The 144,179-nt window shown below is 47.9% G+C and overlaps 4 protein-coding genes across 7 annotated transcripts; 1 reads left to right on the top strand and 3 right to left on the bottom strand.

The window, feature by feature from the left end:
• Positions 1-1,476: 1,476 nt before the first annotated feature.
• LOC133350290 (uncharacterized PE-PGRS family protein PE_PGRS24-like) lies at positions 1,477-4,281 on the bottom strand. Its single transcript, XM_061564475.1, has 3 exons — positions 3,983-4,281; positions 3,099-3,946; positions 1,477-2,172 (listed from the first exon to the last, which is right to left on the bottom strand). Exons 2-3 carry the CDS (start codon positions 3,694-3,696, stop codon positions 1,946-1,948), a joined length of 825 nt encoding a protein of 274 aa, XP_061420459.1. The 5' UTR covers positions 3,697-3,946; positions 3,983-4,281; the 3' UTR covers positions 1,477-1,945.
• A 1,269-nt stretch (positions 4,282-5,550) lies between these two features.
• BORCS5 (BLOC-1 related complex subunit 5) lies at positions 5,551-31,984 on the top strand. 4 transcript variants are annotated; one of them, XM_061564482.1, is made up of 6 exons: positions 5,551-5,574; positions 7,531-7,645; positions 10,308-10,457; positions 12,295-12,461; positions 28,781-28,864; positions 29,345-31,984. In XM_061564482.1, exons 2-6 carry the CDS (start codon positions 7,573-7,575, stop codon positions 29,522-29,524), a joined length of 654 nt encoding a protein of 217 aa, XP_061420466.1. In that variant the 5' UTR covers positions 5,551-5,574; positions 7,531-7,572; the 3' UTR covers positions 29,525-31,984. The 4 variants fall into 4 exon arrangements, with proteins under 4 accessions (XP_061420466.1, XP_061420465.1, XP_061420463.1 ...); XM_061564481.1 differs by lacking the exon at positions 5,551-5,574 and adding an exon at positions 5,580-5,667; XM_061564479.1 differs by lacking the exon at positions 5,551-5,574 and adding an exon at positions 5,580-5,590.
• Positions 31,985-41,141: 9,157 nt separating this feature from the next.
• LOC133350279 (dual specificity protein phosphatase 8-like) lies at positions 41,142-83,169 on the bottom strand. Its single transcript, XM_061564459.1, is given in 6 exon segments — positions 41,142-44,631; positions 46,993-47,099; positions 47,101-47,117; positions 47,965-48,124; positions 51,601-51,777; positions 82,733-83,169. Coding segments are annotated over 6 exon segments (1,680 nt in total). The 5' UTR covers positions 82,862-83,169; the 3' UTR covers positions 41,142-43,541.
• Positions 83,170-105,491: 22,322 nt separating this feature from the next.
• GPR19 (G protein-coupled receptor 19) lies at positions 105,492-118,989 on the bottom strand. Its single transcript, XM_061564470.1, has 2 exons — positions 118,666-118,989; positions 105,492-107,493 (listed from the first exon to the last, which is right to left on the bottom strand). Exon 2 carries the CDS (start codon positions 107,463-107,465, stop codon positions 106,278-106,280), a length of 1,188 nt encoding a protein of 395 aa, XP_061420454.1. The 5' UTR covers positions 107,466-107,493; positions 118,666-118,989; the 3' UTR covers positions 105,492-106,277.
• Positions 118,990-144,179: the final 25,190 nt, after the last annotated feature.

Genomic DNA, 144,179 nt, shown 5'->3' on the forward strand with positions numbered 1-144,179 from the left:
TGTGCTCTGAAACCAGTAACCCGTAAAGCACGGCTCACCCCGGTGGTGAGTGACATCTGAACCTATTCTGAGCCCCCCCCCCCCCTTCAATTAAAAATGACCAGCATGGTGAAGTATGGTCAACCCTCACGACCAACACGCTAAAAGGGGGACAGCCCTTCATGCAATGGATTTATAGAAGGCTGTAAATTGTTATTTTACACAGTATAATCAGTAAAACCTCAATATACAAGTGATTTGCAGGTGTTATGCAAGAAGCATGATGTGGAATGGATGAAATGGCAAGGGTTTCGTTGACAATTAGGTAAAAACATGTTCTTTCCTTACTGTTACCCAATGCATTCAATTTCGAATAATTGGCATAATTTTGTTCAACGTAAGTATGAAGTGTATGGTGTTTTACGTATGACAGTGCAGGCAACATTCAATATCGCATTGCTGTATATGACATGCAAATGGAAGTACTGTCTGAATGCAGCTGCATATTTAATGTAATTACTTTTAACTGTAAATTTGAGATATTTAAAAAGCATAATCTCTTACACAATGATCAATTTTGAAATGTAAAAATCCACGATTAGCCCTTTTGTTATTCAAAATGGAGTTTTAACTGAAGGCTCTAGATCTTCAACGATCAATCAGGCTTAGAAGTTCATTTAGATTTGTTCGCGCCATGCAACCTATCACGACACTCATTCTTTTTCCACTGACACATCTGAGCCATGCCAGATCGGGGCCCTCAGTATTGGAGGTTTTTTTGCTATTGGCCAGGCTGAGTGAGAACTCGGGTTATTCACGATCGGTAAACCGGTGACCATTTTCATAATTGACAGCAGTTCTGAAATTCAGGACCCCACAACCGTTTACAGCTAAATTATTGAAATGAATACACTGATTGGCATGCACGAATGTCCAAATGGCATGGCGGCCCAAGTACATTTGCCCTGGTTTATCTGTAAAGGTGCAACCCTGCAATTGCTTGCGCCACTGCTGAAGAGTGCCCACGGGAGAACACTGGAAGGTAATTGGTCTCCTCGCCCATGCTGTCCTTGGAAGAGGGAGGCGTATTTACACTTTACCCCACCACACATGACCTGCCAAACGACTGCGGTCTACCCACATACACTGCCGGGTGGAAAGAGGTGGGTGGATTTAAGACATTTCCCCCACGTTTAACTGCCGCCCCGGGAGATGGAATCGAATCAGGCGACCTATGAATTTCAAATCGAGTATGCTCACCATTACGCTACGGCAGCTCCCTTTGTTTCGCAATTCAAAAGGTTAAATGTTTATTGTTCTAGAAATGTTTAAGGGGCAGTGGCATCGCCTAGCATTCGCGTGTTCGACGCTTGTTGCAGAAGTTCATGGTTTGAAGCTAGCAGCTGATCAATACCTGCCGCTTGTATTAACCATAAACATACTCGCCGTCTGCTTCACAGTCGACAATAATGATCCTGTGCACATCTCTCAGCAAGAGTAGGCAATTGTGTGCTGGCGTCACAATCCAAAGTTGAAAGATTACCGTCAAATTACTCAATTGGATTGCATAGAAAATATCCCAACCCAAATGGTAGCCACAGAGTTTGGACTAACTTTTGGTGCCGGTTTCTGGCTCATGAACCATATTGACTGAATGTCCCCCTCCAGTTAGTAATCCTTTATTATGTTCTGAAAAGAGTTGCAAACAAGTACCTGTGTTTTGAGCTTTTTTTTCATTTGGTTATTGGTAATGAAAAGTGAAACTGAAACTGGCCACAAACGACAACCTGAATGTGGCTCTGGACCAAGCAGGGCCATTTTTTTCATTGCGTGTGACGTAGGCGACTTGCCTTTATTTGTGCAGGGAAAAACAACCTGACCCCTCCTAAGCCATTCCTAATTAGCTCGGCACAGCCCCGGGGTGGCTCAGTTGTTCAGTAGAAAAGAGGTATCTGAGTGGCGGGTGTCATGTTTGTTTAGCCGACGCTGCCGGGACATCTGGTTTTGTGGCAAAGATGGCCTGGAATGGCTTGGATCCATGCTGTCGGTCCTCCATGCGCACATCCACAAAGCCGGTGTGAGACAAGGCCTCCAGGTATGGCTCCGGCTCCCATCCACAGGCGTACTTGAGGGCTCCGTATGACGCTGTTCTTTTCAGGGATGCCAAGTTCAGCGTCGTCACCATGAGGCCACCTGAGAGACAACACAGGAGCAGTCGCCACCGTGTCATGTTGTGGATCCTGTACAATTACAGAATGGTAACAGGATTGGTTCGTCAACTATGGCTCTCCGATGTGCTTTTATGTAGACCCGCGTGCTGTTTCGGCATGATGTCGGAGGCTTCGCTCAAGGTACCGAGTGCTTCTCAGGGACCGAATAGGACATTCATATACAGTACTTCTTGTGGGCGCATACCATTCTACGAGCACCTTGCAATGGCTAAAGTAAATGAAAGGGCTAAAATAAAATAAAATTCTCCTACTCGATTAGTGCGGCTCACACACATTGACCAACATAATTTGCAGTCCTTTTCACTGTGGTGGGTCTCAATCAAATGAAATAGTTAAAAGTCGTGGGTTCCCCAATCAACCCGAGTTTAAGGCGAATAGCTGGAAAAAAAAACACATTTAACTTCATGTTGGTAACCTCAACATTTACCCAGCCCTGCATGGATGGATGTATCTTCCACCAGAGCTACCATTCATTCGCCAGCCACAAACACACGCTGCCATCACCGCTATTCATCAGTCAGACGTGCCAGACTAGGTGTAGTGCGCTAACCACTGCGCCACCGCTCCCCACACAAAGATCCCCCGTGTAGCCTTCACAGTCTGTTGGGTCAAGCGCTGTTTGCGAGCACTTATGAAGACCGGCATGGGCACACGAGGGGGTGGCCGGCCAGCACCACACCCTGCCGCCTTTGTCTCCCCAGTTGGCGATATTTACACAGCGCACCAGGTACTCATTTGAGGCTGAGTCGACCCCGGCACCGGTTCAAATACTCGTCAGCGATGTTGCCCGTGAGCGGGAATCGAACTCGGTTCGTCGGGTTCGCAGTGCAAGCGCAGCGCTAACCACTGCGCCACCGCTCCCCGCACCACCACATCACCACCACGCACCGGGCTTGATGACTCGAAACAACTCGGCGCACGCCTCCTCCAGGTTGGGCCAGAAGTAGTAGCAGTTGCAGTGGAACACCCGGTCCACGCTGGCCTCGTCCAGACCCACTGTGCCCTTGCCACCTATGGTGCCACCGACGGTGCCCTGACCACCCACGCCGCCCTGGCCACCCACGCTGCCCTGACCACCCACGCCGCCTTGACCACCCACGCTGCCCTGGCCACCCACGCTGCCCTGACCACCCACGCTGCCCAGCATCAACTTGGCCCGGGCGGCCACCTGCCCCGCGGGGCCCCCCTTGGCCGCGAGTCTCTTGAGCCGGGCCCCGGCCACGTCCAGCATGTACTGGGAGCGCTCCAGGCCCAGCAGGGTGCCCGTGGGGCCCAGCAGGTGGCAGGCGGCCACCAGCCCCAGGCCGGGCCCGAAGCCGACCTCCAGGGCAGAGAGGCCGGGGCCGAGGCCGCTGAGGGTGGCCGCCTCCAGCTCCAGGTGCGCGTTTTTGTACTCGAAGAGGCGGCGGGCGACCCGGCCCCACGCGCTCCTCGTGGGGGCCCCCAGTTGCCTCGCCAGCAACTCCGTGAAGGGCGTGAAGGGCATGACGGCTGTGTGGGGTGGTGAGGTGGGGTGGTGTGGGGTGGTGAGGTTGTGTGGTAGTGTGGGGTGGTTAGGTTGTGTGGGGTGGTGGGGTGGGGTGGTGAGGCTGTGGTGAGGTTTTGGTGAGTGTGAAGTTGTGGTGAGTGGTGAGGTTGTGGTGAGTGGTGAGGTTGTGGTGAGTGTGAGGTTGTGGTGTGAGACAGTGGTGAGGCAGTGAGTGGTGAGGCTGTGGTGAGGTTTTGGTGAGTGTAAGGTTGTGGTGAGTGGTGAGGTTGTGGTGAGTGGTGAGGTTGTGGTGAGTGGTGAGGTTGTGGTGAGTGGTGAGGCAGTGGGGTGAGTGTGATGGCTGTGGTGAGGCTGTGGTGGGTGGTGAGGCAGTGGTGAGTGGTGAGGCAGTGGTGAGTGGTGAGGATGTGATGAGTGTGAGGCAGTGGTGAGGCTATGGTGAGGCTGTGGTGAGTGGTGAGGCTGTGGTGAGTGGTGAGGCAGTGGTGAGGTTGTGGTGAGTGGTGATGGCTGTGTGGTGGTTGCGTTCCCTGCGTGTGGCGGCTTTGCCTTGAACCGTTGTGGTGACTTCGTCGTCTCTGTGCTAGTTCAGTCACCAGGGGGGGGGGGGAGACAAAGGCGGCCCGGGGTGATTCTTGCCACCGCACTCTTCTCCTGCTTGAGCACCGTTCCGGCCTTTTATAACATACAGTGCAGTAACAGTCTAAAGTCTCTGTGATAATAACAACACGCTTTAATGAAATGTACCCTACTAGCAATGGCAAAACTCCACGACTCCAGGAAGTGACCCCGAGGTTTGCCCCACGACGTCAGGGGTCGTGGCAATTACAGCCAACGTCAGTTGAGCGTGCACAATTAGACCCAAGCAGAAGCATAATATATACAAAATAATGTTTTAAAATATGTATTTTTCTTGGTTCTTTCGGTAAAGTCACGTAGAAGGGAAATGATAAAATAATAAAAATATTAAACAATAAAAATTATCACGACGTTTCGACTGCAACACAAGCAATCGTCATCAGGTGTGAAATCAGCACCACAGACAGCGATTTTCTTTGCTGTGGATTTCACACCTGATGATTGCTTGTGTTGCAGTCGAAACGTCGTGATGATTTTTATTGTTTAATATTTTTATTATTTTATCATTTCCCTTCTACGTGACTTTACCGAAAGAACCAATAATATGAATCCCTGCAGAATATAGTATTGTCATCAGTATGACATAAGTATACCAAGTTTGCAGTCGATACCACATTATTACAGACCAATGCACACCTTATTGGTCACCCCGTGCCCCTTATAAATATCAACGTTGTTCCTACAAAATCCCATCACAAGGGAGAAAAACAAATAGACACAAAAAAATGTGCCCGTATTGAAACGGCTGTATGCCGTATAGACCTGAAAACTCAATTTCCCTGTACAAGAATATGGAGTAAACTGTATGTCTTGACAGGTATGCACAGAGTGGAGTTTGTATGATCTCCTGTTCCACACACATACCTGTCAACCCCTTATCAGTGCTGCCTACCTTATTACAGACCAATGCAGACCTTACTGGTCACCCCGTGTCCCTTATAAATCTTCAGCGTTAATCCCACAAAATCCCATCACAAGGGAGAAACACAGCCACATTTGTGTTTGCCCGCATTGAAGCGCCTGTACGTCCGCCGTATAGAACTCACAACTCAATTCCCCTGTGCAAGAATACGGAGTAAACCTACGTGTGGACGCGGCGTCTGGTGCAATGTTGGGCCAAAGTGTCAACAACAACAACAACAGCTGCTGCTGCTGAGACTCGGAACCCACCAATCGCACGCGAGCGCACGGTTTCCGCACGGACCGCGCGACACAGGAAGCGACTTTTGGTTCCGGGTAAACACGTGGGCGTGTGCGTGTGTGCTTCGCTCAGCATCACAACAACAACAACAACGGCGACTCGATGCTTACAAATGTCACCTTTCGATTGTATGCGCATTGCTCGCGTGGGGTTTCGTCAGTCGGTTGTCGTCGCTGCGTCCCTCTGGGCGAAGCGAGCCCCCTCCTGTGAGCCGGAAGGAGCCTTTGTTCGACGGGCCGGCTTGCTTCCACTGTGCAGCAGAGTTGATTCTGAGCTTCCTGATCGCGTCGTCTCCGCCACTAGGCGCTCTCTTTAACAAACAAAAGCCTAAAGCACGCCTCGGTGTTGTTACACGCGTCAAAGGCACCGACCGACACACGTTCGTATGCTATTCAGTCACGTGTTGTCCCGTTCTGGCTTTTGGATTACTTAACCCGAATACCCGAGCTCACACATTTGTTAGATTCCAGTCGTTTGGCTGCACTGGAGTGATTCTTTGTGGGTTGTTGATGTTACAGGGTTGTTATCACTTTGTAATTACGGCCGCGAACTTAATGCTGTACTGTAATTAAAGTTACCACGCTAGCCATAGAACGGTTTAACACTCCCATAGCAAACCCGTGAATTGTCACGATTATATTTAAGAATACATTGCTTGCCTACATTGCCTCGTGTGTACTAATGTACTATCGCCTACACTCTTGAATGTATCGTCTGTACGGATTATGTTATGTACTATCTTAGTAATCAATGCCGTCTGTATTGTCTCGTATGCACCGGTGATCTTGTTTGCACAGTTGATTGTCAGTGCTGTCGTTCGCAGTGCGGTTTTGCATATCGCTTGAGACAACTACCGTCTCGGTCGTCACTTCTGTGTACAGTCCGTAACGTCACCGTCTCGTCTTCACTGCGTTGTCTCGTTGCATTTCCCAGTGGATCGCCAACATCATCCGTTCCATCTCATTCTGACCACTTCACCTATAAAACGATGCAAAAACGCACGTTTATCCCGATTAGACGCATTGTCGGGAGAGTCGATTATTTTTCTCAATTGTGTTACGTCCATAGTTAATACTAACATTAAGAGTAAAGTCCTGCTCTAAGGTGCCCATTGAAAGAGAGCTGTGAAGCTCAATGGGCCTAACCCGAAATAAACCGATGCTAATTTTAGAGTGGGTCTCGATTTAAAGCTTTCGTGACTGCAGGGATTCATCTTCTTGGTTCTTTCGGTAAAGTCACGTATTATTATATTATGATTATTATATTATTATTTTATTTAATGTTTTATTTTTATTATTTCCATTCTACGTGACTTTACCGAAAGAACCAAGAAGATTATAGTGGGTCGTGTACCACGAGTGTTCAACTGGATTTACAATTTGATTTCTTGTAATATTAACTAATGCATTTTCTCTAGAGTTATAAGTTCAGTGAACGGCTAAGCTATGTTTGGAAATTGCTAATATGGATAATATATTGCTCTTCAAAATGCATAATTTTACTTGAAAATATTGTACCTTTGAATCGATGTGCAGTACAATTAACAATTGTTTCAGCAGAGCTATCATTGCCCCAGATTGCTCTCGCACAATCTCAGTGGTGGGCAGCTGGTAAATTTACTTATGTACACTGAGAACCCGAGGAGTGGTGGCATGGTGGTTATAAACCTGGTGACCCGCAGTTCAATTCCTGGTCAAAGCTATAATTAATTTCCTGCGAGTGATATTTGAACCGGTCCTGACATTCACCCTCCTTTACGAACCTGCACTGACCAGCATGGTGATGTATCTTCAAACATCCCACGTGACAAACACGACCTGGAGAGAGATCTTCTGCAGTGACTTGTCAAAAGGAGGAAAATTATTATCTTGTGTGAAACTACTTTAGAGGCCTAATCACGGCTGGAATTTAGAACGGGGTCGGCGTCAATCAGGACTTATTAAAATCCATAAACTCCAAGCTTTTGTGTCGTTTTTGCTTTGTATTCACAGGGACTTGTCGCGGCTGAGATCATCTCGTCTCGTGGCCAGGCAATGGGGGCTGAGCAAAGCACCGCCGAGGGGGGCAAGGAGGGCAACCTTGAGGCAGCGAGACATCCCGCCCAGGGTGAGACCACCGCTCGTGGCCCCCCACGGACTATCCACCCCTCCCTTTGAAGGGTTTCCCGCAGGTGGAGCAGTAGTGTTTGGCCGTGTCGGGTGGTGGAGGGTTACGACACATTTATAAATAACGCGATCTGACCCAAAAACCTATATTATGAATAATATTGGTCGCGAAAGCCTACGTGTTAAATTGAGTAGTGCCGTGGTTTGCACGTGGCACGATAAATCTGGCTACCTGGGTTTTATTCCTGGCCACGGCTAACATCAGTGGCAAGTGATGTAGAACTGTTCCCCAAGCTGCCCCCTTCATCCCTCACTGACCAGCGTGCTCAAGTATGGTCAAATAACCCCCTTGACTGACACGGCATGGGGTGCCTTGAACCAGCAGTAGATTGACAAAGGTCTTTAGAAAGTGTCACCCGGGCACACTGCTTATGCATAGCTGCCACAGTTCCATATATTAGCAGCTTTCAATTAATATGTGCAATGAGTAACACGTTATAAAACAAGTTTAGCAATTTCCTTTGTATTACAAGTGTATGCTCTACTTTGGGGTGATTGTGCTATTGTGATGTCAGCCATTGTCTCTGTCCCATCCCATGGTCTACAAACCCATATACCACAGTCTGCTGTTGTACCAAACCAACAGTTTGTGTTCAATGTTAGACCAATACCAATACAGACCATGCATTCTAGATTTGAAGCTTTCGTGACTGCAAGGATTCATATTCTTGGGTTTTTTCGGTAAAGTCACGTAGGCAAAAAATACAAATTTATAAAAGTAAAATAAAAATCACGACGTTTCGGAGGCAACACAAGCTTCCGTCTTTAGGTGGAACCGTCACAGCACGATAGCTGTATCGTTACCTGTATCGTGCTGTGACGGTTCCACCTGAAGACGGAAGCTTGTGTTGCCTCCGAAACGTCGTGATTTTTATTTTATTTTTATTTTACTTTTATTAATTTTAATTTTTTATCTACGTGACTTTACCGAAAAAACCCAAGGATACAAACCATGAAGGCACAATAACAGTATGGTTTACATACAGTCTTACATACTGACTTACCATTATTCCATCCCTTGTACTAATCACTCGTGAAGGGGAAGTAATTGATTAGTTATTATAGATTCAGGGTTCTGGCTAGCTTTAGTTAGCGCATTGGGCTGCAATCCAGAGATTGCCGGTTCGTTCTTCCAGTACAGGCATTTTGGAATAACTCGCGCTTTGTATTTAGACCTTTTATTGACATACGCGAGGTAATTTTCAGAATGACGTAATCCGCAACGCGACATATGCCACCCTAGCCTGGCACCGCGGCCCAAAGACGTTGCCAGCAGCCAGTGCGATACGATATCTCGTGTGCTTCACTGTACAGCATCTCGCCACGCGTACGCCAGCATCCTTCCCTTTGTCTCGCGTCTCTCGTGATCGTACGGCTGTAAAATGTACTTGTGTTGCGTTCACCGCTTTTGTTTCACCCTTGCACCATGTCAGGAAAGCATCCTTATTTTATAAGAAGTATATTAGCATTTACATAATTTTTATTTTTATTAAAAGTATTATATTGCATGTATATGTATTGATTTAGGCTTGGATAATATAGGCGATTATGCTTGCGAGTGTGAGTGAAATCCCCTAACCCCCCTCCTTTACCATTATATCTTATGGGAAAATTGCTTTTGACATACGTGATTTTGAGTTACGCGCGCTTTTCCAGGAACGCATCTGTCATGTATGTCAAGGAGTGCCTGTACAGTAGGTGGCCTCAAGGTGCACATAGCCTGGCACAAGCGTCATGGTGACGTCACCTCCACTTAGTGGCGATTGGCGATTGTTGTTGTTGTACAGCAGGTAACACAATGGCCATGTTTCTTGAATGGCACCGGTCTCTGCCAGCCGAGCTGGGTGTGAGATACGTCACTGCCCATCGCAGCTTGTGTGTGGCGGGGTACATTTTGGATAATCCCACCTCTTCCAAGATGTCTGTGCGGTATTGGAAGAGGAGGTCAAAATATCCTTTTGAGGGACTCCCCTAGATAAGCGTTTTTCAATCTTGTTTTGGCTTCTTGTGCCCCTTGTTGAATTTTGTTTCAACCGAATGCCCCCTTGCCTGACTCAACATGGTTCTGAGAAATAAGTGTATGAATAATGAACATAAATATTTCACCTATTGTCCATTTTGTGAGGTATCCTCACTAGTAATTGCAAGCGAATAAAAAAAAATGCAATGGACGCTCTGCATGCATGACGTAATTTGTTTGAGCTCGCTGGTTACTCTCAGAAACCACATTGTTTACAATCAGTGGGTTTAGAAAGGTCTTTTGTATTGTTCTAGGTTACCACATATATTTACATTTTATTGTAGTTAATTTTATATTGGCAGATTCATACATGATTATTCACCAATGACACTCATGTATGATATACTTTCACACATCTATAAATCACCTCACGTATCCCCTGGGACATTTCCACGTACCCCGAGAGGTCCGCGTACCCCTGGTTGAGAACCACTGCTCTAGATCTTCATCTAGGGAAGCCCCTTCCAAGAGCAGTGATGTGAGCGAGCGATTGCGTGGCTGCACCTTTAACTTTGTACCTTTACCAGGAGCGCCTCTGAGGATTAAACGTACGTTTCTGCTCTTCTGGCTGTTACGGCGGTAGCGCTGTCGGGTGCTCGTCCAAAGGAGAGGGCCACCATGGAGGACATTGTGGTGGTGGCACCGGGCGTTCAGACCTCCCCCCGTGACCCCTGGAGTGACCCCGAGCTCCTCAAGCTCCAGGAGATTCCACGCTTCTATCCTCTGCTGCGGGGTGAGGCTGCCCGGAATGCACACGTTATTTTGTTTTGACATAAAGTGCTAAAATAGCAGCTTAAATTTAAGGGTGTTCTTGCATTTAAATGTACGCATACTACATCGTTTGAAGAAAACCCCGAAAATATGTGTGTGGCATGTAATTTAGATATTTTTATTCATGTTAATTGATCTCGGAGATTTTTTGTATTTCACAATCTGTTTGAACCATTGCCTTCCCAGTAATTTTGATTTGAAAATCTTCTTACTTTTTAGATGTTTAGAAACTAAGCTTTTATCAATGTCAAGATAAATAAATTCGGTCATTAACAGACAAATGTATTCTTGAAAACAAAAGTATAGCGATTCTATTCTCGCTATGGCTAATAGCCTTATCGCCACATTGCTGAAAAGATGGCAAATCGGATTTTATTCTCCACTTTTTTCGACAAAACATGAAATGGCATGCATTATTTTTCTGCACTAAGCTGAAATATTCACTGTTAAGCATATCTTTACTGACACTCTGTAAAGGTTTAGCCTTGAAGATTTAAAATGTCATGTGTAATCCGAGCTTTTGTTGTGTGAGGTCACATTGCTGCTGATTAGAAAAAAACAAAGAAAAAACTAAATATAATTTTGAAAATGTACTAGATAAAAACGACACTGTAATAATTAATGCAGTTACATTCATAAATAGTTTATATTCTTGGCTCTTATTTTCTAAAATATATGTTGCATTTGTTTCCATGGAAATAGATTGTATTTCATGTTGGGTCTCATGTGAAGCTGCTACCAATTTCCTGCAGATGGCACAGACACCGCTTTAGTCCAATGAGAGCCATGCTGGGGCTGCATTGAAATTCATAAAGAGTGTAAATTGAATTCACTCCTTAATGTTACACATCTTTAAAAAAACAATGTAAGCTCTTGGTGACAAAATTGTGAGGATGCAACTGTTGCATGGCAGGTCTTTGTTTTGCACTGAGTATATGCATGCATTTTAAATCTGTCATTACACCTGTGCAGAATGAATGGAGCGCATTCGGTGGGTCTTACAGAGGCCCTGTGTGTGCCGGGAGTGTGATACGTCAGGAGACTTTGCAGTTCTCACTGCTGCAGATTTGGGCGCCGGGGTTTTGGAGACACACCCAGCCTATTGCCGCTGTACCTCATCCTCTACAGATTCCAGACAGCCTCGTGCAGTTAATTTGAAATCACCGTCACATTGCCACTGCCGTGAGATGCTTTACTTCTGTTTGTGTGCATGCGTACGCATGTGCGGATGTGTGTACTTAAAGTCTCTGAGTAAGTATGGTTGTTTAATATATGATTATTCATGCGAAGCAAGGTGCCGGTGATGGACCTTTATCCGGACTGTTTTTGCGCTTAAATGTACGTCTTCCATACCCTGTGTGTGACCGCGGTAATGGAAGTTCTATATTTGGAATCTGTTTTTGTAAGTGCTAAGGCTTAGGTGGATGCACTGTGTTTTATGTATTTGCAGTGAATGTTGACAGCAACATCTCCTTGTATATATGGGGAAAAGCGAAGTATAATTATTTTAAAATATATCGTGCATTTATAACATTTAATAATAACAGTGTGATAATATTTAACAAAATAACATGCCTTGAACTTACCGTTCCTTTCACCATCGACTTATTATTATTATTCTTTATGGCTTGACGAAACGAATCGGATTCTAAAGTAGCGAGCAGTGTTGCTTTCGGTGGTAGCTTTGAGCCAACTGTGACTGCCAGTGTTTGCTGCCTGTGACGAATGTCCGGTGGCCAGGGGACGTGAGAGTGTGTAGTGGGAAACCAGCGATGTCTGTGCTATCCATAGCGCTGCAGGTCTTGGACCCGGCGAGGCGGTGGCCGGAGGGGCGGCGGGTGTGCGTCTGGAGCGCATGGACTCGCGCCGCGTGCTGCAATTGTGTCTGCGCTACCAGGAGCACCTCCAGCAGTGCGCCGAGGCGGTAGCCTTTGACCAGAACATGCTCACGCAGCGTATAAAGGAGGTGAGCGCAACGTCTTTTGTTCAATCAGGTTGGCAGCTGACCAGGATTGTGTCGTTGCTTTGGCAAGAGGGTGGTGGCTAGCTGTAGTTACGTAGGGGATTTCTTTTTGATGATTTAATTGCGGTTGTACATGAGTCGTGACAGCGTGCAGTGGCCTGCTTTTGCAACAGATAATCCCAGGGTCTTTAATATCTACTTTGCAACTCGCATGGATCTTTGCTAACCGCCTATGGCGTTACCACAGAGTCATGTGAATCGAATGACCAAAGCTGTGCAGTAAAATGTATTAGTAGCTAATCAGTACATCCACCAGCAGCTGTCACTACATACAAAGAATGTCACAACATTTTAATGGAGTTCTTCTTCTATTCTTCTTCAAGTGGCACTCTTTCACATTGCAGCCAGATGAGTTATTTTTTCTCTGTGTCTGTACGTCGGCCATATTGGGCTAGTCTTTCCAGAACTGAATAAAATTCGTTCTAAGTGGGTCGTCCTTTATATTTATGATCAGCACGGATTGAGATGTTACCCTGGCCTACTTTTTAAAGAAGCTGCAGACAATTTCACAATCAGAGAGCTCGTTTGTGCATCTGTCGCCTCCATTACCTGGAGTCGCATTATCGGCAGGACAAAAATAAGACTATTGTACAAATCAATCAATAGCAATGATTCCTCTACTAAACCTTATCTCATTATTATCCAGTTTTGTTTAGAATAGTTGAATATTGTGTGCTCTTGCGTTGTAATCAAATATCAATGCTGCCTTTAATTGCAATGTTATTTACCTTGCGGATAGACTGGTGATGGGAAAAGTCGCCGATTTAAAATGCATGCACAGTCCGCTGCTGCTACCACCGCCGCCACTGTAAGTGGCCTATAAATAGGCTATCAAACATGCAAAAGAAGCTGTCAATAAACAGCATGAAAACAATACATGAATGTTCAAGCACACGTTTGCCGAGGTCGGTTTAGATGCAGAAATAAAAAAAAAACCCTCAATGTTCCATGAATAAGTGAGGAAATCAAGGACCAGAGCACTTCTGCAGGTGCAGCTGGTCGCTGTTGAACATTTATGTCCAGCCTCTCCAGCTTTTCTGCCGCCAAAATGTTGTTCTTTTCAGCAACACGTGTTTGTTTCTGCGTGCCCCCAGGCGCACGAGTGTGAAAAATAGTATTGTGTTTTGCAGTTTGTTTTATTTGCATCCACTGGGAGTCGTTGCATTGTGCTTGGCCATCATTCTCAGAATGAATTAATACCTTGGGCACCCAGAGAACAGACGGCTATTTGACTTGAGCCGATTGAGAGTCTCTGGGCGTAATGGCCGGTGCACAACATTGTAGTCGTGTTGGAACAGCTGGTTTATTGTTTATATTTTTTTCCTTCTTGGTGAGTGGCAACAAAGAAATGCGGGTGTGTGCACGCGAGTGTCGTGTTTGTGTGCGAGCGCATTACACTTCTGTGTACATTTTCTAGTTGTGCTCTCCGATGTGTGCTTCGGATACTCCTGAAAAAGTTCCCAGTACTCGGAGCGAAATATCAAACACAATGCAAATCAAGACGTGGTACTTGATGAAAACACACATCGGTAGAGCTGGGAGTATCGATCTTTTTGGTGGGCTTCGTGAAGCGTACTGTTGCTTGCAGCAGGAGGATCCCATAGATGAAAGAGTGTGAAACAGCCTCGTGTTAAAGGGGATGGCGCTGTAGGTGCTGATGCATTGTGCATTGTCTTTACTGATAATTTAGTAATTAATTAAAACGTACAACAATGACTTGGCTGAGAGGCTCGGTGGTCAGAGCACTAAGCTAACCTTGCTGACAATCGCAGTTCATAGGTGTTCGTGATAAAGCCAGATTTCCATTTAAAGCTTTCGTGACTGCAGGGATTCATCTTCTTGGTTCTTTCGGTAAAGTCACTTAGAATTGAAATAATAAAATAATAAAAATAAAACTTAATAAAACATAATAAAATAAAATTCACACGACGTTTCGGCCACAACGCAAGCAGCCGTCCTCAGGTGAAGAACAGGTCTGTCGGAAAGACGCTGTCTTCACCTGAGGACGGCTGCTTGCGTTGTGGCCGAAACGTCATAATAATTGTATTTTATTGTTTTATTTTTTATAATGTTATTATTTCCCTTCTACGTGACTTTACCGAAAGAACCAAGAAGGGTTCATAATCTTGTTAAATTAAACAAAAGCATGTCGTATGTGACACTGATATTTTAAGCAGTGTTGAATTAAATAATGTTTTGACTGCTGGCTAGGTTGGTAATCATGTTTGTTACCACGGAGCCAGATGGTACAGTGCATCATTTTAAAATTATTTTACCAGCTCGGGCCCACTGAGTTATGTAGCTTCTTTTCAGAAGCGGCCTGGCCACAAATGATAGCTCATTGAAGTGGCTTATCATGTGGACATTTTATCAGCCAAATACAATAACCTGTTGACTTCCTCTGCCTCTCGTAATGTGTTTGTAACTTGTCAGCGCTACTTGTGTTAAGTGGCTGTTAAAGACCGTCTGAAATAATTGTTTGTGTTATGGCCATTTTTTTAATTAAAGACATCTTTGCAAAGACTTATGTTGATACAGTAAAACGTTATTTCGGTATTTGATCATTTGTAATTGGGGATAATTCGGCACAGCTGCGCTTTTGGCATATATGCAGTATTAGTAAGTCGCTATGAGCTGAATTGCCGTACTGAATTGTTCAATTTCGGCATACACGTGGAGCGACGTCACGCACCACGACCAAAACAATGACTCAGTCATGTGGCAGCGTGCGTGGTGAGCGTGGTGAGCGTGGTGAGCGTGGTGAGCGTGGTGAGAGTGGTGAGCGTGGTGAGCGTCGCGAGAGTGGTGAGAGTGGTGAGTGTGGTGAGAGTGGTGAGAGTGGTGAGAGTGGTGAGCGTGGTGAGCGTGGTGAGCGTGGTGAGCGTGGTGAGAGTGGTGAGAGTGGTGAGCGTGGTGAGCGTGGTGAGCGTGGTGAGAGTGGTGAGAGTGGTGAGTGTGGTGAGCATCGCGAGAGTGGTGAGAGTGGTGAGTGTGGTGAGAGTGGTGAGAGTGGTGAGTGTGGTGAGCGTCGCGAGAGTGGTGAGAGTGGTGAGAGTGGTGAGAGTGGTGAGAGTGGTGAGAGTGGTGAGCGTGGTGAGAGTGGTGAGCGTGGTGAGCGTCGCGAGAGTGGTGAGAGTGGTGAGAGTGGTGAGAGTGGTGAGAGTGGTGAGAGTGGTGAGCGTGGTGAGCGTGGTGAGCGTCAGTGCAAACCCGTCGCTTTGGACTTCACCTTGTTTGTGCACTCTGTGCAAGCCAACCCTCTCAGAAATGTCGTCTACACCTACATCAATAAGTCATTGAAAGGGACTGAAGTATTATACATCCCTTAGTCTGCGAGACAAATCCAAAGTTTTGAATAGAATTGATGCAGGGTTGTCAACGCGTGTGGTGTGTGAAGAGTTTGGAAACATTTTTTTTGGAAAAATGTTTTATTGTGGTAGGAGGCACTGGGGAGTACCGTTGTACATAATTCAGAATATTGGATAATTCGGCAAGGACAGAGCCCCATATGTGTCGAATTAACAAGGGTTGACTGGATAGATGTTATTCCCCTTTGGGGCAATACGTATATAGGAAATAAAATGATATGTAACATATCAGTGAATCCATCCAGCATAAATCAATTCTAAACAAATGTATAGTGACTCTTCCTATGCGTTTTAAGCATGTCCTAGTTGTTGTTGGGAAATCAGAGTCCAAGGAATTACTTTTGACTTGCGTCGATGGCTTCCTACTGACAGTGTGCAAATTGACTGCCTCATAAACGTTTTATAATTTCAACAGAATGTTAATTTGGAAACTTTTACACTTGGCCGAGTGCGTAACTGGATGTGTACACACATCAGGAGGTGGAGTTATGTCCATGTTCCGTCCAACAAAGTGCTCCCATTGCGAATTAGAAGTCTTACAACACATCCTGTCGAACAAACGATTATGCACAATTGTATACAAATGTGTAACCATTTCCTGATAAATCTAAGCTAAAAGACTGTCTGTGGAACATATTGGAACTGAGCAAAGGTATAATTCATCCATTAAAATCATATGTGAAACCTATACACTTGTGCAGAATGTCAAATTGATGTGCTTCGCATGTATTTGCCTAATGATAAATATGATTGTAAATGATACATGCAAGACGCTTGCATATCTCCTCCTGCCACGACATTTATTTGTCCATTGACGCCTGTGTGCTATCGTGTATTGATGGCTACAACGCCCGGTTTGTAGGATGTTAAAATTATTACTATTATTTGTATTCACTGATCATTTCCTTACTTGATAATGCATTTGGACCGGCGTGGGCGTTAGGGGGTCTAAGCAGGGCCAAACACTGAAAATTAATTAGCTGCACGAACAATATAATTGGAAACCCAGAGCAATTACATCGCAGGCTGGGATTATATGACATCTGCCACGGTGGCTGCTGTGGTGACCCGCGCGTCACCTCTGCATTTATGGAGCGATGCGCTTGAGCCCATGAGCGTGTGGGGAAAATGAGACGTGTCGTCATTGTTGTCGTCGTCATCATTATCGTCGTAATCGTGACCATCGAACCAGGCAATTCGGTGTCACAACATTGGTTATATTGGAATGTGTAATACTCTCATGCGAGCATACGCTGTGTTCCAGGTAAGTTGTCAAGAAATTGGCGTTGTAGCCAGCCTGTGTTGACCTCAAGGCTATATCCTCATATCCACAGAAAAACCTTGGGTTCATTGATAATCATGTCATCAAAGTTATTTCATGTTTATAACTTGTAAACCTACCGATGGCAGTCACAGACTTGATTATCGGCACACCCTTGATGCCGTAATGAAACATTTTGGCAAGCGAGAAGCTGACCATGAATCATTATTTTTTCAATATAATTTATTCCCTTGCATGGTTTGCGTTATGCAGCGATGCGTGGTCTCGGGTGAGAAAACACATCTTCACATCTGAGAAACATTCTGTCCATCGCCCCTCTCTGTCCATTGCCCCTCTCTGTCCATCCACCCATCTCTGCTCTTAAGAACCAATGTCACCTACCCACCCCTCTTGCCTCTTCTCCGCCGCCTCCTTCGTCACCGACCAGCTCAATTAAGCCGTATAATAAATGCGCGTGTACATATGTGTCCTCCAGAGATAACGAGGCATTGGAAGTGCTCATTTATGCTAAGAGCATCTCTTGCTCAGTCTCTTGGTGATGCCTTCATTTCCTGATTGAGCAAATTGAATTTTCCAGAGCCCTGCAGGGATTGCTAAGGGAACAGGACGCTTGTTACGACTGTGGCAGACCGTGGTGTATTTTTAGCCGCTGGTTCTGTTGTCTATATACGTAATTGAGACAGGATGCAGACCTGCTATTACGCTGTCCGCACCACAGATGGCATTAGGAGCGTGGTGAAGGTTCCTCTTGCAACAAAACAGCTTTCTCGCATTGCGACTTGAATCTAACGCACCACTCACATTAACATCATCCCTGACCTATTCACTGCTGGATGAAGGCCTCCTCAAGCTGCTGACATTCTCCACTGGCTTATGATGCAATAATCCGTCTCACCTGCATACGAGCTGATTTTTTTCACTATTTCTGTGGTAAATGTGTTGTTGGGTAGGTTCCCTTCTTTTTCTGCCACTCGTCTCAGCCAGTGGCCATTCCTTCTCGCGATGTGTCCTGTCCAAACCCTCACTTTTGTCAACGGTTAATACGGTGTCTTTGACTTGCGTATGTTCTTGAATCCACGTGTTCTTTTTCGTGTGTGTCCTTGTATAGTTCCAAGCAGAGACCTCTACTTGCTTCTTTGTACACTTATATAAGCTTTGGTTGCATTTCTTTTGCCAATGTCCTTGTTTCTCATCTGTTCCATGGTAGATACTGTTCAATCGTAAAATTTTTTTAAGCACAGTGGTAATATTGCTTATAATTTGTAAGTTTAGTTTTCCTAAGGCAGTTTCATTATTTCGATTCCAGATCAGGGTCCGTAACTGTCCAAGGTACAAATACTCTGAAGTTTTTTTCAGTTTTGTCCTCTCCGCCAAAAACTTAAATTTGTTAAGCAAATTTGTACTTATTTGAGGTGGGTAACTTCGCCCACCCGCAGTGACCAGCATGGTGAAGTATGGTCACGTAGCTTTCCCAAAATGGTTCCAAATATACATTTTGGAAAATACATTTTGTCTACACCTACAACTGAATTCTTTGCGCATTGACAAAAAAGTAATTTTATCAACACAATGCCTTGGGAGGTGTCCTTGAAGCAGTTTTGAAAATAACTCCTGCAAGTATGGAGCACGCGTGCATTTTTCTGTTTCCCCTCACAAGGCGTTAAGGTGAGGCTAAAGGCGCGATCAATGCAGAATGCTGTGGCCGTGTGTTCGTATGGTAACAAGGAATAGTCATTTGCTGCGCTCAAATGCAAGTCCCCTCCACCCCCCTTTTTTTCCGTGACGTTTTAATGTGTTCCTCCCCACGTATTGATGATCGCTAATGCACATCGACTTGTTTACCCTTGTTTGCGGTTGTGACAAAGACAACACCTCTCGCGCTAACCATTGAGTCTCATACCAAGCTAGCGGCAGTCGATGAGCGGTGCGTCACACAGAGCCACCTTGCTCGTCATGGGAGAGAATTGTTTCATATGCTGCCCGATAGCCCTGGAAACGTGTTTTTTCTTTACAACAAGGGCCATGAGGTCTGGAGATGGGAATGATGAGGTCATTTGAAGGGGTTCAGTGAGTGAGACAAGATTTGATCTTTGGAACAACCATCGAGTAACTCTGCAATTGTCCCTAATCGCTGCATCACGGTTCGCGAAACAGAAGTGGGTCAATCTAAATTTTAATTTAAAGCTTTCGTGACTGCAGGGATTCATATTCTTGGTTCTTTCGGTAAAGTCGCGTAGAAGGGAAATCATAAAATAATATAAATATAAAACAATACTGTTTGAAATTAATATTATTTAATATTAATATTATTTTATTATTTCCCTTCTACGTGACTTTACCGAAAGAACCAAGAATATGGGTCAATCTAGTTAGTGGTTAAACTATTATCATTTCGTCCCTCTTTAATCGGTTAGTGGGTTTGGTGTTGCTACCTGGGGCCATGTTGTGTACAGCAGACGGCAGTGCACCCCATTGTACTGCATTTTCCACCCACTTTTATGCTCCTCCTCTTGACTTGTGGGTGCCCTCATCCAGCAGTGGATTGACGACGGGGCTGTACATGTGCAATCACACAGGTGATTGTGACGTGATGCGGTTTCTCTTTGATGTACTGCTATGTAAAAATGTATCTTTATCAAGCAGGTATTAACACGACAAAGCTGTATGTTAAACAGCGCAGACGCCATCTCGTTTTATATTTACTAGTGGAGTAAGTCGGTGTGATTAATTGCCCTGTTGGTGTTAAAAGTGGCGTTGCTCATTCGTCCATCTTTGCCCCCTTATAGCACGAGCCTGCTGTGATGATGAACACTGGTTAATTCAACACTGCTTAAAATATCAGTGTCACATATGACATTCTTTTGTTTAATTTAACAAGATTATGATAACCTTCTTGGTTCTTTCGGTAAAGTCACGTAGAAGGGAAATAATAAAATAATAAAAAGAAAACATAATAAAATACAATTCTCACGACGTTTCGGCCACAACACAAGCAGCCGTCCTCAGGTGAAGAACAGGTCTGTCGGAAAGATCACCAGTGAATGAAACCCACACCGAGGAGACATCGGTTCGAATTGTGGAAGTAATTGATGCATGGGGGTGCCACGGACGGGCCAATGCCGGACATTCAGCGACACGCACTGTTTTGGGTTACAGATCTATCTTGCAGAGACAGAACAATGATTGGAGCATCGAACGAGTTTATTCGTCTTTCCTGGCTACCCGTCGCTTCCTTCCTCTGCGTGCGTTCACTCTTCTCTGCCGCATGACCGTTCGGTCCCTTGTGCGTCTATCCCCCGCCCACTCAGTACGGCCGTCTGAAAGTCCCCCTATCCCTTCCCGCTCCCCTTGTCCTTGATGTCAGTGGTCATGAATTACTCATTGTTCCCTGCTGCATGCGGAAGTCCCCCGGAAATGCTTCTGGTCGACGTTCTCTTGCTTCCTCTAGCAAACGACCAGGAACTGCTACCAAGGGCTGATTATGCATGATTTATGTAGGCTTTGTTTGTGCAGGAAGTGGTGGTTTTAGTTACACGAATACACAGTTCCGCATCTTCAAATGATGTTCATTCACAATCATATACTGTATATGTATAAATACACACCGGTCTTCTTTGCAAAAATAAGTGATGAAGATCAATGATGGGCCCTCATAAGATTTTGGTTCATATTACGTCATCAGCCGTGATATATATATTGACTACTGGATAAGTGCCTCTTTCCAAGATGGTTGCTATCTCTTGTGGTCTCGCGATGCAACAGTTCATTTAACTCCAGCACACGAGCCGATTTCTTGACCGCATCTCCGTGGTGGACTTCCTTTCCGGTAGTGTTCCCTCCTGTGGCTGACACTCGTAAGGTTCGACCACCGCCCATCATCCCTTTTATGGCGATGTATCCTGTCCAAGCCCACTTGCTCTTCTTAACAGTCAAAGTGATGTCTTTACCTTGAGTGTATTCTCGAATTCATGGGTTCATTGTTATAATCTGTGAGCCACGCTTGACGTGTTTGCCAACGACTGACGATATTTGGTGGCGGGACACGGCTGTAAAACACTCAAAATATATCACGGCGGATGACGTGTGCAAGTGAAGGCGGACTGGAATCAAAATTGTGAAAGAAAATCTATCTTAAAAAATGTAAGCAACATACCAATGTGCCTAAAAGTAAGGGTTATAAGCGGTTTATATTATCTGATAGTTAATGTGAATCAGAAACATGAACATTGAAAAAAAATGCAACAAAAGCTTTAAGTGCACGAAAAAGGTTTGGAAAGGTACACACTTGGAAATTATATGCTGGCAAAGTACAGTACCTGACATTCCTTACTGGACATCTGTGAAAAAGAGCTTTATAGCTCATTCGGTTCCTCCAGTGTAAATAAAAAAATTAGTTTCTGATGTTTTGTCGCCATGAAAAAAGGAGGAAAACCTATTATCATATGTTGGTACTGGCAAACGAGGTCCCATGATGGAGCTGCTCACCCCGAGCTCTCATTACTCTGATAGTGCGTTATCTTTGTGCTGTACGCCTTTTGGCTTCCTCTGGTCTAACACCGTTTTGAGACTAGGCTCAAAAGAAAGCTGTCTCTGGTGTGGACCAATCTGTTTCAAACACAATGCATATATTATCAGTGTTTTTTGTTTGCATTCTGACCACAAGTATTGTGGTTAATGCAGACATAATTCCTTGTAAAAGGTTTCAGTTTGGTGTTTAACATCTTAACACAGCTGTTTTGTTGCCAGAAAAATGGGGAAAACTTATTAGAGATTCTGACTCTTTGTTTTATTTGACAGTCAATAAATAGTTGTAAATGATGATGATCATGTCAACTACTCCATTGCCAAGTACTTTGTTCCTAACCTTTGCACGCACCGTATCACACTCTCCATTGTGCAGTATAGGTGTCGCAAGTGAGCCTTGGCACATTCCACGTGTCTATGACAGCACATGCAAAAAAGGTTGTTTGGGTAATCGGGCATTTCCATAGAAATTGCTTCACAACTTGAACCTCGTCGCTATTTCACAATCGTACTTGTCAACATAAAGTTATTGAAGCGCAGCGGCTCAGTGTTACGTCGTTTTTTGGCTCAGCACAGAGTACATCTGTTTTGAGTGGCCAATAACCTTGGTTGTAACCTTGTTCATTAGTCCTTTCCTTCACACCGTACAAATACGTTTATTGACTAGATATACTTTGACCTGACCTCCCCACCCCCGTCTAAGATTACGTGATGCAAAAAAGCAGATGACCACCCAAATAATGGTCCCTCCTTATGGACTGAAGTGGTAAGTGCGGCCACAACTTTAGTCAAGTCCACTACTGAATAGAGGTAACCCCACGTTGTGCGACATTTCCAGGTTGTTTGACGACACTTTACCCACGCTGGTCATGTGTGTGCTATGACGAAGGGCCATCACTCCAACATGTGCGTGTTATATATTTATTGAAGAATGTGCCGAGTTTCTTGTTAATAGTGCTTTTGCACCACTCTCAACACAGCGTCACCAGACGATTTCGTCAGTGTGGGTTGATGAAGGCAGGGGGCATAGACGTGGAAGTCGTACAACAATAATGCTTTTGCTGCGCTGCCCTGTGCTCACACAAAGTTGTTGCTAAGCGTGGTTTCCTGAAGTGTAAAGCTACAAGTGATGCCGTGCGATTTTTTATTGGCGGGGCTTGCTCGGAGGAGGAATTTTTTTCAAGATTGGAAGCTTTCACAAGGTTCAAAGGGCAATGGTCAAGGCTGTACAATGCTCTCCAAGGTGTTGGACCTCGCCCAGAACATAGATCCTCACGCCCAGAATGAGAACGCTGGCCTCCGTCACCATTCCTAATGCCTCTTATTGTGAATGCACTTCATCTGATCTCCTCTCGTATGGCATCTGAAAAGCAACTGAAAAACGGCGTTGCTGTAAGTTGATGAGTTAGGTGATCTATTCGATGGCACTAGGAGTTGCGTAACGCGTAGCGTTCAGACCCACTATGTAACCGAATACTAGGCAGTGCTCCATTATGAGATGAACAGATCACACTTCACCACTTTCACAACAGGGTGACTTTTTAATTCTTTGTGTATGCAGGAGATAGCCATGCCTGCTGTGCATTGTTCGAATGCGATTAAATGCAGCCCAATGCCCTTTTATGGCAGCTGAAGGCAGCTCGTTCCTGCATCGAGTAGTCGATGGGTTACTTGTTCGGTACCGCCGCAGGCCATCCGGGTTTAGCGCCACCCATCAGAAGTGTCTCCGCGTTGGTCCAGAAGAGGTTCGCGGGACTTGAGCTGGCTTGGCGGCGCATGTCGGACGTGCCGGTGCATTGGTAGTTGTGGTGTTGGCGAGGATCTCATGCGAGGATCTCATACGAGGATTTTATGCGAGGATCTCATTCGACTCTCGGAGTCCGGCGGCATTTCGACAAATGTCTTTTGGAGAGGAATTTGTAGCCATGGCAGCGGTGTGGGTTTATGTGTGCCACTGATTTTATTGATTGCGGAATTGATTCGTTTGTGAACTAGTTTTATACGTGGACTCTTACACCAGACCAGTGAGGACCAGCGTTTGTGTCAATATTCGGAGTGTTCGATCGTCGCTTGCCTGTGGTATCCCTACTAGCTTCTGTACAATGCTTTTACCTGGGACTTCGCCTCATTGCTGGTGTTTTCAAGGTGTTGGTGATAATTTAGCGTCCGATCTGTTGTGTCTCCTAGGTACTTTGGTTTGAATTCGTGTACGAGAGGGGCATGACAGAATATTAAATTGAGAGGTTTAGTGGCCTTGGGATTGTTCAACGGTAGAATGTGGAGACCATGGTCTTGGCTGCATTTAGCTTCAAGCGCCTAATAAACATTTGTAAACTTATCAATGAAAGCAGGAATAGTATTAACCCCATTGTAAACTTAGATTTACAGTATCGACATGGGTTACCACTTCAATTTATTTTCGAATAAGTGCCGTTTATTCAAATAGCAGTTGTTTGGAAAATCGATATGACGGATTTGAGTTCATAATTCCGTCCGTAAAAAACGTAATGTACTCGCGGACAGGATAAGTTCCATTTATTTACGTAAAAATTAGTTTGGAAAATCAATAGCATGGATGGAAATATATACATCCAAAAAAGACATCCTACTTGCAAACAGGATAAAAACTCGCACGGACCTTTATACTGGTCAGATGAATGCATTTTGAAACCTTTGGATACAAAAAAAAACGAGATACACAACAGATGACGTTTACTCTCATACAGGGCCAATGAGGACCAAACTCGAAAATAATGTGCGAATCACCTTCATGCAGAGCTGGTGGTCGTTATTAAACACACAATTCCTCATTGGAACACGGTAAATAACTTAACGTACACATTGATTTGAATAAGCTCAGTTATTTACCATACTTGTGATTGGAAACCAGGTGACAGTGGAGAAAAGAACAATTGTGAGCACGAGTGTGGCTGATAGAATGTATTTGCACTCGCAGAGAACCCGTTACTGTGCCGCGGAAAATAAGACGGCTGTAATTTACATATTTTTCTCAGAATCATAAACGCGGAGCACCGAAAGTAATCTGCTTTGTCACGTAATAAATGACAAGATAATACGTATTTTGAGTTTTTAGTTTTAATATTCTCTGATTTAAAGACTATTAATATGAATAGGAGCACAAATTTAAAAAGTTAGAGCAATTTAAATTGAACCATGCCAGTTTTCTGTATTACTTCCAACTCTTCAGTATCGCTGTATATTATATGTTCAATTAAAAAATAATTTGTTGCACGAAAAATCCCATCTAGCCAGTTACCCGGCTGCTTTTGGTGTCAACGGCCCCGCAGCAGCCACTAACAACAGAGCTTTTGTTGGGGCGGAGAGGAACCCAGCCAGCAGCCAGCCAAGAAACACGAGGTATAGATTGCTTTTTAATTGTAGTCTCATGTGTTTTTATTCGTTTCTTCAGTGCAATTGTTTCACCCATATGTATCACATGCTCTGCAGCAAGGACACAATGTGGTAAGTCACTTATGTTTTTCCACCCCATGTCCTCGCATGTTCTTTATTAGCTTTACGCAAAGAATTGGCTCTTCTTTAACTAAAACAAGCTTTGTAAATTTCCGCATTTAATTGACCGAGGCCTTAACGGTGTTAAAACCCGAATAACGCTGAAAGCATCCAGACGGGTAATCTTTATTGGCGTTTGGTAGCAAATAGATCCCGACGCAGACTTTGAACTTGAGCAATTAAATATATAGCGGTTGCAACCCGTTAATCATTCGAGAACCGTTGGCAGCGTTGGCGTAATGGCCGCGCCGGGTTAAATTAAAGCGAGGCTTTAACTCCGCCGGCACCCGCGACGATCTTCTCCGCTCGTTTACGAGCCGCCTGACGTTTTGCGGCAATCGTAATCGGCTAAGCCGTGTCGAGAGGGGCGGCGGGTGGGGGGGGGCGGCAGCCGAGACCCACCGGCGTGGGTTTTTTTTCGGTACGGTCACCTTGGCAGAACGTGTATATAAGTGCGCTCCCCATGGCAACTGTGTCCGTAATTACAGCTTTGGAGGAAACGTGCGCAAAGGGAGAGACACTAGGGCTTGTTTTAAAGGCAGTCCGGCCTGTACGTAGAAAGCCGCTTGTGTTCGGCGAGCTGCATTGGCTTCCAGTTGCCGAACAAATACATTGTTATCAGGTCGCACCCATTACACGCAGAGTGCTAGCCACAAATGAACCACGATACTTTGCTGTTCTCGTCAAGGTGCATAAACCATTACGCGAACTCCGGTCATCTTCGCAGCGGCTCTTGTCGAGCCATCGAGAGACGGTCGCCGCATCGCGCGCTTTCAGATGCGCTTCTGCGACCGTCTGGAACGCTCTTCCTTGCGATATTAGGAAGCCGCTTGAGCTACGCACTTTTAAATCTCTATTGAAAACGAATTGCTCTCGAACTGCTTTTTTCGTTTTTAGTTTGTTGTTCTTACCCCACACCTCTGATGAGCGCGGTTGGTTACGTACAGTGCGAAAGAAGTTCAGCATACATACATTTTGTGATTGCGAAGGTTCAGGTGATAGATTGCGACAACAAAACATGTTGTTTTGGGAGGTATTGGCATTTTTGACTTCCGATGCTCAACTTATTTTGCTTACGCTTTGTCCGCCATACAGTGGTAATAAACGGATTAAGGTGTTCTGTGTTAAACCTATTATAGACGGGTGCATGGTATAAATGTGTGTTTCCATTGTCAGGTGTGCTTTTTTTGGTTTTGTGTATGAATATATAGATGTATGTACGACATATATGGTATATTATGTATCTACGTGTATTGAACTAAGTGGATGTGAGTTTAAATAAACTGGGGCCAGAGGCTGAAAGCTGCAATAAAATAGAACAATGGCATCTTGTACACTTAAAGCAAACGCCTGCTGGATGAGGGCCACACTCTGTAGGTCACGGGGGTTTATTTGACCACACATCACCACGCTGGTCAGTATGGGTTGGTGAGGGTGTGGAACATGGACGTGGGACCATAGAAGTACAGCACAACAGTGGATTTGGCTGCACTGCCCTCTGCTGCTCACATTGTGGTACCTGGGTAAAGCGACTGAAAGCGTATGGGCCTGTCATTGCAGGGCAAAGCGTGCAGAAAAACACATTTTCCACTCGCCTTGTTATTGTGTGAAATAACTGTCATGTTGACTGACGTTTAATGCTGAACCAGGCAATTTATTACAAGCTTTACATGTATACACATGCACAGAACATGCCTTCATTTGGACAGTTATCAAAAGAAAAGGTTTGCTTCATAGCCTATGAGAATGTTTGCCTGTAGCTTGTCGCTCCGTACCTACCAATCGATGTGCGTTCGTTTGGAGCAAACGTCACTGTTGAAACGTATCCAACTGACATCAGTGTGTTTGTGTCATATTTTTTTACGGGGGGGGGGGGGGGTCTAACGTTCGTAGTCTGGCGATGGGTTGAAAGGGGATGGGGGGTGGTTGTGGGAGCTGCAAGTGTTTTCCATAACCCCTGGACGGTGGCGAGATGTTAACTCCCTCACCTGCTATGCAAGAGGTCAGGGCATTGATCCCGACCCTGATGCCTGTATATTTGGAGTTTGCGTGTCTCTCCCCGTCGTCGCGTGGATTTTTTCTCCGAGTCCTCCGGTTTTTCCCTCCACATTTAGAAACGTGCGTTTAAGACTATTTAGATGATTGTGCTGCCATAAATGTCCACGTGATAAGCCACTTTGTTGAGCTATCATTTGTGGCCAGGTCACTTTTGAAAAAATACTGAAAGCCTCAATGGGCTTTGTCTGGTAGGATGAGGATGGCTTAGTGTTTTATTTGAATGTGTATATGTATATATGGGTGATTTGTGTACCTTGTTTGTACTTTACACTCCTATCGTCTTTTTGCGTGAAAAAGAGCTTTATAGCTCATCGGATTCCTCCGGTAAAGAATAAATATTCTGATTTTGACGTGTCAGGGGGGGTACCTGAGACAACTGTTAGACATGCAGAGGTAGTGTTTGTGTGGCAGCACAGGTGAGGAGGCGGGGTGTGCCGTCGAACACACGGCAGTTGTTCCTCTTTCTCCGAGTGCTGTGTTGGGTGCCCGCTTCCGAAAGCCAATCTTGACATTAGCCCCTACTTTGTTGTAGCTGCAGGGGTTGTGTTGGCGGTTGTGAACAAAAAAAAACGAAACAAAACACACATGGAAAAAGAATAAAACAGTAAAGCAGGCTCAACGCCACTCTATTATGTTCAATCGCAGTGTTCAGGGAATTGTGTGTAAGCCAGTTAAGGGCAGCCTTGGGGTTGCTAAGGACAATTGGTCTGACATCCTGCTCGTAGCTTTTACCACGTTTTGTTCTCTCTCTGATCCCCCGGAGTGAATTTAAATGAACGCACGCCACCACAGATAAAGGCGGAGGTGTAAATGGCACGATGAATCTTGGATGAAGGGGGATTGTGTTCCGCGCGTATGAATCGTTTAAGCCGGCAGTTCACAAATCCTTGGCCGTACCAAGGTCCAAGTTTTATCTCATTGACCGGTCGTCTTCATTCACATGCAAATTACACGATGCACATTTCAAGAATATGGTCATTGATAAACATGAGATCCCAGAGGTGGTGTGCGAGGTCGACCACGCGACGTGCATGCTACGTATCCTCACTAACATTCAAACGAGCTCAATGGTTGTTGGCTGCTTTCGATTTAAAGCTTTCGTGACTGCAGGGATTCATCTTCTTGGTTCTTTCGGTAAAGTCACGTAGAATGGAAATAATAAAATAATAAATATAAAACATAATAAAATAATTCTCACCACGTTTCGGCCACAACGCAAGCAGCCGTCCTCAGGTGGAGAGCAGGTCTGTCGAGTAGACACCTGAGGACGGCTGCTTGCGTTGTGGCCGAAACGTCGTGAGAATTATTAAATGTTTTATTTTTATTATTTTATTATTTCCATTCTACGTGACTTTACCGAAAGAACCAAGAAGATGTTGGCTGCTTGTTTGTGATTCAACCATTGGCGTGCATCGATGAATCGGTTTTGATTGGAAATTTTTCTTTCTTTAATCCAGATATTATCTAACAGTTGCTCGCTGTGCTATCCTCTCTGCCAGGTGGAAGGGGAGGTCAGCACTCTCTACGCCTCCATGCAGGAGAGACAGAAGCGCTTTGCACGTTACGCCGAGCAGGTTAAAAAAGTGAGAGCCCATTTATGCACTCGCTCACATTCATTGACAAGTGCCGGGTGTATATCCTGGCCATTACCTACCTGCCTTTGCAGTGTGTAGGTCATATGAAGAGGGTGATATTATTGAATGGTAATGCAAATCCATTTGTTGAAACGTTAATTTCCTTCCGTTTATGTAGTTATCCTTGTTAAACTCACCTCGTGTTGGTTGTGAATTTCAGTGATGGGATATGTTTTCATCGCTCACACAAATGGTCATAAACAAAGTAGTGATATGGCGATATTTCATTTTGTTTATTCGATTATTGTTCTCGCTGTGCGTGTGTGGGCCCTGCCTTGACCTATCATTGCCCCGAGCTATCAAGCTTTGACGCTGGGTGCTTGAGCCACACAGCGCATTCCACCAGACATGCACTACATTCATGTTCTGTATTGTTGCCGTTATGGTCATCACAGTGCCGCTGTCACCAATGCCCTCTTGTTGCGAAAGGTGGGAGAGATCTCTGCGCTCCTGCGGAAGATCCAGATGGGCGTGGACCAGACGCTGCCACTGATGGAGCGGCTCAACGCGCTACTCCCTGAGTCCGAGCGTTTGGAGCCCTTCTCGTTGCAGCCCACACCCCCCAGGGCCACACCTCCCCCTGATGTTGCCAGCAGCACATTAAACTAGGCCCGCTTACACCCCTCCCTTCTCTCCGTCACAGTATCTCGCTTGTTTTATAAGTACGCAGTACGCATGCCCACCCGGCCGTCTCACCACGCTCTGGCTTGTCCGCTCAGCCGATCCCCGACGGGTCTGTGTCTCCTGCTGTCGCGTGTCTACGAAACGTGCATTTGGAGTGTTTGGCTGCTGTAAATGTACACGTGATGATACGCCACTTTGTTGAGCTATCATTTGTGGCCAGGTCGCTTCAGAAAAATATCTATATGGCTCAGTGGGCCTTACCTGGTAACATAAAAATAGTTTGTAAAAAATAGTTTAGTTTTCCTGTCATGTGCCAAACATCTAACTTTTCTGGCATGTCTTTGCACCTCGGCACATTCATTTAGTGTGCCGGTGTCTTGCATCCCACCGATCTGTACTTTGACACCTCTTCACATAGTCACACTTCACTGAAGGGGGGAGGGGGGGGGAATGGGCGTTCAGAATAGTAATTTATTGGTCATTTGTGTGTACTTAATGGACGTCATTTGGATGTCCGTGGCTGGCACCTGCAGGTGCTTGCGACTTTGACAGCGAAGCTCCCAAGCTGCTTCAGTGTTCTTGGTTCTTTCGGTAAAGTCACGTAGAAGGGAAATAATAAAATAATACAAATTAAACATAATAAAATACAATTCTCACAACGTTTCGGCCACAACGCAAGCAGCCGTCAGAGGACGGCTGCTTGCCGAAACGTCGTGAGAATTGTATTTTATTATGTTAAATTTTTATTATTTTATTATTTCCCTTTTTCGTGACTTTACCGAACGAACCAAGAAGACTGCTTCAGTGTGTTTTTGAATGGCGGCTGGGGAGGTCTGGGCTCGACGACTTTTTGAGTCCAAGGGTTGCGTTGTGCATTGCGGCCCCCGCCGATAATGAACCGCCCGGCTGCTTTATCAGCGGCCCCGTGCGTGCGCCTGCTTTGCTTGCAGACGCCGGAGATCCTCTTACTCCGAAACAGTGGGGCCTTTGTGGTGTGATCACGTATATGGTCCAGATGATCTAAATACGTAATTCAATCAGCCCTCCATACTGTACGTATATGCGTTGGGGTTTGTTGCTGAGCTGCAGTGCATTGCAATTGACGTGAAACGTTAACTTCGACCTTTCAGAATTGGTTTACGAGTAGAAATCGTATTGGAGGAGCCAATGGTTTTATACAATTACTTTAAACAAAAATCTAGCACGCACTGTTCATCCAGAACATTATAAATTAATAATGTTTAAAAAAAACATCAGTTCGCTTTGTCCAGCGTCTTTAGAAATGTATTTTAGATGCTGTATAAATTCCAATTATCATTTGCAGGCAATCAAAACGCAAAGCAGAAGCCAGTAACTCGCTCTGATTCCTAATTATTGCAGGAAAATCTCACTCCAGTCTTTGTGAGCTCACTTTGTTACTTTCGATGCAATTGAAAACCACTCCTCTCCGTGTTTGCTGACATTTCGGATTGTTCCGTGGAATGCGCGGGCATGAGAATACTGAAAGTAAAGACGCACTTGCCCTGGTGGATTGAGAGAATAGTGTAAAGTAGAGATTAATGATTGGGCAATTACACAGTGGCCTACAAGATAGCATATCTTGCTTGGCTAAGTAGGCAGGACAACCAGAGCGTTTAATGACTGGAGCTCCTTGTTTTTCTCCACAAAGGGCTGGCATTGGTCGTACTTTGCATGCTTGACGAGCCTTTGACGTTTACTTGGTAAACACGTGGAATTAGCCCGATGGTTCATTGATGTTGGCCCTTATGAGGGCCGCTTGATATCTTCGTTCACGTTGCTGATCGTATCGGGTTTATTGACGAGTTAATCCGGTAGCTTTTTTGACGACATCCCGTTGCGTTCACGAATTATGCGCAAGGAAGAACAGTGAGCACGAGTCTTTGCCTCCCAGCCCTCTGCCTTATGTTACCAAAGGTGGTGTGAATCTCCTGGGATGATCAGCTGGAAAATAACATGTTTCCATGTGGGCTTTTTCACTGCCGGTGTTTGCAGTGAGCCGAGTGAGACCACACAGTTCAGCCTGTCTGCAGTGGAGCAGGTGCGGGGTCTTGAAATGTCACATTTGTAAAAAAGAAAGGCTGGTTTCTCTCTCTATGAGCTGAGATTCACAGTCCTGTTGAAGACACACTGGACCAGTCCTACATCAGCGAACTGTGTCATTCTATTCCCTGCAGTTACTTTAGCCGTGTTTTGTTAAGTTTCTTTAAAGCTGAAGTCGGCTATACAGAGGACACTTGAATAAGAAAAGTGGATAAGTGTGTGCTTGCAGAATTGTAAAATGTCTTCAACGGAGTAGGAAACACAGGCCGTGTCTGTAAATGGTAGATTGTTGTGTATGTGCGATCTAATAATGTAAAACTTTGAAATAAAATGAGATTCCATTCGATGGAGTTTTGCACAGACAAGCCTGTCCACATGTGAAAAGCTGATTTCCACCTTGTTTTTTTTTAACGCTTCGTGACGACTAAATAAATACCGTCTGATTTATAGGCTCTTATTAAATCACAAAATACGTCAAATGTTACCTTTATAATAGTTGCTGGGGAGCCACGTGGTCCATTGTGTTTTTTTTGTGTGCAGCAGTAATCGAGAGGGAGGCGTTGCCTGTGGGCCAGTCCAAGGGCTGGGTCATTTCTTTGTTGAGCAAGTAACTCGGCGATTTCAATGGCTGGAAGTGCCTGTGCGTAAGTCACCCAGCTTCGTGGCTGCAAACATAACTCGAGGGCTTTCACATTGCCCCCCCTCCCCCCCCATCAGCCGCACCTGGCTCATGCCGTTTGTTTCAGTTCACTTGCTCTACCACATTTTACAATCGAGGTCTTGGCCTGAAGCAATCGCATCAACATCCTTTTCGTTATCAGTTCCTGAAAAAAAAAGGCGAGCTTACGCAATTTTTGGTTGTCGTTGTTGAGGGGGGAGATAGTTTAGCGGTAACGTTATCAGAGCATTCCTCTGTGGATTGGCTGTACCCTTATCTCTGGACTGACTTTTGTAAACAAAGCCCTTCCCTGCTGGAAGTTGCTTGCCAACACCACCTGGACAACAGGTAACAACAACACGCACAATATAAAAGCCACTGTTGGTCAGCTTCTTGTAGGGGTTGATCTATTGAAAATGTTAGGGTGCATTAGTTTATGGAGGTAACGTTTGTAGCAGGTGCTACGTACCTGGCGATCTGAAAAATTGTCACGATTTGTGGTAGCAATTCCTTTTTTAAAAATCTATTCTTTTTTGTCTTATTTTTTATATTTTCCATTTTTTTCTCATTTGGAAAATCTGCTTTACTCCATTAGCCTAAATGTATTTGAAGAGTATAATTTTCACATGATTTGCGTGAATAGTACATTCACACACATGATTCGATGCATGTACAGTACTGTAAGCACAAGAGTTGACTTTAGTGGATTAAATCATTGTTGCACAAGCACAAACATTCTCTGCAAATAAGGGCCATCATCTGTAACGTAACCTATTATATCAATGTTTACTTAGGGCAGTTGTTTTGACAAATGTGTTGAGTTTTTTTTTGTTGAAAATATAAATTCAATAGATCGTTACACATTCCTACTGCCGACTCAGCAGGCACGATTGTCTGAAGTCGAAGAACAGGTGAGCTCATTGAATACGTTACTTACAGTCATCTCAGGCAAAACAGTTATCAATTGTGATAATTCGACGCGACTTTTTCCTACAAGGGGAACAACATGGAGGCGACTGACATGCAGCCCTTGACGAGGTCATTCTGAAAGTCCAACGGACACTGATTCTATTCAAATATTAAATAAGTGATCGTCTGGGAATTAAATAAATAAAATTCTGTTACAATTTGCAGTGAGTGTGCCATTTTGTGTATGTGTGTGGGATTGCAAACATTGTGCTAAGCTTCGTATAATTGGTAATTTTATTTTTAAATATGTATTTTGCAGGGCTTGGTTGAACCTTAATTTCACTGTGTTCATGTTGGTGTAATGTTTAGTGATATGTATCCGTAATTTATGTTATACATATCTGCATCAAAATATGTATAACAATATGGATGAGCCGTGACATCCCACAAAACGACAGTTCTCATGAAGGGTGTGAAATCTCGCGATAAGTGTGGCACAGAAGCCACATTTCACGTGATTTGTCTCTCGTTTCTGTATAAACTCGTGAGTTATGGCGGATCACGGGTAAAATAATATGCAGATATAATCAGAACTCCATTCTGCATCCCTACATATACATATTTAGTTTTACTACATCGGCCTATCGGCGTTCCAAACCAGCATTATCCAGCAGCCTTGAGTTAAACAAGAAACTACTAAACCGGTTATAACCTAGTCCTCATCAGCAGGCTTGCTACACAATCCATAATAGAGGCTTTTGGGTGAGATCGCGTAAATATGAATGTCGTTAAACCCGCCATCACCCTACACAGCAAATTCGCAAGGTTTGTCACGTGAACAAAACATTCCAATTTGTTACCAGTACAGCACACCGGTGTGTTGGAAAGTAAACCCACAACATTTACAATTCAAGTTCGACATCTGACCGGTAATTACAACCAACATCATTAGGCGACCGACAGAATTGTTACACAAATGCTGCTGGGTTGTCCAGATGCTGTTGGCAAAAGCTGTCCCAATAGGAACGATGGGGGTTCGCTGGTGCATCACAAAAAAAGTGTCCGGCTCAAATCCTGACCCAAACTCCCCCCCATCTCCACTCGCCACCCCCCACCCATTGCAGGAAGTCCACAACCCCCACCGTGCTGTTGGAATGTGGGGGCCCGTTCACGCTAAAAAAAATTTGTAGTTAGGTTAGCGTGGCTTCACAGGTGCGTGCAATTGTGTGTGTTTTTTTATTTCTCGGAAATATCCATTTACGAGTGGTGACAAACCTGAGCAGATGTCTTTCCCCCTACAGCTTTCAACGTATAATATTTGGCACTTTAAAAAATTACGTTTTTTTTTTTCTTTCAGAATGAAATCCAATATAATGTTTTTGGGCAAATGTTTAATTCATTAACGGGACATTGTGCGAGGAAGGTTGTTAATTTGTACATTTTCCCACTTAAAAAATGAATGACTGCATTCAAGGATACATTTGGACTATTTTTGTTGCAGGCTTTAGCATCGTAAAGGGGCAGCCGTTGCCTCGTGGTCAGCGCATTTGCGGTTTGTTTGCATTTCGAGCTCCGTAGCCGTCCTGGTGAATAATGCGGGTGTACCAAACGTAAATATTGCACCCTGTGCTTCACATTGGATGTTAAATATCCCATGATGTCCTTTACGTTCACACGTTTCCCCGCGCGCGAGTTTGTTCACCCTCCTCTCCGTGTTGTGTGCGTCATTGCGGGTTTTTTTTTAAAAAAAAAAACATGTTTTTCTCAAAAAATATCCCTTGATGCGATCCTAAGAAGAGTAGGCAATTGTCTTCCACCCGCGTCATTGTTCAAATTGAATAACTAAATAACTCAGTGGAGAAAACACGGAGCAATCGTCACTTCCACTGCAAAAACCGAGCCTAACCCGTTCTAAAAAAAGGACCTTGAGACTATGTGAGGCTTTCCTGGGTTAATACATGTTACAATAACATAATGAAAGTTTTGTCATCCTGAGAACGTCACATTTCCAAACTCGTGGCAGTTTCACCAACTGCTTGGTGGGGTTGGGGGGGGGATGGTGATTCAGTCAATTGTCTGAACAGACACATCCTCTGGAATTCCCACCCTAATGGCGTTTTAGTTGCTTCAGTTAATCCAGCCCTGTGACTTGTTGGTTTTAATCGCGTCGCACATTCTTTAGAGTTTGATTGTAACAGCCGCTCTCTCTGGGTGAGCTCAGCTATGCCATGCTTACTGGCACGGCATGTTCGGCCTGAACATCTGCCCGCCCTTCACATGCATCATCTGCTGTCACACATTTTACGTTGAGTTTAAACAATGGTGCAAGTTGCGTCCCCTCTGCCTGCCCCTGTCCACCCCGCACTATAAATGGGTGCGTATGTATGTTAAACTTCTTTCGCACCGTACGTAGCCAACCATGGGGGAAGGACAACAAACCAAGCACAAGAATTGGAGTTCTAAAGAAATGAGTTTTAATATCGGAAGGAAGAGCTTTCCAGACGGCCGCAAAAGCGCATTTGAAAGCGTACGATGCGGTGACCGTCTTTGTTCGATGTATTCGCCAGAAGTCGCTGCGATTATGACCGGAAGTCACGTGATGGTTTATGCTCCTTGACGATATCAGCAAAGTATTGTGGTTCATTAGTGTGGCAGGCACTTTGTGTGTAAATAGCCTCTTTTAACAGAGAGGCACCACTCCCAACCACAGTTCGCCAATCGGCATGTCCCCCGTGTGATGGGGGCAATGTGAGGACTGTACTGCCACATCTTCCAAGATGTTTGGCCAGTGAGGTAGAGTGGAAGTTACCCTTGGGGTGAAGAGTGTGTGGTAGGTAGGGCATCGTGTTGGGGCGGTAGTGTAGCGGTTAGCGCGCTGCGCTACGAACCCGAAGACCCGAGTTCGATTCCCGCTCACGGACAACACCAGTGACAAATATCTAAACCGGTCCTGGGCCTCCCCGAGATCAACTCAGCCTCAAATGAGTAACTGGTTTAGTACGTACACGTCACCACTGGGGAGACAAAGGCGGCCGGGCGTGGTGTTGGCCACCCACCCCCTCGTGTGCCGTGCCGGCCTTCATAGGTGCTCGTTAATAGCACTTGTCCCAACAGCCTGTTAAGGCTATACGGAGGATCTTTGTTTTTATAGTGTTGATGTGCCCACCTCTTATGGGCCGGCTGGCGTGCAAGAAAGAGTTGACCAAATCCGTGGATCAACTCGGATACCAGGATGGTTTTTGCTGTCATTTCCAGGTCACCCTTGTTGTTAATGGCCATGATTTTGGTGTGTCCCCTGTTTCTCTCGTCCATGGATAAGCACGGATAATATAAACTTTGAACATTTTCTAGTAACTCCTTTTATCCGGGGATAAAGTGTGGATGATGAGATGAATGTAGCGCTGCTGGGTGACCCCTTTACCGTGGCACGTCTCTTGTAACGCTCTTACCCGCCCCTACTGGACATCTGTAAAAAAATTAACCCGTAAAAACAAAGTTTTTCACTATAAATCCTTTATATGCGTGGCATCGGTTTTATTTTATTATTCATTTCTGTTTTTCTTGAGTAAGAGTTTCATTTTTATCACATTGGTATTTTAAATTAAATATACATTTTTTTCCCTAAAAAGTGGAACATTTTGGATTTTTTTTCTCACGAAAATCAATTGTCACGCACAACGAGTCTGTGTGCAAAATGTCAGCTCGATTGGATAACGGGAAGTGGGTTAAAAAACGACCGAAATATTTGCACGGTCGTAAGCGCGCAAGCAAGCAAGCAAGTGAACTTAATATAAAGGATTTAATTTTTTTTTCCTAAGAAGTGGAAAATTTAGGATTTTTTTTTTCACGAAAATCAATTGTCACGCACAACGAGTCTGTGTGCAAAATGTCAGCTCGATTGGATCACGGGAAGTGGGTTAAAAAACGACCGAAAGATTTGCACGGTCGTAAGCGCGCAAGCAAGCAAGTGAACTTAATATAAAGGATTTTAAAAAAGAGCTTTATAGCTCATTGGATTGCTCCAGCATTGTGCTACCACTTGTAAGTTGCCTCCTCTCTTCCGCCGATGAGTGCAGATAACATAATAAGTATAACCCGTAAAAACAAAGTTTTTCACTATAAATCCTTTATATGCGTGGCGGCTAAAGTCCTCTCGTCCTCTGGCTTGAGATGGCTGCCACCTATGGGTCAGATGATTGTGTGCCAGCATTAAGCAATTGATAATTAAATATTTAATTTGTTTTCCCTAAACAGTGTAAAATTTTGGAAAAAAAATTCACGAACATTAATTGTCTCGCACAACGAGTCTGTGTGCAAAATGTCAGCTCGATTGGATCACGGGAAGTGGGTTAAAAAACGACCGAAAGATTTGCACGGTCGTAAGCAAGCAAGCAAACACGCAAGCACGCAAGCAAGCGAACTTAATATAAAGGATTTAAAAAAAGAGTCAATGCGGTGATAGCCGGATTCTTCCGCAAATCAATTTGAGTGCGAAGATTTTCCGCAAGCCACTTTGGGTGCATGGATCATTAGAAGCGTGGATATTCGGGTCCCGGATAATAGGAGTGTCTCCGTACGAATTACGGCTATAATGAGCCAATGTCTGTTTGTGTGTAACGCGAGTGACGTCACTCCACTTCGGCCAGCCCCCCTCATTAATAATCATGAACAGGTGACGTCTTCCGCATGCCCCCCCCTCATTAATAATCATGAGCGTTTGACGTCACTCCACATGGAGCACCCCCTCCCCCCATTAATAATCATGAACATGTGACGTCCTCCATATGGACCCCCCCCTCATTCATAATAATTAGCGGGTGACGTCACTCCACATGGGGGGGCGAGGCGCCTCCTCCCCCCTCCTCGGCGTCAACTCACTCCCCTCACTACAAAGGCAGAACCCTCACGTCATCACGTGATCTCCGTAACGCTGTTGAGACATCGAAGTAAAAAGGACGTCATGATGAACACGGGATTATAACCTTCACATGAAATAGGTCTGTGTCACCGCGGCCTTACAAATTTCACACGAATGGATGCAATGAATATGACGTTGCGCTCTGCTTTTCGCTTGCAAGTTTCAGATTTACTGCAATACGCCCGTCCTTGGACGGGGTATAGGCTAGTGTATATAAGAGCATTATGGACAATAAGCGCATTGGAACCAACATCCGCAGCATATCCTCCAAACAGCTGTGAGGTTAGTCGCTGTGGCCGAGGGCTGACACGTGGGGGCTTGTTGACTTCGAGCAGCCACGCTTTTTTGGCCTTGGCTGGGGTTGGGCGCCTTCTCCGTTGTATTGAGAGGAGGGCTATTTAAAGCCGCCGCCTATGGGCCGCGTCAATGCGGTGTCACGCACATTGAATGCGCTCGACTCCACCAGGTGTATTGTGGCAGCTGTTTGACGTTGGCACAGGTCCTCCCAGTCGTTGGCTTTAGTTAAACATTCGTGCAACAGGATTCCCCTCCCCCCCCTCCATATACACGGGTGCACAGTTGCGGGCGTATTTACTGCCTCTATGATCAAACCACTCGGAATGCTCCGGATCTTGTCAGATCTCGGAAACCAAACAGCTTTTCAAACTGGATGGTGCTTGGATGGACGACCGCCATGCATAACAGGTGTTCCTGGCTTTATGGAAATCGGGCTACGTTGTGGACAGCGGACAGCATTGGGTAGTCCATCGAATTTGACGCTCCCCACCTTCAGCAATCCGCACCCACGAGCGTGGTGAAGTATGGTCACGTAATATTCTTAGGCTTTTTCGGTAAAGTCACGTTGGTAAAAAAGTAAAATTAATAAAAGTTAAATACAAATAAAATAATATCATAAAATCAAATACTTATTTTATTTTACTTTTATTAATTAAAATTTTTTACCAACGTGACTTTACCGAAAAAACCTAAGAATATGAATCCTTGCAGTCACGAAAGCTTCAAATCTAGAATGGTCACATAACTTCCGCGACGCGCATACGTCGCGCAGAAGCTCGACTCCAGCGGTGGATTGACGAGAGAGAGAGATGCACGCGTACCGTACGCGCCCACACGCATCGTCAAGTGTCGGACACGCCCAACGTGGGTCGTGTTTGGGTTCTCACCGCCAACGGACAGGCACTTCGACTGCTCCGTAGCTCCCCGCGGTTTGTGCTACCGTGCGGCTTTCGGCACGATGTTCTTGGTTCTTTCGGTAAAGTCACGTAGAAGGGAAGTAATAAAATAATAAAAATAAACCAATAAAATAATTCTCACGACGTTTCGGCCACAACGCAAGCAGCCGTCCTCAGGTGAATGAAATTTGTCTTTCTGACAGCCCTGTTCTTCACCTGAGGACGGTTGCTGGCGTTGTGGCCGAAACGTCGTGAGAATAATTTTATTATGTTTTATTTTTATTATTTTATTATTTCCCTTCTACGTGACTTTACCGAAAGAACCAAGAAGATGAATCCCTGCAGTCACGAAAGCTTTAAATCGAAAAATTTCGGCACGATGTTCGACGTTTTGCTCTACCACCCATGATCCCTGAAAACACCATCGGAGAGCGAGGCTCGTCACGCCCGTGTTTGCGTATCCTCTTTGGCACTTAATTTCCCGTTCTGATGACGTGCGCATACGTCCTACATTTTTCTTCCGATTCCGTTCCGATTACGTACGGTTTACGTCATCGGCACGGAATCGATTGGAAGGGAATCGGAAGTAAAAGGCCATGCGGGAGGGCATGTGGCACAGTTTGGCGCCAGCTATCATAGAGTGCGGTCGTGTCGCTACAGTTCTCTGCGCTGATCCGTTTGCGCGTTCCGAGATTCAGCGGTGAACGGGATCCACCCTGAAGCTTGCAGACGTTTTTCTGAACTGGAATGGGTTAAAACGCATTGCTCGTTCACATCGTCTACACCACCCCCCCCCCCCCCCCGTTCACTCCATTTGTTTGGTCAACATGAAGCTTTGTTGAATATGTATGCACCAATGCCCAGCCACTCGCCTGTGGCCTCGAACAGTGCAAGCGTGTCCAGGACCTAAAGCTACCAAACATCCTCGTCTGACCGGAACTATCCTGTCCGAAAGCCTTTGTCAAAATTAGGGATTCGGTATTTAGCCCCATTTTTTTTAATGTTCCTGGCCTCATGCCAGACTCATGATACAGGCAAACGGTTGGGGGCCGCCTTGAATAGGTTGGCAGAGTAGTAGGTGGGGGCCTTGGTGCTGGTGATTGAGTGGGCGTGACGATGTCAAAGTGAGCGAAGCTGATAGAGGGGAGTGGCTGCCGGCTGACCATGTGTACGGACTGATTTGAGCCTCACAGTCATCTGACAGCTTCGGGCAGGACTTTGTGAGTCTTGTGTGGAGAGGAATTGGTGTCAATGGCTCATGTGTAGTAGGCCTTACTGATGGACAGCCCAGTGGATTTCAACAAACACCTTCTTGTACCCCAGCGAGAGGTCTCCACTAGATCGTGTCAGATATAAATTAGCATCTGGTGAATTCTGTATTTAGGCCAAAGTCTCCCTTGGAAAAAGGGGTCTCAATGGACTCTTAATAATAATTGATAAACATGTACAGCTATTTATTAATCTACTCCTGGATGAAGCCCTCCCCATTCCACGTTTTTGTGGGGGTTGTTTGAGAACACTTCACCATTCTGGCCAGTGCAGGGTGGTGTAGGGGAGATCCAAAACTAGTTTAGCTATCAATCACAACCGATATAAGCCGTCACTGCCGAATGAAGTCCTCAGCAAGCGGTCTACACCTCTCACGATCTTGCATCGCCAAAGCTCCCGCACACGAGCAGATTTCATTGTTACATATCTGCAGTGGATGCATTCCTTCCACAAGGCCCGTACCCAGTAATAAATAAAGTGATTGGGCACGCAGGGCTAGAATGGGCAGGCGGGTGCGACTCGGACTGGGGCTCACGGTGTCGATCGAGCCCTTTGTGCGTCACTGGAAAGAGGAGAGAGAATCGATCGCGGTGGTTCGGTTTGTAGAGAACTTCGTTTATTCTTAGTTCATTTTCAACGTGTAGCGGATCTCGTAAAAAGGAGAAAAAAAAGACAATTCCACTCTTAAATAAATATCAGTCAAACCACAGTCAAACAAGTCCATTGCCATTCATAGTTACACAGCGCAGATGGCTTAAAAGTAAGTCAAGACGGTCCATTGCCCAGCGGGAGCTTAATTAATATGCATCTGACGCACGCGTTATCGATTTGATTTGCGTCTTGTGTATCTGCATGCAGTTTCACACATTCCCAAAGGCTCCACAAAAACGTAACCAGCGTGGAACAACTGCAGTTGTGTTTTCTAGTTAATGCAACATTGTAAGAGCCAACTACACTCAAGCCTTGTGCACCTTCCTGTAAGATGGGGGACGCGTGGCATGTCTTGTCCACTATCCACACTTGCTACGGGACTTCTCCGTAGCCATTTTTACACCTTTGTACATCGCCTCCACGTGGCATCACTGCCTCAGACACAGGCCTGTGCTCATCGTTATTTAAGACTTTTCATAAAGAGTGCAAAGCCCTGCACGATTGCTCACTCGTGTCTCAGAAAAGCAAGGGCGAGTTACTTTGTGTGTGCGCGGCATTTCTTGTAGGATTTGGTCACTTTTTGTTTTCGATTCGTGAGTTTTTTTTAAATTGACGTTTATGTTTAATGCGTAGAACAAGTACGGTTTAGCTTTTTAACATTTTTAGATTTTTGTTGTTGTTGTTAAAGCAATAACATCTGACTTACGTTTTAATTTTATTTTTTGTCCAGAAGGCATTCCATTTCTGGTACGAGGAGTTTAAATTACAGGGAACGGATACGGCCACTTTGCCTCTGGTAGGAAATACGACATGCTTGAAAAAAGCCCAGCATGAATACATTTCCTTTAAATAGAAGCGAGCGTCATCTCGTCGCTGCTGCTGCGTCGCCGTCCCTCCACTCGCGGCGGCGTTCGCGAGCTGCCCGTGGCCCCGCACCGAGGCACGGGGCACTGCGCTCAAAAAAACCCACCGTGTGATTGCACAATTAACAAGCATTAATAATAGTTGTTATAAATAAACAGCAAATCAGCATTAAGGATTAAATTTTATATACTGTACTGTACTAAGCAAGCTTAGTAGTTTTAAATATCGACAGCAAAAAATATATATATACCGAGCACAAGCCAGCTTCATCTCAGCACTTTCTTGATCCTATGAGTTGCCGATTACAAAGCTGCTGTGTCACATCACTACCATGTAGCTCTACACTCATTGTGCTCTTCCATATCAATATAAATGACATTAGTACGCAACTGAAATATTTTATAACTGGAGTTTTATCAGAACAGCCTTTCAGCCACGAGCTGAATGGACCGTTCGTGTTTGTAGCCGTCGATAGATAGGGAGAATAAAACTACAAGCTGACCAAGTATTCATCCCCCCTTGTCACGCATGACCCTCATGTGTCCATGCGACGACCTCTTTACATTTCGATGCTGTACGTTAAGCAATGCACAATAAATAAGATGGGTGCACCCTCGTCCACTACGCTAGCTATTTCAGGCAATTTATTTTTTATTTAAGTCTTTAATCTTTCCCGCTTTGATTCAGCATCTTTATCACAACAACATGCGAGATTAAAACCTGAGCCTGATGAAATCATCCGTGTGTTGAACCAATAGCTCACAAAGTCGAAACCCTTTAGGGACCCTGAGGTATGTCAACACAAGAACTCCTGGAGAGAGCAGTTATCATCGCTTGCTCTTTCATTTCAAGATATACACAACAATATGTACAATTTTGGGCATTTGCGTGTCATAAATTAAGCAGAACCATCAAATAATTTATGGCGTGGTTTGGAAGGGGAAAGGGGGTATTTTCTTAGTTTGAATTGTGACTCAAGGCGGTCATCCATGTTGTTTGTTGGGTAGAAACGATGAACCAATCACTCGGCGATGCTGGTAAATCCTCGTAATTTTTAACAGGGGGGTTGAGACAAAAACCTTTTATATTTACAAAACAATAATGGATTTTTTTTATCTTCCTACTACCAGAAATTCAACATTTGCCTTTTCAGAAAGAAACAGCTTTCCGGAGGCTGCCATGTACTGCTAGTAAATGTAGTTTTTGGTAAATACACAGGCATTTAATTTATACTTAACGAACCCCCCCCCCCGCCGCCTCCCGCCAACAAAACCAAATAATGCGATTAGCGTCTCATCTTTAAATTTAACATTCAAAATCAATTTTCCTTCCAGGACTCGTGGCGCTTGGGTCGTATCTGACAGAGCGCGTGTCCGGGTTGCCGTCGTATTTATGTCTCTCCTAACGATCGCATCGCCTGCGTTCATTGTCGGCTTCGTCGCGACACTTCCACGATCTCCAAGACGGGTGTCCACGGCGTCATGACACCTCGATGATCTCCATGCTGCCCGAGAAGCTCGATCGCTTGGCGATGGCGGCGATGTTCTCACGGCTGCGACTCTCGGCCGCCAGGCCCTCCTCAAACTCCAGCTGGCAGCTGCGCCGTTTGAACGCCGCCTTCTCCGCAGCGGAGCCCAGCTCCTCGTGCCAGCTCCTGCGCGGCCCCTCCACCGCCGCCAGGCTCTCCCCGCCGCCGCTGTCGCCGGCCCGTGGGCGCGCGCCCACGCGCAGCCGAACGTCCGCGTGAGTCCCGCAAATCCCTCCGCCTCCTCCGCTCCCGGCGCCGCCCCCGCCGCCGCCGCCGCCCCCGCCGCCCTCGCCCCCGTTGAGAGGGGCCGCGTCTGGGAAGTACCACGTGGCGCCGAACGCCGGAACGGGGGTGCTCGCCGGCGGCTGCGGCTGCGCAAAGTCGGAGCGCCGGCTCCAGAACTTCTCTCCCACCATGGTCTGCGTCGAGCCCGACAGGTTGAGCCAGAGCTGCGCTTTGAGTTTCTCCCCGGGCGACCCGAGCGGATCTACCCCGCCGTCCTCGCCGCCGCCGCCGCCACCATCGGCCTTCGGGCCCGTCGTCGCGAGCGTCGTTTTTCCCGCCGTCGCGGAAGAGGCGGCGGCGGCGGCGCTCGGTCGGGCCGGCGCGGCGGCGGGGGCCTCCAGGCGGCACACCTTGGAGGACTCCTCCGTGTGCGTGGGGCTCCGCACGGAGCAAGCGGCGCCACGCGAGCGCGCGGCCGCCCGCGCGCCGTCCGACGGCCGCAGGTTGAGCGAGAGCGAGCGCTTGAGGCGGTTGCAGTCGTGGTGGCCGTGTCGCTCGGGGGAGAGGCGCAGGCGGCTGATGCACTGCTGCAGCGACTGCGTGGCGAGCGACCCCTCGGCCGCCGCGGGAGAGGCAGACGGCCGCGTCCGCTCGGACGCCGGTTCCGTCATCGGTTCCGGGACGGGGGCCTCCGAGTTCGGTTTCTTGGGGGCGGGAGGGATCCCCTTCTGTGCCCTGAGCAGTTTCTCGTACTCCAGCAGCTGCCCCAGGAAGTTGAAGTTTGGAGAAATGGACGGCCTCTTCTCCTTCACGAACCTGCGAAGAGTCACGCAGCGTCGGGAATCAATACAGGGTGCTTCAAATTAATGTTAACACTTATATGGGGCAATCGTTTTTTAATGGAGAAAGAATGGGTAATGCACTGTAACATGATAATAAATGTATATTGATAGCTTCAAAAAGTCAAAGAGTCTCCACTTGTTTGCCATCATTGTCAACGCATTGCCTGGAATCTTCTCGAGGTGGTCTCCAGAGCCCGGATGCACATTTCTTGACTACTTACATTATTTGTCAGTGTTATTGACGAATGCGTTGAGATTTTAACACGATCATAGTCCTGCACTTATCCGGTTTGCTAAACGAAAGTCAAAAATTGTTGGACGGACACAATGGGGCAAATACAACAGCATATTATGTCTGGCAACAAACTAATTATAATGTCATGGGCATAAACCGTGGGAAATGTATAAGATCTTTCAAAATCGCCTGCAAAGTCAGGCTCAAGATAAAGATCAGCAAACGGGCATGCTAATCAAGTACAATGTTTGGAGATCTCTGTTTAAGGTGAAAAACTGGAAAACACATCAGGGTATGTATTCCTAAGGCACTTAAAAAAAGGTGGATCGGGATCGAAATTGTGAAGTATAGAGGCAAACAAGAACACCACCTATGAAGTGTCTTCGAAAGATTGAACTTCATCATGAAATTCATAATGAAGGTTTTTGGGTCAAGAAAATCAACACACCAACGCGAGACATTTTTGAGCCGGTGCACATTACCCGCTCTGACGTGCGTCGTGCATTGGGCTGTTTGGCCAAATTCATACGTGAAGACGGCCGCTCTTTAATTTACTGCGACGGTTGCAGCGGTGGGAAAAAAAAAATGCGCGAGATATTGGACCGAGCCGACGACAAACGTTTTGCGTCGTTCGCGGGCCATTGATCAGATATCGGGGCGTCAGTGCGTAGGGAGAAATGCCGAATTGCTTCAGCCGTGTGGAAAGTGTGAGGGGTGTTTCCACTGCTAGGTAACCCTGGCTACAACCAAAAAAAAAACACACACACCCGGCCGTTTTAATGCGCCACATGTGTGAGGATTTGCTCACGGCTGCTGTGCCGTGCGCGGCTGTGAGCATCGAGTGGCGGGCCGGGTGTGAACAGTGACTGTCGCTTGTAAGGCGCGGGGAATTTTTTTTTTTTTGAAGGAGCAAAGCTGCACGAGTTGTTCCTTGTGGAGGAGGTCCGCACGGGAAAGTGCGAACGATTCCGAAAATAAACCTCGCACCCCAAGTGTGGATTCCCAGACGTAGCAGTTTGTCGGTTACTAATACATTTCTAAGCTAACGTAATCATCACAGTGATCATGACTCTTGGACGGAAAAGCCCTGCTTGGTAGTTTTAGCCGATCTCTTTGAAAATCTATCTTCAGGGAGACAGAACTGACAACCTAAATTGACACTTGTGGCTGCACACGACTGCCATGCTGCACGGTTTGTCTGGCTTGAGCTCCGGGCTTTGTTAGTGAGAGAAAAAGACGACTTAGAAAGTGATGTTCTTACAGTCTAGCGACAACCCTGCAAGCGCATTTCTAAACCAGTTCGCGTCTGACAGTCACATTAACATCTTGGCACGTTGGCACTCGTTTTATGCTCATGTGAGACGTGACATCAAGTAGTAGATTATGACAATTTCTCACTAACGTAGCTTCGTACTCGTGACGGACACCCAGTAACACACGGCCCTTTGCACGTATCTGCAAGATAACGGCTACCTGTTTGTTCTTTCAATGCAACGTGCGTTGCCCCCACCGCCGCAGCTGCTGATGTTGAGACACTATATTTTGTGGGGCCTGTACCGGTCATGGATGGGTGAGTGGGTGGCTAGGTGGATGGATGGGTGGGTGACGAGGTGGCTGGATGGGTGGGTGGGTGTGTGTGGGGGTGGGTGGTTTGGTGGGTGACTAGGTGGCTGGGTGAGTGGTTGGCTGGGTGGATGGGTGGGTGGGTGACGAGGTGGCTGGATGGGTGGGTGGGTGACGAGGTGGCTGGATGGGTGGGTGGGTGTCTGGGTGGTTTGGTGGGTGAATAGGTGGCTGGGTGAGTGGTTGGCTGGGTGGATGGGTGGGTGGGTGACTACGTGGCTGGATGGGTGGGTGGGTGACGAGGTGGCTGGATGGGTGGGTGACGAGGTGGCTGGATGGGTGGGTGACGAGGTAGCTAGATGCGTGGGTGTGTGTGTGTGTGGGTGGTTTGGTGGGTGACTGGGTGGCTGGGTGAGTGGTTGGCTGGGTGGGTGGGTGACTACGTGGGTTGATGGGTGGGTGGGTGTGTGGGTGGGTGGTTTGGTGGGTGACTAGGCAGCTGGGTGGCTGGGTGTGTGGGGCGACCGGCACTCTCACCTGTAGGCCTCGTCAGAGCCCAGGCCCAGGCTCTTCATGACGTAGGCGATGGCGACGGTGGCGGAGCGCGAGATCCCGGCGAGGCAGTGAACCAAGACTCGGGCGTCCTGACACCTTCACTTGCTCTGCCGGGACAAGAGCCAGCGGATCAAACCGAGTCACGGGCACGCTCGGTACTCGCATCATTCTCATTGCACAATCACGAAGGAACTATGTTTCACAGACGAGTAGAGTGCGCAGTCGTTTCATGGGGGCAATGTCGCCGTGTCGGTTTTATACCAATAAGGTAATTGGCGATTGGTGACGCCGGCACACATAGCCTGTTCTTTTTTTCAAATAACGACGTCGCCGGACCCTCAATGTCCATATTCGGGAATTTCCCTGTTGGAAACCGGCCAAATAGATCAAAGCATCGTCCACAACTTAAAGACACAAACGCAGAGCAAAAAAGAACGACTTGCAAATATGCGATCTTGTTTTTTTGCCCTGAAGGCTTCCGTTGGATACGTAACACCTCTGTAGATGACACAAACACGTGCTGGCATGTGCTGCATAGTCTATACGTAGGAACGATTATTTTCTCCCCTCCCCCCCCCCCCCAGCTTGTTTATTTGCTGGAGGTGGAGCAGTCACCACCATGGGTTAACTACCTCGCCTGGTATACAGGAGTTCATGGGTTCGATTCCAATCCTGAGCCTCATGCCTGTATATTTAGAGTTTGCGTGTTTTCCCTGTGGTCGTGCGGATTTTTCTCCGGGTCCTCCGCTGTTTCTCCCCCTCCACATTTAGAATCAGCATGCTTTTTAGAGTATTTGGCCACTATACATTTCTACGTCATAAGCCACTTCGATGAGCTCTCGTTTGTGGCCAGGGTCGCTTCTGAAAAATAGCTGTACAGTTCAGCCGGGCCTTAACTGGTAGAACAAACCCCCCCCCCCCCCCCCCAGCTTTGTAGCTTAGCTTAGGCCTTACCGATGAAGTCGACGGAGCGGTCGAGCCAGGGCAGGATCTTCTCGCAGTAGCTGTCGTTGACGGGAACTCGCAGGAAGCAGCTCTCGGGAACAAAGTCTGGCCGCGGGCACGTGTTGCTGGCGTTGAGCACGTGCGTGATGCCGTTGTGACTCATCAGCCCCTGTGGCAGGCACACCACACCCGCTGTTCATTCATTCATTCGCTCGCTCGGTGGACGGCCGCCTGCTCATTTATTTATGCGTCGCACGGCCGCCAGTAATGCGTGCATATGTAATGCGCACATTGTGCGCCGTATAGTCTGCGCGTGTGTGTGTTTAATGGGAGGTTTAATAAGTAAAACAGTTTCTCTTGCTGTGATATTACACACATACGAGCTGCAGTAACTCGCACTGACCAGCGGGACTGAAGTATGGTCAAATAAAGTCCATGCCCCTGTACGACATTGGGGAGGCCCTCATCCAGCAGTGAAATGACAAATGGCCGTGCGTCAACATGTGCACAGTAGATTTAGTAAATAATTAATATTTAAGTGCTGTACAGGATAATTAATTCCCACTTGTGTGTGTGTGTATACGTGTTCACTGTGGGTCTAACAATTCATTGATTAATATCGTTTATTTGGCTCTGAGCACGTGCATCTAATCATGTATGGATTTAATGGGTTCACGTCACTGCCTTCACCACGACGTAAAAATTATAAATTACGTCATTAAACTGAGACCGTGAATAGTGATAATTCGTTGAATCGTTAAGTTTGGGGGCGGTCAATTTACACCCCTTATTGGTCACCGAATAATAATTTGTGTTGTATAACAACAACAAAAAATACCCTTTATCCACAAAACCCTGACTGAGTTTTCAAGAATCTTTTGCAAGAGGTCCCTGCATTGGGATAATTGCCCAATTCCACGTTTCCACGTTAGAGTGCGTCGCTCGAGGGCAGAAACCAAAGGGAGGGAAACCCCTTTGAATAAACTCCACGCGTACGAGGAGATAACACTCAGCGCCCCGCACAGATAGATTCAAGAATCCAATGTTCAGCTCTTTGTCAATCCACCGCGGGACAAGGGAGGCCTCTCCGCGCCACATCGGTCGAGGAGGTTGTTCGACCGTACTTCACCACCATGGTGTGCACTTGTGAAGGGGTGTTCCAGAATCAGGTTCAGATATTGCAAGTCACCGTGGGGGGGGGGGGGTGATCTAACTCAGGTCGCTAGGTTCGTAGCGTAGTGTGCCAACTGTAGTGACATCGCTGCACATCAAGAGCGCCCACGCCCACAGATGGGTATTGTTGCGAATGACTCAATGCTGCAGTCATGGTGATGTCATGTGCACAGATAGGCTGACTGCCTGCTGCACGCATTGGCGCCCTTGTACGGGATGTGAACACTCAGCCCCTGAGCAATGCAGTTCGTCGAGGTGCATTAGCCGCATCGATTGACAGGCACGTGTATGTTTATACGTATTATGTTCAAGAGCTTTGTTCGCAAGGATTATTTAGTTTGGCTTCCACGAGCTCCACTGGGCCGCATGGTGTTCCAGGTTTTGTTGACCTGCGAGTATGACCCCAACGGAGTTATGCAACCAAATCAAATGGGGGCCCTCCCTCTCAACATTCAAAACAATGTACCAATTTGCATTGCCATTGTACGAGCTCTGTGTGTTTATATGGGCACGCACGTCTATACATATGTACGCGTGCAAGTGGAGGAGGCACGGTAAAGGATGCTCCTGGGCAGTTGGAGGCAGTTGCGCTTCAACATCAAAGAAGGGCAGAGAAGCAAGGCTCAAGCCGGGTGACTAAAACGCAGCGAGTTGTAAGCGTGGGTGGTTCATATTGCCACGTGGCCTGCTGCCAGCGAATCTTCGACTCGTCACGTGGCCTCTAAGTGCAACTAGCCTGGCACAAGTGCTGTGGTGATTTTACTCTTATTTAGTGGTGAATGGTGGCTGTTGTTGTACACACGTATGCTCGTGTGTATGTTTTGTGAACCTCCAGAATAAAACTGGTTTAGCTGCACTGACAGATGTTACATTTACCAGAATTCATGCCCTATCTCATATTTTGCTTAACTACCAAAATAGAGACTTAACTACCAAACGTTCGGGCAATTTCTCTGAATGTTTGATGAACACAATTGTCACCAGTATATGTCTGACGGCTTAAATCAAATGGATAACTTCATTAATATCTATATTCACGTGTTAAAGGCTGTGTACTAAGTTATCTGAGTGAGTTTTTTGTGCTACCCGGCCCATATAGTGTTTGCAGGCAGCAATAGGCCGGTCTGCGTGGGTGGCGCTACGCCTAATCTAACGTGGAATTACGTGAAATTACATCATGCGGCTCACTAGCGTCTGTTTGTCTTGTTGCGGCATTGTTGGCGGGACCCCCGTATTGTGTTGCAAGGGAATTGTGCAGCGCTGAATTGTCACACTGTGTCACCCAGAGAGGGTAATGCTGATCTCATCGGAGAATTTGTTTCTGTTATTTCCTGCTCACATTCATTATGCTAGCCGTTGAATGTCTTCCCATCTGGCTTACCGAGTGGCACTCACGATTGTGGATGCGTGCGTGCGTGCTTGCGCGCGCGTGAGCCTGCGCCTGTAAGCACGCACTCGCAGTACGTGTGCGGCGGTGCCATGTGCCGTGTGCCTGCGCGTTTGTTTCCCGTATTGCTGGCCACCCATTGTGTTTCCAGCTCCCGGCTTTGTTCAGGGATGTACATTGTGGGCGCAGGCGCCTGGCAAATTAGTTTTCTTTGGCCAGAGCGCACTTAGTGCGACGCTTACAGTAGCTGGGTAGTAGGCTCCTAACGATGCCGCATTTCATTGGATGAAATCAAATCCTACGCTTGCGGCACATGTGCATCGAGCAGTAATCAAGTGTGTGTTTGTACGTTGTGCTTCAGTGGATGACGCAAAGCCACCGAGTCAATAGACGCTGCATTCACCGCGAGGTTATCTTTATGTGCCTACTGGGAAGCCTGGCGTTCAGTACGCTCGCTACCGAGCCACTTTGCACAGGGTTGAGAGTTCAATTCCCCACCACTGATCATTGATGACTGTGCATAATTACGAACACTTAAAGTGTCCTTCGGAGTAGATGTGTCATGAACCTGTGGAATGAACCTGCCCCTGGCTTCCCCCTGGTGTGATACTGTGAACTCTGCGGAGACGGTTCGGCTGGGCGTGATCACTCTCTCGCGCGTCTCCTCGCCAGCCTTAACAGGTGCTCGCTAATAACGTCACCCTGCTATGAACTTCTTTCGCACCGTACGTAGCCAACCACACTAATATGGAGGTGTGGGGGAAGGACAACAAACTAAACACGAAAAATTGTTCTAAAGAAATTAGTTGTCAATCGAGATTTAGAAGTGCATAGCTCCAGTGGCTTCCTAATATCAGAAGGAAGAGCATTCCAGATCAGATGGCCGCAGAATCACATCTGAAAGCGCGCGATGCGGTCACCGTCTTTGTTCGATGGCTAGCCAAAAGCCACGGCTGCGAGGATGACCGAAGTTCACGTGATGGACACGGTCGGATCTTGCAGTAACCGTCACGACGCGTGCCAAACCCCTCGCGACACGTGCCAGCGAATGTGGTTGCTGCTGCTCCCGCCGCCGCTGCCCTCACCTTGTCGAGCACGTCGGCCTGCGACCCCAGGTAGAGGTGCGGGAGGATGCACGTGGGGCCTGGGTCGGCTGCAGGCAGGCACGGCTGGGAGATGGAGCCAGGCAGCATGCCTCCCCCGCCCGGCCTGCCCTCACACAGCCCCGGGCAGCACGGGGGCAGGAGAGAGAAGCCTCCTGCGAGAGAGCAGCGCGCACAGCATACGGTTCTGGGAGTGAGTGCGCGTGCTCAATACGCGCGTTAGCGCACAACGCTGTAAATACGGCGACCCGAGTTCGATTCTCATCCACGGCTATCATCATTGGCGAGTGATGACAGAAGTTTCAGAAGGGTCTCCCCTAGGTTGACCCAGCCTTTAATTAGTAGCTGGTGCATAGTGGAAACATGAGCACCGAGGAGACAGGCGGCCGGGTGTTTTGCTGACCACACAACCCGCTCGTCCGCCTTAATTGGTGCTCGACATCAGAGGCAACTTGCCCCAATGGTTTTTAAAGGTTACACGGTGGATCTGTGCCTTTGTTACCTTGTGTGTGTGTGTGCGCGCGTGTTCAACAAAGTATACCTCCGATTAGCATGGTTCGTTACGTATGGTACAAAAGAAGTTAACATACATACAGTGTGGTGGTGCAGGGGTTAACGATGTTGAGCTATGAACCCGGTGACCCTGATCCAATTCCTGGAGCTTTGCGCGACATCAGAAGCAAATTAACCTGTCCGGAGCCTCGCAAAGGCCAACTCCACCTTAAACGAGTCCACATTTTCTGAGAGCCACTTGGCCTAAATATCGAGATATCTCCTTACTCCGCGTGACATTTTAGTTGAAATAAACCCTGTTATTATGTTTTAATTACCTGTTACTCATTTGTAAGTTCACAGACTCCAGGGGGCTTTATACTTTCAAGGTGTACCTATGTGTTGCATCAGCACCAACGCTCACGTGCCTTCCTTGCATCTCCATAGCTAACTGCAGTGTCCAAATGCACACACGCAGTCTCTCGTTGTGTGTGTGTGCGCACACGTGCCGCAACACAGTACCCGCGGTGCGAGTCTCCTTCTACACGTACGGGCCTCTGTCAATCCACGGATGGATGAGGGCCTACCCACGCTATTCGGAGTTGTGGGGGGGGGGGGGTTATTTAACCATCCTTCACCACGCTGGTCAGTGCAGGTTGGCGAATGCCGAGGGGGGGAGGGGGTAACGTGGAAGTACACTACAACGATGCGTTATTTTGCAACACTGCCCACCACGACGTTGCTCAGGAGCCCGACAGAAACCCGATTCATGGACGGTGGCCACCCACCTATGAAGCACTCTCCAGGCACAGACCTGCTTGGCTTCTGGGATCTGATGTGGTCAGCTGTAATCCGGGTGATTTGGTCACATACCTCTGTGTCTAGATGCCAATGTGTCTATGTATATATGGTGAACGTCTTTTGCGCCATACGTAACCAACCGTGCTAATCAGAGGTGCGCACATTTAGAAAGTGAAATGCTGTTGCGTAGGTTGCCAAAAGGCTGTTGTCATTTTTTCCCACCTCTCGCTCAGACCGACTTCAAGGTTGCAATGGCAACAGCAGCAACAGCAGCAGCGGTGCCTGCGGCAGGCTGCACTCGCTCGGTTGCAAACACATCGGTAACTTGACCACATTTAACCCTTGATCTCGCTGCTATATTTAGAGCCGATTGTTCAAGCGGGGTTTGTTTTCCACTGGGCCCTTCTTTCTCGTGACATCATCGGCGCTCTTGTAAACGCACAGCGGGGTGGTGGCGATGGCGTGCGAGCCAAGGTGAGGGGGGTGGGGGTTAGGAGGAAGCTCTTGATGGCCTCCGGACTGCAGTAGGGGCCGCCGTCGACCAAAGCGCTACTCTACGACGACGCGCTCCGATTGACATCGTCAGCCGCGCTCACGGGAGCCAAGAACCGACGGGGCCGAGACCCACGAAGCGGACGGCGGCGTTGCGGATTTACTCGCGAGCGCGCAATGATCTGACGCCGCTGCATCTGGGGGCAGAGGTTGACGGGCGAGAAACGGTGTGAACGCAGGCGCGGAGCGTGTAAGCGACGACGCAAATGAGTTTGGTAAAACAACAACAACAACAACGACAATAAAATACGCACGAGGCAAAGAGGCGGGGGGGGGGGCTGTGAATCGTCATAGGATCGGATCGTCACGTGGTTCAAACACGAGAGTGGTTATGAAGTGAGTCAGGTGTGAGTGCAGCAAGTTTACAACAACACAAGTTAAGCAGCCTTTAGTGGGTGTATTCCAATCAAAATGCGTGAGCATGAATTAAGTAATCATCAGCAGTCATGGTCGATCCACTGCTTGATGAAAGCCTTCCCCAAGCTGCAATCACCTGACACCGTCCTGCAATTTAATAATCTACCGAGCAGCGGCACGGGAACTGATTTCATGGCTCCATCTCCCCTGTTGTCGTGCTTTCGGAAGCGTTCCATTCCTCGGCCGATTAAGTCATTTTTTCCGGTACACATTTGCTTCTATTCTACGGACACTACATATGTATCTTCAATTAAAAGATCAGCAAAGAGGAGTGGGACAAAATCCCTCTTGAGATGTGTGCAAACCTGGTGGCCAACTACAAGAAACGTCTGACCTCTGTGATTGCCAACAAGGGGTTTGCCACCAAGTACTAAGTCATGTTTTGCAGAGGGGTCAAATACGTATTTCCCTCATTAAAATGCAAATCAATTTATAACATTTTTGACATGCGTTTTTCTGGATTTTTGTTGTTGTTATTCTGTCTCTCACTGTTCAAATAAACCTACCATTAAAATTATAGACTGATCATTTCTTTGTCAGTGGGCAAACGTACAAAATCAGCAGGGGATCAAATACTTTTTTCCCTCACTGTATGTATCTTCAATTAAAACGTCACTCACGGCATTATAAATGCATTTATTCGACGAAACATTTTCGTTCTCTTCTCGGGGATACGTTTTATTGTTTCTCGAAAGGGTGATAGAAATGTTTGAGCCGTCCCATCAATTTCCACCAACCGACTTTTAGGTAAATAAACAAGGGTAATTCAAATAGTGTGTGTGCGTCTTTCAGCGGAGGAACTCGGTGACTCTGAACAAAAAAAAAAACAGATTTGCAAAATGCCAACGACTAAGGGAATGATGATCGCAAAGTGGCAAGGGAAGAAGACGTCATTTTCCTGGGGTCATTCTGCACGCTGACTGCAAACAGCTCACCCATCGTCTGACAAACACCAATGCAATTTCCGCGCCCAGCATGAAGTCACCTGTCATTGCAATGAAAGATGAAAACGAGAATAAAACTGGAAAGAAAAAAGAACCATGCACTGTTAGTACAACGCTTTCCCGGTCAACAAAGGCGCTTTTTTTTGGTGTGCGTTGTTGTCAAAAGAATTTCGTTTGCGCAAGAACTTACCCCACGAGGTCTTAAGGCATCTGAGTCACCACGGTTTATTATTTCACCATGACTCATAAAAACCCGATAAGCGCTTGTTTGCCTAAAGGTTGCCAGCCAATCAAAACGGTCGGTTATCACTGGGCTCTTTCATTCCCCCCCCCCCCCCCGCCGGAATCGGTGCAGTCTTCACGGGCACGGATGTTAAGCAGCGCGCATTTGGATGGATTTTGAATACAATTTTGACTTAAAAATGTCGTGACTGCAGGAATTCATATTCTCACGGGGATAGAAAATAATCAAATAAAAATAATAGAAAATAAATAAAAAGCAAAAAACTCACGACGTTTCGAGCGCAGCACCAGCGGTTGTCATAATATTGTTTTTCTCTCCGCCTGATGACGACCGCTTGTGTTGCGATCGAAGGTTCGTGAGTTTCTTGCTTTTTATTTATTTTCTATTATTTATTATTTAATTCTTTTCTATCTCCGTGACCTCACCGAAAGAAGCAAAGAATATCGATTTTGATTGTTAATTTTTAATAACCCCACCACCCCATCCCATCCCATGGCACCACCGCGGTCCGAAATCCGGCGCGCTAATGATGATGATGATGCACGCCGGCGACTATAAATACACGCGCATGGGGGGGAGGGGGTGTGGGTGGATCACGTCAGTTGTTATTTACGGATGCAGCGCTGCGTCGTGTTTTCGCAACGCGTGGCCGGGCAGCGAGTCGCTTCTCTCGATCGCCACGGAGAGATGTTGTTAAACTGGTCAACTGGGTCTCCCCCCCCCACCTCCTCACCCTCCTCACCCCCTTCACTGTCGCACGCACAGGTTGGCACGCGGACACGGGTGCATGGCCCCCCGGTAAGGAGGGGATCGCGAGCAGTAGCGCAGCGACAGACGCCGCAGCCTCGATCCGTTTCCACTTTCTTATCGATAGGCGAGATTGGATATCGTTGTCAGCAAATTTGGATCGTTTCCGCTGAACGAAATGTATCATGAAGTAAACATCGTGCCCATGTTGGGTGGGAGACATGCAATGGGTTTTTGAAATGTGCAATGTTGTTCGAGCTGCAATCTCTCCCAATTATTTTAGTGGCGGAGGGAGCGGTGGCGCAGTGGTTAGCACACTGCGCTATCAAACCGTGCAGCCACCTTGAGTTTGATTCCCGGCCCACAGCTGACATCCATGGCGAGTGAAATTGTAATCCCTTCTGGGGCCCCAACCCCCCCTCTACACCGACCCGCACTGACCAGCGTCCTGAGGCATGGTCAAACGTCCCCCATTGGGATACGCAGCCGTGGATTGGTGAAGATGATCGTAAAAATGCAAAATATTTTTTTAAATCATGTAAAATTATTTTAGTGGGGTATCTACGCATGGATCAGTCCCTGTTTCAAGTGCACGATCTCAGCTGCAGGAGCAAGTTTACACGCGGCGGTGACATTGAGATGCGCGGCGCGGTGTGTCTGTGGTATTTCGCTGGAAGCAGTCGATGACAGACTTTGCCGCGACACTATAATTGCCGCTGACACGCGCGGAATAAAAGCATGGGGTGGAGAAGGTCACTCTTAAGAATCGAATAAAGCGAAGAAGAAGAAAACATGCCAAGCACTTGAGAAATTGGACAAGTGTCCCGATGCCAGTGCAGGGCACTGCAGTCTTGGGGACTCGTTGAGACATAACACATCCCTTGCAGGGGGTGTGGGAAGGGGTACGTATGGTGTCTAACATATAACACTGTGTAGTTTCCTCTTTGAATTAAATCCACACCTTAGAAAGCATTCAGAGTGCAGCGTAGAGAACATTCCAGCAGTTTCAATAACTAGTGAGAGGTTTTGTTGTTAAGTAAAAGTATTTTTCAATCGATGTCCCGCTTCCTCTTTAAGCCAGGGAGGGCATGGTCGTGCTGGAATTGTCATTTTTATTTGTTGCTGTCGTACGATTGACGGTATATGTTTCAGGCACATATCTAAGCACTCGCGCAATAGCTGGCTGTGTCGAGATTTTTGTTGTTGTTAAATGTCCTTCATTGCACGAGAGGAATGAATGGCAGCAAAGTGGATACCCACAGGCACTCTCGCACTCTGGGCAGACAAGAGAAAAAAAGACTAAGTCCGCAGTTTGGGCCTTGTAGAGCGGACGTCACTCTGCTGACGTAAGCTCTCCGCCTCTCGTGTCAGCTCGTCGGCGTGACCTTGGTACCACGGTTTGGCAGCTTACTGCCGAACAGCTCCGCCGCCGCTGCCAGAGTGACGAGGGTTAAACATTAACGAATTCCACACTCCCTCTCCAAGCTCGCTCTGTGCGCAGCTTCTGCTGGTGGACAAACTTGGGTTGTGGAAAATGAACAAAAAAAACCCACCACCCATGCTGATGACGTGTGAGAGAAAAAGTTTAATTTGCAGCGTAGCATCACCGATTCCCCAATTCTCCATGTGCATGGAAACAAGTTTGTTATCTATTACTTGTAATTGACATCAGGGGGTAAAGGTGCAGCCCTGCAATTGCTTGCTTATGTCACTGCTGGCGCAATGGCCTCCCTTGATAAGTGTATTTATACGTGAGGGTGAGATTTGAGAAACTTAACCCATTGTTTCACCTGCCACGCCTGGAGATTGAACCCGTGAACCTCAAGTCCTAGAGTGCTAACCGTGGCACCGCGGCAGTATCCCCAACTAAATACAACGAGTTACTGCTACGTGCAACGTCATTGCAATAATATCTTAAGACTCTGAGAGTATGGAATGTGGCTTTCAAGGGCCTTTTGTTCACGTCCCTGAAATCATTTGCGTCAACATCCACTCCACGACATGACATAGCAGTGTGTGATGTACGAGTGCCCCAACTCCGATTCGCATGGTTGGCTACGTACGGTGCGAAAGAAGTTCAACATATGTACGTACAACTCAGAAGCAGCATTATATTTTCCTTGCTTTGGCATTTCATCGTCGTGGGTGGTATTTCTTGTTGTTGTTACCAAGTAGAGCATTTGCTGCAGTGTATAAGGGCTTTATTGGCCATGTCTAATGGGTTTAAAGAGCCAAACTAAGGCACACTGACCCAACATTTGCAGTGTTCACATGGGGGCCCTCTGAATATGCCACTGGCTGGGGTTCAGTCCCCTTGTGTAACAATCGTCGGGTGAATAATAATGATCTTGACACCGCTGTGGGACTTTCAAGGCTTGAAACGGGGCCTGGCGAGCACACGCACATCTATCACGAATTATACACAAGAGCAAGAGAACAACAGGAATCCCAGCATGCATTGCATGTCAAGATGACTTTACCAATCTCGGGCATGCATAACTTCTGCACAGAGCCTTGCAATGGCCACCAGCCTAAAATAATCATGATCGTGGCATTTTTTAAAGTTCTGTAGCAGTAAAACAAGGCAATTTTAGACCAGTTTCATCAATATTTGGACTCATCAGTACGGTGCAGCCACCATTGCCTCCTGCTGCCGAGGGATTTGTGCTAATGAGCCCTCCATCTTTCTGCGCTGTGGGGAAAAAAGACTTGGCGCAGCCGAAGGGCAACAAAACACCAAGCTCAAGCACTTTTTTCTCATTGCAGAGGCAGTTTAGCAGCCAGAATAAACACGTGCGGCCCAGGAACAAATTATAATAAATCAACAAAAAAGGTATCTTGAGTTGCAAAACATAACAGGAATCTCAGAATTTCGTTGTGTTACAACTTTATGTAAATATTCAAGGACAACGATCCCCTGAATAGCCGTACAGACCACTGGGGAAAAGTGCTGTTGGCGAACACCTCCTAATTACGACGCACGCGGAACGGCGGTGTTGGCCGGCACCACACCCAGCCGTCTTTGTGCTGATGTTTATGCACTGCACTAGGCATTGATTTAAGCCCGAGTCAACCTAGGGGAGGCCTCAGACCAGTGTTCTTCATTGCAAGGCCCGCGGGCCAGTGATGCCCTTTAGTCAGCCCCCTTTATGTGGGGCCCACGACAATACACGAATGTGAAAACACCCCCATCGTGCTGTCAAACCTCCAATGATTTATCGGCAAAAGTGGCCCCCTCTGAAAATGTATGAAAAACAGTGCCCCAGACCGTTAAACGTATCACTCGACAGTGACGATGGCCGTTGCCAGGAATTGAACTCGGGTCGCCGAGTTCGAGCCGAAGCTATATATGAATACATAGCCACGCAACTTCCTTGCACACACTCGTTAAACAGCTGCTAAATCACACCTCTTCAGAGGGCACTTTAATCGGCACGGGGCTGTAGTATTTTACCGCCCGAACACTCGCTTATTGATGGGGGGGTCTTGATGGTGAATAAACAGCACACTGCCCAGAGTCACTGCGCATGATGTCATACGCGTGACCTCACTTCTTCTTGAGAAAACAGATGGCGTAACGCATTTAAAATTAAACCGTAGCACATGCAACTAAACCTCACCGAGAGCAGCTTTCGGTTGGGGGCTCAATGCTCTCAGGGCCCAGGGGTAGGGGAGTGGGGGGCACGAGGTTGTACAAGTATGGGCAGGGTGGGAGGGTGCACATTTAGATCGGGAGGATCCCACTCTTAGTTCTTATTCGAGACCTCGTGTAGGTCAATATAATAGTCTGGGAGCAGCTGTGGTATGGTGCGGTGGCAACTGAACCAGTCAAACACCCTCCATGACCAACACAACACGGACGGGGGCCTTCATCCAGCAGTGGATATTGCAGACTTGTAAACTAAGTCTAGTTTATAACGGTTCCATTGTAGCCGTTTTATTCCCGGTTAATAAATGCGTCGGACGAATATCGCAAAGGCACACAACACACACACACCTCTCAGATAAAATCCTTGTGGAATTACCCAACAACTGCTTAATACAATGTTGGAATGCGTTAATTGGACCGCGCGCATTGACGTCATAATTAACGTGGGGGGAGGGGGGGGGCGGGGCTAGCGAAGAGGAGATTCTAACGACGGTGCCACGTGAGGAACTCGTGGGGGCCGCTTGGTCGTCTGTTCCTGGAGAGCGTAGCTCGCGTGTCAAGTCAACTTACATCACAGCACGCACGGACTCGTGTTGAACTTCTTTAGAGGGCAACACGCCGCCGACGATGGGATTCTGCAAGTGGGGCGTTACTACGTTAGTCATATAGCCACCCCCTCCCCCCCCCACAATCTGTGTATTCATCTTCTTGGTTCTTTCGGTAAAGTCACGTAGAAGGAAAATAATAAAATAATAAAAATAAACATAATAAAATAATTCTCACGACGTTTCGGCCACAACGCAAGCAGCCGTCTATAAATCGAAATCTGTGTATTGTTCACGTTTCTCTGTAACTTAGTTCTGCACTTTGCGCGACGGTCAAGTCGGAGGTAAAATATACCCGATTTATGTTTGCAATATTTTCAATTCGTCGTTGTGTTTTTAGTTACGTAGGTGACCCTGGTGAGTCTATCGCAAGGAGACTGTCCTGGTCTCTTGAGCTCTCACCTGCTTAAACAAAATAAACTTGCAAGTTGACCCCTTAGCTGACTGCAATTTGATAGGTCCCGAATGCGTGGCTGTTTTTCCATTCTCGTAAATCCAATGCAGGCTCTGGGCGAACGTGTGCGTGGTTGCGTGCGTGTGCGCAGATTTACACGAAGTCGCAAAAAATACAATGAAAATGGCTTAATGTCCCGATGAAATGTACTCATTGATTTTATTGTTCACTGGGGTTATTAACCCATAAACCTTCAATCACACAAAGGAAGCCATTATTACACATACAGGCTGCAAGCAAATCAACTACATGAGCATTGAGCTAATAATGAAGGGTTCGTGCATGTGAGAATTTTGCGAAATCAAAGGTAAAATATAAATGCAGAATATTTAAAGGCACGTGTGCCATGCCCCATACGAAGTTGAATTTCAGTGAACTTCAACTCAGTGCTGTACACAAACACACATACAGGGCCAGGTTTTTCACATCTTGCCGAATGTTTTTTTTGTCTGGATTTTGCCAAAATCGTGCCGATGTCTCCATCACCAACAGTGAGGCGAGTCTCCGCAGCAGCGAGAGATTCAGTTTCATCCGCACAATCAAAATGTCACCATGGCCCATCCCGCATAGCTAAAACTACCCCAAGATACATACACATTACCACGTTCAATACCAACAGTCCATGGTTTGTAAGTAACAAGCTCAAGTTTTGGATGACGGCCTTTCTTCTTTGCAGCAGCAGCAACATAAAAAAGCGTTGATTTTGTTTTTTACAAAACTTCTAACGTGAAAAACCGCCTGTACGGAGATGCCTTAACGTTAACAACAACAATAATGATGTGATTAACGTTACTGTCGATAACAATTACTCGGGCTCATGTAACAAGCGGTGCGGCGATAATAAACACGTCGCGTGAGGCACGCAGGCCCACGACACAGCCAGCCTCTGAGTGAGCCTCACGCCGGCGAGTCTGCGTGAGAATGTCACCCCTGGGGAGGGAGCGCCCGGCTCTGCCAGCAAGAATCTTGAGCCCTCCTGAGTTCAAGCCACATTCCTCGCTCCTCATCACTGCTGGCAGCGAACTCGCTGTTCTCCGCAACTGTTTGCTGATTTAGTCACCGCTTGACCCCCTTCCTCCTTCCCTACCTCCCTCCCTCCCGCCCACCCGTCCCACCCCGACCAACATGCACCTCCCTCGCTCCCCTCCCTCCCTCGTTCTCCTCTCTCTCACTCGTGGCTTTGAGTTCATGCACAGGATTAATCATCATCATCATCAGCCTCCCCAAGCCGCCGCCTTTCACGATGCTGCGATGTAATAATCAACTTAGCACCAAGCGTTTCACTTAAAACATTCAAATCTGCCACCTCTTGTGGACGGGTAAAATTAATCAAAGTGGCGGTTGAGACGAACGATGGAGTGGAAGCCCAAGGAGGGAAGAGGTCCTAACCCGAGATCATGGTGGCCGATATGACAATTATCTACAAATGCCTTGCTGAGTTTCAAGGATTGTTTTCATGACTGTTTTGCAATGGGTTGCTTGATCCGATATGCAGTGAGTGTTTTGTACATGGAATACAATTTAAGTGCTTGGGGAAAAAAAACAAGAAAAATGCATAGATAACCCTTAAAACGATGTACTCGCTTTACTCACATCTTGTGACCCTGCAGGCTGGGAGTCTTACGCGCATCACTTGATCACACATGATGTGTGATCCACCGACCCTATCAATAAAAGTGCCAAATTATGGGTGGACACAATTCATCCCCCTGGCAATTTATTTATGAATTCGATGCTTAAATTAGTTGTTTACACTGTTGTGCATGGGCGATGAGATCCTCATGTATACAAAAGCACTAATCCTTGCAAGCACAAATCGATTCATGCATCGTCAGCTTAGGAAATCGACGTGAATCAATATTAATCGATGTTCTACCACACCTGGCACGATGTGCCACTGGGTGTCAGACGTTTATTAGTGTCGCTGTTAATTCACTGAACTCAGAAGTCACTGACGTCATAGCAACGTTTACGTAGCAAATCAGTCGGTCTGAAGAGCGCAAAAACATAAAAAAAAATTCCGTCGTCGAGAGAAAAAGACAAAACGATAAAGCAAAACTCTCTAAAGCGAGCTTTACGTAAACACAAACAAACAGAGCGGCACCACTGCCTCCCGCCCTGAAGTTGCCGCCGCATCCGTGGAGTGACATCCACACCACGTTTTCTCACCATCCACTCTGCCTGTTGCATAACTCAAGGTCCCCCACGGGACCGGCCGAGTGCCAGTGTAGCATGGCCCTCACAACACAAACACGTGCTCTGTTCCATATTCATACAGATGTGCGGACTGACGTATGTATACGGGCACCCATATACATGTATATGGGTACCCATGTACATGTATATGGGCACCCATATACATACGGTAGCGTAACGGTTAGCACGTTGTGCAACGAACCCGGTGACCCGAGTTCGACTCCTGCCCACGGCCAATCCCATTGGTGATTATCTGAACCGGTCCTGGGCCTCCCCTAACCTTAAATGAGCACCTGGTCCGGTTTGTAAACATCGCCACTTGGAAGACAAAGGCGGCCGGGCGTGGTGCTGGCCACCCACCCCCTCGTGTGCCGTGCCGGCCTTCATAGGTGCTCGCTCACAGCACTTGCCCCTCCAGTCTGTTAAGACCATATGGGGGGGACTCTTGTTATTGTCTTTGCAGTGGTGCAGTGGTTAACGTGCAGCGGTACAAACCCAGAGTCCCGAGGTAGATACCTGCCCGTGGTTAACATCGGTGGTGAGTGGTGTCTGAACCGTATTCGGCTTCTGCCCCACCCCCCTCACCAATCCGCACTGACCAGCGTGGTGAAGTATGTGCAAAGCAATCCCCACGAGTGACATAGCAAGGGGAGGCCTCTGTCGACAGTAGAATGACAGCCCAGTAAACAATACAACATTGGGTCAACGTTGGCACGTGGTTGGAACGCCGTCTTTGGACGTTCCATGTTTACTGGGAAAGGGCTTTTAATGATGAGCTATTGCGTGACATGTGCGTGCAAATTCCCCAATGGAAATTATGCATTTGTGAGTGTGTGAATGAGGGCGGCATAAAAAGATTCGGGAACTGGCTGTTAATAGCGGCAGCAAGCATTACTAAGTTCAGTGACAGGATGCCTAAATTAGGATGTCCATATTAAGCCGCTGGAGTTTTCGGCCATGAACCCAGAGGCAGCAGGAGAAGGGGTGACATCGCGATGGGAAAAAATCTCACTCGCGCATCTCACAGTCCGGATAAACAAAATGTCTCAGTGCCATGGGCTGGACAACTGCGCTGAGGAAAAATAACATTGTCCTCAGGTCACCGTGCCCATGTTCATTGCACACACGTATATATGCACGCCACGTAAACAACCTTGATTGACGATGGCCAAGGCCCCGTGGCCACGTTCATGGGGCCACATCGCAACGGCAAAATAAAGACGATGATGACGACGACGGTCAGGAATTCCTCTCTGCTCCAGACCAACTTAGCGCGGCGCGTCATGTGGTTATTTACGTAGATGCGAAATTGCCTCAACCTGTATCGCCAAGCGGTACTATATATAGGCCCCGGATTGATTTTTTTTTTTAATATCTCAAAATCTAGCGGCGAGGAGGCTTGCCGCGCACGGGCTAAAGCCTGCGGGATGTGGAACGGGGTGGGATCGAGACTGGGATCCATTAGGGAATGCTGTGCATTCCGGAGAGTGAGCTCACTGCCTTGTCGAGGAAATGTGCTGTTAAAAGTGGCGCATGACATCACGTTGGGCCCCCGTTGGGCGCTCGCAGCCATAAACGGAAACACACGGGGCGTAATTTACTGCGCGGCCGCTAAGGCGACGCTCGGACAGAAAACAACTCTCTGTTTGGCCTCGGCCAACGGCGACCGGCGCTGGCCATGCCTGGGCGTGGGAGGCGGTGGCACGAACACGAAATAATCACGCAAGCCGCGTTCGACTTTGCCGAATAACACCGCGCGCGGGCTCGCTCGCTTACGAGCCCGGACATTCCGCAAAGCGTGAAAAATGAGAGGGCACCAGCGTGCGAAAGAACGACGGCCGGAGAGAGAGACGTTTTCCGATCGGTCGGGTTAAGACGATGGGTCGGCGATGGCTGCGAGCGTCGCCAGCCACTGCAAAGGGTCGTCTCCCTCTGGGTTGCATCACTGGTGCAGGATCGTGGCCGGGCGCGCGCACGACAGCGCGATGATCGCATGTGCAACGCACCTTGGATGTCTGCGCGGTAGAGCCTTCGCTGCCGCTTCCTTGGCTTCATCACCATCGTTGAGCGTGCAAAAAAAGAATAACTCTGGCACCACGGTTGAAGTAAAAAAAAAATTCAAAATAAAAACAAAAGCAAACACTTATGTAAAAAAATAATAACGGAACACCACGGCGTGGGTGCACGAACGCCTCTAAGGTCGACCCGAGCGGGGAGGAAATGGGCTGCGATGACTTTGCGACGAGAAATGAAACGGTGCATAAGCGGCCGCTGCGAGCGGCCGAGAGACAGTGCGGCGTTCTGTTCTCGCGGTCCCAAATGAGTGGTGCGAGCAGCAGCGCTCTGAGGTCATGTGCAGTGTGAGCGCACAGCGCTGAAGCGCCACCCACCCACCCGACCATTCCAACTTGCGGGCCTCCCACCCTCCCCATCCGCTCCACCCTGGATCGCGCCGCTCGGCAGCAGCAGCAGCAGCAGCACCGACCAAACGCAGGCTCCGACATTCTCCATCCTCAAACACATTCATCCCCTCCACCACCTCGCATTCCACGCCCCTTAGTCATGACACCAGCTTGCTTCAACTGGTACAAATCTGAAGAACGCCAGGGTCGGTCTGCTACGGAGGGGGAGCCATGCCCTGCCAAGACGCGGATGGGGGTGCGCGTGCCCCCCATACCCCCCCCCCCCACCACCACTGGCTACAGCAGCCACACCGGCGACTTGACACATCCCCGTTGGCTCATTTCACGCTGGTGGGCAAAACTAGCGCACGCTGGCACTTGCGCGCTAAATTGCTAATTTCCTTTGAAATTAAGTTTGTTCAACCACTGCCGCCGAGTGTCCCAACTTCTTCCAAGGGCCTCAAGTGCTCGAATTCTTTTTTTTTGCAATTGGTATTCATTACTTAATGTGAAAGCAACTGCACACATTGCTAAATGATTCAACGAAGAGTCATAGCTGGACTCGATACAACTGTGTTTTGCTTGTGAGTCAATGCAATACTTGTTCGAATGAGCCAGGCTAATGCTGAAAATGAGTCAGCACATTTTTTTTTCAATCAAACGATGAAGTCAGGTTTAAATTGGGTGAGCGAGCGAACCGGTGTGCACAACAAGAATGAAAAACAACCCGTCCGTTGAGAACCTCCATTGCACCTGCCAAGCGACTGCTGTTGCAATACCGTGTCACCTGCCCAGCCCTCCTACAAAGCCATTCCTAGGAGATTGCACAGAGGCCAGAGCCAGGCACAATTACTCAGAGCTTGAGAAGTTAAACGTTTAAGGGCCGGGCTCCATAGACAGTGCTCCTCACATGGCAGGGAACACGGCCTCACAACTGGGAATTTCCACAAATGAGGCGACCTGACGGTGAAGATTAAAACAACCCTCCTCGTGTGTTTATGTGCTGAACTTCTCTCGCACCGTACCTCGCCAACCGTGCTAATCGGGGGTGCGGGAAATACAAGCTGAGGTGTAATTTTGATGGTATTCACGTGTATAGTTTTACTAAAACGTCGATTGTGTACGGTTAAGTGAGTCGGTGGTTTCACATTTACACGAAACCGAACGCGGCACCACGCCGTCCCAGCACGGACGGAAAGAAAAGTCAGTTTGGTTTCATCCAACCGCCACGGAATTTTACGAGCATTTTTCGTTGATGAAGAAACAAGTTTACGCGTTCAGTGCCACTGCCACAAACACGCAGCACGCCCATACTTTACCGTCTGCTATAACAATACAAACTCCCAGTGCTTGTTTATTTTCCTCATTCTTGTATTGGCACTATTTGTTTATTTGTTTTGCGACCCGCCGTGTTTGTTCGAGAGCTTGTGTTTGTTTGATCCGTAAATGAGTCCACGGAAGACAGTAAAGCTCTCCCAGCCCGATTGACTGCTGGGCACGGCTGCCAGCCAAGGATCAGGAAACAATGAGATGTCTCTGCAGCGTGAAATCAAACTCGCACGGACGTGTTCTGTAAGGGAGCCCCTGCAAATGTGAACGTGGAAATCCTTGCCAGACCGTGGACCACGCTGTGAACCAATTGAGAACGTCGGTCGGTTACATTCAGTAGATGTGGAAATTTTGAGTTGCTGTACAAAGCCATGCCCAAGCAGAAGGATGGTTGCTGCCTCTGCCCTTTCGTCACGACCCTTAACATTCGAAGCCTATGACCAAGTCACCTAAATGCCCTCGATTTCATCAGATCTCAGTCGCTAAGCAGAGTTGGGCCTGACTTGGTGCCTAGGTTGGAGAATGCCGGGTGTTGTCTGCCCGGGCTGTGAGGTGGACAGGAGGATGCAGCACAGCAATGGATTCTGGAAGTTATCTGTGCAAAGCTTTAAGTGTTACCCACTTGGGCTACTCTTATTTTGTCTCCCACATGAAGCCACGCACTCATTAATGGAATTGGCTAAACATAAGCAAAGGAGAATCCTGCTGAAAAAGTCTTCACTCAGTGCTGCCTTTCCAGCAAAATTGTTAGATAAAAAAAGTTAACTTAATTAATAATAATAAATCTAACTTAAGGGCATCATTGTTTTTATGTATTATAATTATGAGCTCATCTGACATTTAGGCACGAGTTTTCCAATAAATTGCTTCTCCTTCGATATTTGTCTTGATAGAATGTCTTCGACTGTTGGTGTGGGTGACTCATCTCAGCCCTAAATCGCTACGTCTCCTCCCATTTATAATTGCATGGGGACTGCAAACACTTTAAAAGGTGGAACAGAAACTTGGCTGATAATGTTGCCAATGACGAGCGGAGACGTAAAACTCCACTTAGAAACGAGCTGCGAGCACCAAAGTCTGAACAATTTCTCTCACCGGTCGGTTGTACATAGATACTGTATCAGAGTCGGCATCAGAATATTTGTTATTAATGGAGGAATCCGATGAGCTATGAAGCCTTTTCTCACAGATGTCCAGTGTATCACCGCTTGACACCACCACTGGCACTGTGCCAGATGCACCCCTTAATGTCGGGTTGGGAGACGGCGCTCAATAAGAATTTATAATCCACGGGAGAGGGAGGGCAGATGGTGCCTTGGATGACGCCACATCCCAGAACCAATGCTGCCTCCATCTGGGCTCGTGTGATTGGTAACGCTCTCACGACAAGAAATCTTCACATGTTCCACGGCACTCTTACAGACACATCTTTTTGGCCAAAAACGAAGAAGTAAAAAGGGCTTTGACAATCGTCACCCGTTCGTCACATTGGTATTCGAGCTGGATATACCACTCAGGTTTTACGGCAGTATTTCAGCGTGGCTTATTTTGTTTGTCATCATTGACGTGATGCAACGCGCCGTGTAATGCAATTTCTGCCGGCAACTACCAAAGGTACCTGGAATAAACATTTTGCCCGAAAGTCTCAAACTAGGTGGGTAATTTCACTCGACAGCTTGCAATATTATATCTGCTATTTAAAAAAAAGGCTATATTTTCTTCGTAATTGGATAATCTCGGGGCGCGTGATTAAATACTCCACTTTAAAGCTCAGAGAACGTGCTCGTACTTCACAGTTTTGTTCTCAATAAAGCCCAATAAAGATAAAAAAGCGACCATTCAATCACGCGTGTGCGTGCGCGCGTTCCGCTATTGATTAACCCGTCCGAGCTCACGGGCTACATGACCGGCCTTTACACCGACCGCGATCATAAACGTCTCACGAGATGCCACACGCTCTCTGCCTTGTGCCTTTTTTTCGGGGGGGGGTGCACGGGAGGTGGTGGTAGGGTGAAATTTACATTGACTCACGGGACGAGCGGGTCACCTAATCCCTAAAGCCGCTCCGTCGCGTACCCACCACGATACGGCGCCGAGCGAAGCTCAAGAACCTTCCGGACGAGTCCCGCCCTCTTCCCGCGACGACGTGGAATGGAACGCCGGCTGAAAATGTGCTCGGGCTCATTCCCCGGAGACTCCGGCCAGGTCACAGTCGGTCGTGCGCCTTCGCATCAGACGTTTCAGAGTCGCCGTAAACGCCGCGGCGGTTGGCGGTCGTCACGCTCCGACGGACTGCTGCTGCTGCTGATGATGCTGTTGCTGATGATGCTGCTGATGCTGCTGCGTGCAGTTTACGCGCGCGCTCGCGTGAATTCATTTTGGAGTTACGCGTCGGCTATTTAGGGGCAATGGTTCGTTTCCATCGGGAAGCTTTACTCAAACTTTCGCATGGCGTTTTGTTTTCTTCTTCTGCTGCTGCTGCTGCGTTTCGACGTCTAAGGTCGCGCTCGTTGAACTTTGTACCGAAATGTGCTCTACCAGCCGGGGGCTCTCAATTGCACTTGACGACGCAGTACGTCATGGAGCACTTTCTGCAATGGGGCATGGGGACGTTGCGGGGGTGGCGGCGGCGGTGGTGGTGCGCTTACTATCTTAGCTGTTGGGCTATTCACGATTGAACGCACGAACCCCTCCAGCACACGGAAGCTCCCAGCCTGGCGAAGTGAAGGCAAGCATGCTTCGTTGGCTGCGTTGAGAGCACATGCCCTGGGAAAGGATGTAACTTGATTTTTTTTTCTAATGACACCATGCGTCATCCATTGTGTAAAAGGCCCCACCCTGAAGAGCTCCTGTGCTGCAGTGGCAATTATCATTTGCATGGACGGGAAGGTTGCTACTTTCGGTGGCTTGAATGTGCCCGGGCGTGTAGGCCGCTGAGCAATAGGCAGACACGCAGAGTCCTGGTTGAATATTGTGCACTGCCAGTGGGAGAGACATTTTCCCATTTCCTCCTGCAGGGATTAAGCTTCCTCTCGCCGTCCATTTCATAGCCCTCGACCACATGCTTTAGATAAACTCCGCAATGCCGCGTGGAAACACTTGGCAATTACAGCAGTTTTAGAGTTAAAACGGCGTCAGCGGCCTCATCAGCGTTTGCAATTGCCGCATCTTGGCGCCGCAGGGCGAGATCATTGCTCCGGTGGTCATTTTAAACCGCGCAGCGGGCGTCTGCAGCAGTTTCGTCGGGGTTTCTTTAACGCGTGCGTGCAACTGTGCATGTCTCGACAACTAAACCCATTCCGTCATACAGCGAAACCGCCGTTCTGTTTACACGGCGATTGTGCGTGCGCCTTCTTCCTCGTGCGCGAAACACGCCTGCGCACTGCGTAGCTCAGGGTTGCTCTGTCATACGAGACGGCACACTCTGTCCACTTACAATGTGCAAATAGCAACGTAAAGGGGGGCTGCGTCGGATGAAGGCCTCCTCCCTGCGCCGTGTCGGTCGCGGCGTGAGCTTGACGCTCGCCAAGTGTTGGGTTTTACCCAAGTGTTGGGTAATCATAGGACACGGCTAACTTTAGACCGGTCAAACTTTCACCCTCTAAAAAAAAAGAAACCTCAACTCGCCCATAACGTCACAGGGCTCCAATCTCTCCCGACGTTGTAGGGCACGGGGCAGCGGCAGCTGCAGAGCGGTGGCGAGATCCGTCGACCTCGCACCGCTCCATCTCCGGGCCCTTCTTAAGACGCCGTCCCACCTCACCGGCCCCCCCCCCCCCCCTGGGTCCCGGCCCGCATGATTCCCCACGCTCCCACTAGCGGCTACGCGGGGTGGGGGGGTGGGGGGCGAGCGTCGTCCCCCCACCCCTCACCTCCCAGACGGAATCGCTCCTCGGACGGAGCCAAATTTAGCCGCGGCCGTCAATAATGATTATTGATCGCCGGGCGCGGCGGAGGTGGGGGGGGGGGCTACAGGGGTGGGGGAGCTGGGAGGGGGGGAACAGGGGTGGGGGGGGCTACAGGGGTGGGGGGGCTGGGTGGGGGGGGGGCTGGGCTACAGGGGTGGGGGGGCTGGGTGGGGGGGGAGCTACAGGGGTGGGGGGGGGCTGGGTGGGGGGGGGGCTACAGGGGTGGGGGAGCAGGGCGGGGGGGCTACAGGGGTGGGGGGGCTACAGGGGTGGGGGAGCTGGGTGGGGGGGGGCTACAGGGCTGGGTGGGGGGGGGCTTGGCGGCGTGGGACGGGTGGCGCCGTGCACGGAGCGCGCTGGAAAGGGTGACGCTGCCCCAAGACTTCCCCCAATTTTTCGGAGACTTCCTTTCCGTTTTCATTTCGCACGCGCAATTACGTCAGGGAAGCTGTCGCGCTTCCGCCTGCGCCTCATTGTGTCGACGCTAAAAGGGGGGGGGGGGGGGGGCCTTGAAAGCGGCGGTGCCCTTTCCCTCCCGAATATCGCTGTGTGGGTTGTCACTTCTGTGCTGCGTGGCTCTCCGATGTGTTTTTGGGCCATGTTGTTCGCCGCGATTCATTCAGTTCCTGGAGAAGCTCCCGACTGCGTGGAGCGAAACGTCGGACATCGTGCCGAACAACCCACGGCACAAGCCGAAAACGCATCGGGTTGCCAGCTGTCGGGGTTTGACCCGGACAGTCCGGGAGTTGCCGTCTGTGTTTTGGGTGGCAGAACTTGACTTGTACCGAGATCTGGAACTTTGCTCCGGCGTGCTGGCAACAGTTTTGACAAATGACCTCGTCCTACTGACAACGATGTCTGGGTCTGGTCGACAGTGGACAAGGTGGCAACCCTAACGGAGAGAAGAAAGAACCATTTTCCTCATCTCACTGCGGCTCTGAGGTGGCACACACGCCCATCAAGCTTGTCAGATCGAGTCTTTTATTCGCTGTTGTATTCACTTTCCGAAAAGGTGTCTAAAAGATGAAGCTTACGTTACTTCCGCCGGGGGCTCGGTGGGAAAAAAAACGGCCGACGTTCGTGAATTGCTACGAATCGCTCGCTCGCCCGCGGGCTGAATCGCCGAAAGTGCGTCGATTAATTTCCACACACGAGAGTAGCTCTGCGAGTTACACGGGAGTGTGCTGGCGGCGGCGGCGAAGCGTCTTTGCTCGGCGGTCGCTTTAAATCTCACCGTGATGTCGTCATCAGGGCAAGCTCAGCAGCTCAGCCTGCACTCGGTAATCTCCCGAGCGATCCGGACCGCGTCGTCACACCGGAGCGCCGCTGTCTGCCAAGGGATGACACGTGCGTCTGTGGTCGCTCCTCATGAGCCGAAGCGTTTTGTATCTAAGTCACCCTTGGCAGTGCGCAGCGTTGCTCCGATGGCGGAGCTGACGAACGACCCCCCCCCCCCCCGCCAGGCACAACAGGGCTTCCGTCCGCTGTACCCTCGCCAAACCGCGGGGGTTACAATGTGCGCCGATCGGCCGCCGCTTCCGTCCCATGGACTGCCCCCCCCCCCCCCCCCGCCAATGCTGTTCTTCGTGTAAGTCAAACGTGTGCACGTCTGTGCACGGTTTATTCCGAGTTGGTTTGTAAACAAATAAAGGTAAAGGTGCAGCCATGCAATTGCTTCGTCACGCCGCTGCTGGTGGTGAGGGCCTCCTCTGTAGAGCGCCCTTCTCGAGGGCTTTTGGCCTCCTCTTGCACGCCGGCGAGACGTCCCATGAGAGGTGCGAGCACCCAACACCTTACCACACCTTCCACACATGACCTGCCCATCGACTAACTGTGGTGCTCCCATTCATGCCGTGGGGTGGACAGGGGTGTGCGGATTTAGTAAACGTGCCCCTTTTTTCGATTTAAAGCTTTCGTGACTGCAGGGATTCATCTTCTTGGTTCTTTCGGTAAAGTCACGTAGAAGGGAAATAATAAAATAATAAAAATAAAACATAATAAAATAATACAATTCTCACGACGTTTCGGCCACAACGCAAGCAGCCGTCCTCAGGTGAAGAACAGGACGTGTCATTCAGACGCTGTCTTTCCGACAGACCTGTTCTTCACCTGAGGACGGCTGCTTGCGTTGTGGCCGAAACGTCGTGAGAATTGTATTATTTTATTATGTTTTATTTTTATTATTCTATTATCTCCCTTCTACGTGACTTTACCGAAAGAACCAAGAAGATGTGCCCATTTTTGTTTGCTGCGGCGACGGGAAATCGATCCAGCGACCTCTGGATGATTTAAGCAGGAGTGACATCGATGATTCGGGTTGCATACATCGAGCACGAAGGTTCATTCCAGTGTCAGAGCATTAGGCGCAAGAAGGTGGCAAAATGCGGGCGTGCAGTGCGAGGCTCCCTCTGGTGCCCTACCGCCGTGCCCCTCCCCCCCTCCTCCTCCTCATCCCTGGGAATATGAAAGTGAAAGCAAAAGGGCAAGAGGAAGACAAAGGCGGACATGGTGGTCGGATGACATCGAGGAGTGGACCCCGCTCAGCAGAGGAAGTGCTGCTATGCGTTGACCAGTCGACCTCCGAACCCGGAGCCGACACAGATAGACGGAGTGCTCGTTATGCCTTTACGTATTGCCCAACTGATAATTAAAATTGTATTCAAGCAAATTACGTACGACGATGAGAGGTGGAGGGAGTGGTCGCGCAGTGGCTATCTCACTGCTCGTTACGAACCAAATGAGTACGAGTCCGTTTCCCAGCCACGCCTAACTTCGAACGCCGAGTGATATCCGAACCGATTTTGTGGCTCACTATCGAACTCACAAACTATTTAACGAACAAATTTATTTATTTAACCAGGTAAGGCCCACTGCTCTTTATAGCTCGTTCTCAGAAGCGACCTGGCCCCACAAATGACAGCTCAGCGAAGTGGGCCTATCGTGTGGAATTTCGTAGCAGCCAAATACTCTAAGCACATGTGTCTAAATGTGGAAGGAAAAACCGGAGGGCCCGGAGAAAAATCAACACGACCACGGGGAGAGAGACATGCAAACTCCAAATATACAGCAGGCGTCAGGGTCGGGATCAAACCCACGACTTCCTGTATACCAGGCGAGGTAGTTAACATCTCGCCACCGTGCGTTCACCAACCCACAATGGCCAGTGTGGGTAAGTACGGCCAAACAACCCCAATGACCAACACCGTGTCGGGAGGCATTCAGTGCAGCAGCGGATTGGAACAAAAATATGGGCGGCAGTGGCGGTGGGGGGAGGGAGAAAGTCAAAATTCACTGCAACCGCCAGTGATGAGACTGAGGTGGGAGTGAGCATGTTGGAACCTGACTATGCGGTGTGTATTTACTATCTTGCCATACATCATTTCCCTTTAAAGTTCACCCGAGTGATTTATTTCAGGAAGCAGTGCGAAACCAGTCACATGCGGCTGGCCGTTTGTGTGTGTGATCATGTGGTTCCGTTGTTACACACCCCACCCCCTGTTGTGTGTTTTGGAAAATAATTGCTTCTGCAGGACCCCCGACCTTTCTACCTTATTGTACGTGGGTGACCACAAGGGCTTGCCAGGTGTTGTAGGCTGGGACTGCGCGGTGGTTAGGAGATGGTGACGCTGAGTGGCACCCTCGTCCTATGTGTGGGTTGGTTTTTCCCAGCTACCCCTGTGTTTCCTCCAAAAATGAGGCCCAAACACTCGTTAATGAAATCGGCCAAACATCCCAACGCAGGACCCTCCTGAAAAAGTATTGAGACTCAATGAGGCTTTTCTCGGTAAATTATTGGAACTTTTAGAAATGTAGTTGAATTCATTACTATAATCGGACCTCCGAACTTCTTTCGCAGGTATGGTGCAATTACGAAAACCCCAACATGATAATTAACTTTAATTTAATTGTCTGTTATCAGTTGAATCCCTCGTACATGACATGTATATCTCTTTGTCAATCCACTGCTGGATGAATGGCTCTCCACGCCCACGCTTCACGCTCTTCAGTCCAGATTGGTGAAGCGCTGAAGCAAAACTCAAACTCAGGTCTCCGGGATCATGGTGTGATGCACTAACTACCGTGCAATCTCTCCATCCCTTCGACTGGTTTAGTCAATGTAATTTAACCGGTGTGTTGAATTTAACATGAACAGGATACGCGATCTCATTGCGTCAATTAATAACTCCCGTTGCACGACCCCCCTCTTCCTTTCTCTCGAGCCTCATCAGCGTTGGTGAAATAATGCCACTTGTAAAATGCTCAATTACGACCCCATTTACATTTCCATCTGTTCAACGCTGACCTCCCACCCCCCCACCGTCTTTCAAGAGCCGCACCCGAGCCACACGCAAAGGGTGAACGCGTGGAACCCATCCCCCTGACGCTCCCCACAAATAGGGTCACTGTGTGGCGGTCGCTTTACTGGAGAGGTGAGGTTTTTGGCTGCCGACAAAACCCAATTTGCATGTTTGCAGTGACGCTGCCCACACAACTCACGGCCCTCCTCCTAATTCCCTGCCAACCGAATCGTGGTCTCACCACCACCCCCAGTGCAGCCATGCTGTCATCACCCAGCACAGTTTATTTATTTATTTAAATATCAAGCTCATCTGTCCTCGAGCACTGTCACATGACATTCCATCCTTTAAGAAACCCCACCGCCCTCTATCCCCTCTGTGACCGAATTGTTAAGGATTCGTGCCATCCCGTCTAAATCCTTCACGAATCCCAATTTCTTCAGCTCTCCCAACCTCCTCCTCCCCTTCCCTCCCTGGATCCACCCACTCACCCCCGCCCCCCACTCACCCCCTCCCAAGCAAGCCCTTCACAGTTCTACCCTTTTGTTACGTCTCGGGCACGGCAGCTGGCAAACATAGACCGGGCGAGACGCACACCCCCCCCCCCCCAAAAAAAAAACCCAGGATTTAAATGGAACTCTTGAATCGAGCCTCTGATCAGAATGCCCCTTTCACATTTTAGGCGCTGCCCTTTTATTAGCAGAATGCAAATCTGCGCGGTGCCATCTGCATTTGGTGAGACGCACCTGCCCCCCCTCTCGGAGGCAATTTGTTTTGGTCCAAAGAGAAAAAAAAAACCGAAAGGGTCTTGAACTTGCGAGGCTCGTGAACGGGAGCTGTTTGTCGCCCAATGGCCATTGTTTTGGTGGGAGGCAGCGAGGGTGGATTGCGTTGCCTCAACTTGGCCGGCTATAACACTATTGTTGCTCGGGCGATAAAATAATATCCCGCTTCACCTCGGAAGACTAAACTGCCAGACCCACATTCCAATCTTCGCCAGAGGTTAACAGGATCTGTGCTAACTCGACACCTGGCTGGGCTACGTGTTAAAACACATTCTGAGTTTGGGGGAAAATGTTCCCCACGTTCAACGCAGCACGGCAGTCGACGCGCGCAGGGCACTGACACCTTAGCCGACGTGTCAGATTTTTTTTGTTTTACCAAAAAAGTTTACGCGTCAACGAACCAACGAGTGTGGAGGAAGTCTAACGCCCGACCCGCTTGCGAAATGTCAGATATGAGGTCTTGTGAGCAGACCGCTTACAGCAAACATTCCTCAGTCTCGAGCCCCTTCACAAGAGAAACCTCGCAGCAGCAGCATTGCCCGCACGCATTCCTTCCTGCAATACCTGCACCACAATGCCCCCCCCTCACCCCCCCTCATCGCCCCTCCCCCCTCACCCCCCTCACCGCCCCCCCCCTCACCGCCGTAAACACGCATCAGACAACACCACAACGACTCGTTTAACGCGTAGGCTTTCGAGACCAATATTATTTCATTACAGGTTTTGTTGTTGTTACTCTTTGGTTCTTTCGGTAAAGTCTCTGTGATATCTGTCTGCGTATATGTCTGTCTATATGTCTCTGGTTCTGTGTTTTATCTCTCTCTCAAATGTAGCATTCTCAGGAAGAACGTAATCAACCAGGTAGGGTGTTGACTGTTATGTTATCCGACTCTCTATTGTATTACATTACATTTCTAAGTATACTAGATTTGTGTTTCTATTTCATTTATACCTGATGATGATTGCTTGTGTTGCAATCGAAACGTCGTATGCTAGTTTTAATTTTTTTTATTTTATCTTTATACGTGACTTTACCGAAAGAACCAAAGAGTAATTCCTGCAGTCACGAAAGCTCCAAATTAAGTGTGTTGTTATAAATACTGTGGGTTTACAACTCCACCGGTGTGCTGGAGTAGTAACGAATCGGCACTTTTTTTTACGCGACAAACCTTACGAATTGGCTGTGTCGGGTGGTGGTGGGTCAACGACACATTTATATTTACGCGATCTAACCCAAAAAAAAACCTTTATTATGAACACAACGCTACTCTGCCACAATCCCAGCAGTGTTGTTCAACGCGCTGCCCAAGCACACGCACGAAACACACACACAAAGACAAAGATCCCCCGTATAGCCGTAACAACTGTTGGGGCAAGTGCTGTTTGCGAGCACCTATGAAGGCCGACACGGCATTCTGGGGGGTGGCTAGCAAGCCCCAGTGGCGATGTTTACACACTGCAGCAGGTACTCATTTGAGGCTGATTTGACTTAGGAGAGGCCCAGGACCAGTTCAGATAATCGTCACTTGTTGGTGGGAATCGGGCCGTGGTGTTCGTAGCACAGCGCACTAACCACTACACTACCGCTCCTCTTGCACACAACAACAACAACAACCGCCATTCGCCACTAAGTGGCGGTGACGTCACCACGATGCTTGTGCCAGGCCAAGTGCACCTTGAGGCCACGTGAAGTGTCGAACGCCCGCTGGCAGGAGGTCACGGGGCAGACCCAGGTGCCACGGGTCGACTGACCGAGATGACCGAGATGACTGGCTGATGCACCACCTGTGCCCCCTACTGTACCAACACACACACACAATCTCACAAACATACACACAGACTGCCTGAATGTAGGCCACTGTTCAAGTTCCCTGGTTTAATCCAAGTCACGCACTGTATGCTCATTGAGATAGCTTTTTGTACCCATAAGCATTGACATGTCTCGGACCGTGTCCGTGAGCACAAGGCAGATCTAAAACACGGTAGGACCAATACTTCTGCCGTGGCTGATCATTATTTTAATGCGGCTGGCTCACGCGAAATTGATTTCTCTAAGACGATGGTACTTTGCATACCTACTGGCTATCAACAAAGATTCGTTCATGAAGCCATCCATATATACAGACACAATTTCAACCGAGAGGATGGTTATAAGCTCAGCAATCATTGGAAAGATGTCATAAACCTCTTTGGGTCATGACTTGATTTGTGATTTCTTGTCAACCTCCACCGTCAGCAGTGTGGGTGTGTGGAGCGAGGTGCAATGATTGCCTGGCGGCCCTTTGATTGGTGTACACCTACTGCAGGTGTCGTTGCTTTCTCCAACATGGACATCAGCTGCCCGGCCCATGCTGCTGACACACTTGGGTTACGCCCATCTCTAAACCTTTATAAACAGCTTGCCTTTAGGGGCTAACCCCCCTTTTCCTGATGACGGCCGCTTGTGTTGTGATCGAAACGTCGTGGTTTTTGTTGTTTTATTTTTTATTACATTTGCATTACTGAAAGAACCAGAATAAGTCTACATTATAGACTGCCAGTACGCTCACTCAGTTTAATAATCAGGCTACAGCCTGCATCATCGACTGCCAGTACGCTCACTCAGTTTAATAACCATTGCTACAGTCTACATTATAAGTTGCCAATACGTTCACCAGCTTAATAACCAGGCTACAGTCTACATTAAAGACTGCCAGTACACTTACCAAGGTTAAGAACCTTTGCTATAGTCTATATTATAGACTGCCAGTACACTCACCAGACTTAATAACCAGGCTACAGTCCACATTAGAGATTGCCAGTACACCCACTCCGATTAAAAACCAGGCTACAGCCTACATTAGTTTTTAATTATTGTTTTTATTGTTTATTTTATTTTCATTAACTTTATTATTTTTCTTCTATCTATGTGACTTTGCCGAAAGAACCAAAGAACATTGACAATTGTGTCAAAGGAACTTGTTTGCAGCTTTTACGAGCTTAGCGCTGCCCCATGGATTTAGCGTGGCCCAGCTATGCCCTCCTGCCGTGGAATATCATCACAAAACGGGGTTTGCAAATCTTTAAAAAAATATTGTTTTCATTTCTGTGCGCGTATGGATCTGTCTGGTTTTGAATGTCTAAATATTAGTTTCTTTTCAAGGCTTTAGGCCAAAGATGACGGTAAATGGCGTGAACTTAAACGAGGCATGACTTTTAAGCAAAGTATACAGGTGATAATTGCTAAAAGTAGGCCTGCTTTTAGAAAGCACACACGCAACATGACGTAATTGGTGGGTTTTACAATGAAGGGGGTTTAAAGTGTAAGAGTGTTCACAATCCAAAGTTAGTACCTTTCCCCTCTCCCCGCACCCCCACTATTATAATGATCGCGGCTACAATGCAACATACGCTGCTTTCATAATAACTTGATGGAAACATAATGGAGATCCACACTTTACATAATCGGCATCATTGTAGTCGGCTCACAATGACAATCATTTACATCATCGGGCCGCTGAGTTTAGAGTTTGCCGATAACGAGGTGCCGCGGTTCAGGATGTTGCGTGCTGTTGTCCCGCCGAAAGTTTAAACACAAAACTTTTAGATCACAAAACAAACTAGCAGAAGGCTTTGCGTACAGCGGCATTGCATAGAGACTCTCTTCCCCACACTCTCCGACTGGCATATTGACGCGCGTACACGTTCAAAACACGAGCACCTCGGGGGATATTCCACACCTCTGCACACTTTCATTTTCTACAAATGCCATAGGTTACAGGTTTTTTTTAAAATACCCCAAATAAACGATAAAACCAATTCAAACAAAGTTACGTGTTGAGAGACCCACATCGATCGCCAGTCAACACAGAGGGGCCTTTTTTTTTACTGCCACCACAGCACAGTGGCTCGTGCACGGCACGTGAACCCAGGAGGCCTTGAACCCTGCAAAGCCTGAGTTGGATTCCCGGCTATGGCTAACATTTGATATATTAACTGATAATGCCCCCCCCAAGCCCTCTACTTCAGCAAAGCCGCACTGAAAGGCGTTGGTGAAGTATGGTAAAACACGCGTGACTGACTCAGAGTGAGAAGAAGAACAAGGCCTTCATCCACCACTGGACACACATGATTATTTTACTGCCATGTGATGGCGGTTTCATTATGAAGCCCTGCGGAGGGAACCAGTTGTACACACCCTTGGCCAATGCTCGCACAGACTACATTCGTATAGTACAACATTCATACACTGGCAGTGGTGCAAAAAAGCACGGCCAACAAAAACATCAACACATCTCGTCAATGATAATGCCTTAAAAATTACTCAAATCAGTGCCGTTTCAGGCAATGGGCATTCTTCATAGACCATAAACAGAGCCAAAGAGGCGGTTAACGAGGGGTCAGAGAATGCACCGAACACCATGGGGGGGGGGGGGGGGGGGGGCTGATGATAACCAGTTGTGAGATGGGCATATGAAGTTACCCGCACCAGACGAATCTTTCAACGATCAAGATAATGACGAAACAAACTGATTTACATAAACATGTTAATTATAAAGTTTCATTCACAACAGGCCTCGCGGTGTTAAGCGCAGTCTCCAACCCTCATAACTCAACATCTCTTGCCTCTTGTTTGTGTGCTATGATAAAAGGCTAAATTTTTGGAAAACGTCACTGATTATATCTTTTAAGGCTGGGTTGTTTACGAGTGTGCTGACTTTTTTACGTATTTATAAATAACCACGGCCCTTTGCCAATCCACTGGTGGGTGAAAGCCTCTCCACGCCATCCCAATCACGTGGGCTGTTTGAGACGTCACTATCGTGGTTCGTAGGGGGGGGGGGGGGGTGTTGTAAGTCGAGGGCACGGACTGCTTCAAGGTAACACCGCAGCGTTCGCTCTGATCGGGATGCGAACTCGGGCGGCGGGGTTCAAAGTGCAGCTCGATTACGTCACCGCTGGACTTTCACCCAGCGCACACTTGTGCGCGGGGACCTCAACAAAGGGGCCCTAAAAAGAATAAACATCACCGCCACAAACTCAAAAGTACACACAGCGAAAGGAGATGGAGCGAGCTAAGGTGGATGTTTGCATCGTGTGGGATCGTCAGATGGGGGGGGGGGGGGGGGCATGGCAAGGCCTTCACCCAGCGGTGGATTGACTACACAGTAGCCCATCAGCCTATTGGCCCCATTGGGGTTGGCACCGATGCTTTTCAAAGCAGCGTCTGTCCAAGGCATGGCAACCACAAAACACTCCGTATCGGGTTTCGACTCCTTCTGAGTCTCATCAGCAGTGCTCTCTGCCAGATGCCAGTGGCAACGTTGAGACCCGGTGACCGCAGCAGTCCGCGAGTTTGCGATCAATTAACCTGCAGAGCTGAAACATGAGTGACGTCAATGGGCAGAGGTGACGAGGGCCCATCACTCAGCTGCAATAAACAACACAAAGAAGAAGCGGACGTGCACAGCGGTTTACCGAAGGAGAGCAATCTCGATTTAAAGCTTTCGTGACTGCAGGGATTCATCTTCTTGGTTCTTTCGGTAAAGTCACGTAGATTAGAAGGGAAATAATGAAATAAAAAAATATAACATTGTATTCTATTATAATAAAAAATCAAACATTGTATTTTATTATGTTTATTTTTATTATTTTATTATTTCCCTTCTACGTGACTTTACCGAAAGAACCAAGAAGATGAATTCCTGCAGTCACGAAAGCTTTAAATCGAAATTCATGTTGCATGTGTACACGCACGTGTATAGGTCTTCCGGTGTCAATCTGCCGCGACGCGCCGTTCGCCGGGGTTAATTGACCGCAACATCATCGGTCGGTGTGTCTGTAAGTTCGGCAGCATAGTGCGGTGTTCGAGTCGTGGAATATTGCGACGGTAATGGGTAATGCGTTAGATGCACAAGCACGTGGCCACGGTCTAAAGTACAACCGTGTAGGATTTCGCAGATATTTAAAGCACACCGGGCAATTATAATACTACTACTACTACAGTACTGTGCATGAGCGAGATCCACTTCATCCAGCAGTGGAGTGACAACGGCTACAGCTGATGATTGTATGAATATACAACGTAACACGGCCTACATTGAGCCCATTGAACTCACGTCGTACTATTAAGTCTGCCCGCGTGGGTGAAGGCGCAGTTGTGCAATTGCCTGCTCCCGCCACAGCTGACGGAAGCGCCTCCACTTGGGGAGAAAGCTCAATGGGGTCTCTGAGAGTGAGTGAGTGATTGTGTGTGTGACCCACGCTCACACGCCGGCCAGACGTTTTAGGATTGGGAATTAGCAACACCGCATGGCGGTCCTGCCCACAGGACGAATCCGTGCGTGGTGTTACGCACCCATTGAGAGCGGCTGCGGAGAAAGAGCCACATTCATTGCGCTCCGTATGTCAGAATCCCGGCGGATTTCATCGGGGTGCGAGTGAAATTATGCACGCGAGCGTGGCGATTAGCCGCGACTCTTTAAACTTGTGGAGCACTCTGAGACGCGGGTAAGAGGGTGTTTACAAACGTGGTGGTTGTTGTTGTTGTTGTAAAACAGCGGTGTCACTGGTGACTTCAGCTGATGGGGGTGCAAGTACGTGCAGTGGGTGTTTGTCCGTGGCTATGTGCGTTTGTGTGTGGCTGTGTGTGTCTTAAATCGTGTTTTTTTTAGGACGACTCAGCCTCATCTGAGTGCAACGGTGCGATGTGTAAACATCGCCACTGGGGAGACAAAGGCGGCCGGGCGTGGTGCTGTCCACCTTCACCCCCTCCGTGTGCCGTGCCGGCCTTCATAGGTGCTGCTACTCGCTAGCAGCACTTTCCTACAACACGGGGGATCTTTGTATTTAAATCATCGTCGTTGAGCGCAAGCACAGAGGTCGAGAAATCCCCGAGCGGCGAGCAACAAACAGCACGACCGACGCGGTGTCCTCGACAAGAGTTAAACACGGCTCCTTCAACACAGCTACATTACACACCAACTTGGGAAAAGAGAGTGAGAAAAGAGTGTTGCGTGTGACCCCGTGTGTGCGTGCGAATGCTGTTCGTGTGTCAACGCGAGTTTCCTCGCCGTATGGATGTGAAGCGGCGCGCGTCTGTGTGCAGCCCGTGCGTGCGGCGTGAACGCCGTGGGTTTGTGCGGCTGCGTTCGTGAATGTGGCCGTCCTGGAGTGCGCGTGTGAATGTGCGAGTGCGTGTGACCGTCGAGAGTACACGTGTGGCCAGCGTCCTCGGTCGGCACGCTGCAACCCACCACGACCATCACACACCGACTCCACCATCATCATCATCATCACGGTCGTACCTGCAGCACAGCTTGAGACCTTTCTTCCTCTTGGCCGAACAAGACATGCTCCTCACCGGAACGCTGCTCTGACCCTCACCGCAGTTGACCATTCTCCTGGGCGAGCCAAGCACGCTACCCGCATCTGACTGCATCCAGATCCTCACTAATCTCTCTCTCACTCACTCTCTCTGTCTGTCTCTTGCAGGTGTGATGCTGGGCGAGTCTACGACCGACTTGTCTATGGATAATACAACACGCACACTCTCTCTCAGACTGCCCGTCTATCTTAGCTGTGTGCTACCAACGCCTATCTAGAAACAGCCCCAACAACAATAACAATGGCCTGCTCCTTCTCCTCTTTGCGCGCGCAGTGGAGCCGCGCGCGTGTGCGGACGGAGCCGACGACTCGACGCAGGCGACGAGCTGTGCGGACTCGTGGTGAGCCGAGTGGGTTCAGTGGTGGTCGTGGTGGTGGGTGGGGGGGGTGAAACCAGTCCCAGCTGGCGGAGCCATTACATCACCGCCGCTTCATCCATGATGTCATTCGGGGCGGGCTGCGGCGGAGCCCATTGGGCAGCAGGGGTCGACTTAGCGAGGATCAGCCACGGGCGGGGAGGGAGGGAGGGGGGAGGCGTGGAGCGACCCGGGCAGGCAGGCGATGATGTCACCTCTGGCCGCTAATAAGGTCATTGGTGGCCTGGGACAAAGGCAAAGGTCCCCCGTGTAGCCCTCGGCAGACGGTTAGCGGCGGGCAGGGGGGGGGGTGCGATGGTTGGGGTTGGAGAGCAACCACGCCCGGCCGCCTTTGTCTCCCCCAGTGATGATGTTTAGCCCACCGCGCCAGGTACTCGTTCGAGGCTGAGTTGACTTAGAGGGAGGCGCAGGACCGGTTCGGATAATCGTCACCGTGGTGTTGGCCGTGAGCCGTAGCGCGGCGCGCTAACCGCTACACCACCGCTCCCCACGCTGGTAGCACACACACACAAAGACAAAGATCCCCCTATAGCTTTAACAGACTGTAGGGGCAAGTGCTGTTAGCAAGCACCTATAAAGGCCGGCACGGCACACGAGGGGGTGGGCGGCCAACACCACGCCCGGCCGCCTTTGTCTCCCTAGTGGCGATGTTTACACACCGCACCAGGTACTCAATTTTAGGCTGAGTCGACCTAGGGGAGGTCCAGGACCGGTTCAGATAATCGTCACCGGTGTTGGCCGTGGGCGAGAATCGAACCCGGTTTGCCAGTTTCGTAGCGCAGCGCACTAACCGCTACACTACCGCACACACACAAACGCACACACGCACAGACACACACGCGCACACACACACACGGGCGGGAAGCGGTGGCGCAGCGAATAAGGGCACTACCGCGTCGCTACGAAGCCAAAGTTGTATTCCCGGTCACGGTTAGGCGACGCACGAATGCAAACGCGAAACTCGGTGTCCAGGTGCACCCTGATCCAGACCCGCCCATTCACGATCCCGCACCGACCAGCGTGCTTGAAGTATGGTCCAACAGCCCCAATTACATGCGCGGCGGCGTGGAAGAGTGCTTGTCACGCAGCCGTGACTTGACGAAGCTCTCGCTCGCTCTCTCGCTCTCTCTATATACATTCATTGTGTTCACACGTTCACTGGCCACACGCTCGCATGTTGAACTTCTTTCGCACCGTGCGTAGCCCACGGTGCTAATGGGAGGTACACGTTGATGTAGGGTCTGCCGTTGAGATGTGCTGTGTGTGTGTCGGGACACCGACCCCCCCTCTCCCTTCCCCTGGCAGATGGTTCGGCGTGTACACGAGCTCGCATTGAGATGCGTTCCCTCCCGTTTGCCGTTTTGTTCTCTTAATTTTGCTGACAATTTGGACTTTTTATTGGGATGACGTCAGCGTGTCTTGTCGTTGCCGGGTGGATTGTAGCACCGCAGGATCACGAGATGGGCAGGGAGGCAATGGATCTATAGCATGGCCGAGGACGATTGATGCCGGCTTGACGTGATGTTCTCGTTTTTACATTTACTTACCATCGCTGTGCGATTGCCTACTTTTCAACCGTTGTTGATGTAACATTTTGTCTGATTGTCCACCTTGGGATGGGCTCTCCACATCGCGTCTTCGTCATCATCATTTTCAGCAGCCACGTTCAATCAACTGTTTGATGAATAGCCTCCCCAAACCGCCATCACCTCTCGCGATCCTGCGATGTACAAATCCACCGAACGCCTCCACACGATCTAATTTCATTTGCTCACCTTGGTTATCCATTAAAATGAAGCGTCCGTTAATACAGAGACGTTGGTTGTTGCTGTGCGTGTTTGTGATGAAAACGTTGCACGATGCGGTGTTTTTTTGTTGTTGTTGCAGCTTTGATAAAAAGTTTAAGAAAGCGTTGTTTAAAGTTGTGCATGCCAGGGCCTTTTATTGTTGTTGTAAATCAGGACACGGGACTGCGTAATGCAGACCGGGGCGCAGACCCGCTGGGAGCGACGCGCATCCAATTAAGCGCGTTTAGTTCCAAGCGACCTGATTAATTCGATTCCCTGACACACGGCTAACATCGGCGGCAAGTGCTAAATAACAAACATTTATTCATCACTATTATAACTAAGCCTAAGCGTGCCATTCACATTAGGGAAGCGTAGCTTTGACTTCACACCCTGCTAACTCAGGATATGTGCATCAGAATTGGTGTGTTAATGTTCCTCTATTCATGTGCGCCGCTCGTGTCCCGTAGCAAGCCGCTCGTGTCTGCAGGGGTGATTGTTAACTCATTTACTTACGACGTATACGATTGGAACAAAAAAACCTAGATTCTGACACATTATTTGATGTATGCGTCGCGTGCATACGACTAGATAAAAAAAAGGAATCGATATTTGAAACAAGACGCATCGTCATTACAATAGAATCGTTGGTGGTGGTGGGGGACATTTGGTGGGAGGGATGGATGACGTAGTAAGCATTACATCATTGCGCGTGCACGGCACAACGCTGCACTGATTTGAATAATTCTTGCTGAATCGAGAGAAACAATTGCATTTGTTTACGTTGTGAAAAACTATACACTCGAGACGACTGCGGTTATTAACGCCCATTCACATGCATGCATAACCCACATCGGACGTACCTTAGATTTGACATCGTTTCCGCACTGTCGACAGATTATGAACGGTGCAATCCTTAGTGTGTGTACCGTATATGCAGCGCGTGCACAACAAACACACAGCTACGGACCGCAGTCTATACGCCGCGCGTGTTGAGCGCCGTAGAAAGTGGAGAATTTGCAATTCGATGCATTAGAATGTGCGACGCTTCCCCGCTACCGTTTAGGGGTCGCTTGACCGGCGGCGTGATTAACTGTGCACAGATGCGCTCACATCCATGACATCATCGCTTTATCCGCCACGGGAGGGAGTCACAGTAGGCTATGCATCCCCGGCCACCCCTCCATTCAGCACCCCCCCTCCTCCTCCTCCCCGCGTCTCCACTCATCCCTCCCCTTGCTCCTACCGAACAAGAGCCCAAGGGCATGCAAAATAAGCCGGGATGCGGCCATGCTTCGTTTCATATGCACTCAGACAATGCGTCACGTACGGGTTATTTGCATATCGGGAGTCTTTTGTGCGTGCGTTGTTTGCTTTATTATTTCAAATATAACGAAAGTACAGGTTTGAAATGTATGTTTTTGTTTGAATGAAATTTCCCTTCACCGGTTGACGATGTTTTTTATAATGACGACATTCTTGTACTTGTTTTTATTTGATTGCGTTTGCCATTTTGATGATCCAGGTCAGTTCTTGCCAATGAGACGATAATATCCTGGCCTCTTGAGTTTTCATCTGGTCAATGAAAAAAAGATAATCCTAAACTAAAACCGTAAATATCACTTAAAGTGCATAGGTTTAATTTCGAGCATAGAAACCTCGCCAATTGAAAATACTGTATCCGATTAACGCTAAACAGACATCGCGCCCACGTGTGTATGAGCAGGACAGATTCTGGTGTTTTCAAGGAGCAGGGTGGCCCAAGTGTTGACTGTTTACATATCCAGTCGTACACTCCTGACAATTGAGCCATCGACATCAATACACTACCACGATGATATACGCAGCAGACTAAATGTATGACGACATTTCCCAACTGGTAAATTGGAGCAACGCGCATTGCAACATCGTAATGAGTGACTTAAATGCAGAGTATATGCACCAAAAGTGTAGCGGCGAGAAGATGATTGGCCAATTTGTCTAGAAAAATACATGAAAGTAACTTAATGGCTTTAATTAAACAAATGTTATGGGAAACAGTTGTAGCGAAGTCCGTACGGCGAATGCAGGGAATGAGATTGACTCGATTCTAACGGACAAATCCCAAATTAAAACGCAGCCAAATACGGTACCGATATGAACTACGGTTCCACCTGAAGACGGAAGCTTGTGTTGCTTCCGAAACGTCGTGATTTAATTGAGTTGTTTTTATTTTTTATTATTATATGTTTTATCTACGTGACTTTACCGAAAAAAAAAAAAAGTATGGATCCTTGCAGTCACGAAGAAAACTTCAAATCTAGAATGAACTACTGAGTTGTGCGCCGTGACTCGTTAAAACAAAGCTGGGTGTTATAACAGGGACCCCTTAATTAGTAACAAACCAAATTCGTAGGCAACACGTAATTAATCTGCGTACGCTTCTCCACGCGTCCCCCCTCCCTCCCCTTTTTTCTGTCTCTGAATGTAATTCCAAGCACGCGTTTGATCAACGGTAAAGTGTTTCACAAATATCGATAGTGTTGCCTGCGGACACACGGCACCTCGCTTACACGTGACACACCCTTTACCTTACCCCCTGCCGCCACACGCTGTTAGCATGACGCTCGCGAAACACACGAGTCATTATGTTAAACACCCTTTCGTCATTCATCGCTGCAGCGGCAAGCGTTACATCATTCATTTAAATCTACTCGTCAAATAAATAATTACGTGGCCGCGTGGCTTCTAAAACACCCGGTGGGCAGGGTGGGGGTGGGGGTAAGAGAATGGGCCACATTGATGCGGTCTGGGGTGGGTGGTGGCACCACCTGAGGTGTGACTGTCGGGGGTGAGGTGGCCACCCCAACCCACGCTGAGCGATATTGTGGGGCCTCCTTTGTTTTAAACATATGTCCCACCCCGTGGCGTGTCCATAAAGACGGGCTTTCGTTCGCGTGCATTTTACGAGCTGTTTAGAAAAATCGCTTTCAGGTCTCATTTCCTGCGATCGTCTCAGGCCTATTTTTGGTACTTGGCGAGGATCTGACGCCCTCCTGGAAACCCAACCGCGAACTGGACGCAGACGCAAAATCATCGCGACGAGCGTCATTGTGGAGAATACGAGTAACAACGTCAAAATAATCACACAATATCCGGCGATCGACATTAAAAAAGAGTATTTTACACATCCTATGAGCTAAAAAAAAAGTTCCTCGTCGTAAAAAAGCACAATTTTATTTTTACATATTCTTTTAACCACTCGACTTTCTGTAAGTGCATAATTTCAGTACTATTGGCTCAACAAAAGACGGACTTCTACATTCGGTGTATCGCCAGCAGCCAGGCCTTCTTAAACCAATGCTGTGAAACTGGCAGCACCCCAGTCGCTCAAGGGACTATCCATTGCCCCGTGCTGCCATGGAGTAATGGATGGCACGCGCTGAACTTGCAATGCAGAGGCTGCCGGTTCGATCCGATTCCCCGGAGCGGCAGTTTACATCATTCTGCCTCTGTCCACCCAGCAGTATAAATGGGAAAATCCCAGTCGATCGGCCGGTCGCGTGTGGAGGGTGTAAAGTGTGGGCAAATCCCTCCTCTTCCAAGACGGTTCGGCCAGTGTGGAAGAGTAGGCCAAAGTCTCCTCTGGCGGCGCTATTAGACGGCGCTCTCTCTCTAGCTCCCACGAGTGGAGTGACTCATGATTTCGAAAAGTTTACTGGTTTGGCCATGTTTGTTTGTTGTAGTACGGAGTAAGACTGATGGCCTTAATCTAAGTTGTCTTGTGGTTGTTGTTGTTGTTTGACTTGCATCCCACTGGGATTTTTGCACATAGTGTTGGTGTACGGTGCTTTCTCTGCAATATTTTGCTGTCTTTTCTTAGATTTTCTGTTTGCACTTAGTCACATATTCACTGTAAGATGTTTTCTTGTTCATGTTTTAGTTTTTTGTTTGTTGCGGTTGCACCCGATTCAAGGGCCGAATGGCTCACAGGGCTATACCTAATAAATTAACTTGAACTTGAGTGCGGAAGCCCTTCTGCCAGAAGTGTCGCGAGCGAAATATGTTTTTGCCTTTTACGGACCCTCGACCAGCAATGTTAGTTTCAGAAGCCCGTGGTTCAACTGAGTCCTCAAGTGTTGATGGTCTCAGCCCGGGCCGACTGTGCAACGCAACCCCCCTATTCGGAAGATGTATAGGTCAAGGTCTCGAGGCCAATTGTAGGGACTTCAGAAAAGAGTTCCTGGCTGCATCGTCTTCGACTGTTCTGACTCAAGGTGGCTGCGAGAACTCCCGGTGGACATTTCCATCGTCTCAAGCCGTTGGTGCAGATCGTGTGATTGTGAACGTTCCCACGGGCTCTCGAGACTTCGACGATTCTTCTTGGTTCTTTCGGTAAAGTCACGTAGAATGGAAATAATAAAACAATACATTGGTGGAGATGCTCTTTACTTCGATGGCATATGTTTCCCAAACACATTTTGCTTTTGTACTATTGGTCTGGAAAGCCACGAGTTGGCTGATGCTTTCAAAAAACAAGTGTCTTTATACGTGGAGATTGTGTTCTTCTGTACATTGATGCTTGCATCTGCTCACAGATGGAATACCAAAAAGGGGGTCCCCGCACGGGGAGGCGTTGTGAGAATTATTTTATTATGTTTTATTTTTATTATTTTATTATTTCCATTCTACGTGACTTTACCGAAAGAACCAAGAATATGAATCCCTGCAGTCACGAAAGCTTTAAATCGAAACTTCGACGATTGTTCCATGTGTCCATGCTGAAACTGCTCCAGTGCCTACAGCCACATCACCCGGAATGATTTCAGAAGCTGAACAGAGTTGGATGTATGTTGAACTTCTTTCGCACCGTACGTAGCCAACCGTGCTTATCGGAGGTGCGGCGAAAAGACAACGAACTAAACACACACACACGCGAATCAGAGTTGAGGCTGGATAGTTCTTGGGTGGGCGTCCATTGTACATAACAGGCGCTATAGGCGGCGGGGCGACGTTTTGGGGCAACAGAGGAACGTTGCAGCCAACCCCCTCGCACTGAAATGCATTGCTGCCATGTCGATGTTCCTCGTCTTGAGCGACCCAGACTGACCAACGTGGTCAAGTATGGTCATACAAACAAATAGCTTTTTGTGTGTTAGTTTATTGTCCTTCCCCCGCATCGTCAATTCGCACGGTTGGTTATGTACGGTGCGAAAGAAGATCAACGTACTGTATATACATACAAACCCACATCCGACCCGACTTGAGGAGGGCGGACTTCATCCAGCAGTGCACTGACAAAAGACTGTACATTTAAAATAAATGTTGCTTAAAAACACTGCTCGAGAAGGGGGATGATTGACTAATATGCTCTTTCTTTGTTCACGTGGTGGGACAGATAACCCCGTGTCTGTTTATTGAGTACTCACATCATATTTTACTAGCCGCCCCCCCCCCTCGTTCAACTTTTTAGGACAAATTTTGCCATCTACGATTTTGCGACACCATGGAAAGGATCAACAAAATCATTAATGAAAGTAACTGCCTGTTGCGTTTAACGGAGACTCATAGTATATACGGAGTACTCTTGGCAAAACATCAGGTAATTCAGCTGCATTTTATTTAACATGCCCCAGCTGCTCGGATAAACAAATGCACCAGGAGTTCGCCTAATATTTATTTTATTGGTGGAGATGCTCTTTACTTCGATGGCATATGTTTCCCAAACACATTTTGCTTTTTTAGTATTGGTCTGGAAAGCCACGAGCTGGCTGATGCTTTTAAAAAAGCAAGTGTCTTTATACGTGGCGATGGTGTTCTTCTGTACGTTGATGCTTGCATCTGCTCACAGATGGAATACCAAAAGGGGGTCCCGGCACGGGGAGGCGTGGAGAGTTGCAGGGCCCGCGTGTAGCTGTTGAAAAGAGCGCTCGCTTCTGCTCGGCTGAAAAGGCCCACAATAAAAGGCTTTCCACGTCGCTTTTAAGTTCACATTAAGCCTTGCAGCCGTGCACAAAATGCGCGCGCACGCACACGCACACACGCGCGCGTGCACGCGCTTCCACTCGTATAGGAACGGCGCGTGTGTTGTATTTATTATATAGTCGCAATAGAAAGTACGAATGAGGACAACGTGATAAATGGAGAGAGGCCCGGACGCACACGCCGTTGAATGCGTCACGGAGGAAAAGCGCACAGAGGAGGAAAGAGAGCGTTCATCACGTTGGCGATGGGACGTCGTTAGCGCGTGCGGAACGCGGCCGCGTTGCGTGTTGTACACGGGGACTCGCATTGTTGTGGTTCTTTGAGCAGCAGCTGCTGCTACTGCTGCATTGAGCCGCCGTCTGTCACAGGAGACTCCCCCTCCTTGTTTGTGTTAGCTCGTGGATAACAACATCTTTGCCATACGTACATATCTCACTGTGTTGTTTTATATGTTTGCACACGTACAGACACTTTTTTTGCTGGATTAGGGCCTCCCCAAACCTTTTGGGTTGTGGCAGTGGAGGGTCGAGGTTACTGTTAGGCGCCTGGCTCCTTCCTTTTCATGCGGACCTGGTGCATTTGTACCCCCTGTACGTACGCTCGATAGCTATACACCACTGTGTAAGTCTGTGGGTCTCTTTGTATGGATCTATGTGTAAGCCTCTAAGTCTCTCAGGGTATGGGACTGCATGTACATCTGTGGGTCGCTTTGTACGGGTGTCCGCGTGGATACGTGGGTCTTTATGTATGGGTCTCTCCATGTAAGTCTTTGGGTCTCTATGTGTGGGGTCTCTATGGAAATCGATGTGTCTTGTGTGCATGTTTGGCATTGGGCCCTGTCGCAAAGAATGAAAATGGGGGGGGGGGGGGGGGGCTTGTGGCCCAATTTTCTCTCTCTTCGTAGCTCGGCGTCTGGGCCCCTCCGGCACAGAGAGGGCCTCAGTTCATCTGCACCACCTCGCCACCACCACCACTCATAACTACGTGGCGATTATTTGATCATTCCTCGCCACGATATGGTGGCAGTCGGTGGCAGTAATGTGACACAGGCCGCGACCGGGCTGTGCTCATAACACCTTTGGCGAGTTTGATACCTTAACAGGTCCTGCACCTCCCATTCCGCCAAGGGTAAACTTTCAAGTACATTGAAACAACAACAATAACAACAACAACAAACCATAACCGCGACACGGCGTGTGGAGGTCTTAATCCAGGAGTGTGTTGCCGAAGAGACATACAAATACATGTAGCTGATTTGCCACACTAAAGTCGTACACGTTAAACATAGGCGTTGACCTCAGTTAATTAAATGCACAGGCCCCGTTTTTTTAGTGAACTCAAACTGGTTGCGTTGCGTGGGCCTTGCTAATGTTGTTAGGAGCCTCCGGGGCGAGGGGGGGGACATTGCTAAACACGCTGTGTGCTCGAACCATTTCAAACACATTATATGGTTGTTTCGGAAAAGTCACGTAGATAGAAAAAATAAAAATAAAGTGATTCAAATATCACGACGTTTTGATCGCAACGCAAGCAATCGAAACGTCGTGATATTTGTAATCACTTTATTTTGGATTTTTTTTCTATCTACGTGACTTTACCGAAAGAACCATAGAATATGAATTGCTGCAGTCACGAAAGTTTTAAGTCAAAATTAAATTTCAAACACAACCACGAATTTGGCGAATTCCCAATCGGAGTCATAGCGGAGTGTGTGGCACGCTTTCAATCACGTTCCCTTCTGCTCGTATCGGTGTTTGCAGGTGCTGTATGTGTAGGGGTGTCAGGGGAAGGATTCCCACCAATAGGAGGTTTAGTGGGAGGGGTGATCGAGAAGATATAAGGGGAGAACGGACGGGAAGATGGGGCCTTTGTCGGGAACGAGATTTGGACGGCTGGGGACAGGTGTGGATGGGCGAAAAGGATTTAAAGACTAAACTCCTGCAATCTTGTGTCGGCTCTCCTTTACACATGCTATTGCATGTTGAAGTTCGTTCGCACCGTGCGTAGCCAAACGTGCTCATCTGAGGTGCATGTTACGCATGCAAACTCGCGCTCATGCGAAAACGATGTCTTTTTTTGTCGGAAGCGGTGTCATGTGACATCTGTCGCTGGAATCTTCGCGTTCAGATATCGGTGAATAAACCAGAAACGAAGAGAACCACATACACAATGAAACACATCGATACGACAAAGATCACCCCGTATAAGCTTCAACAGTCTTGATGCAAGCGCTGTGAGTGAGCGCCACACGAGGCGCTGGGTGGTCAAGCGACACGCCCGGCCGCCTTTGTCACCCCAGTGGCGATGTTTACACATCGCAGAAGGGGGGTACTCATTTTGAGGCTGAGTCGACCTAGGGGAGGACCGGCTCAGATAATCGTCGCCGGTGTTGGTGGTGGCCGTGAGCGAGACTCGTGGGACAGCGCGCCGCTGACCGCCGCTACACTCCAGAGCCCCCCACGCTCGCGCACACCGCAAAGTACCAACATCGCGCACGGGTCGAGGTGAGTCTCCACGTGCAGCAGCGACGGAACTTCCCGGGGGGGTTGAGACGACCGCAGTTTCAAGTGCCACCCGCCACCCATTGCCACTCGCTCGGCTAATTCCCCCCTGTCCGACCTCGGAGCTCGGCCAAACCACTCCACATTCACGCGCGTTTACTCGCCGCCGTGCCCACTCGCAACACTTTCCCATCTGAGTCATTTTAATTGATGATGATGGTGCTGGTGGCTCTGAAGAAGTGCATTTCGAACCTCTCTGTGCAGTGGTTCTTCGCTAAATTTTCATAGGGGGGTGGGCGGTGTGGGGAGTCACTTTCGCATGTAGGAGACCATCAGTGTGAGGGCCGCCACACCGCCTGCTAGGGTGACTTTACCGAAAGAACCAAAGAGTAACGCCGGCAAGGGGGTTCTCGCATTTGTGTATTGTCGGTGTGCCGCCAGTGACGGATTAGCCGAGTAGCACAAGTAGCTACACGTGTAACAGCTACACGTGTAGCAGCTAGCCAGCTACACATGTAGTAGCTACTACACGTGTAGTAGCTACATATTGAGTAGCTACATATCTAGTAGCTACACATGTAGTAGCTACACATGTATAGTAGCTACACATGCTACGGGCTCCGCACTTTCAAGGGCCCCCGCGCTAAATGCATTTAGGCTATCAATTCAGGTTCAGTGATTCTGCACTTGCTCTATTACTATAGTACTATACCGCCTTCAACTTTTACGAACGACCGGGTGTTTAAGGTTAGCGATTTGTTGTATTATCTGTCTGTATAGCAAATGAAAAAAAAACAATTACTTTACTGTGCAAAGTAAAACAATTCTCTTCAGCACACCGGTGGGCTAAAGAAGTGAATTATTTTGTCCTTTGAAAAACGTGACACATTTTTTATTGTTTGGCCGTGTCGGGTGGTGGAGGGTTACGACACATTTATAAATAACGCGATCTGACCCAAAAACCTATATTATGAATAATATTGGTCGCGAAAGCCTACGTGTTAAATTTTAAAAAGATGTGTTGAATATTTGTGTGGTTTTTAATTCAGGGCCCCCTTTATAACATTTGCTACAGGCCCCGCACTAGCTTAATTCGGCACTGGGTGCCGCAACTGAAGAGAACACCGGACCTTGAGTTCGCCAAAATACGTTGGAGGAGCAAAATGTGACCCACAGTGACGCAGCGTTATACGAGCGGGCACTGCTGTCGTCCTCAGAACTCAATCAGCAAAAAATCGTCATGAAATGAGTCACTTCTGCAAAGTCTGCCAAGGGGCCGTCCATAAATGACGTCACGCGATTTTGGACGATTTTTGACACCCCCCCCCCTCGTCACACGACGTCACAAAAAGTCAGACCACCCCCTCAAATATGACGTCACAAAGCTCTGCCCCCCTCCTCCCCAAAAAAAAAAATGCTTGAAATCGCTTTAAACTATTGTCATTGTAGTGCGTATTTAATGTGGCGCTGCACTTTGATGTTGTAGGAGAAAACATTTATTAAAACGTATATTTAATTAAGTAGAACGTGTTGTCTATATTTATTTAAAGTTGCACATTTTGATGTGACGTCACATTTCTCACCCCTCCCCCCTCGTCACACATCGTCACAAATGTCTGACCCCCCCCCCCCCCAGGTGCGTGACGTCATTTATGGACGGCCCCCAAGTTAAATGTTTTGTTGTTCGTCGTTCTTAATGAATCATTGCCGTGTTGAAAGGAAAAAAAACGATTCTGATTTATGGCGATCTTTAGAGCAAACAAGCCATGCTTCACTGCCAACTAGGGCTGTATCAACGCATCGATTCATTGACTAACATGAAGATTAAAATGTTGTTGTTGGCGAATATGATGAGTTTACGTGCGAGACTCAACGTTTCCGTTCTGTGTTCAGTTCACGTGAACCCCCTTCGGGCCAATAGAGGGCGTTACATTCAACAAAATGAAAACCATTCGCAGTTGAATTGAATCGCGCGACCCTGGAACCACGACAATTGAATTACTCTTGTCACTGCAGTCTCTGGAAACACGAAACACCCTCAGTCCACTGCTGGCGGAGGGCCTATCCACGCTGTGCGGGTCGTAGGAATTATTTGACCTCTACGCTGGTCAGTGTTGGCCAAGAGCATAAACGTGGCAGCATAGAACTGCACGCGAGTTTGCCGCAGCCTATAACACCTGTTCCGTACGGTGATCGCCCATCCAAGTGTAGTGTAATAACGCCGGCTGGTGGACAGTAGCAGCGCAACTGTGGTGGACAGACAGCGCACACGCCGGTGAGGGTGTGTGTGCACGGGGTGCCGGCAGAGGGGAGGAACTGGGGCAAGGGTCATGGAGGACCCCGTCTGGAGGTCCCTGGAACCTGCTGGCGGGTTCGAGAAGGGAGGCGCGGTCAGGGCGGGGCCAGGCCGCGCTGGGAGCATAAAAGGAGCCGGGAGAATGATTACCAATCTATATTATTACAATACCCTCCCCTTTTTTGCCTCGAATCACTGCGCCAGATTGAATTAAATGATGACGTCACCCTGCTGCTGCTCTATTTGAGACCGGTAGCAACTGGAGCGCTTTACCATTCTTGCCCGAAGAAGCTGATTGTAATTACCAGCGAAACATCGGACTGTTCAAATTTTAAAATGCTGTTGATTCTCTCTTCAACACACCGGTGGGCTAAAGAAGTGAATTATTTCGTCCTTTGAAAAAAAAAGTGACACGTTTGACTATTTGGCCGTGTCGGGTGGTGGAAGGTTACGACACATTTATAAATAACGCGATTTGACCCAAAAAAAACCTATATTATGGAGACTGTGGAAGTTGTTAATACAAACTCTGAATCGTTGACACTACCCAAGTATAGTACGGCTCTTTGGCTGTTGTAAATGTCCACGTGATAAGCCACTTCGTTGAGCTATCATTTGTGGCAGCCAGGTCGCTTCTGAAGATGATGCTACATAGCTCAGTGGGCCTTACCTGGTAAAATAAAAACTAAATAGTTGCGTTTTATAAGATGGTTCATTTCGCGTACGATTAACGCTTCAGAATTCGTGCGTGTAAGAATCTATTATTTCTCATTCATGTAGCATATTCTATTCTCCAGATTGAAAGATGCGCTCCAGAAAGTGAGACGCACCCAACACTTGCCAATACAAGTATGTTCTTAAAGAAAAAATAAAGATCCCCGTATAGCCTTAATAGACTGTTGGGGCAAGTGCTGTTAGCGAGCACATATAAAGGCTGGAATGGTATACGAGGGGGTGGGTGGCCAGCACCACGCCCTGACCGCCTTTGTCTTCCCAGTAGCGATGTTTAAAAACGGCACTAGGTACTCATTTGAGGCTAATTCGACTTAGGGGAGGCTCAGGACCAGTTTCCGAAATTTGCCACTGGTGTTGGCCGTGAGCTGGAATCGAACTCGAGTCACCGGGTTCGTAGCGCAGCACGCTAACCACTCCACTACCACTCCCACACACACGCACGCACCTATCGGATTATAAGACGCACACCCCGCCTCCGGTCTTGTTTTGAAGTGCGTCTTATAGTCCGGGAGATAGGGGTCGATGTTGCATGTGATAGATTCGTGGAAAACGAACAGCACAACGGCAAAATAAATCGATTCGTTCAACGAACCACGCTGCCAAGTCCTCGATTCGTGGAACGGGTGAATCGTTCAAAGCCTATTAACGATGTTTATTTATTTATTTTCATTTTACCAGGTAAGGCCCAAGTGAACCCTTAGCTCTTTTTCAGAGGCGACTTGCACGGAAAAACATCAACAACAACAACAGTCCCAGGTCCACACCAAGCCAACACATCGTCATTAAAAAATATTGCACGTTAAAATGTAACTCTCGATACACGGGTAAGGATCACAATTACAAAACTAATTTTCAAATGCGGTTGTATCCAGCACCAATCTTCTGCTTCAATTGGGAGGCCCCGGAAACTATTTCAATACGAAATTAATCTCTGAATACATTAATGAATTATTCGGTGATGTTGCTGCGTTGGCAGTGGGGCACAAGCATAAAAACTCAACAAATTCTTCATGAGAAGGGCCATTTCTCGAAACGTCGACGATTACGAACTATCTTTTTCCTAATAGGTTTTTCCCGCTTTTTTCTGGCAACAAAACTGAAACCTTTTGCAATAAATCATGCTTACATTAACCACAATACTTGCTGTCAAATGCAAACAAAAACAATACTCTGATAATTTTGTTTGCATTTGACTGCAAGTATTGTGGTTAATGTAAGCATGATTCATTGCAAAAGGTGTCAGTTTTGTTGCCAGAAAAAAGGGGAAAACCCCTATTAGTATATTTTGGTACTGGCAAAGGAGGTCCCATGATATATTTTTCTTTTCAAGGCAGCGTTGTCGACGAATGTGTCGAGTTCCCTGAATCGATGGGTGTGCTCTGCTGCTGAACCATCAACGAAGGCTGCTTAGACTGACTCCCTCGGATTTGCAAAACAGAGCATCCTACCTGAATCTGTCCAGGAGTTGTCAACGACTAGCAAGGGTCCTCCTCTGTGAGTGTTCGCTGGACTTCCAGACCATTACACAAACCAGCCTTGCGACTCACCACGGGCATTTTCCACAGTTGCCCTTTATCTTGTCCGTTCAAATGAAAATAAGGTGCACGTGCCTGATGATTGGTAAACATCCAACGGGGAATACATAAATGGAATCGGTTGCCCTTGAGTAACATATGAACACACATTTAGACACACACTAAAACTTTGGCTTCATTTATTTCGGTGGTTATTACCAAACATCGGGTGCGTGCAGGCGTTTAATGACTTAATTTGTACAATAAATATCTTATACAGGTAGGAACAACAGGTTCCACACTGCCCACCAGGGATTATTTGTCTGTCTGTCGTGCACGAATGCGCTGTCCAACCAAGTTCCCTACCTGCCCACTCCGAAGGAACGTGTTCCGTGGTGGTATGGGGAACCAATATCGTGGATCCAATCTTCCACGATCTTTTTCTACTGACTCGTAGGGCAAAAACCGCGGATATTACGACTCCTCTTAGCCGTAAACATTTTTTGCAGATAATCGGAAGCTATTCGGAAAATGATGAAGTGTAAAAAGCACGGAAAATCGATTAAGAATAGTAACAATAGCGTCACTGATAATAGGAGGGTTTGTATTCTAAGGTTTTCGGTAAAGTCACGTAGGTAAAAATTTAAATTAATTAAAGTAAAATAAAAAAAATATTTTATTTTAATTTTACTTTTATTAATTTTAATTTTTTACCTACGTGACTTTACCGAAAACCTTAGAATATGAATCCTTGCAGTCACGAAAGCTTCAAATCTAGAATTAATAGGAGGGTTTGTTTGTCAGACCCTTCCCAGTGGATACTAGAAGTCGCGGTTGATAGGGTGACAGACCAGAGGGAGTAGAGTCTGGTAAAGCTGCTGGACTGAACATAACACGTGTGTGCGTGTGCTCCTCCTTACGCCCGTCATCTCCCCCTGCACTCCGCTCCATTATTTCCATTGCTAATATTTTATACGGCACCAGCTGCCGTGCAGAGCGTGCCTAAAATAACAATTGTCACACTAAAGGAGCGGGTCTGGAGGAACTTTAAAAAAAAGAAACAGCTGTAACCAGGAAATCTGGGGAAATGTGCACGCTATGTAAAGTTACATATGACAAGTCAAGCACCTTCCAAGGTTACAACAACGCGCTACGCTGCAGCTGGCTGGTAGGCAGACCATGCACTCTGGTCTTTAAAGGATGTTGACGTTGAAGGACTTTAGGTGTTCAGTTTCACGTTTAAGTTTGTGTGTGTGTGTGTGTAGGGGGAGCGGTGGCGGAACGATTGGCGCAACGGGCTACGAACCTCGCAACCCGAGTTCAATTCACGCTCACGTGAAAAAGCAACACGGACGAATATCTGAACTGGTCCTGAGCCTCTCCTAGGTTGACTCAGACTTAGGTTAGTACTTGGCGCAGTGTGTAAACATGAGCATTGAGGAGACAACGGCGGTCTGGCGTGCTTCTGGCCACACCACCATCTCGCCAAATGTGATGCTCACACTGCACCAGGTACTCATGGAAGCCTGAGTCGGCCTCGAGCGGTGATTCTTTACCTTCGCTGCAGCCTGCACCCCTTTCGCTCTCAATCGTATAAAAAAATATATAGAATGTAAATTAACACATAGATTTGATGAAACAAAGTAGTTGTACTGATGTGCCCGTGCTTAATTTGGGTTTTCGCTTATTTACCTTCTAAAAAAAATGTGGCATGTCTCGCACCCCCACAAAGGGCATCTAGCAGCCCCAGGGGCTGCTAGAAGAACCACTGACCTCGAGGATGCCAGGACCTGTTCAAATATTTGCCAGCTATTTCTCGGGAGCGGGAATTGAACTCGGGTCGCGGGGTTCAAGGCGCAGACATACACGGATACACACAAGCTCACAGGACATACGCAAACCCGCACACAAATTGATGCTTACACAAACACACAGCGGTGGCATCATTATGGTGGTGGTGGGGGATTAGACTGGGTCCCGTGATGGGAATTGGTAATTTTCACCGCTCGGGGCCGCCCGTGGAGATGAGCGAGTGGGGGCTCTCCGTTGCCCGTGGCGTGACCTTTTTGCTCGGCGCTTGCGGCCCTGTTCCTTCGTGTGCGCGCCTTTGTTTGTTAGGGGCTCGGCGCCTCATTGGTCAGCACCCACGTGGGGCGGCGCTTGCCTCGTGACGTAACTTAAGCTGTGGGGCACCTCGCCCTCGTGCCCGCCACGTGGCCACGATTGGGCCAACGCATGGCTGGAGGCATGGGCGAAGCGACTAAGTATTTCAACGAAGTATATGCGAGATTGCGACTCTGACACCCTCCCCCTACTCCTTTCTCCCGACTCACTTTTACTGAAATAGCTACGGATGTTTTTTCAACCCGAATGGAATAATATGTAGGCCTTAACAATATTATTATTTTAGTTGCACTGTGCTTTGGGTTTCGAGGAAGACAGTCTCACAGTGACAGTATTCATGAAATAAAAGATTTATCCATGATAGAGGGTTTTTTGGGTTAGATCGCGTAAATATAAATGTGTCGTTAAACCCGCCGCCACCCGACACAGCCACTTCGTAAGATTTGCCACGTGAATAAAATATGCCAATTCGTTACGAGTACAGCACACCGGTGTGTTGGAGAAGAAACCCACAACATTGACAATTCGAGTGCGACGTTTCGCCAGTAATTACAACTAGTATCATTAGGCGACAGACATTTGTGGATGAATCCTCTTGTTTCGGTCTTAAATAGAGGAGGGGTTAAAAAAACCCCTCCTCTATTATGTATAATATTGGTCGCGAAAGCCTACGTGTTAAAAATATTTTAAGGTACAATAATCACAATGAAGTTTTCACGCGTCTTGCTTTCATGCCGGCTCATCGGTCTCTGATTCCCTCTAAGGGGGCAACTCTCCGCTGCTCTACTGATACGATGGCCAGATGCGTTGATCGGGCGTGGTCCATGGTGGACCGCAGGTGATTTTGAATGAATAACAACAATTATTTTTCTTAAACATTTGTTGTTGTTGTTTATCTGTTGATTCGGGGCCTGTTTGATGCCGACTTGGCACAACCCTATAGTGTCGCCCCTGGCTGGAGGGGGAGGGGTGCTCCACCTCCTCCATCCAGCGGGCTTGGCGTGGAGCTTCGGAATATTTACACTGGAGGAATCCGATGAGCTATAAAGCTCTTTTTTTCTTTTTTTTACAGATGTCTAGATGTTCGCTCGGCTTGAAACGTATTCATTGCATCTTCAATGCGCATGTATTCAACAACATGATGGACATGTATTTGTATCCTGTTCATGAGCAGGGTAAGGGTATATAATTTTGTGGAAGCATATGAAAAAAATCTGTCTTGTCCATTTTGCAAACAATTCTCTTGTGAATAAATGGTGCTTATTGGGAAGAAAATAGACTGTGAATTGGACACCAGGTCATTGTTCGGTACGGAGACAGAATGTCAGTGGGCATGCGGTGCGAGCCACTGTAAATTAACAACACCCTAATGAGATAACAGCAGAGATGCAGACAAGAGATGTAGTGAGATTAGATAAATTTTTTACAAAAATAAGAGATTTATTGAGATGAAAAAAAAAACAAAGCCAAAATTGAGATGCTGGATGACATTTTCATGTGAAGTCGCTTGCTCATAATCAACGTTTTTGGGTTTAGATCGCGAATTGCTCGATGATGCTGGATGCAATAACCAGCGAAACGTCGTACTCAAATTGTAAATGTTGTGGTTTCACGCTTCAACACACCGGTGGGCTAAAGCAGTGAACTAATTGTCTTTTTTCAACGTGACACTTTTTTACTGATTGTCCGTGTCGGGTGGTGGAGGGTTACGACACATTTATAAATAAACCCAAAAACGTTGATTATGAATAATATTGGTCGCGAAAGCCTACGTGTTAAATTAAGTCGCTTGCTATGCTTCTTAAGATGTTACCTTCATAGCTGATGTTTCATACACCCAAATGTTTGTGCATGAATCCTGGCACTGCTCGATCGAGCTAACGGCTCGGGGCGTCCGTGAGCTCCTTCTCGCTTCCCTTCAGCCTTTGCGTCGCCACCGGCACCTCATCCTTGAAACCCGACCAAATCCGCTTCGATATCCTCCTGCACAACACACAACCGTTCCCGTGGTCTCACACGCTTTGCCATATTTGTGCAACGTCCACTCACCGCGTATAGAACACCCCAGCGGGTGGTCATCTGCTGGTGAGCAACGTGTGCTCCTCTCGTTATTCCTTCCACCCCCCCCGCCGCCGCCTCCCCACCTCTGCACGCAGCGTTGAGGGGCAGCGTTTGGCTCGATGAATGGGCAGGGTCCGCCGGAGCCGATGCTCTGTGTCGGATCGGATGAGGCGGAGGTGGGGGGTGTGGGGGCCGATGAAAAGCTGAGAGGGCTCCGTCAAAATCGCTCATTCAGAGCGACCCTGGTGGGGAATTGATCAGCGGGTGATGTCATCGGCACCCAATCAAAAGCCAGCCGCACGACAGCGCGGCGTGGAGAGGGCTTCGTTTCAGCAGCGGATGGGCAGCACGAAACCTTCGTTTGAATGTCAGAATGCGAACTCGTTATTTGTAAGCTTAAAAAAAATGAAATTGCCTCTTGAAAATTAATTGGGTGGAGCGGTGGTGCAGCGGTTAGCTAAGGCGCGATGCAATAAGGTTCGATTCCCGACTAAATCTGACGTCAGTGGTGTTTCGGACTGTGTCTGAAATGTTCCTGAGTAAGTACCCTCCCACCGCCCATTCAGAAACACGTACCGACCAGTGTAGACAAGTGTGGTCATCTGTGAAAAGAGCCTCAGAGCTCATCGAATTTCTCCGGGATAAATTAAGATTCTGATTCATGCCGTAGCCGGCACGGCGTGGGAAGGAGGAGGGCTTCGTCAGCCAGCAGTGGATTGACAAAGGACCGTCAGGTCTCCATTATACATTGTAAGGCAATGATTGGGAACATCATGCATCTCCCGCACGTCAATTGATTACTCAATCTGATAATAATGGATGTGCTCCCTGCGTTTGTTGCGTGTGTTTGGTAATGGTGAGTGCTGAGTGGGTGGAGCAGACGTGGAGGGGTTGATGATGTTGGGGACGGTGGTGGGGAGGGGAGGATGGAGGGGGGGTGAGCGCCTGAACTCCTTGAACCCCTGAGTGCATTTTTTTGGTTCATCCAAACATCGTGGTATTTTTCTATTTCCAATCTGCAGCCAGTGTTTACGGAGGGTGTGGGGAGTCATAGGTCAGGAGCTTGATCTGATGCGGCAGGGATGTTGCTCAGAACGATACTTTGACAAAAGGGCAAAAACAAAACTCGTGGTGGGGCAGTGTACATTTTCATCCTCATGGTGGACACGTATCAACACAAAATAAATGATGCACCCAATTACCCCCCTCCTTCCCATATCTGTCCTTCCACGTGAGAAAAATGCAAAAGCGTGTGTATATTTTTTACACATTCCATCAACCACACGGCCTTCTGGGAGTGTGTCACTCCTACAGTGTTGTGTGCACTGTTGCAACAAAAAAATGTGGCTCACCATTCCACTCTGCTATGTGCCCCCTTTTCCATTTATCCTCACTTGCTGCATCAGAACTGCACGCGGGGATGTGCGGCTACCTCCTCCGTGTACGCGGAATTAATCCATCGCTCGCATCGCCAATCATTGCCCAACACCCTATCATCGCAAATGGAATCCATCTGGCGGTCCCAGCCGCCATCTGAATGGCTTTCCAAACTCGGCGACGGTTATAGGACTCGTCCGCTCCTCTGCAAATGCCTCCAAATAGATTGCCTTCGCGAGCTCTGCAACACCCCGACACCCTGACTCCCAATGTGTGCCAGTATGCCGCGACGTAGTGTTGGGGAAGCCAACGAAAACCCTTGTGACCTCGGCAGAAAAACGACATCGCAGCCAATAAATATGCCAACATGGACATAGCTGCTGATGCCACCACTTGCTCGCCAACGGTTTATACCGTCCGCCAAATCCTGCAGATGCTGAGCAGCAGACGCACGACCTCCAAGGTTTGCCCTGATAGCATCACAACATCTGCTCTATACTCAGAGGCCCACAGACTGGGACAGAGATGCGTAGGATCACACGGAGACCCACGTACTCACACAGAGACCCACAGACTCACACAGAGTACCACAGACTCCTACAGAGACCTTTAGATGTGACCTAAGTCTTCCCTGGGTCACTCGACTCGTGTCTTGGCAACTGGCCATTCCTCATCCTGCGCACGTCTTATCCAGTGCAACATTTTTGCCAACAACACTGACGCTGTGTGTATGGATATGATAAACTTCTTTCTTACGTAGCCAAACGTGCTAATCGGAGGTACGGGGGAGAGACAACAAACTAATGACCAAAATAAGTTCTAAAGAAATGAGTTTTCAATGTATATTTAAAAGTGTGTAGCTCCAGTGGTTTCCTAATATCGGAAGGAAGAGCGTTCCAGACGGCCACAGAAGTGCATCTGAAAGCGTGCGATGGTTAGCCAAAAGCCGTCGCTGCGAGGACGACTGACGTTTGCATGTTCTCTTTCATGCTTATGTCGCATTACTTATCGCAAGCCTACAATTGCACCCGATGACTTCTAAATTACAAACACGAGTGCCACAATGCGTCCCATGCAACCGCACGCATGCATCTCTCCCTTGGACGTGTGACCTCTGCCCAGCACGGGGTCACCGCTAAAGCAGCGAGCTGTCAATGAGCTCCACTCACAACCGACGGACGCGGCGAAGGACGCGGGGAAGAGGTTCGACAATTGCCGAGTTGGGGTGGACCATGCCGATGGCTGCCTAGAAAAACCAAGGTCAATAGAAGCACTCAAGCCGAGGAACGCCCAACGGGGAACACGAGCGCAATGCAGTTGCCAAAACAAATGCATTTATACTTTGCTCCAGTGGCTGTCTCGTGTTTAGAATTTTTTTGGAACAATTGATTTTAGATGACCTTGTTTGCAATGTAAATTCATATCTGTTTGCAAACTGTGATTAGGAGCAGTTTGTTCATGGAAACATGCTGTAGCAGCAGCAGCAGATAAATGAGACAATTAGACTGCATTAACTAATGGTGTGGGTGGAGTGGTGGCGCAGTAGTTAGCGCATTTCACTATTAATCCGGTGAGACTTGAGTTCGATTGCCAGCCATGCTCACACCAGTGGCGAGCGATATCTGAACAAGTCCCCGCGACAAGCTTGCGCAGCGTTCACTAACCTTCATCTAGCATGTTGAACTTCTTTTGCACCATACGCAGCCAACCGCGGTGACGTATCGTCAAACAACCCCCATGGCCGGACAGCGTCAGGTGGCTTTCATCCACGAGTGGATCGATAAGAGGCTGTACGTATGTATTTATATATATATTTAACCATGGCACGTGGTGCTTATGTGTGCCAGCAAATACTTGTGAACTCTTGTTCGAGGCCTCGAAAAACATGAATCGCAACTCGTTAAGTAACGCGAACGAGACACGTCAACACCTTGAAATGGCTTCTGCTTTATTTAAACAAAAAAATATCGCTTTCGCTTTTTTTGCGCAACCGTTACGCACGCAATACATCTAGCCTGCGTGCCATTTTTCAGCTCGACTTGGTAACAATCGATACGTTCGTCCATTCCGTTGACTGCTTTGGTTTGCGTTGGAACGGCTTGGTTTCATGTGCCACTGCAGCACCCCCTCCCACCCTCTCTCCCCGTTGTGATGACGAACTCATACGAACAAAGCAGGCGAGTGCAATCGGCAGACCCCTTGCCTCAGGGAAAGAGGAAACAAAAGTGATCCCAAGTGACATTTACATACGTAAAAAGTCCTGCATCATTTCACCCTGTATTTCATTGCCATGCGTATGTACAGTATTTTACATTCTTCGACTGTGTCCATAGCATTCATAATAATTAGGAGCAAGTTTTCCAGTAGCCTGCCTCTTGTGATGCCAGAGAGGCCATGATAATGCCCTCGGTCCAGTGGGTATTAGTCACCCTTGTATCATGGGCTGTGCTGTGGTGGGTGACGTCGCCAAATCTGTACATTGGTACGAAACTGGACACCAAGGGAGGTCTCCGTGCATAGCCCGGCATCTGATCTACAAGTCGTGGTCCTCTCCCACTTGTCGGCTCCACCATGTATCACCACCAAATGTTGACTGCGCGCGTTATCTGCACCCAAAATGATCATCAGGTCACATCGGGAGAAGTACCATCGTGACCTCTTGCAAGATGAATCGCGCAAAGCGAAGGCGTGTCCAGAGTTCGCCGCCATCACCGTCGTCGTCGCCGTCATCGCTGTCATACGAACGTGTTGGGCGAGTTTGTGTTTATGGGCCAGGCGAGTTTCTTCTCCTTGGCGTCCCTGTCGAACGTCTCGTAGACCGTGTCCTTGGTGACGGTCTTGTTGGGCGCGGGCAGGTCCACGATGCCCACGTGGTTCTTCTTGGCGATGCGCGAGCTCGTCGTGATGGTGTAGGCGTTGCTGCGGTAGCACTTCATGGGCGCCATGCAGAACGTCTCCTTGACTCCGCGGCGGAAGTTCGAGTTGTACACCCAGTAGAGCGTCGGCTTGGCGGCCGAGCAGCTGAGCGCCAGGGCCGAGACGACGAGGAACGTGGAGGCGGAGCCCGCTCGCTCGTCCTCGCCCGGGTGCCAGACCTGGAGCGCGAAGAAGGGCAGCCACGAAGTGAGAAAGACCGCGTTGAGGATGAGAAACATCTTGATGGTTTTGACCTTCGTGCGCGGCACGCTGTTCATGGTGCGCTGCACCGTGCGCCCGTTGGAGCCGATCCTCCAGATGTACTTGACGATTTTCAGGTAGAAGAGGACCATGAAGACGCAGGGCAGCACGAACGCGAGCAGCAGCAGCAGGCAGCCGTAAAGCAGTCCCTCCCAAGTGTACGGCAGGTACGACGCGCAGCTCACCGGCCAGCCCTCCCGCGCGCGGTAGAAGTACAACGCCGGCAACGCCAGGACGGCCGTGAGGGTCCAGGAGGCGCCGATCATGCGCTTGGCCTTCTCACGGGACACCTTGAAGCTGAGCGGGTAGACGATGGTGTAGAAGCGGTCGAGGCAGATGGACAGCAGCACGTAGATCTGGGCGGCCGGCGCCAGGTACAGCGCGAGCCTCGCCACCCGGCACACGCCGTCGCCCGCCACCCAGCGTCCCGACATCGCCACCTGCAGCGCCGCGAGGGGCGCGGCCGTGCCGGCCAGCAGCAGGTCGGAGCACGCCACCGACACCACGAAGTAGTTGGTGGTGGACTGGGTGCGGCGACTGCGGTGGATGACCAGGCACACGAGGGCGTTGCCCGCGACGGACGTGAGCCACGAGGCCGACAGGAGCAGGCACAGCACCACCGCCTCGGCCGGGCGGAGCTCGGCGGGCGGATCGGCGGCGGCGGCGGAGGCGGCGGTGGAGGCGGCGCCGCACGGGGACGAGGAGGGGCCCGACAAGTCGAGCAGTGGAGGCACCTGCGACTCCATGGTGCTGGGTGTGGCTCGCGACAGTTATCTACAGCAGCCGGAATAGGAATAGAAAAAAAACAGCGGGAGAGTCAATGCGCAATCTTTGATCACGTGTCACATGGATAGCCGTTGGTTTTTTTTGGTCCACCCCGCTGCTGCACGAGGGCCTTCCCATGGCGTGTTTGGTTAGGGTGGGGGATTACTTGATCGTACGTTGCGCTACTTAGTGGCGGTCGGTGAAGGCCGGAGCCTGTAGATGTGGGAACTCGAGCAGTACTGCTCTCTGCTGCCCACCAAGTCATCGATTGGTCACGGATGTCTCGTTATTCTTTCGGTATTAGGACATACCTTTCCCTTCTTGAACACAGCACGTGTCACGTTTCGTGTGTGGCCGCTTGTGTACACAATGAAAGGGCCATCGTTGCTCGGAATGTGGCCCTTACCAAAACTCAGATTTAAAACCTCGGGGACAAAATGGTTCAGGTTTCTAGGCCCAGTTTTTCATAATAAAGTGGGGTCCCACAGTGACATCCCTCCAAAGTTAACATGCAACGTTGGGCAAACTTGTTCCAACCCGTTTAATGTTGAACTTCTTTTGCGCCGTACATAACCACCCGTGCTAATCGGAGTGGCGGGGGAAGGACAACAACGTTGCATATGTTCAATGGGTTGTTACCGACTAGGCCAAGACAAATAAGTCAAGCTGAGCTCCTCTGTGTCCCAGAGTCATCACCTGGCAACACATGCAGGCTGTGTGAGGCCTTGTGTTTGACCCCCTGGAGATGAGCTCACACGCACGAGGACTCCAGTACACGTGTCCATGCGATGCTCAGCGGTAGGGTGCAGATTGTTGGACCCTTCTAGCGGGTATTGATTTTTAAAGCTAAATGATACCACTTTATGGGATCAAAAAGCTATACAAATGTTTTGTGCGTTTTTTTTTACTGAAAAATCGCTACACGGTAATAAAAAGGTTTTAAAAATTCGTGAATCAAAAATTGAGTCTTAAATTGAAGGATGCTCTCTGGATTAGAATAATGCTCATTTGAATGAGAGCGTGGGGCTAGACTTTCCGCGATAGCAATCGTAATGATCGTAACAGCAGCCTACCTTTCATAACCAGGTAATTGGTGTCCACGCAGCTCATCTGTCGAGCCATATTTGCATAGCTACCTCGATTACCGTTCCTGTGCGGGTGATAATACGCTCCGGAAAGGAAGACGCACCAAACACGAACCCCCCCCCCCCCCCCCTGCAATAAAGTTACACAAATCTGGTCACACACACACACGAATCTGGAGAACACGGTAATAGCAGGCTCACAATTTACCACCGTGTGAAGTGGTGTGGGGGTAATCGTTTTAGTATTTCTTGGCAAGACCGTCCCAACACCGCAGCACGCCGCTGTTGGTCGTTCGCAAGGAACTCGAAGCAATGTCGCCATCGTCTGGACAAACAAACCAAAAAAAAAATCTCCGGACCGAACATTTGACCCGAGAACGACTCCCAACCCACCACCAGCGCGAGAACGACGCCGTGGAACGAGACTCAAACCCCTGCGCGTCACGGGGAACGACTCGCGCGTCTGGTGGAGCGCGGAGAGAGGCACCGCGTGGCTGCTGATGCTGCTGGTGGTGTGGGGGGGTGAGGGTCGACGCGTTTCGTGGAGGTTGCTCAAATCTAGTGGCGTGATACGCGTCGCCGGGTTCGATTCTTTATACCGCGTGTTGAATGTCCGAGGGTATGTTGAAGAGGCTTATTTCGGGAACGTCCTCGGTCATGGGCGACGAGTTAACCGCCTTGCTTGATTCGTCGTCGGTTATAATTGATGACGCGTTAAATGCGTGTGTTAAATATTCTACCGACAATACAAAAAAAAACCCGTATAAGTATAATTAATCGAATACAGCAACAAACGGCTTGCCATACAAATAGCATTCGAATCACAACATTTGTCACATTCCAATGTTCGGGGATTACTCTTTGGCCAAATGTTCGCGCTGCCGACATATGGTGGTGGGTGCATGTCGCCTTGCCGTGCTTCCAGCTGGAGTGGAGTGTGTGCAGGGCTTCATTGTAACCGGAGCTGTCCAGGGCCGAGCTCCAGAAAGTAACTCCTCCACCAACCCAGCCACTCACCCAGATAGTTGGGAGAGGAGGAGGGGGCGATTTTGTTGTGCGGAAAATATTCCATGAGAAATGAGTGTGTAGGTGTTGTGCTGTTGTCGATTTGCGTGCGAGAGGGTAGATGTGGTGGGGAGCGGTGACGCAGTGGGCCGTGTACCGCAGACCGGACTTGGGACACCTGCTCACGGCTAACATCAGTGGCGAACTATACCGAAACCGGTCTTTCACCCGACTCGCACCGACCAGCGTGCTGAAGTAATTTCAAGCACCCCTCACAATCGACATAGGCATGGGGGAGGCCTTCATCCAGTCGTGAATTGATAAAGGGCTGAGGGTTTTTTGTTGTTGTTGTTGAATTTTATATCGGCCACGTCGGTATGGTCTTACAATTTGAGTATCAGCAGAGACGGGTTGAATCTTACATTTAGAACATGCTGCTGGTGATTGCAGCATTAGTATGGCTGGCTTTTTAATTAATCGATTCAACGTTGGTAAACACAGTAAAGTGTAGATTTGAAGCTTTCGTGACTGCAAGGATTCTTTATTCTTAGGTTTTTTCGGTAAAGTCATGTAGGTAAAACATTCAAATTAATAAAAGTAAAATAAAATAAAAATAAAAATCACGACGTTTATTTTACTTTTATTAATTTTAATGTTTTACCCACGTGACTTTACCGAAAAAACCTAAGAACACAGTAAAGTGATTGTGCATTGTCAGAAATCGCGTCTGCACAATTCGGCATTTCTACTGATCAGGATAATGGAACAAATACTCCCAGACTAAATACTGGAGGCTCCCTGTATAACCTTTTATTACAGACTGAGACAAGTGTTGTTAGTCAACGCCTATTAAGGTCACGAAGGGGTTCGTGTGACCAGCAGCAATACCTGACCGCCTTTGTCTCCCCAATAGACGTTTATCGATCGCACCGGGTACAAATGTAAAGCTGAGTTCGACCTCGATGAGGTCCACTGTCGGTTCAGATAATTGCCACCGTTAGCTGTGGCCTGAAATGGAACTCCGATCGCATGGGTTCATAGCAACGCAATGTACTATTGCTGATGTATTAGCAATCGCCTGGCCCCGACAATATATGCAAAGACAAAGATCCCCCTTCTAGCCTTTACAGACATTTGGGGCAAGTGCTTTTATGGAGCGCCTATAAAGGCCAGCACGGCACACAAGGGGGTGGGTGGCCATCACCGCATTTCTCTCCCTCGTGGCGATGTTTACACATCGCACCAGTTATGCATTTTAGCCTGAGCCGACCTAGGGGATGGCCAGGACCGGTTCAGATAATCGTCACTGGTGTTGGCCTTGAGCGAGAATCGAACTCAGGTACCCAGGTTCGTAGCGCAGCTTAGCGCTAACCGCTGCACTACTACCCCCCAACACAAACGAGCAGAGGGTGAAATTATTATTCTTGGCTAATACGCGTGTGTGTGTGTATATATTGACCTTTAATTTGTGTACCAGACAAAGCGCCGTATGTGTAAACTGTGCACAGTGACGGTGGTCGACTGCTGAGTCCAGTTGCAGTGCCGAATGGGAGACTCGTCGCCTCGTTCGGGTATCGGATCGATTGAAATCGCAGGAAGATCCTTCGTCTTTTGGGAGATTGAATCATGTATCAGCGACGGCTGTCGAAAGGTAAGACTGAATTGGCGCGGGCCTGATGTTAGAAATCACCACGGACATGACCGTGGATACGAGCTGCCATCGATTATAGCCCACGAAGATAAATGTATTGTCTATTTTTAAATGATCAAAATTCTACAAAAGTATGTCAGCGGAATAATCACGTAAGACCCGAATGAAGGACATTTTAATAGAGTTCTACCTTCGTTGAATAAACTAAATATAAATCGCATCAAAGACAGACTCGTGTACTCTGCGCTCAGGCAAGTGTGTCAGAATGATTCGACACTCATGCCTAACAAAATTATTGAATACGCTTGTGTCATAAACCACTGTGAATGGTTTCAACGGTATAGATTCATCATAACCGTCGGCCAGGATCTGTCCACCGCTGGATGAAGTCCTCCCCAAACCGTCTCGGTCTCTCGCCGTCTCGTGATGCAACAGTCCAATAAACGCCTGCACACGGGCTGATCCCATCGCTCCATCTCCGCGGTGGATATCCATCTTCCTCGTGGCAGCTTGTCCTGTCCAAGTCCACTTACTTTAACTTAACGCTCAATATGATTCCTCGCAGTGTGCGCGCTGAACTCCTTTCGCGCCGTGCGTAGCCAACCGTGCTACTCGGAGGTGTGTGTGGGGGGTGGGGGCACCAAATACAACACGAAAAGCAGGTCTAAAGAAATCATATAACTGTGGATCTCTCTCTCCACTGGGCATCTACTGGGCATCTTTGAAAGAGAGCTTCATAGCTCATCGGATTTCTCCAGGATTTCTCCAGGATTCATAAAGCTTCTGACATAGATCCCTATGTAACTCGACAAGTGACTCCCTATTCAAGTGACTTCTGTTCCTCTAACTTGCGTACGCTCTACATTCAGCAAAATCACCTTTCTGCCTCTCAGTGTACGCTCGTGATAGAGCCCGTCGAGGCGCGATATCTATTGGAAGGTCTCCGTGCCTCTCTGTTCGCACGCTTCGTCGTTTGCGCATTAAACAACTGGAAACGTCTTGTTGGGTTAGGGTTGGGGTAATGTCTCACCTTGACAACACGCGCACGTTTGTATACCGAGTAACCTGGGGCAGCTAATGGAGACAGACCGGATTGAGTGCGATCAAATACAAGAGGCGGACAATGGCAGGATGGAATTATTTTTGAAAACTGAACTTAATTATGAAAAAAAGCAACGTCGCAATGTGCCCATAAAAAAAGTTTGTAATCAGTGCGTAAAATCTCTGCCGTGAAAATCTGGATCGGGGAGACACGGACTTAAATGTGCGGCATACAAATGATGCCGATCTCCCTGTAATGCGCTCTCCTTCGTTATAACGCAGTGCTATAGAGTGAACGGATGATTGGTCCACCACGGTACCATCATCCGTGATGAAATAATTATGTTTCGATTTAAAGCGTTCGTGACCGCATGGATTCATCTTCTTGGTTCTTTCGGTAAAATCACGTAGAAGGGAAGTAATAAAATAATAAAAATAAAACATAATAAAATAAAATCACGTAGAAGGGAAGTAATAAAATAATACAAATAAAACATAATAAAATAATTAATTTATTTTATTATGTTTTATTTTTTATTATTTTATTACTTCCCTTCTACGTGACTTTACCGAAAGAACCAAGAAGAGAAATAATTATGATCCGACGGCTTAGGTGGAGCAGGCGCACAGTGGCTCGTGCTCAATGCTATGAGTACAGCGGCAAATGATATCTCGACCGCTTCAGCAGAACCCCTTCACGAAATCCCTCATCCAGCAGCGTGGGTGATTTATGGCACAGAAAAAAACAAAGAATTCAAACTTGATTTGAAGCTTTCGTGACTGCAGGAATTACCCTTTGGTTCTTTCGATAAAGTCACGGAGAAAGAAAATAAACTAAATAATAGAATACGACGTTTCGATTGCAACACAAGCAGTCGTCATAAGGTAGAACTAAATTTGAGAAAGAGACAAAACACAGACACGGAGACACACAGACAGACACACAAGCAGAGAGAGTCAACACAGAGAGAGAGAGAGTGACACACAACATAGACACACAAGCAGAGAGAGACAACACAAAAAACAAAGACAAAGATCCCCTGTATAACCTTAACAGACTGTAGGGGCAAGTGCTGTTAGCATGCACCTATGAAGGCCGGAACGGTACACAAGGGGGTGGGTTAGCCAGCACCACGCCCGACCGCCTTTGTCTCCCTCGCGGCGATGTTTACACACCGCACCAGGTGCTCATTTGAGGCCGAGTCGACCTAGGGGAGGCCCAGGACCGGTTCAGATAATCGTCACTGGTGTTTGCCGTGAGCGGGAATCGAACCCGGGTCGCCAGGTTCGTAGTGCAGCGCACTAACCACTACACTACACAGACAGACACACAAGCATAAAGAGACAACACAAACACAGAGAGAGAGACACACAACATAGACACACAGACAAGCAACTCATTGCTTGACACGGCATGGGTAGAGGACGGAGAGGTGTTTGTGGCCTTCATCGACACGGGTCGTCCGCAAATGAATATTGTTCTATATGTTGTTGACGAGACTGCAGCTTGAACTGCGTGATTGCAACGCTCGCCAATACGTTCCCTTCTGCGCGCGCAATCGATGTTCTTTAACCCACGAGCCTGAGCGTGGCCGAAGCATTTGAAACGATCGCGACCGAGGTGACGCGGCGTGCGTCACCAACAACCACGGCGGACATGTGGAGGATTAGACGGGGGGGCTGTGACACCCGCAGATGAAATCCTCGCACGGCTGAGAGAGAGAGAGAGCGAGCGAGCGCGTGTTTGTTACAGTGTTTTCGTGACCAAGCTCAAACTGCTGCGTGATTGTGATTCCTGAGTAATAGACGGTATCGTTCTTTTTTGTTGACAACCCGTATAATGAGATTTCGCCGACGGTGAACACGCTTTGCTTTGTTGCCAAGACTTTGCAGCTTCCCCCTGAAATAATAGTGCAAATGTTATTCACACTGGCGACTGGTATGAAGATGAAATAATAATGCAGTCCTTTCTAAATCATGTAATGAACCTCACACGATGTCCTGGCATATTCATTATATATACACACACACAACAGTGTAGCCTTTGGAGAGGAAGGCCATCATCATCCATGTTATATCCACTGCTGGATGAAGGCCTCCCACACACCGTCACCATCTCTCACGGTCCAGTGCTGATACAATCCTTCCCACTCTTACACGCGAACTGATTCCATCGCTCCATCTCCGCGGTATCTGTCCTCTTGCACGCATTTCTCTCCTTTGGCTGCCTTACCCATATCTCGTATATATATACACACAATATAACAAAAAAACAGCAATAATCGTTTTAAAGCTTTCGTGACTGCAGGGATTCATCTTCTTGGTTATTTCGGTAAAGTCACGTAGAATGGAAATAATAAAATAAAATAATAGCATAATTCTCACGACGTTTCGGCCACAACGCAAGCAGACGCTGTCTTCTCGACAGACCTGTTCTTCACCTGAGGACGGCTGCTTGCGTTGTGGCCGAAACGTCCTGAGAATTATTTTATTATGTTTTATTTTTTATTATTTTATTATTTCCATTCTACGTGACTTTACCGAAAGAACCAAGAAGAGCAATAATCGTGTTCTGTTTGGGCACATGCGTGCTTGTTCCCATACTGCACAGCATTCTAATGGCAGTGTACCATGGGTGGTGATGGTGGTGGTGGTGGGTTGTGGTGCACTCTTCACGACTGGCCGTGCGTTTTATTTGCAATCAACGGCATCCACCCGGGCAGCATTTGGGCACGGAACAGCGGCAGTCGCTTTTTACTTTCAGCCGGAACAGTCCGGAATTATTGTGGCACCCCACATCCATGTCGCCTCCTATTTTGTATTACACTGTACCTGTTAATATGTTTACAGGAATATAGGGTACACTAATATCGTAGTATTATACATAAGCGTACCTTTGCATACTCTAGTGGTAGTGCCTTAACTCCGGTCTTTCATACAACAAGCCGGCCTACAGCAGCCTGCCAGTAAAATATCGAGGGAGAAATGAAGCCCAGAATTAAGGGCACGAGATCGGCACCGCATGAGCCCTCCGCATTTCTGTCGTGAAATAGCAACGGCAGGACCGATATAGTGCTTTGGTAATTCGTCGATATTGTGATTGATTACCATCACCATGACCATCAGCCGCCACCGTGCATGATCTGTCCACTGCTGTACGAAGGCTCCATCGAGTCGCCGCGTTGTAAATGGTTTCGCGGTGTGTATGTGCGTGTGTGCGTGCGGGCTACACATGTAATAATGAGCATACATCAGCTCGGGCGACTGTAAATGCGCAAGCGTAAGGGGCTCATGAATTTATGAACGAGAATCAACGTATCTACAGTACTTCATAGTGAGCGGTGGCGAAGTGGTCATCGCGTTGCACTTTGAATCCGGACACCTCTGTTCAATTCCAGGCCACGGCTAACATCAGTGGCGAGTGATGGCTGACTCGGCATTTTGGCCCCACGCTTCACCCCAATGACCCACGGCGTTGGGAGGGCTTCATCTAGCAGTGGATTTACAAAGGGCTATAAATGACTTTCGTGATCGCTTCTCAGTAGATATAGCCTTTGACAGGGGACACGATGGTCAGTGCCATTGGTGAGCACCTCGCCAGGATGTCACGGGGTGCTGTGGCCAGAACCGCGCTCGGCCGCCTTTGTCTCCCCGGTTCATTTTGATTATTCATAATCAACGTTTTTGGGTTTAGATCGCGTTATTTATAAATGTGTCGTAACCCTCCACCACCCGACACGGCCAATCAGTAAAAAAAGTGTCACGTTGACAATAGACAAATAGTTCACTGCTTTAGCCCCCACACCGGTGTGTTGAAGCGTGAAACCATTTTGATTAGTTGACGCAAACACACACAAGACAAATGTCACCCGTGTAGCCTCAATAGACGTTTTAGGGCAAGTGCTGTTCGCGAGCACCTACGAACATTAGGGGGTGGGTGGCCAGCACCACGGCCAGCCCCGGCCGCCTTTGTCTCCCCAGTGGCGATGTTTACATTCTGCACCAGGTACTCATTTGAGGTAGAGTCAACCGAAGGGAGGCCCAACGCCGGTTTAGATAAACATCGCTGTGTGTGTTCATTGGTCGTGAGCAAGCATCGCTCGCCACCACGCTCCCGCTTCACAAACACACACACACAAACAAAGATCCCCCGTATAGCCTTAACAGATTGTAGGGGCAAGTGCTGTTAGCGAGCACCTATGAAGGCCGGCACGGCACACGAGGGGGTGGCCGGCCAGAACCACGCCCGGCCGCCTTTGTCTCCCCAGTGGCGATGTTTACACATCCGCACCAGGTACTCACTGGAGGCTGAGTCGACCTAGGGGAGGCCCATAACCAGTTCAGAGAATCGTCACCGGGTGTCGGTGGCCGTGAGCGGGAATAGAACTCGGGTGGCCGGGTTCGTAGCGCAGCGCGCTAGCCGCCTACCCCCCACACTAACACTGACAGAAGCACACACACACAGAGGCACACGCACACAGAGGCACACACACACGCAGAGGCACGCACACACACAGAGGCACACACACACAGACAGAGGCACACACACACAGAGGCACACACACACACACAGAGGCACGCACACACGCAGAGGCACGCACACACACAGAGGCACACACACACACACAGAGGCACACGCACACAGAGGCACACACACACACACAGGCACACACACACACACAGAGGCACACGCACACAGAGGCACACACACACACACAGAGGCACACACACACAGAGGCACACGCACACAGAGGCACACACACACACAGAGGCACACACACGCAGAGGCACACACACACACAGAGGCACACACACGCAGAGGCACACGCACGCAGAGGCATACGCACACAGAGGCACACACACAGAGGCACACAACAACAACAACAACCGCCATTCGCCACTAAGTGGCGGTGACGTCACCACGACGCTTGTGCCAGGCCATGTGCACCTTGAGGCCACGTGAAGTGTCGAACGCCCGCTGGCAGGAGGTCACGGGGCAGACCCAGGTGCCACGGGTTGACAGAGGCACACGCACACACACACAGAGGCACACGCACACACACACACAGAGGCACACGCACACACACACAGAGGCACACGCACACACACACAGAGGCACACGCACACACACACAGAGGCACACGCACACACACACACAGAGGCACACGCACACACACACAGAGGCACGCGCACACACAGAGGCACACACACACACAGAGGCACACGCACACACACACACACAGAGGCACACACAGAGGCACACGCACACACACACACAGAGGCACACGCACACACACACACACAGAGGCACACGCACACAAAGACAAAGACAAAGATCCCCCGTATAGCCTGAACAGACTGTAGGGGCAAGTGCTGTTAGCGAGCACCTATGAAGGCCGGAACGGTACACGAGGGGGGTGGGTGGCCAGCACCACGCCCGACCGCCTTTGTCTCCCTAGTGGCGATGTTTACACACCGCACCAGGTACTCATTTGAGGCTGAGTCGACCTAGGGGAGGCCCAGGACCGGTTCAGATAATCGTCACCGGTGTTAGCCGTGAGCGGGAATCGAACCCGGGTCGCCAGGTTCATAGCGCAGCGCGCTAACCGCTACACTACCGCTCCCCACGCACACACACACAGAGGCACACGCACACACACAGAGGCACACACACACACAGAGGCACACGCACACACACACACACAGAGGCACACGCACACACAAAGAGGCACACGCACACACACACAGAGGCATACGCACACACACACACAAAGGCACACACACACACAGAGGCACACGCACACACACACACAGAGACACACACACAGAGGCACACGCACACACACACACAGAGGCACACGCACACACACACACAGAGGCACACACACACACAGAGGCACACACACACAGAGGCATACGCACACACACACACAGAGGCACACGCACACACACACACACAGACACACACACACAGAGGCACACGCACACACACACACAGAGGCACACACACACACAGAGGCACACGCACACACACACACAGAGACACACACACACAGAGGCACACACACACACAGAGGCACACACACACACAGAGGCACACGCACACACAGAGGCACACGCACAGAGGCACACGCGCAACAAACAAAGCCCCGTTCCTGCACGAGCTGGTGCCACAACAAGCAACGCCGCCGTACCGGCACGAGGCAAATCACGACCATAGCAGTGCAGTCCAACACAACACGCACGGCACGAGGGCAGCAGCAGCCTAGCGAAGGGCAGCAAACCCCCCCCCCCGTATAGACCCTGACCCTCACCACACGGACCCTGACCCTCACCACACCACACACACGCAAACACACATATATAAAAGGCACAGTCTTGCGTAGTCACCACACGAACCGGCATCGATGATCCGCGCTCATAGTTGCCCTGGTCAGCGCTGGCTTCTCGACGGGACATCTTGAGCTCATTGCGCTCCCGGTGATCTTCTCGTCTCGCCGCACACGCCGCCGTCCGTCCGTCCCTGTGCTCACGTTCCTATGTGCCTACGGCTCCGACGTATACGTCCATATACGCGTGCGCACGCGTGCGTGCGTCTCTGTGCGCCGCCGAGACGTGAGCGCAAAGATATTTGTTTGCGGATTTCGGTGCCGACGCGAAAGCGTCTCTCTCGCTCCTCCTCGGATGGATGACGAGCTCCGAATGAGGCTGCGGATGGGAAGTCCTGCTCGTGACTCCGTGCGAAGCGCGTGTGGGGGTGTGGGGGTGGGGACAGGGGGTGGGTTCAATGGGGGTTGGTGGTGGTGGTGGTGCAGGATGGCGATGTGCATGCGAGGGATGTGGTTGTGGTTGGAGTGGCTGTAGCCGGGGCGGTTTTGCTGCGTTTGTTTTTTATTAATTCCTCCCCACCTGGCTCATCCATTCCTGCTCCACCACGCATCGTCCACCAGTTTCGCCACCGCTGTCCAATTCCACCTCCATTCGCCATCCAAACCCCCTACTTAATGGACACGTAGAACCAGCTGTGTGATTCGAATGCATTTGCTTGCTGTCTGTGCTGTGCGCCCTGTGTATGTATGCGTGGCGCGTCAATGCTTGAGTGGGGAGCGGTCGTGTAGGCGGTTAGCGCGCTACGAATCCGGGCGACCCGAGTTCGAATCTCACTCACGGCCAACAATCAGTGACGAGTAGCCGAGCCGGTTCTGGGCCTCCCCTAGGTCGACTCAGTCTCAGATGATGCGATGTGTAAACATTGCAATTGGGGAGACATAAGATGCCCGGCGTGGTGCCAGCCACCCACCCCCTCGTGTGCCTTGCCGGCCTTCATAGGTGCTCGCTAACATCACTAGCCCCAACAGTCTGTTACGGCTATGCGGATGATAAATTGTTTTGCGTGTGAATGCGTGAGAGCGTGTGTGAAGCGGGGACGTGTTTATAATCACACGACGCCACACTGCACAACGCCGGCGGCTAAAATCACATGTCAGCACGGCCCCGGGGCTTCTCTTCGGTCAACTCGGACCACATTTTGAGACGCATGGTGATGCTTGCGTGATTCTCAACCTGTAGCACTGTGGACAACCCAGCACAGACCATCACACCCGGCGTCATAATAGGCGCTCGCCAACAAACACTTGCCCGAACAAAGGGAGGGAGCTCTTTGTGCGTGCCTGCAACTTGGTATGTTTCACAAGTCAGGCACCCTTTGTGGATTAACGGTGGGAGGCGGTGAAGTGGTGGGGGGGGGGGGGTAAGGGAGAAATGTGGCTATTTATTCATCGGCGAAAGTTTCACTGAATCTCAAGACTCTTTCTGAGGAGGGTCTTGCATTGGGACGTGAGGCCAATTCCATTGTGAGTTGTTATTTTAAAGTCGGGATTGTCGGCAGAAAACCCACAGTGCACACGAGGTAATGACGCCGAAGGATTCTCACAGATGGGGGATGGGGTGGGGTGTTCACAAGCTGTGTTGCTGCAACTCTGACATCTCCTGACCACCTCGCAGCTCGGTGGGCCTGGGCATGGTATTTCAGAAATCTCGACACGATCCACCGTCTCTCGCCTCCAGAGTGTCTGGAACTCGGGCGTGTGACACCACTCAAGACGCCGGATGGCAGACAGACTTGTCACGCCCCGTGTGACTTCACGTCAAGCTTGCGCGGCCGTCCGGAGCGCTCTTCCTTCCGATGTTAGCGAGCCACTGGAGCTACGCACATTTAAAAGTCTCGATGGAATACTCATTTCTTCAGATCTGATTTTTGTGTTCAGTTGGTTGTCCTTCACTCCCCCCCGCACCTCCGAATAGTACGGTTGGCTACGTACGGTGCAAAAGAAGTTCAACACGCATACGTGCGGGACTCATATAGAGCGTTAAGTCGCTATGAGGCATGGTGATGGTCGTCTGTGCAGTTCAGTACCACGGTTCAGTTTGTTTCAAATCCTGCTCTGAGTAGGCCCCAGCCTAAAGACAAATGGGGTCACATCGCACGGAACACACTCAATGGCATCCATGCAAGTGCAATTGTGCAAATGCATAATGTGCCGTTGTGTTCGACGGGGGTTAACAAATATGATAAATGACCTGCCAAAGGGGCTATTTCGCTGCTTAAACTAAACACATTTTGATCCAGTGGCCCGTGGGCTAGCGTCGTCAAACTGCGGTTCCAGCGCCGCACGCGGCGGCTCTTGAAGGGCTGCGTCGTGACGTCATCTATTGAGGGCCATCGTCTCGTGTTCACGTGCTCTTGAAATATCGAGGTGTTTTTTTTTTACCGAATTCGTAGCTCTTGTTGTTATTTTGATTGCCGACCCCTGCCCATGGGCCTCCTGAATCAGTGTGTTCTCGCAGCATAGCCACAGGCTGCTGATGAGACTCAAAAAGTCGACCTATTATTCAGAATTTGCCAGCTCAAAGACAATATTTTTTTTGGACAACATCGTTCCAGGAGGCCCATCGTGTGATCACTCCTCGGTTTTTCTCTAATTCGTGTTTTTTTGTTGACTAAGCACAACCTTCTCTCTTATTGTATTATTCATTCTACAAGCAATGCCATTTACAAAGCTGTCTTTGCCGATGAACAAATTACACGATGGCAATGTGTGTACGTTCAACTTATTTCGTACCGTAATAGGAATAACATTCCTCGGGTAAACCATTAAATGGTTGGTATGTTTGTGCCGAGCTAACATAATCAGAGGTATCCAAGCTCAACCGCGTTAAGAACTACCGTAAGTCAGCTCAGCGCACGCCAAAAATGGCCAAAGCTCCGTTTAGCAATTTTTTAAATTCGTATTCGCCGCGAGTGCATTCGCTGGAACACATTCGCCCGAATATGATCTAACGCCACAACGTGGACGTGTGCGCACAGATGTTTGCTTACAGGTCCGTCCACCTGATTTAATATTTTACGGCTGATAACACGTCTCGTGGGCTGGAAACGGGGTCTTGTCACACGGATGTATTCATGCCGCCGCAGAGGAGGCTGCCGTTCTCTTGAACTGTGAGACCTCTCCTGGCCAACGCGCCAAACGACAAATGGTCCCTGCACAAGTGATGAATGAACGAAATAATAAATGAGTGTGGATGCCAATAAATGAAGCACACATTCATGGGAACGTTTGTGGCATTGTGGCTTTGCTTCAAATAGGGGATCGAGCATCGTGTGGCGCACGGCTGCGATCCAGTAACTCGGAGGCAAGGTCTTCATCTTCTTGGTTCTTTCGGTAAAGTCACGTAGAAGGGAAATAATAAAATAACAAAAATAAAACATAATAAAATAATTCTCACGACGTTTCGGCCACAACAAAATAATTCTCACGACGTTTCGGCCACAACGCAAGCAGCCGTCCGGCTGTCGTGAGAATTATTTTATTATGTTTTATTTTTTTATTATGTTTTATTTTTATTATTTTATTATTTCCCTTCTACGTGACTTTACCGAAAGAACCAAGAAGATGAATCCCTGCAGTCCCGAAAGCTTTAAATCGAAATCGGAGGCAAGGGTTTGGTGGATCGCGTCGAAGCGATTCGTGACACTCCCTTATCCAGTGGGCTGCAATGTAGCGGTGAAGATGACCGCGGGTGCATCAACGTGGATTCCTCGCCGGTCTGCGCACACGTTTTTGAGTGTCAGACCCCCCCAGTGAGTGGGATTTCACCGGGTACCCCGAGTTCCTCCCACGTGCAAACTTGCCGATGCATTGCCTTGGCTGGAGCTTGACACCTTAGGGATTTAGAGAAGATTGAAAAAAAAAGTCTTAGAAAGGACTCAGATTGTAAATGTTGTGGCTTGGCTCTCCAACACACCAGTGTGATGTACTAGTGACGAATTGCCATGTTCTATTTACGTGACAACCCTGACTAGTTGGCTGTGTCGGATGGTGGCGGGTTTTAACGACACATTTATATATTAACGCGATCTCACCCAAAAACCTCTCTTATGGATAATATTGGTCGCGAAAGCCTACGTGTTAAACTGTCTTAGAAAGGAGTAAGCCAAATATCCCAATGCAGTGTGCCTTCCTGAAAAATAAACTTTTGAGACTCAGTCATTGAGGCTTTACATAATAAAAAGGTTAACGCTCGATTATCCATGGTTAGACTCTCCTATTTCTATGTTGATATATGTATGTTGAATTTCTTTCGCACCGTACGTAGGCAACCGTGCATATTGAAGGTGCTTGTGTTGACAGAACATGAACTATCTTGATGGACACGCTGGTTACCTTCTTAGCTGCCCCTCACTCGTCGAGGGTCGGTGACATAGAGCCAGCAAGACCGCAAACGTCTCGGCACGGCAACCGATTTCACAAAAAAACAAAAAAAAACAACTCAATACAAATCAGGACGACATTCTCTAGTCTGCGTAGGTGAACGATTAACGCGTTTACAGCCTCATGTACACGACTCGCATCGTCCGTATCTTTTTTAATCGGGGGTCACCCCTCCCCGCATCGCCCTGGATTAACCGACGGTTGCACGTAACTCGATTATAACACAAACCCAGATTATAACACAAACGCAGATTATAACACAAACCCAGATTATAACACAAACCCAGTTTATAACACAAACCCAGATTATAACACAAACCCAGATTATAACACAAACCCAGATTATAACACAAACCCAGATTATAACACAAACCCAGATTATAACACAAACCCAGATTATAACACAAACCCAGATTATAACACAAACCCAGTTTATAACACAAACCCAGATTATAACACAAACCCAGATTATAACACAAACCCAGATTATAACACAAACCCAGATTATAACACAAACCCAGATTATAACACAAACCCAGATTATAACACAAACCCAGATTATAACACAAAAGCAGATTATAACACAAACCCAGATTATAACACAAACCCAGATTATAACACAAACGCAGACGTGGTATTACAGGGCGATCCATTTATAGACACCCCACTAAAACAATATAAATACATTACCGAGCAAACAGCGTGTTGTTTGCGAAGCCTCTTCCTCCAGCCCATATCAATGCGTTTATTAAGCTACCTTAAACTCTCTCCTCTGTAAGATTTTTTGAGCAAAATTGCTTTCGTAACATTCAGTATCACCCGCTGAGAATGCAGGTCATTGTAAATCGGCGAGGTATCTATTCGTGGATCACCCTGTATTATGTAAAAGATAAATGTGCGGCCCCGCGATTATAATTTACTCGCTCCCACCACTGCTGCCGGAAAGCTCGATCGAGCCCCCTACAGAGGGCATTTGACCTGCTCTTTCCACGTTGGCTACCGAACAAATACAGAACACACGTCAACATCACCCTATCAACGTGCAAAGCATCAGACACCTCATACAGATCAAGCAACGCGACAGGTCACTTCGCTCCCCAAGGCCAACAACTCCTCCAGCCACCGACAACCAAACACGGCACCGTTGGGTCGGACAAAATCTCTCTAATTTGCAGCACCACACACACACCCCCTTGGCTTAACCTTAGCGGCGAGATTTGCACGCTCGACTCCATCGCTACATTAGAGTCGCAACTCAACAGCGATTCTTGCAAACAACAACTAACACACGTCCACGACTTGTTTGATCTTTTTTAGATTTTAAAACAACTATACTTTTCGATTTAAACCTTTCGTGACTGCAGGGATTCATCTTCTTGGTTCTTTCGGTAAAGTCACGTAGAAGGGAAATAATACAATAATAAAAATAAAACATAATAAAATAATTCATCTTCTTGGTTCTTTCGGTAAAGTCACGTAGAAGGGAAGTAATAAAATAATACAAATTAAACATAATAAAATAATTCTCACGACGTTTCGGCCACAACACAAGCAGCCGTCCTCAGGTGAAGACCAGGTCTGTCGGGGAAGACAGCGTCTTATTATTTCCCTTCTACGTGACTTTACCGAAAGAACCATGAAGAACAACTATACTGTGGATAGTATGTCTATATGTTTTCACATTGTATGGAATTTTCTAGATATTTTTTATGTTTGTGAGTATTAATGTGGCGATTGCCATTTCAGTGGCAGATTTGTGCGAGATAGTGGCCTGATGTTTAAGCGAAAATGAAATCGCCTTGACTTGCCACGCTTGCCCGAGCTGTACTTTATTCTAGATTTGAAGTTTTCGTGACTGCAAGGATTCCATACTCTTTGGTTCTTTCGGATTCCAAAGAACACAGGATGAGATGTTACTATCCTTTGTGCAAGCACTTCCAAGAGTTCATGAACAGTGAGCCTGGTGAAATTTGGGGAGCGCATCGTCAGTAGTGACCCTTTGGTTCCTAGGGTGTTTCGGCCTTTCATACTATACACCCTTCCCAAAGGCGGCCAGCGACAGGGTGATCAATCCTACGCTTGCGTCCCATTCCCAATTAGTCATAGGAGTTGCCTTGTTGTTGGTAGCCAACATCCCATGGGACTATGCATGGCAGGGGCGTCCTCCTCCCTGAGTCAAGCATAAAGTCACGTAGGTGAAAAAAGAGAAATATTTATTTATTTATTTTATTATTTTTATTTTATTATTTTTTCACCTACGTCACTGCACTTTATTGTACGAGCAACCAAAAGACCTGCTACGCTGACGCAGATAGGAACATCACTGGTCGGTTGTATCTAAATGAATACCCAATTATGAGGCGATCAGTCAAAGGAACTCCCACACGACTCATCTTTCCCCTTCACAGCCACGTGGCACCTGTGGGTGTGCGTGCGTGTTGCATGAGTGGGGAGCGGTGGTGCAACGGTTAGCGCGCCGCGCTACGAACCTGGCGAAGCGGGTTCCATTCCCACTCACGGCTAACAATCAGTGACGATTATCTGAGCTGGTTCTGGGCCTCCCCTAGGTCGACTCAGCCTCAGATAAGTACCTCGTGCGATGTGTAAACATTGCAACTTGGGGAGACAAAGGCGGCCGGACGTGGTGCAGGCCACCCACCCCCTCGTGCGCCGTGCCGGCCTTCATAGGTGCTCGCTAACAGCAATTGGCCCAAAAATATGTGACGGTTATACCAAGGGATCTGTGTCTCTGTGTGCACGAGGCGCCGTGCTCCCTTGGCGAGTGATCGCGACAGACGGCGGGCGTGGGAGTCCGCGTCGAGTTTGTTTGCATTCAGAGTGCGAAATCTCCAAAGCGTCTCTGCCCACACACACACGCACCTCTCCACACTGAATCTAGCACACACTTCAAATCGCTCTCTCAACTACTGCGCAAGAGTCACTCTTCCGAACATTAGGTAGGTGTTTTAATGAAATGCGAAGGGTGGGTAATTATTTGTAGGTCCGTGTTGCAAAAAGCACCTATCCGAGTGGGTACGGCAAATGGCCCTGTGATACTGATTTGTCACGACTGAATTTTATTAACTATTATTAACTAAAAGCGTTATTTTTAAGGAACACGACCTGTCCTCATTGTTTAAGCGACGCGATAACAAACGATGAACTATTGTTATTTTACCAGGTAAGGCCCACTGAGATATAGGACTTTTTTTTCAGAAGCGACCCAGCCACGAATGATAGCTCCACGAAGCGGCTTATCACGTGACAATACATCGCAGCCAAATACTCTTAACGCATGTTTCTAAATGTGGAGGAAAAAATCGGAGGACCCGCAGAAAAATCCACGCGACCACGGAGAGAACATGCAAAGTCCAAATATACAAGAGGTGTGCCAGGCTCAGGATCGAACCCACGACCACCTGAACACCCGGCGAGGTAGTTAACATCTCGCCCCCGTGGCATTCCCATATCAAGGCCAGATATCTGATTTTTTTAAATTTCAGATTCATCTGATATTCGAGAACACGTCCAATAGTTTACACTTAATACTAATGGTGTTCTCAAACAGACAGTACTGAGGCCAATCTGTAGCCCTGACTCTTTCAAGAACGCACACGTGCTCCCACACGCGGTGACGTCGTGGCCATGATCCCTCTGCTGAGCACCAACCCTCGTGAGTTACAAAGCCGCTTGTGAATGGAAGCTTGAGTACCTTTTGTCCCCCAAAAGTAACACACCACAGAGTATGGGAATGGACATCAAGGTGCAATGCGAAGCACAATGATTATTACCAACGTTTTTTCCCCTTCATCTTGAACCTGTCAATGCCATGCGTTTCAATAAACTCTACATCCCTGATGTCCACTTCCTTAACTCCGATAACCCTCTCGGGGGGAGGGAGGAGGCGAGGGGGAGATGACGAACGGAGCTCGACTACCGTTAAAGAACAGCGTTTAAATATGTTTTTTCCACGACAGGATTGGAAGTTGTCAACTGAGATTATGTTTTTTTTTATTTAAATGCATGTATGAAGAAAGCTATAGCTACCATGCATTGGCTATATCTGAAACGTACTATATAGACAATCGTGAGCTGATGAATGTAAACTATAATTATGTTATAGTTGGGCTATAATCAGAATCTCTATTTATACTGCAGGAGGAATTCAATGAGCTATGTGGCTCTTTTTCACAAATGTTCAGTATAGGCGGATCTGCACGTTATAACAGCAAACAATACAGTTGGCACAAATGTAAGGAATCTACTCTATAATTACAACTATAACATCACATCATTTGACCTCCTTTGCCAGTACTAAAATATGAGAATAGGTTTTCCCCTTTTTTCTGGCAACAAAACAGGTGTTAAGATGTTAAAACACCAAACTGAAACCTTTTACAAGGAATCATATCTGCATTAACAACAATAATTGTGGTCAGAATGCAAACAAAAAAACATACTCTGAAAATATATGCATTGTCTTTGAAACTGATTGGTCCACACAACAGACAGCTTTTTAGAGGCTCAAAAGAAAGCTGTCTCTGGTGTGGACCAATCAGTTTCAAGGACAATGCATATATTATCAGTGTGTTTTTTGTTTGCATTCTGATCACAAAAATTGTGGTTAATGCAGACATGATTCCTTGTAAAAAACAATCTAAAAACCCAAAATTTTCATATCTGTGCCCCCAAACATAATTTCCTAAGAATGTAATTCATTTTACACATTGGGCAATATCAGCCTTAAGTTATAAATTGCTAAACACGGATCCTCATCATCAGTAACCCATTTTGAATATGACAGTAAAGCTGATAGTCATGAAAAAATCCTGCTACCGGTTACTAGTGCTGATGATAATTGTGGTATATGCATACAATATCATTGCCCTTTAATCCAGGAAACCCTCACTAAGTCCTCTGCTTATTGGCTAAATCAGCATATTATTTTGAGTTTCCTCCCCTCATATGTATGGCTATTCCCTACACTGCGCGGGTTTCCTCCCACACGCCACTACCTAACAGAATGTGCCAAACGTCCCAATAGAAAAAGGGCCCTAAAGCCCGAGTGAGGCTTTCCTTGGTAAACAATTGCCATGATGGACATCAGAGCAATTTTTTTGTAAATTGTAACGTAATAACAATATGAGTTGTAACATTCTCTACACTCCGCTGAATGTATATTCCTTCGACTGCAATGCTGCCCATGAGCTACGTTTGAGTAAGGGCAGCACGTGGCAGCAGTCAGCCGCACGTGGGCTGTGGTGTTGCTGCCCGCGTCGCGCGTCAAACCCAGCCGGGCGAGGACTCCTGCTGCACCCCCAAGCATCCAGACAATCCCAGTGAATGGTAATGCTGCCCCCCCCACCTCCCTCTTTCTCCCTCGCTCTCTCCCCCACCCTTCTCCCACCCCTACCCCCCTCTTTCTCTCTCTCTGACAAGATGATTTCTGGCGATTGGGCCAGCTGACGTCAAAGTCTCCGTGGCAACAGTGCACGCTCCACCGAAGCCCCGCTGCTCCGCGGATCCCAGAGCCTCGGCTGCGCAGACTGCGGTGGCTGACACGGAACCGTGGGTGGGGAGGGTAAGGAGGGGTGGTGACGGTGATGATGGCGGGTGTGTGTGGGGGGGGGGTACCTTTAGACATCATCTTGAAATGCTGTTAAGTATTTAGCCCTGCCATGCACACCCCCCACCCCCCCATAACCACATCACCCTCTCTACTACCACCACCGCCATACTGCCCCTGCATCTTCGAAGTGTTCTCCATCACTGCATTGGAGTAGATGCGGGCTTTGTTGTTCTATCTAGGCTTGGAGCGCCGTGATTTCCATGGATTTCTGCGAAGATTCCACGAATTTTGGCGCTCGGTACAAATTGTCCCTGCCGCCCACAAACGCCCGTGGCTCATGTTTCTTGAAATTTAATTGGATTAGGATGGAATGTAGCCGCTCAAACCAGCGGGACAGCGAATAGCACAGGCGTGGGCAGGGCTGTGTGCTTCCCGTGATGACAGAATATAATGTGTCTAATCTCAACAACAACACTTTGACTTTCATACAAAATGATAAAATATATAGAATGTTATAATCCACTGCTGGTTAGAGATCTCCCTAATGCCGTGTCAGTCATGGGCGTTGCTGGACCATACTTCACCATACTGGGCAGTGCGGGTCAGGACCGGTGCAGATATCATTCGCAAATGATGTTAGACCTTTCCGGGGTTTGAACTCGGGTTGCCGTACGAATAGCACAGTGCACAAGTGACTGTGCCACGACTCCACCTCTCACTTAAATGTAGCGGTGGAACAATCTAAGTTAAAAGGTGCTGCTTGCAATACTTTGAAAAATATATAATCCGATCCACATTTGTGATGTTTTCAACATTGCGACGCCAAACACCATCAAATTCGCTTCCAGCTCTGCATACCTCGGTGGCCTTCTGAACGAATTGAACATTAGGTCAGTAACATTAAAGAACATCACATTGCTTTCTTTCAGTAATTTTCCAATGCCATATGTATAGCTTCTTCTTTCTTGGGAGCTAACGTTATTTTAAAGAGGAACAGAGCACATTAAATTGCTCAGCCATGCGAGCCCCCTTTTGCACGAATATTTCTCAAGGATGGCGTGTTTTGTCAGGTCGGTGTGCATTGAGAGTGCAGACAAAACACAGAGACCCACGGTCCATTATCCTCAAGGTCCTTCCAGATGGGCCCGATTCATACGTCAACATGTTCATTCCAAATGGCTTCATGCCGAGTGTTACCTATCCGAATCCTCACCAACTTTGTACATTTACAAACACGGTTGTATTTTTCGGTGTGTTAAGATCATTATTAAATTGCACGGTGCAGAGAAAGGGAGAAACCTGCTGTATTTTTTTGGAATTGCATGAACTCGAATCTTACGCGATTTGCACGGAGGCTAAACCGTGGCCTAAAAGCCAGACGATTGTGGTTTTAAATTTGGGTGAGTGTGACTGACCAGCGGATATACGCCACTGCGGAGTCTGGGTTGAGGCTGTGTGACGGGCAGCAGAGGGCAGTGCAGTTATTGTTGTACTGACCTATAGTGTTGTTAACTTCCTCATGGGACCTCCTTTGCCAGTACCAAAAAATGAGAATAGTTTTTCCCCTATTTTCTGGCAACAAAACAGGTGTTAAGATGTTAAAACACTAAACTGAAACCTTGTACAAGGAATCATGTTTGCATTAACCACAATACTTGTGGTCAGAATGCAAACTAAAAACATACTGTGATAATATATGTGTTGTCTTTGAAACTGATTGGTCTACACAACAGACAGCTTTTTGGCGTCCACTGGTCTAACACTATTTGAGACGAGCCTCCAAAGAAAGCTGTCTGTGGTGTGGAACAATCAGTTTCAAAGACAATGCAAAAATGATCAGAGTATGTTTTTTGTTTGCATTCTGACCACAAGTATTGTGGTTAATGCAGAAAAAAGGGAAAACCCATTGTCATCTATGCTTCCCTCCTTCTCCAACCAGCAACTGGCCACCAATGTGGTGAAGTAGAGTCAAACAACTCCCACAACTCGCACGGCATGGCGAGGCACTCATCCCGCAGGGCATGGCCATAGGATTTGGAGTGATACGGGTTTGCCTATGTTTACATTTGTCGTATACAGAGGTGGGTTGTTCTTCACGTTTATAAACGCGCTTTAAAATTATTAACGTTGTTTTGGCGTCTATACATTTCCACGTGATAAGACAATCTCCTACAGCGTTTCGAGGTGCGTATCTGCACGAACGAGCGACGCCAACCACGTTTGTGTTACTTTTTATTATTACAAAAGTCAAACTCACCGAGCACTCGCGTAAACAAAGGGGAACTTTGAACAATGAACGGTGTTGCGTAGCGCGTCCTCGTCAGGGCTCCGCCTGCACACTCAAGTGAACAATTGTCACTGCGCGGCTCATGCCCAACCCACGAGCGTCCTCCCCGGTGCTGCTGCTGACGATGCTGCTGCTGCTGATGCCGCACCGTTGGTGATGCTGGCCGTGGTCGGGCTGCACAAATGAACGAAGGGCGCTCGTGACAGTGACGAGGAAAGTCACGTGTTTTGCATGTGGTACCCGCTAGGATAGGGCATGTGCTTAATGCGTGGGGTGTCTGCTCGTGTTGTGATCTGCTTGTTCCATGGGTTGCACACTCGAAATGAAGGACGTGGGCAGGTGCTCCAAATCGAGGGCAACACACATTTATTGTGGTAAATCTGTAAAATGCAACAGCACGTGTGTCACACACAGCAATCTTAAACCGAGTCGCCATTAACCACGTGACTGATGGACACATTCAGGTTACTCAATAACCCTGCTAGCCACCTACAGGCCCTACTCAGTATCGCATGCTGGTGTACACACGTGCATCGATGTACTGCACATCACATAAGGACTTTCACAAAACCACACGAAAAGAGTGGGCCATTCCTAATGTGCCACACATGGGTAAGATGAAAGTCTGCAGAGGGGTGCCACTCAATGTGGAATCGATAGTGAAGTTTCGGTTTTTCTTGGATCGCACCCTCTCGATTCGTTACTGTTGCTGTAAAAGTAAACTACTGAGAATGTCAGTGTAAACTATTAATAGTTATAGGTTGCTAAACACCCCCCCTTCTTCTCCTCTGTGTCTCTATACCTCGACCTCGACTCTGTGTGTATTGAGTTGTCATGCATTTTCAATTCTGTTGAGCAACCGGTAAATGTTGAGGGCCTCTCTGTAAAACTCGCAGTGCTTCCGTTTAACAGGGAAAATGAATAAAACCGGCTTTCAAAAAAACTAATTAGAATTTTGAGAGGCACCCTAATATTTATAATTCTACGTTTGAGTCCAACAGCCCATTAGCTTTTCCAGACCAATATTATTTAGCAGCCTTTGTTTAAGCAAGTAAAGTCTGGAGCGGTGTTGACCTTCAGGGTTTCTGATCAGCAGAGACAAGCTTGTTAAACAAACGCTGCCGGATTACCAGATGTCATTGGCACGAGCACTCCATGTAAACTATAGGACTGCTATTCAATGCAAAGACAAAATCAATTACGCGGTGTATCCTATTTATGAATGTGTTGTTGTGCCCGTTCTATGGCATGGCAATAAAAAAAGACATGTGGCTCGATTAGTCGTTGCAAATCGAGGTGGCAAATGTTTGGTGCAAATTGGGTCTGAGACCGGCGTTGCTAAGCGAGGGGGGAAAGTGGGGATCGAGTGACCAAATGTGGACCCGTGTCTGAAAACAATGAGCTGCAGCTGCATTGGAGCAGAGGCAATGACTGTGTCATGGAAAAGTAACGTCCAAACATGACAAGGATGTGATTCTAACTTTACAAATGGTTTTGGAATTGGTCTCCGAACAAATCTCGGATTTGGTTAACCCTGCCTGTGACATTATCCCAAACTGTACCTGAAATATTGAATTGTATTATCTGGCATGCTTTGTCTAGCATTTTCACATTTAAGAAAATAAATTGTTTATGGTATTGTTGAAAATGCATAGGCAATACAGAAAATAAACATAAAAGGTATGCATAATAATAGTTTTTTTTTGGCTTACATCGCGTTAAAAGCCACCACCACCCGACACAGCCAACTAGTAAGGGTTGCCACGTAAACAGAACGTGGCCAATTCGTCACTAGTACAGCACTAACCGGTGTGTTGGAGAGCCAAGCCACAACATTTACAATGTAAGTATGATTGGAATTTAATGTGTACAGTTCAAATTAAACAAAATCTACACATTTTTTCTTTCATAGTTTGTGGCCTTTGTCGAGAGTTATAATTAGGGCTTAATTTCAACCAGATCTGTCCAGTTCAGGGACCCAGAATATATTCTCCGCACCCTGCACCTCACATCCAGGGAACCTTTCGTTACAGCTGAGGCTTCTCCACGCATGCTCACTCCAGTCTGCCAGTGGCCTGCGACATATTCAGTGAGATATTAAGCCGTGGTGTATATGCAGTAAGTTGAATTTGCTTTTCTCGGAAAAAAGGACTTGCCTAACATATTCCCGACTTTCTGCTGATTAGACTCAGAAAGCGAACACCAGTCCGGGTTCTTTTTATGCTTCAACAAATGGTGCTAAATATACAAATTCTGATGTTGGAAGGTCCATTGGCTGATGGATGAAAGTGTTCTTGTATTTTTATGTGCTGAAACACACCATTACATATTTACTATTTGAGAATTGTTTTTTTTACCAATATCCACTTTACCATGCCGGTCAGTGAGAGAGGCCCTGGACAGGTCCAGATATCATGTGCCACTGATATTGTCCGTGGCCTGGAATCGAATTCATCGGGTTCATAGCGAAGTACGCTAACCGATGTGCCCCAAATATTTCGCCCAAAGTATTGTTGCCGTGATGAAGACATGTAATTGACTGAGATGATCCGTTGTTTTGGCTTTGCAAACCACTAGAATTGACCGAACATCCCAATGCAGGACCCGCCTCACAGTTGCCTTGAGACTCAGTTAACTTTTCATTGGATAAGGCGGCGATATTATGAATTGAAGAGTTATTATAATGCATTTAACCATATGCCCCAACCCTATTTCAACATCGGAAAGACGTAATAGTTGCATGATTCAAAACATTCCACTAGGTGGCGGACTGGTCTACAAATTAGCTTCTAAATCTTTTTTTGTCATTGGCATCTCGGGGAGCAAGCACAGTTCAATGCCATAGCGCGTGTTGCTGAGCAGCATTCACATTCAGCACTTCAACTCATTATTTAGTGATGCAGGGGTGGTTGGTAGTGGTGCACAAGTAGAAAAAACCCGACGCATTCGCCATTAACACTGCCTTAAAAAGGAAACAAAAAGAGGCGACGTTTCGGGCAATGGCCCTACTTCAGAGCACATTCACTCACTTAAATGACTTGACAGTATTGCAACATGATATTCCACTACAAGGAATGTCTGTGCTGCCTTCAGATGCCACGTGACAAAAATAATAATGGCACAGTCCGAAGACGACGAGAAATACTTGTGAATTGTACTTGTGATTCTAAACACATTTTAATGAATTGAATTGTCAACTCTAATGAAATAGCTCTGTTCCCTTAAAGGTCCACAGTATAAAGTGTGTCGACCGACGGGTAAATATCTCTGAGAGCCCCTTCTCTCTGCCCTTAAGGGGCCGTCCATAAATGACGTCACGCGATTTTGGACAATGTTTGACCCCCCCCTCGTCACACGGCGTCACAAAAAGTCATACCCCCCCTCAAATATGACGTCACAAAGCTCTCTCCCCTCCCCCCCCCCCCCAAAATCATATTTCCATTTAGAAAATAAAAGATGCTTCAAATCGCTTTAACCTATTGTCGTTGTAGTGCGTATTAAATGTGGCGCTGCACTCTGAAGTTGTAGGAGAAAACATTTATTACAAAGTCTATTTAATTAAGTAGAACGTGTTGTCTTTATTTATTTAAAGTTGCGCATTTTGATGTGACGTCACATTTCTCAAACCCACCCCCCCCTCGTCACACATCGTCACAAATGTCTGATCCCCCCCCCCCCCCAGGTGCGTGACGTCATTTATGGACGGCCCCTAAGGTCCATTGTGTACAAAGTCAGCCCAACTTGCGCTATGTTTCTGTTATAACGCGGGGGCGAATGGCGAATGAGGTGAGTGATATGAAGGCGTAACCTTCGCTCTCCAGCCAAAGCGGACTTCATATTCTTGGTCAAGCATAATTTAAATGTGAAATAGACTAACTTTTATTGCAACCGCACGGTGGGCGAGTTGAACGCGGACAGCGAACTTCACGTGCAAATGTATCGTCACTTTTTTTTTTTACCCAAGACAAGCGTAAGTCTATCAGTTGTTTGTGAATAAAAAAAAGTAAAAATACAGTAATGGCAATTATTTACCCAGTAAAATCCTCGCTGAGTCTCAATACATTTTCAGAGGAATCCAGTGCTGCATTGGAACGTTTGGACAATTCCATTCGTGCGAGTTTACCTTCACGCAGGTATAAACAAAAGCGAAGTAACCCAAAGAAAATCCACGCTCAGATAAATTCAATATATCGTCGTACCGTCACCTCCTGACCACCTCTCAGCCCAAGCCCACAACACCTGGTTAGACCTGGACGTTAGCCCAGCCAAGTGCAGTACGACTCGGGCTCGAGACAGCCTTACATCTGAGATCCGACGGAATTTGATGGTTTTCTAAAGGTAATTTGCTTAAATTTCGATTGAAAACTTTCGTGACTGCAGGGATTCATCTTCTTGGTTCTTTCGGTAAAGTCACGTAGAATGGAAATAATAGTCATTCAGACTCTGTCTTCTCGACAGACCTGTTCTCCACCTGAGGACGGCTGCTTGCGTTGTGGCCGAAACGTCGTGAGAATTATTTTATTGTGGTAATTTGCTTGTAGGCAAAGATGTCCTGCACTGTAGCGATACATTCTGAGTTAAATTACACTGAGCCCGAGAAAAACGAGACATCGCTGTTTTGAAACAGTCAACACCGTGGCTATAAAAAGCATAGACGAGCGTAAATTAATGAAGCGTTTTGTCTAATTTCCCGTCGTAGAAGTATAAATATAAATGGCTACAGAGGGCATTGTAAACATTCCCCTTTTGCGGGAAGCCAAAACATCTTTTCAATTTCCTGCAGTGACGTGAAAATTCCGTGAGCAGCTTGATTTCCACGTGTCGCGTAATCGCACTCCAGATTGATGCCGAGTGGAGGAGACGTCACCAACACGTTCCGCTGGTACGCTACAACTTTCAGGGCGGTAACACCGACGCTGCGGCGACGTTTTACGGGGAACTCTTGACCGTTTTTCGCACGAAAAAGGCGAGAGAAAGACAAACATTAGCTCTGTTCCATCCCTCCTCCCCGCTCTTTACGCAATATTGTCGGACGGTGACGCGATGTGAAACAGGATGCATTGCGCCAGTGACTTTTTTGTGTGAGTCACCAGTGTTATTTTTAAGTTGTTATTGTTACAGTTGGCGCAGGACATTGGCTATCGTCTATAACTCCAAAGTGTATTTATAACGTTTTTATTTTATTTATATCAATGTTAGACAAAATAAAGGCGCAATGAAGGTTTAAAAATATATATAGAACGCGTCTCACCGTCTGGAGGGGAGCTGAGAATGACGCCGGACATCAACGGAGGCACAGATTCAGAAGCGGCCAAAAATATGCAATAGAGTGTTGAAAACTACGTGGTTTTGTGTGTGTGTCTATAAAACAAAAAAAACTAAAATACGCGAGGATTTACGAGTCATGAAACCATGAACGTAGTTTGGGTCAGAAGTAGGCAGAATACCTGCCAACATGATTATATACTTTTTAAATCGAGCACTCGTATTCCCCGAAGATTACCACGGGAGGAACCTGTAAATGTGGCGATTCTTTTACACATGCAGATGAAAACGAGAAGGCACACAGTTTTGGGAATTTCGTGCGCACGGATTGTGAAATTCCCAACCACGCCTGGTTGCCTGCAGGCTCTTGGACGTTTTCCTGGGCTCCGTGATTGAGAATGGAATTGTTTGACTTTGAAGAGCTGTTGTCGTGTAAACCTCAACTAAAGCAAAATTTTTATTTTTATTTTACCAGGTAAGGCTCATTGAGCTAAAGATCTCTTTTATCAGAAGCGACCTGGCCGCACATTATAGCTCAACGAAATGGCTTATCATGTGGAAATGTATAGGACCGGGAGAAAAATCCACGCGACCACAGGTAGACCACGCAAACGCGGAATATATAATAGTCGGCAGTTGGGATCGCACCCATGACCTACCTATATACCAGGCGAGGTGTTTAGCATTTCGCCACCGTGTCGCCCTAAACCTAACATGTGTCGACCACAATATATAGAGTCAAGACGGAGAAGGTTGCGATGGGTGGACGCGTGTGGGGGATGGATGGATGGATGAGAGGTTGCCGAGATGACAGGCAATGGAGCAGCACCACAGGTTGGCAGTCAAGCGGGAGACCTACAGTCCGTCGGTCGTGCTACTGCTGCTGCAAGAGGGAATTCGTGAAGGTGGGGGGGGGGGTGCCTTCCCAAGAGGTAATTCGAGAATGCAACGACACCAAATGGGATTGGTCGTGATGACCTCCTGAACTTAATCCGGACCGCAGTTCCGGCTTTCAATCTCCCTCGCGGATTGGACTGAGCAAGGCAGTAGTAGCCTGAAGTCCATACATTTAGAAACGGGTGTCGGTGGGTCGCTCAGAGATGGATCTGCGGAAGTTGTTTTTCAACAATATAATAATAATTGTTTGGTGTGCAGTACAGATAGTAGATTTCTTACCTGTAAGTAGATTAAAACAAATATATCCTAGAAGTGTAAATATGCATTGATTAATCATCATATTGCTTGTGTAAGAATTGCTGTTGATTCACATATGTTGTAGTTTATGGGTTCACGTTAGTGGCTGCTACACTCACCAGAATGTCACTACACAATCATGACAACCAGGCGAATCCTCACATCCCTTAGTATTTAAGTATTTATCATGTTTTTGGAATTTCTCCGGACTTCATTTCGCATTCAGTATTTTCCAGAACACCGTGTAAAGTACTACCGCTAGAGTACAACGTACGTCTGTCAATAATATGTCTATTTTATAATACCCTATATTCTTATAATCGCATGGACATGTTTGCACACCAGCACACGCGCCACGGCCGTACCACGAAGACAACCTCAGGCGAGATGGATGTGGCTGGGTGCCAGAATAATTCCCGGATCATCTTCCCTGGATTCTTCTGCCTGAAACGCAGCCCTATCTCATCTTGACTTATCTTAGCCCTATCTAACTCTTAGCCCGATCTAACTCTTAGCCCGATCTAACTCTTAGCCCTATCTAACGCTTAGCCCGATCTAACTCACGGACATACGGGAACAGAAACGGCTAAATAGACAATTATCCTAAAAACAGGGCCCTTGTTTAAAAACAACAACAACAACCATGTTGAGTCTCATAGAGGCTTTCCTGGGTAAGAGCGAAACATATTTACTTAAAGTCTAGAACTGGAAAGCCGGTTAATAGCAAAGCCTGCGGTCAAACCGTGCGGATGAGACGAGTTTCTCAGCAGACACACTTTATTTTATTTTAACAAAACACAGACAAAAGAAGAACGAGACATTATTCTTTGGTTTTTTCGGTAAAGTCACGTATAAAAATAAAATAATAAATTAAATAATAGCATACGACGTTTTGATTGCAACACAAGCAATCATCATCAGGTATAATGAAATAGCGACATAGAATATAACCAGAAAACTATAGACAGACATATAAGCAGACAGATATCACCAAGATACATAGAGAGAGCAACCCAGGTACAGAGAGAGGTGATCGTCTCTGTGGGGTGGCCTTAAATAGAGAGACGATCACCTCTCTCTGTACCTGGGTTGCTCTCTCTATGTATCTTGGTGATATCTGTCTGCTTATATGTCTGTCTATAGTTTTCTGGTTATATTCTATGTCGCTATTTCATTATACCTGATGATGATTGCTTGTGTTGCAATCGAAACGTCGTATGCTATTATTTAATTTATTATTTTATTTTTATACGTGACTTTACCGAAAAAACCAAAGAATAATTCCTGCAGTCACGAAAGCTCCAAAATTAAGAAAGAACGAGACAACAAGCGGCGACGAGGAGGAGGAGGATGCGTCTGCACGAGCGGCGTGACATCGCCAGCCCGCTCCCTGGCAAGCATGGCGATATTAAGAAGGGACATTGCCACATGTATGTGCTACGAAGAAGGAAGGGGCCATTGCTCGAAACGTCGCATATCACACGTGTGTGTTTTTCCCTCTCTCTCGTTTCGAGGCCACAGTCCTGTGGCGTTGTTGGCTGAGCGCGGCTGAGCGCCCTTGTCTGTGAGCGACGTGGCCAGGCGCTCCGTCTCGCTCGCTCCGTCTCGCTCGTTCTGTCTGTGAGCGCCGCGGGCGCCACTGATGTGCGACTGCGCGTGTGCGTGAGCGTGTGAGCGTACGTGTGTGTGCGAGTGTGTGTGGGTGTGTGTGTATGCGCGTGTGTGTGTGCGTGTGAGCATGTGTGTGTGTGAGCGTGTGTTGTGTGTGTGCGTGCGTGTATGTGTTTGTTTGCGCGTGCGTGTGCGCGTATGCGCGTGTGTGTGTGCGTGCGTGTGCGTGTGTGCGTGTGTTTGCGGAGCGCTTGCGCAGTGGTTAGCGTCCTCAGGTGTCGCCTAGGTCGACTCGGCCTCAAATGAGAATTGCACCTGGTGCGATGTGTAAACGGCAGCACTGGGGAGAGGAAGGTGGTCGGGTCTTGTACTGGCCACACCATTCATCACTCCTGCGCCCTTAATAGGTGCTCGCTAACAGCGCTTGCCCCAACAGTCTGTTCAGGCGATAGCGAGATGTGTACACTGTCGTCAAAGCGGCAGTGCAGTGATTCGGGGCACTGCGACGCATCGCCTGCGACGTGAGCCATATTCCCCGCTACGGCTCATCTATATATCCATGGCGAGTGATGTTACACACAGCTCAGGTCTCCCATGTTCACCATCTCGCACTGACCATCGTCGTGAAATATGGTCAAATAAGACCCCAGGACCAGCACAAAAAAGTGACGTCACGCGATTTTGGACGATTTTTGACCCCCCCCCCCCTCGTCACACGGCGTCAGACCCCCCCCTCAAATATGACGTCACAAAGCTCTGCCCCCCCCCCCCCCAAAAAAATAAAACATGCTTCAAATCGCTTTAAACTGTTGTCATCGTAGTGTGTATTTAATGCGCCGCTGCACTCTGATGTTGTAGGAGAAAACATTTATTAAAAAGTATATTTAATTAAGTAGAACGTGTTGTCTATATTTCTTTAAAGTTTAGCATTTTTATGTGACTTCGCAATTCTCAACCCCCCCTCCCCTCGTCACACATCGTCACAAATGTCTGACCCCCCCCCCCCCCAGGTGCGTGACGTCATTTATGGACGGCCCTTTATCCAGCAGTGGATTTTAAAAAAAGGGCTGTACATGTACAATCATTTTTGGTTGTGTGTGCATGCCTCCGTTCAGATGTTCACTTTGAATACAGTCGGCTCAAAATTGGTGCTCAGGGTCATGGTGGTACACGTTACATACCTCGTGGAAGTGTCCCCAGATGACCCGGTGGATTTATTTTCAGCCGGATTTCTTTAAAAGCCAGCTGTATTTTAAAGAGACATTTGAACAAACCCAGAGTGGTCACAATATGCCGGGCCACATTTAAAGAGCGGAGCTGTAAATTCATGTTTACAAGAAGGTGCTAAATCTCATTAACCTACGTTCAGCACGTTACATGCCGTGACCAAATCTCCCGGAATGTGCCCAACCTCGTCAGATCTCGGAAGCTAAGCAAAGTTGAGCCTGGATAACAATATTTCATTTCAACTTGTAACGGGCGCTGCAGCCACAGCATGCACTCACTCTTGAAGATAGATCACGACTCAGAGGCGCGAGCAACAACGTGGTGAGCCGAACAATTGTCAAAGCTCTGGGGTCCTCTATATATATTAAGGTGTTATCGGCCAATTCACGAGTGTTTACTTGTGGGAGGACACCGGAGCACCCAGATTAAAACGCACTCGTGTGAGGGCACAACACTCATTCAGATGGACCAGTGTTCAACTGACGTGTGTTCAGCGAGTCACGAAACGTCCAACGAACGCGATGCAATCCTCAGGCTTGCCACTGCGTGGCGCCACCGGCTGGCAGTGAGGGTCATTGGCGAAGAGCGGCCTCCTGTCAGCCGAGCCTTCGACATACTCTTTGTTTTTTTCGGTAAAGTCACGTAGATAAAAAATAAAATAAATGAAAACTAAATAAAATCAAGACGTTTCGGGCGCAACACAAGCGTCCGTCATCAGGTGGGAAAGCATGGCCTGCTGCTGATGCAGCTGCATCATTTATTTTATATTTTACCTACGTGACTTTACCGAAAAAAACAAAGAGTATGAATCCTTGCAGACACGAAAGCTTCAAATCTAGAGCCTTCGACACTTCACGTGACCTCAAAGTGCACCTGGCCTGGCACGGGCGCCGTGGTGACGTCGCCGTCAATTCGTGTCGAACGGCTTACCGGGTTCTGGTGATGACGCGAGTTTCAAGATGTCTTTGTTTAGCCAGAAGAGACCTCAAGAGACCAGAGGCTTGGTGACCAGGGGGCATTCATATCAGCTGGAAATTTTCTGAAGCTGAGATTTAGAAAATATTTTTTTTCAGGGCAGTTCATCTCGTAGGATATTAAATGTGGAATGAAGCCCAGTAGACGGCGATTCAAGTATAGATACTCGACAATCATAGGATAAATAGAAGCAAACAACTCTACTTTAAAGCCGCTGATTTGCCAGTAAGGGGCGATGATTGCTATGAAAATCCGAATCGAGCAATATGTGGATAACTTTCGTATTTGGCAAATATGGACCATATTGCCGGCACACAATGCAATGAGGTCCGTTAATGTTTAATGTCCACCGCGAAGCGGACAGCGCCTCGTATTATGTGTATTACACATGCAGTAATGTACATATGTACAGTATGTTGAACTTTTTTCACACCGTACGTAGCCATCCGTGCGGGGGAAGGACAAAAAAACTAAACACAAAACGCAGTTCATAAAGAAATGCGTTCCCAACCCAGATGCAAAAGTGCACAACTCCAGTGGCTTCCTAATACCGGAACGGAAGAGCGTTCCAGACGGCCGCAGAAGCGCATCTGAAAGCGCGTGACGTGCTGGACCTTCTGGAATGGAACCGTGAACCTCTTGAACTCCGCCATGGCCATGAACACCGCCGCTTTAACACAGAGGTCTCGGTGGGTCTGGGCAGCGACGTTCCCGCAAATGGAAGTGAGGCTGCAGCTGCTACCGCTGCTGATGGTCCACTCCACCTGTATCTGGACATTCTGTGCTAGGAGTTTCTCTCGGCACTTTGGTTCCCACCCACACGATGTAAAACCACGCGTCAGTAAAACAACAACAACAACTACAACGGGATTGGCCCAACAACACAGTGCCTGATTCTCCAACTTGTTCTTGATGCTTGATAAAGTTACGGTCACGCATCAATATGGCACGCTGTGTCAATCCCGTAGTTTAAAAATACATCCGTGCTGTTATGTCACGGAGCGCTGTTGCGGAGGGCCTGGCCGTATGGTTAAGGTATGTTGTTTTATTAGTATTACTACACGATGTTTATTACACGCTTTGTATTAACTCACTCTGTTGTTGTATCCTCAAATCTTCTAACTCAAGTTTTACCCACTTCCCAATGTGGTATCGATTGCAAACTTGGAATACTTATGTCATATGTGATGACAATACTATATTATATCATAAAAAAAATCAAAAATATTTAAAAACATTTTTAAATATATTATGTTTCGCCTTGGCTCTAATTGTCTACGGTCAACTGACGTTGCCTGTGAATGACCACGGTCCCTCACGTTATGGGGCAAGCTTCGGGGCCACTTCCTGGAGTCGTGGAGTTCTTCCATTGCTAGTACGGTACATTTAATTAAAGCGTGTTTTTTAAAAAGTTTTTTCAAAATATGAATTATGTCATTAACGAAGCTTCAAACTCGTGCCTGGCCGTGGGGGCATATTTCAGTACAGCACACCAATACACGTCGGGTGATCAGTGTATAGATGTCCCACTGCTTACCAATACACATCAAACTTGCTTCTCAACAGGCGATTGAATATTGCGAAAGCCATAGATCCATATCGTACAGAGGAGATTGAAATATATTCACCTCGCGTATCGAGTTTGACGGGAAACGTGCAAATGCTTTGAAGTAACATGTCGTTTTTTTTCTCCGTGATTTCTCGGGCATCTATGAATGGACCACTAATTTTTTTCTGGGCGTAATTTCGCATGGGATATTTTCCGAGGCATCCCCCCCCTCCTCCCCCCGTCTTCACCCCCAAAAGCACCCAGATAAACTTTATGTTTCTAAATCTCAGCCCGTGACAGCTCCACCTAAAATAAAGCCCTGGTCCTGTAACATCTACAAAAGCGTCGCTTGTTTGTGCGATGTCTCATTTGAAAACAAAAACTAACTGCAGTTACTGCCGCCCGTTCATCGGCAGTGTTTGTGTTGTTGTGGTAAAGCGACTTTGCGGGCTCACGTTCGCCGAGATAAAAACTTATCGCTGCTCAGCTGTGCCGGCCTCTTGCGCCTATCTCCCCCGGGACTGCCCGGCCATATATAGGCACAAGGTTTAAGCGTCGTTTGTTTAAAATCTACTCATCTATTTTTAGGCGTCTAATTAACCCGAGAATTTGTTCTCGCTCTCTCCCTCTCCTTTCCTCCCCATCCCTTGCCGATCTCGTCAAGTAGCGTACAACAGAGGTCGCAACCGGGTACCCGATACCCGTACCCTACCCGATACCCGGCTACCCGTACCCGGCCAGGTACGGGTTCGGGTAGCCGTTTGCGACCCTGGTGCGGCCGGGTACGGGTACGGGTTGGCCGTGAGTCACTGGTGAGTAACTGTCACTCATTTCGGGTAGGGTACGGGTCGGGTACAGGTACCCATTTGCGACCCTGGTGCGGCCGGGTACAGGTACGGGTAAGGAATTAAAACCTGTTTGCGACCTCTGGCATACAACCATCACGTGAACTCCGGTCATCCTCGCAGATGCTCTTGGCTGAGCATCTAACTCGGTCACCGCATCGCGCGCTTTCAGATGCGCTTCTGCGCCCATCAGAAGCGCTCTTCCTTCCGATGTTAAGAAGCCACTGGAGCTATGCGCTTGTAAAGCTAGTTTGAAAACTCATTTCCTTAGAAATTCCTTTTGAGTTTCGTTTGTCCTTCTCCCGTACCTCCGATTAACACGTTTAGCTACGTACAACGGGGAAAAAAAATTGACGTACATACATCCCTTTTCTTCTCTATCGGTCTACAATGTATTATAGCATTTTGAAAAAATGCCATTCTAAACTTACTGGAAAGCTGTTCATATGATTAATGGCATATATGGTACAATAGTCTAGCATCATGGATTGGATCTACTTGAGCAGTTTTTTCTTACTGTGGTTGTCCCACCTGATGACGATTTCTTGTGTTGCGATCAAAACGTCGTGATCTATTATTTTTCTACCTATGTGACTTTACCGAAATAACCAAAGAGTAT

The sequence above is a fragment of the Lethenteron reissneri genome, chromosome 33, assembly GCF_015708825.2.
Source record: "Lethenteron reissneri isolate LAM-NWPU_2019-01 chromosome 33, ASM1570882v1, whole genome shotgun sequence".
NCBI classification, from domain to species: domain Eukaryota; kingdom Metazoa; phylum Chordata; class Hyperoartia; order Petromyzontiformes; family Petromyzontidae; genus Lethenteron; species Lethenteron reissneri.

What these genes read in the sequence shown, in the direction of transcription:
- BORCS5 (XM_061564482.1), top strand. Translation starts at nt 7,573, where the DNA reads ATGGGGGCTGAGCAAAGCACCGCCGAGGGGGGCAAGGAGGGCAACCTT. An exon ending in TCACGCAGCGTATAAAGGAG is followed by an intron (nt 12,462 to 28,780) that starts GTGAGCGCAACG and finishes CCTCTCTGCCAG; the next exon opens with GTGGAAGGGGAGGTCAGCAC. An exon ending in ACGCCGAGCAGGTTAAAAAA is followed by an intron (nt 28,865 to 29,344) that starts GTGAGAGCCCAT and finishes TTGTTGCGAAAG; the next exon opens with GTGGGAGAGATCTCTGCGCT.
- LOC133350290 (XM_061564475.1), bottom strand. Translation starts at nt 3,696, where the DNA reads ATGCCCTTCACGCCCTTCACGGAGTTGCTGGCGAGGCAACTGGGGGCC. An exon ending in GTTTCGAGTCATCAAGCCCG is followed by an intron (nt 2,173 to 3,098) that starts GTGCGTGGTGGT and finishes GTTGTCTCTCAG; the next exon opens with GTGGCCTCATGGTGACGACG.
- GPR19 (XM_061564470.1), bottom strand. Translation starts at nt 107,465, where the DNA reads ATGGAGTCGCAGGTGCCTCCACTGCTCGACTTGTCGGGCCCCTCCTCG.